The sequence below is a fragment of the Rhagoletis zephyria genome, unplaced genomic scaffold (assembly GCF_001687245.7).
Source record: "Rhagoletis zephyria isolate East Lansing unplaced genomic scaffold, Rhagoletis_zephyria_1.1 Rzeph_scaffold_00001, whole genome shotgun sequence".
In the NCBI taxonomy this organism is placed as follows: Eukaryota; Metazoa; Arthropoda; class Insecta; order Diptera; family Tephritidae; genus Rhagoletis; species Rhagoletis zephyria.
Genome location: NW_016157085.1, coordinates 1,282,740 through 1,408,554, shown reverse-complemented (window position 1 = coordinate 1,408,554; position 125,815 = coordinate 1,282,740). Strand labels below are relative to the sequence as shown.

At 37.1% G+C, this 125,815-nt stretch overlaps 5 protein-coding genes across 18 annotated transcripts; all 5 read left to right on the top strand.

The window, feature by feature from the left end:
• Positions 1 to 9,277: 9,277 nt before the first annotated feature.
• On the top strand, positions 9,278 to 107,817 carry CAP (Cbl-associated protein). Of its 14 annotated transcripts, XM_017610455.1 has the most exons (15): positions 16,371 to 26,686; positions 56,156 to 56,162; positions 59,020 to 59,115; positions 63,991 to 64,156; positions 66,894 to 67,014; positions 67,707 to 67,739; positions 71,308 to 71,360; positions 71,429 to 71,607; positions 77,529 to 77,579; positions 79,484 to 79,501; positions 101,963 to 102,302; positions 102,381 to 102,495; positions 106,056 to 106,262; positions 106,449 to 106,684; positions 106,757 to 107,817. In XM_017610455.1, the coding sequence occupies exons 1-15, from the start codon at positions 19,463 to 19,465 to the stop codon at positions 106,926 to 106,928; spliced, it is 9,018 nt and encodes a 3,005-aa protein (XP_017465944.1). In that variant the 5' UTR covers positions 16,371 to 19,462; the 3' UTR covers positions 106,929 to 107,817. The 14 variants fall into 14 exon arrangements, with proteins under 14 accessions (XP_017465312.1, XP_017465093.1, XP_017465529.1 ...); XM_017609823.1 differs by lacking the exons at positions 56,156 to 56,162; positions 59,020 to 59,115; positions 79,484 to 79,501 and adding an exon at positions 9,278 to 9,781 and having other exon boundaries at positions 19,189 to 26,792; positions 106,056 to 106,280; XM_017609604.1 differs by lacking the exons at positions 56,156 to 56,162; positions 59,020 to 59,115; positions 79,484 to 79,501 and adding an exon at positions 9,278 to 9,990 and having other exon boundaries at positions 19,226 to 26,792; positions 106,056 to 106,280.
• Positions 107,818 to 111,586: 3,769 nt separating this feature from the next.
• On the top strand, positions 111,587 to 113,367 carry LOC108358193 (ataxin-10). The gene is made up of 3 exons (XM_017609414.1): positions 111,587 to 111,634; positions 111,698 to 112,812; positions 112,879 to 113,367. The coding sequence occupies exons 1-3, from the start codon at positions 111,618 to 111,620 to the stop codon at positions 113,043 to 113,045; spliced, it is 1,299 nt and encodes a 432-aa protein (XP_017464903.1). The 5' UTR covers positions 111,587 to 111,617; the 3' UTR covers positions 113,046 to 113,367.
• A 980-nt stretch (positions 113,368 to 114,347) lies between these two features.
• Positions 114,348 to 114,958, top strand: LOC108358036 (sapecin-like). Its single transcript, XM_017609201.1, has one exon. The coding sequence runs from the start codon at positions 114,462 to 114,464 to the stop codon at positions 114,747 to 114,749; it is 288 nt and encodes a 95-aa protein (XP_017464690.1). The 5' UTR covers positions 114,348 to 114,461; the 3' UTR covers positions 114,750 to 114,958.
• A 4,384-nt stretch (positions 114,959 to 119,342) lies between these two features.
• LOC108358115 (phormicin-like) lies at positions 119,343 to 119,818 on the top strand. The gene has a single exon (XM_017609309.1). It carries the CDS (start codon positions 119,407 to 119,409, stop codon positions 119,686 to 119,688), a length of 282 nt encoding a protein of 93 aa, XP_017464798.1. The 5' UTR covers positions 119,343 to 119,406; the 3' UTR covers positions 119,689 to 119,818.
• A 4,188-nt stretch (positions 119,819 to 124,006) lies between these two features.
• LOC108363088 (phormicin-like) lies at positions 124,007 to 124,490 on the top strand. Its single transcript, XM_017616384.1, has one exon. It carries the CDS (start codon positions 124,099 to 124,101, stop codon positions 124,381 to 124,383), a length of 285 nt encoding a protein of 94 aa, XP_017471873.1. The 5' UTR covers positions 124,007 to 124,098; the 3' UTR covers positions 124,384 to 124,490.
• Positions 124,491 to 125,815: the final 1,325 nt, after the last annotated feature.

Genomic DNA, 125,815 nt, shown 5'->3' with positions numbered 1-125,815 from the left:
CTATCAATATTAAAGCATACATTTAGGGGGCATTTCCGCCCCAACCATGTACATGTGTGCATTGGTATTGGTGTGACTTTTGAATTGATTTTTTCGCTCTATTTTAAACTGATTTGAAATTTTAAAAATTGCCTGCACATCAGCATCAAAATACCTTTCTAATGATATATAACTGTTTATACCTTAGAAGTATAGTTTAGCCGTAAAAGGGGTGTAAAGGAAACATGATTGCCTATTTATATAATGATATAGACACATAGAGAAATTCTGAGTTTAGTTTCGAATTCAGCGACCTAAAATCTATTGGAAATGGCTCAGATAAAAACAAAAGTTGAAAATTTCTTGAATAGTGTTATTTGTATTTTAAATCCGGAACTGCGAAATTTCAAATTCACGAGCGGCTGGAGATTGTTGAAGTGGTTCTAGTGCTAAACTAAAAATTTGTTGCCCTAATTGCCGATAATTTCCCTACAGGGACACATTTGTCTAGTTGATAGACAGCAGCATTCTGAGAGTGTACTGGAAATAGTTGGACGCGCTTGACTGATTGCAATTATGTCGAATTTTCATTGAGTACAAAAACAAAAATCTACAATAACAATAATAACGCCATCAAAAAGCATCTAATCTGCATATGACACATGAACGTAATTGAATGGTTGGTTGTGTACGCGAGTATGTGTGTATGTGTGTGTGTATGAGCTAATTTTAATGGTGATTACCTTGGCGCTGGGTGATCGGTTCACTGCTTGCTTTGCTATTTGCTGGCATGCTTGGGCATAGACCACTAGCGCGGCCCACTAAAATGATATGTGGCATGTACATATGTACATACATACGAACTGTGTGCCGCTGCCCGCTGCTTAATATGCATACCAAAGTGATTGTGCGAGCGTGCACGAATACATATTGGAGCGTAATCAAAGCAACAATTCTAGTAACTATGCTATAAAAAGCAACAATGTAAAAAACATCCACCAAATAAATAATAGTTTTGTATACAGAAAAAATATTGTATATTTTAAAAGGCAAAAATTGCGGCTTAAAATGCTATATATGTAAGTGGAATAACAAAAGCAACAAGTTTGGAAAACAAATATATATATATATAAACACTAGAATTTCCTCTATTTCAGCATGCAAACTAGTTTTGGAATTCCATTTATTCCGACTTATTCCAATTCCAATTCAATTCTCTACTACAAGGCGTGCACAAAAAGCATTAATTAGGAATTTAATTTCTTTTATTAAATGAAAATTTAAATATACAAATGAGCTAATATTTAAACTTAATAGATGCGGAAACTCACAACAAACCAACTTTAATAACATGATGCTCTGTCTATGATTCGTATTCTTCGTACGTTGATCGTTGCACAGTAGCAAAATTGTTTCTACATTTTATTTGTGAATACCCACAAATTAATAGACATTTCAAGAGATAAACAAGCGACTCATAATAGCGGCATAGAAGACTTCTGGGAGCATGTGAACTTTTTTCAGATTTTCAAATGTATGTTAATTTTTCACTTAACAACAAAATTGTGGCATTTACATACATACTATTTATGTGCATGCAAACTGTTGCGTTGTAGAAAAAAACGCCGTGCAATTTTGCGAAATTTAAAAAGTTAGCTGCGCAAATGTCGCACAACACAATTGGCGTTTTTAAATGCGTAATTTATTCTATTTCCAAATTGAAACACGACGAACGCGACTCGTGGAGGTCTGGCAAAATATTTTTTTTTATTTTCTCTTTTATTTCAACATATTTTGATTAAAAGAAAAATACTTATAAAAATAAAATATTTCACACAAGCAACAAAATATATAATCGATAATCGCATGAGGCTATTGCCTGAAAATTTTAAAATGCACTTAGCGGCATTGTGCTAATATGATAGCACGGCCGAGTAATCATGTACAGTAGACTGCATCACTCCCCATACAAAAAAAAAAATGGTACCGTCTTCCACTGGAATTATAAAATCTATAATATTTTAAGACTTCCACCGAAATATCTCACAAAACCATTAAGATTTACGTGCGCTGGACCGATTTGAAAATACCTCCAAAAATTTAGTTTTTTTAATTAAGAAAACATTTTTTTAAATATTTTTTGAACCAATTACCTCACATGACCGAACAGTTTAAGCTAAGTTTGCATAAAAAATATAAAAAAAAAACTTCTACGGAATCATAATAACAAGATTTTTGATGCTGTTTTTGCACTTTTTTCAAAGACTGGATTATCCCGCCGGAAAACCCCCGATTTTTTTTTGGTGATGCAGTCTAATGTACAGAAGTCGAAAAAATTATAGCCGCACCAAATTTTCACAAGTGTTAGAATATTATTTTCTTTGTTATTTAATTTTGATTAGTTCTTTATAGTTCATTCTTTAACAACATCCGTATAAATACAAGTTTATAGGCAGTGGCACACGATTGGGTATTTGCCAAAATTTCGTGCAAATCGTATCCCAAATATTTTTCTTTATCACAATCACGAAAATTAATTTGTTGAAATTATTCAATAGAACATCGCTGTATTGTACCAATCTTTTGACTACAAAAAAAAAAATGTTCCCATTTTTTTATTTTTTACCAATAGCCCAATAGTGCCAATCTGTACAAATGTACCACTGCCTTGAAAATTTATGCAATTAAAAAAAATCAAGAAATTTTCGTAAAAATGTCGAGTTTTTTAATTAGATTCTGAGTATACAGTTTTGTGGCCTATTGAATTCTAGTAGCATAAAGTACAAGTTTCAAATGGCTAAAAACTACGATTGATTTTTTAGAATTTTTAAAAAAGCTCAAAATTTGTACGAAAATTTGTTACATTTTTTTTTTAATATTGCACAAATTTGAAAACTTGGATTTACACGGGTTTTGTTAAAGAATGAACTATATTTTTATAAAAAAATCACCAAAATTAAATAACAACGAAAAAGATACATACCTACTATGTAGTAAGTACAATAAGTAGCAGCAATGCGATGGTCATTGTAAACAAGGCAATGGACACCTTTATTATTTATTATAAGCCACCAAAACAAAAGTCATCCCTCAGAGATTTATATTTTCATAGATGTATTAAATTTTCTTGTTTCTTTTCGCTATAGTATATCTGAATATTTACCAAATACTCCTCCAACATTTGGCTTATAGCCAACCATAAATTTTCATTGGTCACTGCACACTGATAAGAGAAAAGTAAAGCCAAATGCTTTCCTACTGCTCGTAATAAGAAAAATCCAAGGCAAAGTACACAAGCGCTTTCCACCCGCAAAATACTAAAAAACCTAATATAAATAAATAAATACTATAGAATAAACACAAAGCAATTGTTTTCGTTAGCAGTATTTACATATACGAGTAAGTACATACATAAGTATATATTTATGTATGTATTCCCCCAAAATATATATTTTTATTTTCTTAAAATTTTAGGCATGGAGGGATTACCTGAAAATTATGAAAAATTTAAAATCAGCAGATGACTGACAATGTCTTGCCCTACATATGTACTACGAAGAGGTTATGTGTATGGGTCTGTATTTTTGCGGATATGGTAGAGGATGATGGAAATTGAGCATAAACAAGCTTGTTTTTTTTTTTAGGGAAAACATATTTTTAACTATGAATCAGTGCTTGAAACATACAAATTTGGATTTGATACATACAGTGACTCAAATAAAAATGTAACGCGACATTTGAACAAGTTTTGGCTATTTCTCTTTTGTTTATAGGTATGTAGTCGTATATTTTTTTTTATGAAAATATAGCCCATTAGTTGAAAAACAAAAAACAATAAATCCCAATTTCAGACTATTTATGTGCAAAAGTTTTGTAGCCCAGCAAGTTTTAGGATAATAATATGCAATTTCGAAATAGCTAGGACTTAGCGTTGATTTTTGGCATTGTTTTTGTTGGCGGTTTTATGCTGGAAGCTCTTCAAGAATTCTCGAATGTCCGAACGTCGTATCATTATTTCTCTATTTTCCCCTTATTGCTGATTCACAGGTTTACGGTGCAGTTAAAGCTTTTTTCCAACGTTCCTCTACATTAAAAATATCTAACTTCCTCCGAAAAAGTAAGCCGGGCAACCTTAATTTTCGTTAAAAAAAAGAACTATGTCCATTTTTACCGGGTTGACATTAAGACCAGCTTCATTGGACCAGGTTTCCACAACTGTTGAACTGTTAAAAAAGATGTTTCTTAGCTTACTTCGAATCCCTACAAAAATTGCCCATACACCAAATTATGTAGCACTTATACTTTCGAAGATAAGTGCAATTTCTATAAAATAAAATTTGTTAATTAATTAATTTATTAATTTTTATTTTTTGAGCACATTGAACTTTGATGGATTTGGGCGAGCCTAAGTTATTGATCAAAAATTTTCGTCTTTCACACAGATTTTTTTTAGAGCATTATGAACCATATTTTTGCTATTACCAATCAAAATTGTGAGAAAGCGGATTTCTGGCCCAAGCTAATGTACATACACACATATGTATAGTAGTATATAGAAACTTACATACATACATACATTTCAAGAATACACTTCAAATTTGGCACATTTTTCATACAATTATATTGTTTGTTACTTTCTCTTTGAATTCTATATTTATTGTTCTTATTCTGGCATACATACATACATACATATGTACATATTTATGCAAGATATACGGGGCGTCTCGCCTCAGTAGATGGGCAAATAAGCTTTGGCGCTTATTTTCCCAACAGAGAATTCCATAAGTTCGGATGTGGTCCTCAGCATAGCGACCTCGGATGAAATGAAGTTATAGGTTGAATAAAATTCATACATGCTTATTCAAACCATATGTACTTATTAATATATACGCATGTTCGTTACAAAAAAAAAAATATACCATCCCTGCAAGAAATTGTGCCACTAACCTCAGAAAGAGTAGTTTCGCAAAAATGGTTCGTTTCGTTTCAAAATGAAAATCCAATATAGTATTTTCCTAGTTTTGTAATACACCCTTGTCTAGAAGTGCAACCCTTATGGTAAAACTGCACAAATTTTTTTAGTTGATGGCAACTCCGTGAGTTGTAATTTCGCCCATATAAAGAATGATTGAAATGTTTTTATATGGACGACTTGTCCAAACTTTAAACCAGTTTATTAAAATTATTCTAATTTCGCCTTGACTTTAAATAATTTTTTGGTTTAGGGTGTTACGCATTTTCTTCCATACACAACAAAAAAATCCCACACACTTTGTATAGAAGAAAATCCGCGAAAAATTGGCAAAACTCAATAAAAACCAAAAAAATTTTCCCACAAATTGTTATAAAAAGTTTGCAATTTAGATAAAACTTTGCAGAATTTTCATAATATTGGAACAAAGTTTGAAATCTGGATTTATATGGTTCAAACAAGAAACATTAAAAAAACTCGTTCAAAAGGAAACAATTTATTATATATGCTATACATACATAAAAAGATCAAAAATGTTGTTAGTCGCAGTTTTCATACACAGATGCATATTTACAAAAGTATGCACATTAACTTGAAGTACACAAGTTGTGAAGTTAAGTTATTTTCTGTTGGGTTCAAATTTTAATGCTGTTGCATCTGTTTTCCATCAATTAGAGGCATAAATTTTAATTCACTTATTGTTGTTGCTTTTAGATAACAATTACTTATCTGTACTCAAATGCTTATGTGTGCATATTCCAATGTCATGTATGGGTATACCAAGTATGTTTGTATGTAGGAGTGGGTGTTTATTTATAAGGTAGATGACTTTACCGAGAGGAGAGCAGGCAGAAGTTCATAATTTAAATTACTACAATATAAATAAGTATACATATGTGGCACTAAATGAGTACTACCTACCCTGCAGGGAAACCGCGGACTAGTGAATCAAATTTCTAGTTCCGTACTAGGTCTTTATCGCCAAAAAGTAACTAGTCCGATAGGAACTAGATCCCCACCAGTCCAAAATCGGCGAAAAGTGGTACTTTTAAAAAACTAATTTTTTTCAGTTTTTTCACTAGAAATCTATATCTAAAGTGACGAATTTAGAAATGGTTCGGAACTATCGAATAAGGGATGCAGCTTGGGGGGCTTGTTTACTTTACATAGATATGTATTCGGCGGCTTTTTCGTTCAAATACGCTTCTATTCTGTGCTTCGCAGATGCTTTTTCATAGCTTGGTAATACAAAACTAAAATTTGTGTTAACATTTCAACATTTTGGGACCGTCTGGAATCTAGGAAATAACAGCGAGCACCCCTGCACACTCAGCTACAGCTAAAGGTATGTAAACGTACATTTCTTACAATCATTCAAACAAATTTAATTTCAAATTGAAAACACATTACTTCCAAAATAACTTAAAATCGCACACACGGAAGAACCAAAAAGATTGAAAAATCAAGATAAGATAAGATTTAAGACTAGTTCGGAACTATCGGAAAAGGGATGCAGCGGGGGCAATTGACACTTCCTAGGACATCGCCATGTTAAATTCGCCAGTTGCTTGCATGCAAAAGAGATTTATCGCGACCCAGCCCTGGGTCTAAATGTACTAGAAGCGCACCAATTCAGAACTAGAGATTTTCCCCACAGGGTAAATATGTATACATATTTACTTATATGCATATGTATTAAGAAATGCGATGGATAGGGCGTCTACAACGGTGGCTTGAGCTTTGTGACGTCTACAACGGTGGCTTTGAGAGAGATTCCGTCGCCGAGTACTGGCGTTTTCCCCGGTGGACGAACGTGTCTAGCCACAATCCACATCAAGGCGAGATTGTTGAACATCGACGTACGAATAGCGATTATGCGGCTGAAAAACAACAAAAAGCTGCTGGAGCTGATAGCCTGCTAATTGAGCTAATAAAGTACGGCCTTTCGAAATTTACTGATTTATCAAAATTTATCATTTTACCAAAATTTATCAGTAGTTATCAAAATGTATCGAAATATGAAAATTTCAAAAATGTATTTAAAGCTATCGAAATTCGAATTAATCAGATTATAAAAATTAAATGAAGTTTAACGATTATTCGATGGTTATCGAAACTTATGGACAGCCGTCGAAGTTTATCGATAGGTATCGACAGTTAAAGCTTTTTATCAAGACTTAATGATATTTAACAATAGAATAATATAATTTAACGAAACTTTTATATAGCTACCGGAATTCATTGATAGGTACTTACCGAAGTTAAAGACAGTTACCGAAATCGATAGAGATTTATAGTTATATGGGTGAAAATGTTGACGACTTTTTTCCCATAATGTAGGTTTTGCTCGGAAGAATACCAACAAGCCCTTAAAACAAATTACCAAAAATCAACGGTAGTCCTAGCAACTCGAAGCTATATTAAATGGACCGCATACTAAAATTTTTTCTAAACATTTTTATTTTTTTATGAAAATTTGATTTTTTTTTAATTTTGCGCAAAGCTTGGAACTAAAACTGAGTTTCCTTATGCGCAGCAGAGTTAAATTGCCAAAAATCAATGGTGATATTGTTTTGGCATGAACTGTACAATCGTATTTTATTGAAATTTTATTACTTTTCATCGCTTCTTAGACCCCTTTCAGACACGTCAAGTGTTGATTTCAAGTCTGCTCGTTTGTAGGCAAAGGAGGTGAGAGGAATGTACTCTTCCCCTCTCTTCTGACCTCCTTCGCCTATGAACCGAACAGACATGAAAGCAAGACTTGACGTGTCTGAAAGGGGTGTTAGTGAAAACACAATAGGGGTATTCTCTGAGTCTTGCAAAGCCCTTTCACGGTGCACAGATTGCATGGTAAAATCCGGTTTTCGTATGGGACAGCTTTGCAGACCATGCAAAAATTGTTTTGTTGAAATCTTGGATATCTCATCTCCCATGGATATTTATGGGTACGTCACATTCTCCAAAGTCGGTAAACTATTCCAATAACAGTTCGCCAAATACGCGCCTGGTGAAATCTCGCGCAACCGAGCCCAGCTAGTCGACTGCTGAGTTGAAGATCGACTTATCTCGACAGCCAGTTCGAAAACGCCCCATCCCAAAAAACTTCAAGAACACCCTATTTCAGAATTTGGTTGAAGAACGTCCTATCTCGGAATTCGGTTCAAAAACGCCCTGTCTTACTTGAACCGTTTTTGAACCGAATTCTGAGACAGGGTGTTTTTCATTAAAATTCTGAAATAGATCGTTCTTGAAAAGTTTTTTTGTGATGGACGTTTTCAAACTAGCTGCCGAGAGAGGTCGATCTTCCACTCAGCAGTCGACATATAAATTATTTACAAAAATTTTTTACCTTGTCTTGGCGTATGCGTACATTAATTATACACGCATATGTACTACATACATATGTACATATGTATGTACGTACATATATACATTGTACATCATTCAAGTGCAATTGCTACGCTTATCAAAAAGTAAATGACAAAAAATCATATTGATAAGCAATGCCACATTGTGTGTACAAAGATATATATATATGTCTGTACATTAGGGCGGAGTAATTTGTTCGGAGCAAAATTTTCGAAGAAAATGTATATCAAATTAAAATGCTACGATTAATTCCTAGCAAAAATGGCGATTCAACTACAGATTTACCAAAAACGACGTTTGACCCTCGCCATTTTTAAAAGAAAAAGCAGGATATTGTTACTTTTTTGATCGGAATTTAATTTTCATTCTACCAAAAAATTCTCTATTTTCTCGATTTTTTGAAATTGCTTCTTAAATATGAAGAAAACAAAAAATTTTGTAAATAAAAAATTAATTTCGGACAGAAAAAATTATAATAGACTGATTTTTCTTTTAAAAATTGGGAGGGAGTTTGTTTACCATTTTCAATTAGAATAGAACGTAGAATTCGAATATTCCATACACTTTCTCGAAGTTTAATTACTCCCCCCTAATCTTCATACATATGTACATACATTTATAATTTCATATCTTCTTTGTGCGATTCCAGTGAAATGTATCAACACTCTACCTTTTGAATTTGCGCTTTCGAACAGGGCTATTCTTCAGCCTGGCACAAAAGCACTTCTTTTTTGACACAACACAATACACAAAGTCATCGTCATTGACGTTGTGATTTCATTGTCATATTGGAGCGGCTGATTGTTGTCATTGCCTTATAGCTTTTCGCCGCGGCTGGGCCATTTGGCGACTCACCTGCGCGCAGCAGCGCTTTTGCCAGCCGAACGAGAGCTTGACGCGCACAACCCATCAGCACCAACGCTACCACCACCACCGCCACCTCCGCCACGAGCACATCCAACCAAAAGCTAAACGAATAAATGCGGTTTGAGTACTTTAATTGCAAATCGGCCGCAATGTTGCTGCTGCCGTCGCCGCCACACCCTTCAGCCCACTGCGTCACCATACCTTTGTGCCTTCTGCCAGCCAGCGGTGGTATACCGCACGATTTGTACACGGTGTATATCTGCGTTTTTTTTTATTGCTTTTATTGTTTTTCTTACTTTTTTTATTGTACTGATTTTTGTGTTTCTGGTGTTGAGTGGCTGTACGGGTACTACGACGACGGCGGCTATGGCTATAGCTGTGACTACAGTGCGCGGCCGCTCGTTAATTGATCACTCAAGTCGGTGCTCCCAGCATATATGTATGTATGTATGTATGTATGTATGTACATATGCATGGGGAGCGCGCGGCGGCACTGGGCCACATGAATGCGCACGCCAACAAGGCGTTTTTTCAATCAGTGAGTAACAGAACTCCGTTCCTGGCGTATTATACGTTTCATTTACAGCGGCGGTAGTGATTTTCGCTTTTCTACTTCTTGGCCTATTCTAGACGCATATCAACACCACCACCACATCTGCGTTTCATCGACGTTATCGTCATGGTCGTTGTCTTCGACTTTCCTACATTTCTAGAACTCTGCTAAAAAGGCCTCTTGAAGTATTGTTCGCACCAATTTGTTTGAAGACTCAAATTGCTTAGCGAAGTGTTGCGTTGATCACGTACGGGCATAGTATTTCGTATTTACTTATTTATTAATTTGCATATGTACGGTTGCGGCAATCTCGGAAGTTGTATGCGTGGGAAGTTGCGTACGCGGCTGTTGCCAAAAATAGCAACTGACAGCCGACAAATGCAACAACAACTAAAATAAACTCAACGCGATAGCCGTAAACAAGAAAATAAGCAAAAGTGAATATGTACATAGTTCTCAGTTTTGTTTACACTCGAATGAAGCACGCGGTTAATACTCCAAGTGATCATGCTTGTCATGTTGATCATTTCCTACTCTCAGCCGTTAAGGACTTGATCAGAAAGAAAATTGATTTCTTAATCAACTGAATGTGCAGTGAATTTAGCACCAAAGCAATGAAGTTCTATTGAAAAGTGAAGTGTTTAGAAAGTGATCGTGAAGTGATCGAGAGATCTCCATTTGGAATCAGTGAAACTTTGACAAACATGTAACAAAAAAAAAAAAAAAAAAAAAAAAAAAAAAAAAAAAANAAAAAAAAAAAAAAAAAAAAAAAAAAACGTAAACGTTGTGTGATAAAAACTGTACTTTAAAAGTTACATACATAAAATTATGTATGGTTGGTTTAGCATGGCGCTTAAAACCAATTTCGGTGCTATTTCAAACTCAAACATAAAAGTTTACCCCAAAAGCATGTTTTTTTTTGTAAAAGTTTGCTCAAACAATCCAATATTCAGATACATAGCTGGCATACGCGTTAAAGACTTGTGAACTTTACGAAATATTTGCGAGTAACACTGGTGATTTTATTTAATACGATTACTGTAACGGCTAGGGTGGGCCTTAAAATATCAACATAACAAAAAATAAAAACAAACGAAAATTTGAAAAATTAAAAAAAAAACATACCAAGATTTGATGAAATTTTATTGTTGTTTGTCGCGAAAATTCGACATAATTTGGACTTGAGGTCTGATAAATTTGACTTACTTATTATCGAGACATATTCAATTAAATTGATAAACTCGCGGAGTTGTAGCTGGTCAAAGTCAAAATTTATTGAACATTTTCCCGATAAAAATAAATAAAGCTTTTCAAACCCTGCCCCTAAAAATAGGATTATAATTTTCGTGGAAAATAAAATGGGAATTTGTACGTAGAACAAAATAATGGGGACACCCCATGATTTTCATATTTTTAGGGACCACCCTAGTATATTTCCTTCGATTGGGTTAAGTAGGACTTATGTTATCCTATGCAACCAGTAACAATGAAGAACTTTCGAAAGAGAAAATGAAGTATTAGGAAAGCGTTTCTGGTCCTTACAAAATTCTTTCAATCGATTATCATCAGTAAGCTTTTGGCTTGGCGAAGCTCTATTGCGTTATGCCAGTGTTGTTCTTTACTTCTACTAATCGTTCCTTTCCTAAGCTCTTGTTAATTGTGTTTGGGCCTATTGCAAGGAATGGTTGCAGACCTAATGGAGCTGATGCCGCCGCTTTTCTAGTTAAGCTGCCCATCTCATCTATTACTCAACTAGGACATTGAGGTTTTCAATCAGCTCATCTCTCAGCTCAACTTTAAGCACTCTGTGTCCGCGAGTCGTTTGCTGTTCCCCGATCTGATCGACTGTCGAAACCAAAATAAATTTTCTCAATTTCTTCATAAGAATACATAACTTGTTAGGAAACTCCAGACCTGACATTGCGAGGCTACTAACTAGCACTGGCCGGTTGGAATTAACGCCTGAACGATGGGAATCGCCATTAAGTATTTTTTATAAGTATTCGAAAAATTACGTCTTTTGCGAGTTAATAACGTTTTTCCTACAAAGTGGGACGTTTTATCTTGCTACACGCCTGGCTGCCTCGGTTGGAAAAGATGTGCCGCCCTTAAAAAGTTTACGCGCAGACCTCAGATACTCATTGTCGTTTTCGTAAAAGAATTTTTCATTTTTATTTCGATATATTCCTGGACGGAAGCTGGAAGCTTTTCGAACCTAGCCTATCAAGGTCCTCGTAAACGTATTCGTCGAAGTGTAGGCACTTCCGTAGAGATTGGATTAGATTAGTTAAATTTTGTTTGGTATCTTAAGGCGGAAGTATTATGCTAGCACCTCAAAGTGGGATGGCCTACTTTCAATATCAGACACCCTAACAATTTATATTTTTTTTACTCCCTGTGTAACTCAGTTCGGATTGAACACTTGTAGAAACGCATCGTCCGAGGTCTATCCCCAAAACATTCTCACCGAGTGGTTCATCTGTCCGCCTAGCATAGGAATAAGAGTAGTTATCATAACAAACAATTTCCAAAGAGAAGGCACCAACAATCAATTTCGTACTCAGTTTAAGGTAGACTTTTCGAGGTTTAGCTGGTTAGTGGCTGTTAGTCAGGCCTAGAAATCGTTGTTGTTTTCATAATATTTAGTCATGTAGAAGGATTAAAAAATGTTTTAGAAATTAATAGGGAGCTCCTAGCAAAAGGCGCCACCAACAATCTTTCAATCTTTCAACGGCTCATCCTTCCTACTTCTACTTTCCGTTAGAGGATGTGAGTGGAGAAAGAGCGCATTGGTTATAGTGATCTGTGTTAACAGAAATGATGTCGATGCTACTAAGAATACTAGAGCGTTCCGATCCTGAGTATATTAAGCTCGCGGTGCCACCGACCGAAGTCTGGCCGTAGCTCCACAAGACTCTGATGTTGCTAAAAAAGTAGTTCAAAATCAGTTTCTTACACGAATTATATTAAAGAAATGATGACTGTGTACAGTTTACCGAGGCAAACCCACAAAAAAAAGTATAAACAAAACAATCACAAACACAGATTCCGGAAGCAAAATCCAAAAATAATTGCCACAGCCAACTGGCGCTCAGGTGTGAAAATAGCGCGCGTCTCACCTGCTACCGCCAGAGAAGCGCGCAACAAGGTGATGACTTACGCGCGCGCTGACTGCCGCCAGCTTGCGCGCTTCACCATACCCAACGCGCGCACTCTACTCACGTGTTGCCTAGCTACCATGCTGTTGCATACATACATTCAATTCGAGGCACTTGCCGCTTGCAAATTTGCTAAATCGCTAAATCGCTAATTCGCATAAACCTCTAACCACAAAATGCAATGGCTGCAATGCTGCATTTGTGCAACAGCTAATGCGTTTTTCTTTCGTTTTTGCAATCTGCATATCAGTGTGTGAGCGCGCTGGCGTTGGTGGACGTTCATTAGCCGCTGCCACTGTCTGTCATGGGGCCGTTGGCGCGGCAACTGACAGTACTTGCTTGACCGTCGCGCCGGCAATAGGGCAGGCAACTAACTAATAAAAGGGAGGACGCAAAAATTTGCCAAAACCGGCGAGAGGTTATAAACTAAAAGTATAGAAACAAATGATTTGTGTGTGTGTGTGTGTGTGTAGCAAATAAAAATATGCAAATTGCAATAAACGGCAGAATTCGCGAAAGCAGCAAAAATTATTCGTTCATAGTTGGCAAAAAAAAAAAACATTAAATAAGTGATAGGTATAAAAATAGACATATGCAAATTATTATAAAAATTTACAAAGTGCAATTTTGTTTCAAACAAAAAAGTCTACACACGCATATACTTTCATACACACACATATGTATATATAAATGCTAAAATCCGCTTACATAGCTTTGTTAATTATTGAATGAGCACATTCACAAGTGATTCTATATAGCAGACACACGGACACACATAAGTTAGATATCTAAATATATGCAAATGAGTTTTTGTATGTTTTGTATGCCAACTTGTTTATCGCCATAGCGATCGTTGTGGAGCAGCTGGTCGGTCGAGCAGTCAGCCGCGAGCCGGTAATGCTACAGGTGACATCATCACCAATAGTAAACATAAAGCAGCGCAAAAACAGCGAAGCCACGAAACGCAAATCACAATAAACAAAGCGGTCACATTCAGCGCGTTGTCGTGCGCTGTACAAACTAACACTTTAGTAGTACATACTTACATACATATGTACTATCATAGTTAGCAGAAGAGGGGGAGTGCGCACACAAAAAACTAAAAAAACTACACACAGCACAGAGCACAGAGTGCAGTGCGGCGGCTGGCCTCTTGGGGGTGGCAGATCGTCGACGCGACGCAAGCATATCGACCGCTCAAACGCTTGCATTTTGTATCTACGCCAGATCATTTGTTTTCATATGCGTAGTGAATGGTTTGAATAAAAACTAATTATTTCCAGCGCATTCCCATTAATTATGTGCGTATGTATGGATTTACATATGTATGTACATACGCAGCGCTCCAAAAGTAGAGCAAACGCTGAAGCTCAATGGGCCCGGATTGTTAATTAAAAAACTGAGTTAAAGTTAGAAAAAAAAATAGCAAAAGAAACAGAATCTGCTAATCTTCGCGAAATTTTGCGGTAATTAATTTAAAAACTAATCTTCATATTGAAATGTTGAAATGTTGAAGACAAGCAAAGCACACACAAAAAAATAAACCCGACTAACAAAGCAGCGTTCGTAGTGAAACAAGAATGACTAATCAGCTGGTTTTGGAAGTGTTTATTTAGTTAAGCTTAGCAGTCATTTATTTCAAATGATGAGCACGATGGTGTACACATTAGGGCGCGTTAATATGTTCATGAAAACTTAACTCAAGAGAGTTCATGGAGAGAGAGCAGAGAGAAAATTTGTGTTCCATCGATGTGCCTGTAGAGGTCAAAAACTGTTCTTGAGAAAAATCTATAGGCTCCTAGATAATTGGTGTGTATGTATGGAATTGGCAGATGGTCTTATCTGTACAGATTTCAACGAAGCACACGTAGTGTACCAAAAGCCCTAAACACTGAGCGTTCGGCTCTGGAGTTCTCCATGCGTATAAAAATAATATACTCAACTGTCAGTTTAATCCTTGGGCGGCACGTGCGCAACGTATCCTTTCTAACGGCGCTATTAAGCTGGCGAGATCTTTTATTGACTTCCTCAAGTGTTCTAGGCGGCGCCTACACAGTGGTCCAAAACTAGAACTTGATATTCATACGTCACTGGACCCTTAATTTTTCGATCACTTTGATTAATTTTAATGAAAGCTAAATAAATAAAAATAAAATTTGCAAGATACCCGATTGGCCCGATTTTTTATTTTTTACTGCGTTATATTGAATTTTTTAGTGCAAAGTGCAGAAAAAGTAGCAATTTTTGTAGAACATTGATTCGCCTGTTACAGTTAATGAATGTTACATAATAAAAATTAGTTAAAAACAATTGTGGGGTTCCGAGAAAACAAAAAAAAATACAAGAAAAATCGAAATGTTATAAAAAAATATTCACCAATATTAAATTTCTCCTTGATTTTTATCAAAATTTTAGTTACGCAAATTTATAAAGCATTAAATTTTAGTACAATAAAGTGCAAGCTTCAAGGGGTTCAGTGTTCGCGTTGGTTTTTAATACTTTTTTTTTAGCTGCCGGTGTTGTGCATTTTCATCCATGTAAAGTATGCTCGACAGTTTCTATATAACGAAAAACAATTATTCAAAAATCAAAGCGAACTCTTATCACCATGCAACTTGCATTTTATTATGCTAAAATTTATATATATACTTTTTATAAAAATTTCACAAAAAAAGCATTTTTTTTTTGTGAACATTTTTTTGTAACATCGATTTTTTGTGAATTTCTTTATGAAATTGATTGAAAAGACTTAATTTTGGTGAAATTTTTTTCATAACATTTCGATTTTTCTTGTGGATTTACAAAAAAAAAAAACAAGTTGAAAAATGAAGGCTCCAGTAAATTGTGAACATTAAATTTCAGGTTTGAATCACTGTGCGCTGCAGCGGAGTAGTTAGAGGCACGAAAACAACGCGTGCAGAAAAGTGGTTAGAGAAGCGTACTACCACTACGTAGGACAAAGGTTCGATTTCTGGTCAAACTAACATCCCAAAAAAAAAAAAAATTACAGAAAAAGATTTTTTTTTTTAAAACAGCGGTCGCTCCTCGGCAGGCATGGCAAACCACCGTGTGTAATGCTGCCTTCAAAACGTATCCATTTGGGGTTCGGGTTCCTCTATTTGTGTAGTAACATCAAGAAACATATTGGAGGCCAAACATTCATCAAGAGTGTAAGCGCCAAAAAATAATAATTTTTATTATTGAAGCAGTCACATAAATATTTTTTGTACTGTTTCCGGTTCTATACGTTACCTGTTTCATCCATTCTTATTACTTTCCGCTGTACTTTGCTCTTGATAACTTCGAGTGTATGTGTCAAGAAAGGCTTCGGACGTCGAGCTTAACGCAGCTATTTAATTCTATGCAAAAAAGGCATTCTTGCAAACTCTCTTTCGCTAAGCAGTATTGTTAAATTGCCTACTATTTATTTGCATAAACTACACAAAAAATGTTTTCCCTAAAAAAATTCATATTCAATCTGACAATCGACTAAGGGATAACCGTAGGTTTAATTATTAAGTTCGGGAAGAAAAGATTTGGTTAGGAATTTTAGGTTGCTAAAAAATTTTGGAACATAGTTTCGAATTCGAATTGACCTTTACTTAATCATACCTGAAATCCGTGCACTTTTTAGGTTGTTTTAGCACCTTGTTATTAAATTCAATATAATTGGAAGGCTCGAGATTTCTTTACAAACTATTTTGTACCACATTTTATCAAGAAAAAATTTGTGATTTTTCTTGAGAGCTGGAAACTAAGCATTACTACTAAAACTGATAAATAGCTTTTCAAAAAGATTTTTTTCTAAAATTTTAATATAAGAAAAACACTCGCAAGTTAAAATCGTCTGAAAATTCAACTCGCCGTCTGAAACTTAAACTCAAACTCAGTATACAAGCAACAGAATAGAAAATGATTCATGTAAATGTAGATATGTATGTGTGATGAAGATGAAAATCAGGTCACACGCAAAGCCCAACAACATTTCTAATCTATTAGTGAGCCGATTGGCTACAGATTGAGAACAGCAACATTGATTAATGATTTCAGAACTAAAGCAATTATCAAGCATAATTGACTGATACTAATACACATCATGCTAGCATCACCAAAAATTTAACCCTCTCTGGCGCAAATAAACCTTTCGCTTAGAGCTTGGTTGTATAATAATAATCTTATACAGCTTGGGTCGCTGAATATGAAGTCTGAATTCAAAAGTTTGCTTATTGCTTGTTTCGTGTGGACCATCAAAAATTCTACAATTGATTTAAACTTGTCTTCCTTCATAGCGTCGTATCACACGAGTCCCTTTTGGACAATGGACCAGCAAGAGTCCTGGTTAGCTTAAGAAGCTCCTTTGGGCACTTGCCGTCCATTACCACCGGCCAGAAGGACCTTGTAACCTTGCGAATCTTGGGCTTTCACTCAGCGCCGACTAAAAGCCCAGAAAGAGGCCTATCTTGTAACAAATACTCCTATAACCTGCCTGTCAGGCCAGGAGTTCCCTTAATGCAGTTTGGCCTTCGGTATTACGCTGTTATATAGCCAGTCGGCTACCTCTTTTATCCCGGCTGCATCTGCTTGAAACACGCTTTCGAATGCCGGGAGCCCAAACATGACGTTTACGGAGAGTTCCGTCCAACTTCAACTCATCCGTGAATATGTTTTTTGAACCCTCTTCCCAAGAGACTTTCTCTCTCTCACTTATTTTATTATCGTACGATTATTGTCTTAGCTAATGCGCCTAAAACTATGCGGTAGAAACTTAATTTTAAGCGCTCTAATAATGACAACTGTCTTTGTTATCGTTACGACCTACTGAGAATGTGACGACGACGAAAAATTGTTTATATGTATTCAACGTGCGTTAAAAACTTACTACTGACGACACGTTTCACGTGTATAATGTAGAAAATTTTCTTTAACAAAAATTCTTCATTAGCTTGTTTTATGTTCCTCTAATTTGAAAAAAATCAATACTCAAAAATTAGTTAAGTTTAAACAATTTCTTAGCAATAGTCCCACCCTGTATGCGATGTTGCCCAACCGAAAATGCCTGTTTTTGCGTATTTTTATAAAATGCCCTACACGCATACATTCATACATACACGACACATACGAAACAGCGCGCACAAAACTAGAATCATTAATTTTGCTATTTAGCTTGCCCCTATCCTGCTCCCTCCCCATTCACTTTACTAAGGTATTTATGTACACATGTGTGGGAAATACTGGCGCTCAAAAAAACATTCAAATTTCGCTCGCACGTCTAGTTCCGCAGCAGGCGGTAGGCCAATCGCGGCGCGGCGCGGCGCGGCGGCAGCGCACTCACAAACATGCCGCGTTGTACTAGCATTTCGAACTTTTGCTGTTTTGCCGCTCATTCGGCGCTGCACTAAATAAGCCAACAACTATAATAGCTACAAACAAAAGCCAAAAAAGACGGCAACAACAAAAAAAAAACAATAACTAAATGTTATTAATGTCGAGAGCGCACAGACCAAAACATTACCCGCATAGTAGTACAATTCAGTTCAAAACAACGACTCTCCGTGACGTGCGAGCGAGCGGGTGAGCTAACGATCGCGCGCGCATAAGAGCAAACGAAGCGCAAAATTATTTCAGAACTTATTCCACTAACCACTTCACTTTTTTCGTGGTGTTTTTTCGAAAATAAATCGAGTGAAAAATATTTCTTATTACGCGTGTACGGCGGGCATAGAAAAGTAGAAAAGTGGAAAATTGAATTTCGAAAACGTCAGCGACGCGCTCGCCATAGCGCTGGTTGTTATGAAATCGTCTGTGTACGTGTTTGTCAATATGTATGTGTGTGTGTGTGTGCCAAATGCCTAGCAGCAAATATAAAAGGCAACAGTTTTCTAAACGCATATCCAAAAAATTCGATTTTTCGAAACCTAAAAGGCAACAATAACAAAAACACTCATTTATATAGAATGTGTGACATTTAGGGAAGTGCGCGTGCCCAAAAATGTTTGATGGTAGTCCGTCCGCTAGTAGAATGGATATATCCGTTGTACGCTCAACGCTTGCCGCCGGTCGGTGGTGGTACTTTGTTGAACGCTCAGTGGCGATCACTCAGTATTTTCACAGACCTACAGACGAATAGAATGCGTCGACGATTTTCGACCAGCAAAACGAACAAGAAGTAGAAGTAGCAGTAAACACAAAATAGCAAATACAAACGAATTAGCGGAAATTTTGAAATACGCAATACGAATTTCAATTGATTGAGCAAACTTTTACAAACGCAACGAACTTTCATTTAGTAAAATTAGCTTTTTTTTCCTGGGTACCCGACCTTAGTCACCACCAGAAAAAGGCTGACCAAAATCAACGCCACGTAACCAAAAAGAGAACGTGCGCGGCCAACACAATTATCATAGCAGTGCTGGTAGTGCAGAGACATACATTTGTAGGCAAAAGACTCGCTTGAACACGAGCCAACAAAGAACTAGTCAATCAAAGTGTGATCGCCGAACGATCGCGTTGAGTAAGCGACACATAAGTGCAATAAATATATGTGCATACATTTGAAATAACATGCCAAATTATCGCCAAAAAAATAAGAAAAATAAGAATAAGAATCGTCAGAAGCAGCAACAACAACAACAACAACAAAATCAGCAAGACAATAAAAATAAAAGCCAAAACCAGAATCAACAGGCAAATCAGCCATCAGCCACTCAAAACCGGCAGTCAACCGGCAATAAAGACAATCAAAGTCAGGGTCGAGCACAACGTGAGCAATCAAATCAACAACAGCCACCGAAATCACCAAAGTCACCAACACCAACAACCACCGCCACTGCCACTACCCTTCCAACACCGCTTGCGCCAGCTGACGAGCCAGTAAACTCTTCACAGCAACACCACGCGAGCTCACAAGATGCGCGAGAAGTGGACTCAACCGCCACCACCCCTAACGCATCCACTGCGACTATCTTCGTCCAGAGTGACAATTTAAGTTCGAACGAGCCCAGTGATTTTGCAGCACCCACAAGCAGCCACCAAGCGATCACAGCTACAGTTGACCGCGAAGAGTGCAACCGAGTGGAAGATGCAGATGCAGATGCACTACTTTCGAAATTAGATAATAAAGAAGCGGCGACATATAGTGAAGAGACAGCGCACAGCTTTAGGAGCGAGAAAGGTGTGGAAGAGTTTACGATGGGCAATAAAGACTCAAAAACATCCATCACAAGCAATGACGCCACAGCGTTGGCGACAACGGATGATAGGGCAGTGGCAACAGCAACAGCCGATTTGTGCGGCGTGATCAGACCAGATCGCACCATAGTCGGTGCCAGAGAGTTGGAGACGTTGCAGCCCGCAACCAAAACGCAAATGGCAAAGGTTATTGTGCACAGAATAGTGCGAGAATCTAGCGAAGACGGTGAGGGGGAGAAGGAGAAGGAGCGGCAGAAAGATGAAGACATTGACAAGGTCGCACAAGTGGCGCGCGCTGGCAAACAAAAACTTGCGCAGGCCACTGAGGAACGACAGAAAACGGCTGTGAATGATGGACAAATTGCGGACGATGTAGATGGAGCGCAGAAATCACAGCGATCGAAAGTGATTATACATAATATCGAACAGCAAGCGGGTGGAGGAGGAGTCGGGGTGTCGCTTCAGCCAGCGAAAGCTGAGTCCAAAGTGATCGTTCACCCGATACAGCAGGAAGGAGGAAACGAAGCAGTTGTTAAGAAATTACACACCAGTGAAGGTGGTAAAGTGATTGTGCACAAGATCGCGCAGGAACTACAGGATGTTGCGGCAAACAAAGGCGCTAGCCTACAACGACCGTTCGAAACAAAGGCAGTCGCTGACAATGGAAAAGGTATGTCTGATCAATTAATTGATGATGCCAAAGTCATTATACACCACATACAACTCGATTCAACATCCCCCATCAATTATCGCGTCGAATCGCCCGATGCTCTTAGTCCCACAGCACAACTGGGTAGGTCTAAACAATCCATACTTAATAAGAGTATCGTACAAATTCAAGAGATCAGCGACGAAAGCTCCAGCGAGTACAATGACAATCCACCAGTGATTAGCGAAGGCGAGTCGGAGACAGAATCAACAGCGGGCGCTTGCGCACTCGACTATGCGCAGACTGTGCGTACACTGTCGCCCGATTCCGAAGATAACTACGAGTTCGTACATAGATCAACCGCCGCTCCCAGTCAGGAGCCGCAGCAAGATCTGAAGCAACGGCGCGCACAAAAACGCGTCGCGCTGGAAACACATTTCCTGCCGCAGCTGCTAAGTCCACGCTATCTGGATAGCATTCTAGAGGAGAATAGTGATATGAGTGACGCACGCAGTGATTGTTCCGAAAATCACTTAATGACCACACTATCCGGTGATGATTTGCGTGACCAAGCTGCGGCGAAAGTGCGCAAAGCAAATGAGATATTTCCGCGCAGCAATTTGGACTTTTCGCGACGTCATGCGAAAAAACAGCTTGGCGCGTTGCCAAAAAAGCCATTACCCATACGCGAGGAGCCTGTTGCCATGGTAGTTGCTGCCAAACTAATTGAAGCAACAACACCAGCACAGGAATGTTGCGTACGCTTGTCCAGCGAGCACACGCCCGAATCGGAAGCAGCAGAAGTGATCTACTTGAGTAGTTCGGCATCGAGCAGCCTGTCCGATCTGGTGGAACTTGACGCGGAGGCAGGTGGAGGAGAGGGCGATGATGAGCGGGACGATAGCTGTCGCTCAACAGTCGATCTCGACACGGACGTGCGGGAAATCATAACAAAACCTGGCAGCGAAGAGCGCGCGGCTGCCGCACCCAACCAAAGTGATAGTCGCGAGAGTACACCTGTTAATCAGGCATCAACAAGGCTGTCAGAAAAAATAAAAGAAACGCAAAAATTGCTTGCAAATAACAATACAAGTGTAGAACAAACAACAAAAACTGCTATTGACACAAATATTGACGCTGGCACAGTGAACGCCACAATCACTAATCCAATTGAAAGCAAAATATATGAGAATTTGAAAAGCTTGCAATTGCTAGCAGAGCCAAGTGGTGAGCGCGCGCTCTCCTCCGGTAGTGGCGCAACAACAACTACAACGTCATATCGCACGGCGGCAGCCACTACCAGCGAGTCAGAGACAGAGACCGAGATGAGCTCAGATACAACAACGGAGAGGTGTGAATATTTGCGCAGCTCGGACACTGGCGGCAGCGGCAGTGGCGGCAGCAGCAGCAGCCTCAACAGCAGCAGCATTGAAATGAAATACCCGCCAGCCACAATTGCGACTAGTGATAGTTTAAACGTTGACCCAGCAGTGCTGCTTGAAAATATTGAATTGGAAATGAATAGCGTGCGCGAAATTCTAAACTCGCATACGATCGAGACAACGGCGGCTACGTCGCGCGGGAATGGGAATTTCGACAATGCGCGTTCGAGTGAATTAAATACTGATCATTTTAATAGTGCAAAGAAAGCCTCGCCCTCACCTCCGCCCATACCGCCACCACCCACCAGTGCTAGTGCTAGTGATTATCATAGTGATTTTACAGGTTTACAAACACAGCCACCCGCCGCAGTGATCTCAGCACCACCACCAATACCTACGCGCGCCCCACACGACTCCACCTACGTTGAAACATACACACCCGAACAAAAGAGTCCACAGCCAACCAGTTCACTGTATACCACTAATTCTGCTTTGACCTCATTATCCTTGCTTAGGCGCCAGGAATCCGCCGAATCCCATTGCTCCGACAGTACCCAACACAGTCAATGCACGGCCATCAATGTTGGCTCACGCCCACACACCGATCATGAGCTGACGCCACCATTGACGGCAACCTCCCCCATTTCAGATTATAAGCAAGAACAACAGCAGCTCCACCAGTACAACAACTGGACCGATGCAAGGGACGAATGCACGACTCCCACAGCAACTTTAAATGCAACGAGCGTACAAAATGATGCATCTATTAAAAAGCCCCGTCTGCTTTGCACCGAAACATTGGCATCCATGCCATACGGTGAACAAGTGTTAGAAGAACTGGCCACAGTAGCGCAGAATATAGGTGAATTGCAAGCGAAAACGCCCACCCATCACGCGGAGGAGAAGAATTTCGCAGCGACAGAAAAGACAGACGGCACCACCATGCCATACCCGTTACCCCAGTTACCGCACATAAGTGAATTGCAAATGTCGATCGCTGACGATCAGCCACCGCATGCTAGTGACCCCCACTCAAAGCTTTCATCGACCACCTCCGCAACTACTACCCACAAAGTGGCTATTAAACAGCTCGGCGATCCAGAACGCATGCCGCGTGATCTCACCACTGCAAATATGTTGCATTCTCCGTCGCCGCCACCAGTGCCCGCGCCACCCTCACACTACAGCGATGCGCCGTGGCTAGGCGTGCCAACCGCTGCCGACCCCAATGTACTGGTATGCCTATCGCCTGCTCAACGTCAGCAGCTGGCGACCGATTCCTCGCAGCAGCCCGACCAACTTTTGGATGCACATCAGAAGTTTCTGGAGCGACGTGGCTATCATGAATATACCGAAGAACAGGTGAAAACACTCAATGCCGCGCTGCAGCAGGAGGAGCAGCAGATATTGAAAACAGCGGCGTATATGAAGAAATTACGTAAGAGCCTGACACCACCACCGCCGCCCGTGCCGCCACCACCAGTGCCATCGAAGAGCTCCGAAACAGCGGCGAAAGCACAAAATCAAGTAAGAACAGCCTCAACAAGCTCGTCGTCAGGCGGGTCGAGTGCGATGATCAGCAGCCAGCAGCAACGCGTTTATGACGCAACAAATTATAGAAATGCTAATGAGCAAACAACGTCCACTTTCGCAAATGGAGAAGAGCCACAGCAGCAGAACCAAGCGTACCAGTCACAACAAAATCATTTGCAAACGCTAATAGAAAAAACTGGCAAACCAGCTGATGCTGATGCTGTTGCTGTTTCCGTCGCTGGCTCATCATCGCAGCAGCAACAAAAGACATCATCGCTTGAAAATAACTCAAGGCAATCGAGTGACGCTGCTTATGCTACTGGCGCACAGGGTGGCGAACCAGCTTTCGAAGGAAAGCAACCAGCCACCAGCGCCGATACACGCCAGTATTCAAACGCAAACGCGTCCGAACCAACCAGCAATAGAGCTACGTCCGATTTGTACGGTGGTAATAATTACGTAAATATTAGCTTCCCACCATCAGCCGCAGGCAAAATGCACGGTGTCGAGAGTGAATTGGCCAAAATGTTCCCATCCATGGGCGCAAGCAATATCTTCGATAGCAATCGCAAACGCTTCTCGAATATCGAGTCATCAACGGCATCGTCGGGTGGCCCTTACTGCGCCCAACTCCAGAGTACGCTGCCGAAAAGGTACTCCAATATCGAGACGCACTCATACGAAGCGAAGAAGCGCATGGAGAATGGAGAGGTAGTTTATGATTATACCGATTCGCATCATGAGCGGCAGACTGATGGCGATAAGTCATTGGATAGCACGTCCACACCATCGCTGCTGCATTTCCCCGTAAGGGAGCCATCGAAAGAGTTATTACAATATCCCGTGGATGGCGATGGCATGTCAAGCAGGAGCGTAAATAGTGAAATTATGTCAGCAATAAAATTAAACACAACAGAAAATGCCAAAACAATCGAACAAGATGCCAAAGCCGAAAGAAAAGAACAAGCAAACAGCATGAGAATGACCAATTTCACCAACCCTGGCGCCACCACATCCGCAACCACCACTTCTTCTTCAACAACATCCCACTTCGCCAATCGTTCGTTTGGCACAGCAGCGGAGACGACGATAAGAGAAGAAGACATTAAAAATAGCAAAGAGAACGGTCGCACAGTGCAGCCACTTACAAGTGGTGGTGCGGGCAATGGCAGTGTCAGCGGCAGCAGCACCGCTTATGAAGAATTTAGGCAACGTGCCAAGGCAGCAGCGGACGCATTCGGTGCTCTCGGCGAGACACCAGCCACCGCACCACCGCTCGGCACAAGCAACGCCAAGCATTCCGCTTTCAATTTCCAACATGACAGACTATTCAAGGACTTTGATGCGCTGTCGCAACAATTGAACATGGAGCTCGAAGAGGGGAAGGCGCAACGCCAACAGCGCGAAAAATCTGCATCACTTTACGACCTCAGTCGCACGCAGTGGAATTTCAAGGACCATTTCGATCAGCTGAAGAAACAGCGGCACGAACATATGCAAGAATTAGAGCGCGAAATTGAGCGCTCGGCGCGCTCCCGCCACTCAAAAGGCCAAGTTTCAAATGGCGCGCCTGCGGGCGGACGAACTTTTGAAATACCTATACGCATCGAAGATCGCAATGGCAAAAACCCTCACGGCGCCAGCGATAGGAGCTCAGCGCCCCGTGAGCTTACGCAACCACGCTCCTACAACATACCCATTGTAATGGAGAATGGCGCAGCGCCTAAGGTGCCGCCGCCTCCATCCCCGTCAGCACAATATGATACCGTAGACGATGCCTCACGCTTCAGGCGCGCTGAATCTATGTTCAATCTATCCGAGAACACCGCGCGTCCGCAGCCGCAAGCACATCAACAACAACCGTTTACCAGCTACGAGCGTCCGCAATCCTCCGCCGCTGACGATTGGTCGCGCTATGCCAGCGACTTCGGCTCATCGGAGAATATCACGCGACCATTCGCGCGCGAGGTGGAGATCTGCTATCAGCGTCAGCGACCACGCACAATACGTGCACCAAGGCTTTCCGCATCCACCAACGATCTCTCGTCCAACTCGCAGTGCTACGACAGCTACAATGCTTACAATGTGCGGCGTTCACATGCACCAATGTTGCAACCTGTGGCACATCAACAACGCCCACAGCATCACGCCAGCTGCTACTCGGTGCTCGAACGCGACCCCAACCCCACTTACATTAGCACCACTACGCGCCGCGGCGTCTCACCCGCTCCAGTATCGCCCGCGGCGCAGCCAGGCGCACAGGAGCCGCTGTATAGTCCACATGCGCCAGAGCGACAGCGTCGTGCCTCTTTGCCACGTGAAATACAAGAGCAGCAGCTCAAATATATCAGCAGCAAGGAAGAGGAGTTGCGCATGGAATTCGAACGTTTGCAAAATGAACGCCGTCGGCTGCTTGATGAGTTGAATACGCCACCAGTGACGTTGCAGATGCCACAACATCCCATGCGCGACATCTACCGACCGATGCCAAAATTGCCCACACTCACCGAGGATGAAGTGTTCCGCCAACAAATGGCCGAAGAGTGGCTTAGCAAGGTGGCTGAACGCGAGGAGCGCCGCTTGCAAAAGATAATAAAAATTTCGAAAGTGAATGAGACACAACAAGGACACCAACCACCCGTGCCACCTAATCAAAAAACCGATATTAGCGATGAGTTTCTCAAACGCGTACAAGAACGACGCACCAAGCTTGCAATGCCGGCCGATAGCGATTGGGAGAGTGGCGCCGAATCGCAACCCGTTGCGGCTGGACACGCCAGCGAAAGTGATGCGGAAGTGCCGCCTGTAAAGGTGCTCGAGGGCAAATCGGAAACAGATTTGCGGCAGTTGCCACGCCATTTACGTGAATTTGCGCGGTTCTCCAATCACAATGAAGAAAAGATCGACGGTGGGCATAGGGTGGTGCATCAGGAGGAGGAGCGCAGGCAAGAGGCGAATGCAAATTCTATGAGTAGTGCAGTGAAGAAATCGTCTATGGTGAAAACTGTGAAGATTGCCAGACAACCGGAAATCGTGGGCCAGGCGAGCCAAAGGTTGCCGACCAGCGTTCAACAGCGCCAACAACAACAGCAGCGGCAACAAGAAGGGCACAGCCGAACTACTAGCGGCAGCGAACAGGGTGAGTGCATGCAAAGTGTGAACACTCCTCCTACCATACAATTTATTCGTAAAAAAACATTTGCTTCAGCTTCTAGTGCTACTACTACCAACTCGATATCCAACTCCAATTCCTCGACTTCCACTACCGTTACTGATACCGATATTGATACTGATACTACTACCGCTACACCCATTACAAGTGCTATACGCGATAGTGTTGTCGCAACGGGTAATACTGAATCTAACGAATCCTCTGAAACCTTGCCTGCTCTGATTGGTGCTGGTAGCTTATTGGGTACTGCGATCGTAGTTGGCTTGTCCATCTGGAGTGCTTTTCACTGATTACGCAATAGTTAGTGCCGAGCTAGAGTAGAATTTGATTTGTCGAAACCAAAATTGAAATATCAAAACACAATTTTTCCTCTTATTATTTTTTCGAGAGAAAAATAAAATGAAATTTACTAAAACTAGAATCAAAAATATCAGAATAAAAATACTTCATTAAATATAAAATAAAAATATAAAAAAAATCCTCTTTTTTTAAAAAAATAAGTAAAACAAAATTTAATTTAAAATTAAAATTAAAAATATTAAAAATTAAATTAAAAAAATATATATAATAAAGTTATACAAAAATGTATTTAAAAGAAATAAAAATAAAAGAAGTCAAATACAAAAAATAAACAAAAATATATTTAATAATAAAACATAATTAAATTGTATATAAAATATATATAGAATAAAAATCAAAATTATAAAAAAAATTAATTAAAAAAATAAAATAAAATAAAATAAAATAAAATAAAATAAAATAAAATAAAATAAAATAAAATAAAATAAAATAAAATAAAATAAAATAAAATAAAATAAAGGAATAAAATAGAAAAAGTGAACAATAATAGGAAATAAAAGATTAAGTAAAAAAAAAGATAAAAAAGCGGCGACAAGAAACAAAACTATATCAATAAGAATTAAAATTAAAAAAAAGATTTGAGTTAAAATTTTTTTTATAACAAAATATAATAAAAACATAATAATAATCAACAAAATAAAATAGAAATTAAAACCAAATGAATTCATATAAAATACATCAAATAAAATGGAATAAAATTATATTTGAATTAATAGAAAATTTAGTAAAACAGAAAAAAAAATAAAAAAAATCCATAAAAATAAATCCCCCCAAAAAAAAAGATAATAGAAAGTAGACAACAAATTAGTAAAACAGAAATGTAATAAAAAAATATTAAAAATAAATTAATCAAAACTAGAAAAAATTAGGCATGAAATAAAAAACTATAAAATAATAAACAAAATATTAAATATAAATAAAGATAAAAAATAAATGATAAAAAATAAAAATATCGTGAAAAATTAGACAGAGTAACAATAAAATAAAAGTGGAAAAGGTGAAAGGTCAAACAAAATATTTAATAAAATAAAAGGATATGAACAAGTAAATTTATTAAAAAATAAATTATGTATAACACAAAATAAAATCAAAACAAAAACCATTTAGTAAAAATATAAAAAATTATATTGAACTAAGTTTAATTAAATAAAAAAAAAAATTAATAAAACTTTGCAACAATCAAATTAAATAAATGTTAGTTAATTAATTAAACAAAGGCAAAAGAAATTTAGTTGAAAAATAGACAAACTAAATTGATCTAAATTAAATAAATAAAAATGAGAAATATAGAACATATATAAAATTTAGCATAAATAAAGCAAAAAATGCAATGAAAAATTACGCAACAAAATACATTGTATATTAAATTTAAAATGAAAAGCAAAAACCAAAAAGAATTTAAACTGAGAAAAAATAGAAAGCCAAATAAATGATTGGAAAAACGAAATAAATTAAAACTAAATTAAATAAATTAAAATATATATACTTCAAAAATAAAATAGTTAACTTAAATTAATCGAAGTCATCTAATATTTTGTTCCTTTGGAAGCTCATGACAAGCTCGCTCGCGATCCGTAGTTACTGCTTAGACTTCACTTTTTCAGCCACTTCATCCATGTACATACATAAATACATAAAAAAAAGCATACTAAGAGGCTAATAAAAATGAAATGTATATCGTAATATCTAATTTTAAAAAAAAGTAATCATCAAATTTATTATTAAAAAAATTTCTCATCTTCATAAACTTCCAACTTAACACCTTCAGCAGACCAAAAAATGCTTGTTGTAACTACAGACTTACATATATATAAATACCCACCTACATATGTATGTATTCTCCCACCAACAATCTCTGTAACTACTCTCTTCATACGTGACTCATTGGTAAAGTAACTCATCCATATGTGGTTCTTTGTACATAAATAAATAAAACTTCCACGTCAACATTTGGGTAAAACAAAAATTGCACTTTGACGTCTTTTCTTTGTAACAAAAAATAAATAAAAATCTGTTCTTTAAATTCTTTAATTCGTTAATATTTCTCTTCAATTGCTCGCTTTAGTATACGCTGATGAAACAGCGCCCTTTTCAGCAACAGCTCCAACACCACCACCACCACCTTCAACACCCCATTCGCCATTCTTTAGCAAGCTACCAGTATCGCCCTCCTTTGACGAGATGTTTGCCACGTCACCGTTTAAGAGCCGAATTTTAGATGAATTCGAAAGATTTTGGCGAAGCTTTGACCATACCTCATAGACCTGCTACTATCTATATACTACTCGTACTACTACTATATACTACTCGCATCTACATAACAACAAATATTTACACGCAAATGCCACAAGCAACAAGAATGTAACAAGAACTGTAGCAACTTTAGCGCAACCCAAAAACTGAGTACGTTTGATTGACATGAAAACCCTGTGAATGCGACCCGCATTGTGTAGCCTCAATTGCATTGGGTTATACTACGTCTACTACTACTATTTCTACTACCATTTACAATTATACTTGGAAATTATTATTTTTAATTTTTATCAAAAATTACTAAAAAAATATATATATTATTTTCAAACTAATACTATACGATACTCTCGAAAACGATATTAACGAAAATTTTTTTCTGAACATATTAAATATGTATATGTATTTGTAAAGTAAAATCGATTATACTAATGAGAGAAAAAAATATATTTATTAATGAAAATGAGAATGAAAAAAATTATTTGATATCAACCTGCTTGTAATGAATATTAGTAAAGAAATCTATGTTGTTGAATAAAAAATATTTATTGTTTTAACAAACCAAACAAGAATAATTAATGCTGTTTTTATGTTTTTGTCTTCCGATTGATTTGTTTACCTTTGTGCGTATGTATGTAGTATATAATATTTATTTTTATTTTCTTTTCGCTAGCTGCCCCGCTCTGCTTTATTGCATGTTTACCAAGCGTAAAATGCCATGACTTTTATTATTTTACACACATATTTTTACTGCAAAGATGAGACAATTAAAGTACTTTTGTTTTTTAGCTGTTAAAATAACATTTCCACTTAATATCGTGCGCCAACCGCTAAAAGGATGTGGGCGAAATTTTTTTCAAAATTTTATTTTTGATGCAAAAATGCATCTACATAGATGCGCTAGGAACATTTCTACGACAAAAAGAAAATTTTGAAAAAAAATTTCGCTTCCACCTTTTTGGATTATACGGATATATAAAATTGTAATTTTCGTGAATTTTTTATGAGACTTTGGAAAAGTTACAAAAAATTTTAACTCAGCAAAAGCCGAAATACAAGAATTTCCTTAATGATCTCGGTGTAAAAGCACTACATACGTTGACTTGTTTCCGGCCGATAAATACTAGGTATGAGCCCTTTCTAGCCATTTTGCCAGATTATCTCATTACCTGGTAATCCTGCGTGACTTGGCACCCAGAGTGAAGCACGTTCGTCATGTTTACTAACATAATTTAGTTGAGACTTGCATTGCCGAGCTAGTTAGTTCGGCTGTGAGTGACCGTCATTCCGCGAGTAAAAGACGGTAGGTTAAGCAGTGCATGAGGTGCAGCCCCAGGTGCCATACGGAAAGCGCCCTTACAGCATGTTAAGTAGACTTCTCACGAAATTGACTGAGAGTCTGCTGATAATAGGTTTTATCAAAGAGGTTTATATCCAAAATGAACGAACAAAGTGTTAGTGAAAGCTGTTAGATTAGAACAGCACAACAAGCTTCTGAGGTGTTGTGGCTTTCGTGTGGAAGGAAGGAAGGAATATAAAACTTATATGCGAAAAGAGCGCTCAATGCCTGAAAAGCTTTCTATGGAGTTCTTCAGGCGCTACTATCTAGGATTAAGTCTATTGTTATCGTTGTAATAGCATATACGTTTTCCAAAAACCTCTAGATATGGAATGTTTCTAATGCGACAAACCGTGACCCGATATAAACTTAGGTCGCTCCGGTCGCGTAGACCCGACTTTATTCTTCTTCATTGATGTCGCCTAAGCGATCACGGTAGATTTCAAAAAAGTACGCCAGTCGTTTCATCTTCTTGCTAACTGACACCAATTAGAAACCCTACATCCTAGTCTACTTGAGGAGGATTTCATTTTCTGTTGTCACCACTTACGGCTATCGAATACTTCAAAGCTTAAACATTCCGATCCGATCGTACACTCCAGCATGGCCGGTGTATCTTAACTCGCTTTTATAGAGTTCACAGCTCCATTGTCTCCGGTATCCGCATTCTAATAGCATATTCCTGCGTTCTTTATGCCATATACATTAGGGTGCACCACAAAAAAAAAATGTCGGAAAAAATACTAAATTTTACGTGAGCTAAAATTATTTGAATATACCTCCGTAAACCGTATTATTTTTATTCAGTTGATAAAATTTTTTAATATTTTTATGCAGACCTTTTATGCCTAAATACTTCTATCATCTGCGGTATTTTTTTTTGAAAAAAAAAAACATTTTGAAAAATTTATTTTATTTATAAAAAAAATATTTTTGGAGGTATTTTGCAATAGGTGCAGCTCAGGCAATTTTTAATATTTTGCTGAAAAGTTTTAAAATATCATAAATTTTATATTTCCGATTGAAAAACCATTCCGATTTTTATTTTTTTTTTGTGTAGGCAAAAGCAATAGAAGCAACTAGTAACGGAACTCGCAAAGAAATGGGGCAAATAATTAGCGAAACCGTTGCTTAGCTACTAAAATTTAACCACAGTGTCTGCAAAATATGAAAAATAAAAATCATGACGTCTTTGGAGACGCATCCCAGTGACTGTCAATTACCGCTAAAGCGATGCTCAATGCGTAAAGCACGCGATCGCCTCAACATCATGTATAAAAAAAATAAACTCTAATTGAAGATCAACTCAACAGACGCAAAAAGTAGAAGACGAACTGAAAAAAAAACTAAATAATACAAAAAAAAAAGAAAACAAAATAAAAAACATGAAAAACGCGCATGAAAAGGAAGTTTCAATTAGGTCGTCCAACAGATCAGCGGCTTTTGTGGCACTTGTGGCACGCTAATTGGTTTGATGGGCGGCCCAGCGGTCAGATCATTGAACCACAAATTCAATAATAATGAAAAGCAAATATAAGTAATTTAGCGTAACAATATTTAAAATCTCGCACACGAACGTACGTACATATATAAAATGAAGAAGAAAAAGAGTCAAAATTACAAAATTTTTTCTAAATTTCTCTAAATACCCATTTTTGGTTACCCGCCAAATAACTTAAAAAAAAAATCCAAATTTTAGCTCAGCCCAACTAAACACTCAATGTTGCATGTCTAATGTTTCATCATAGAAATCTTTCAAGCTGACTTACACTTTCAAGATATATTCGGAACAAATCAAAATTATAAACCAACCACCGCACATTGGAACGAAATTTAGCACTTCCTGCTGAAGGCAACCAACCATACCGGCATACATCGCCACATACATATGTGTGTATGTATGTACAAACATGTAGGTGTTTCTCTTAGGTGTAAAGATTGTTAGTTAGTCCTATCAATGGTGCAACGGCTTATGAATTTTACCTTTTTTCTCTCTTCATTTCTTTCTTTCTCCGATTTATTTTATGCCACACTCACTCTTTAGCAATAACACGTCGCAGTCATATTGCCACTTCTACGTCAAGTACACGAAGTAGTCACGAAACGCACGCCAAACTGCACAACAGAAGCAGTGGCAATGTGGGTGGTGGTGGTGTTGGTGTTGGTGTTGGCGATGTTGGAGGTGCAACGCCATTAATCGAAAGAAGTGCTGACCACCATCAGCAGCAGTCGTACAGCCAACACGACCACAACCAACACCGGCATCATCACCATAGCCAACAGAATCAAACTCACACCCAACAAGCGAGCAATAGTTGTAACAGCAGCCGTCCGCCGGCGCCACATATGCGCACTTGCAAAAAGACACGATTCCTGCTGGAGCCGAATCGGCGCAGTTGGTCTGAGAGTGATCTGCTCAAGGAAATCGATAGCGAATTGAAGTTGGCGAAAGGCTTCCTCTATGCAAATGGTGGGTGAGTCATTTGGTTAGTGTATGTATGTACGTTTCTGTGTGTGTGTCTGTCCCTCAAAACCAACCTGGCCATTCGAGCCCAAAATTTCTTCTAAAGATCCTGGTCCAAGTTTACCAAAATCTGTGAGCTTTAGCCTTTATAATTATTGATATACAATATTTTAATTTGCACTTTGTTTTGCGAAATTTAAAAAAAAAACAACAAAATTAATCGTTTTCTGATAAAATTTAGCAACATTGGCGATCAAAATTTATTTCACAAGGTTTAAGGATATTATTCAGACTGCATGATTGAATAGTTTCTGTTTTTGCTGCTCGTTATAACTTCCGTCGAAATATAATAATAATAAAATTTGCATCCAAGTTCTAACCGTGAATTAGTAAAACATTAAAATAATTTTTATGCAATATTTTTCCATACATTTTTGAAACATATAGTGAAGTAAACTAAATTATACCTTGAAGTGTAAGAAAAAGTCTGCATTATTTTGGAAAGCTGAACACGCATTTCTCCATGGTGCTTTTTGTATCAAATCACAGCCATAACTCACGAATTCGTATTTATGATACAGTGTAATCCAAATTCGAAACATACATCAGTTATTTACGAACAAATATATTTTTGCAAAAAAATAAACCCGCTAGATGGCGCTGGAATCGAGTTATCTCGAAACCTCTTATTTAAGGCCTAATTTTATACAGCGTTGCTGTTTTACTATTTTTTTGCCAAAATTGATAATTTTATTGCTTTTTCGAATTTGGTAACTTGTTAATTTATTCTTCAGTTGGGTAACTTTTCGGTGTTAGGGGTAGTTTTTTTAGAATTTTTTTTGAGTATGCAGTTGTATAGCCTATTAAATTTTAGTAATTGAAGTGTGACTTTTAAGTTGTTATGAAATCGCGTTGATTTTTGGTAATTTTTTTCAACGCATTTGTTTTCATGCAAAGTATGTTCGACATTTTTTTGTATGGAAAAAAGTGCGTAATAAATTCACAATAAAAATTATCAAAAATCAACGCGATTCTTTTGGAACTCCAAACTTGCACTTTATTCTAAAAAAAATCTGATTAAAAAGTTGAAATTTTATATGCAGACTTGCATAATTTTTATAATTTTTGCACAAATTTTTAAATATGAATTTATATGGTTTTATTAGATAATGAGCTATACTTTTATAAAAAAAAAATAATAAATAATAAATATTAAATAAACATAAGAGAAATAGGAAAAATTTGTTAAAATGTCATGTCCCTGTTAATTTTCCACCACTGTATTTCGACCATTTTTTGCGTTTATTGGTCATTAGCCCGGCCATAACTTGGCAATAGTTAGTTTTGAGGTGCTCGAAAGTATGCCTTATGTAACAGATCAGAAGGCGTCAAATCGCAAGATCTCGTTGGTCAAACGACATCGGCTGGGCGAGAAATTATGCGTCCGGAAATACTCTCTTGCAATAATGATACTGCCCACTCAAGGACTACCGTTGATTTTTGGATTTTTTTTTTGTGTTGATAGTGCGAAGTATTTTCGATGATATGAAGAAAATTAGCTACAAACAAACAAAAATTACCAAAAATCAACCGTAAGTCCCTGCTGCTTTAAACTTGCGCTTTATTATACTTAAAATAAATTGGCTACAAAACTGCATACTCAAAATCTGTCTATGAAGTCTTAATTAAAAGGCTCGAATTTATTACATACAGGTGAAGCTAATATATATAAGTGTGGTAAAAAAGTACATTAAAATCACAGAGACAAATTTGGGCAGCTGAATTTTATCTTATTTAGTAACTCATACTTTTCTAAGTAACCACCAATAGGTTTAAAGGCAGCATCCGACGGCGTGTTATTACTGTTTCATTTAGCAACTAACATTTTGTTAAAAAAAAATAAAAATAAAATAAGTACCGCTAGATTTTTACTTCTAAAAAAGTGTCTGTTGGTGTTGTTCCCAAAACTTACTAGCCTTCAGACGTAGATTCCGTTTGGATTGGTTGAATCTCCTTTACCCAAAATACTTTTACATGTTTACAACTTTTCCTTTGAATCTACCATAACTTTGTTTTTGGGCAAAGCCCATATTCCGAGTGAAAAAATAAAGAGGGGATTTGGGGTACAGGCCGTTACTGTGAACGGCTTTCGCTTCTTAGAGGATCACTTTAGCTAACTTAATGATGAAAAAGCCAAAGTTGGGAGCACTTTTGGATTTCGGCCGCACTGTGCGACGCCAGGATTTTTTTAATTTTTTAAAAGGGCTTTTTCATTTCAAAGATATGATTTACTCTTAAAACTATTACAAAGATTCAGTGCACTGCTAAATAAAAATATGGGTACAAATTAAAGAGCAAATTATGTACAGTTAAAAAAAATAGAATTTTTTAGTTCACAAGGAAGAATAGGTATTGACAATACCCTTTCAATTTATTTTATTTTTTAAGCTAATAAAGTTAGAAGGACTAAATTCGAGGTTGTGTTCGAGTGTATATTAGACCTCAAAATACTATTTTTTCAAAAGTAAATAATGGCAAATTTCAAGCATATTAAAGGATATAATACAATACAAAGAAATTTTAAATACCTACTCGTCCTTATGCCCCAAAACTTTAACCTGTATTAGTTGTACAGAATTTTTTCTTTAATTTGCTGCCCATACTGTTTTTCAACATTGCAATGAATTTTTTTGAATAATTTTTTGAATTAATCATATATTTTTTATTTCAAAGTATGTACTTAAAAAAACTCCTGGCGTCGAAGAGAAAAACTAAAAACTAATTTTTTGGGTGTAAAATTTACTGTCGCGCGGTGTTACGAAACACAAAAAACCATATAAATCAAGATTTCAAATTTAGTGCAAAAATTATAAAATTTCTTTAAAGTTCCAACTAATTTGCAAACTTTATAATTAGAATTTCTATAAAAAAAAAAATTTCGTACTTAATTTTATAGCCCATTAACTTTTAGTATAATAAAGTACAAATATGAAGTTGCTAGAAAATCCATTTGATTTTTGGCAATTTTTTTGTTGACAGTTTCACGCATTTCCTTTCATAGGTATATAAAACAAATTTCTATTATATTACGAAAGATTTCTGCAACTTTGCTGAGTGCTGTAAGCTTTTTATCGCAAAGTTTTTAGTGTTGGACAATCTTTTTCTGCCCTTAAAATTAAAAATTAAAGAAAATTATGACTAGCAAAAATAAAACTATTCCTAAACGCGAATATGTAGTGGATTTAAGACCATGTGTGGTAAATGCTCAAAAAATTGGTCGATGTACCGCAACATGGTAGGAGTCCGAGCACTTATGTTTGGCCAAATTAGGGCGTTATCTTCTCTGTCTTATTGTTTTTGCATAGCCAGTGGTGAATGGAATTCCGTACACATAGTCCCCCCGCCTAATAATAGATTTTGTAGTGAAAAATTCACAGAAGGACTCATTTCCCAACTGCAACTTACGTATATCGAAAAGTTCCCTTTCATAAATTGTCAAATATTAGAGGTGGGTGAATCGGTTCACAACTTTTCTAGCTAAATTTTTTTGCTGCAGTGCAAGCCTTATTTCTCTTAAATAAACAATTAATAATAATCTCTCGAAACACTTTCTGGCTGATTACTTTTTATTTGCATACATTAAAATAAATATTTATTCTAATAAACAGAGCAGACCGCCACTGGCCATCAGTCAACTCTCCAGATTGCTACCTTTATGTCCAAAATATGCTAAGCCATAAAATTATGTACACATGTACCGTAAATTTAATGAGCACTAAGAACATGCCTTACACATAACATTTTCGTCTATTATGCAAACATATTTAAAAATGAAAAAATAAAAAATGTCTACAAAAATTTTAAAGTGTGTCATTAAAATCCAATTTTAGCCAAGAAACGAAATGTACAACTTGTAAGAATTTTCTGTTCAAACGACTAAATGTCAAACAGATGCAATCTGCGCGTACAAAAGTCAACGTATGAGACTGACTGCATGGAGACAAACAAACAGCCAAACATATTAGCGGCCTATTTATATATAAATATTTTTAAGTAAATTTACTTATCTATCAGGCGTGACATGATGCGCTATCCAAGGCGACAAAGATACCCACATGCAAACATATGTATGTATGTACATTAAGCCGTATCACGACATATGAAAGAAAAAAGTTTAGCGTGTGTCAGTTTTATTTTAACACTTAAGTAGACAGAAAATTTTGGGTTTAAACAAATTTTTAAGGCAACCGCTAAAACCCGCTAAGTCGCGTTTATTGCTACACCTTTCTTATTTTATATCCGTTTTTTTTTAATCTTTATTTCGCTGAAAAGGTCTCGCTCAGGACTATAATTGGTCATTAAACAGTTTTGGCCTTCAAAACAGTTTTAATTTATACCTTCACTAATTCTGGAATTACTATCTGTAGATATACTATAAATCTAAAACTCACAAAACGGTGAAGACCTTGCTAAAAAGGGTTAGGCTTTATTTAATTATAGTTCTGAGCGAGGCCTTTTCGGTGACATAAAAAAATTTAAAAGTCAGATAGCAAATGAGAACGTTATAAAAAAAGTTGTACACCCAAAATTTTTTCTAGACAGAAGTATTTAAATAAAACTTATTCACACGTAAACTTTTTTCCGTGATACACCTTAATGTAGTACCTACATACATATATCGAGCAAATGAAAGCGAGAATGCTGCGTTAACAAAAAGTGAATGTGTCTCTAAAAATGATCGATAGGCAGATGATGAAAGAAAGATCATGTGTACTATATGGATGTATGTGTACCACATACTAGAAAATGTGTCTCTAGGTTAGGAAAGCATTCGTGTAAACTAACCTAATGTTCATTCATTAGCACATTTACTAAAATTGTAAATGCAAACACAACAAAGGCAACAAAAAGCTGCTAATAGGACGGCGGCAGTGGCGTCGACTGCGCATTAAGTACGTGACGCTTGTATTGGTTACTCTGCGTTCAATCTCTCCCAACATTGTGCGCATAATCCGTGCAATCACACCTGATGATTTTTCTGTAAACACTCGGTATTCGAGTGAAAAGTTGAGACTTTTTACAAACACATTAATATTAATGAGCTGCGCAGGCATTTAGCAACGCATAGATATTTGTTGTTTGTACATTAGGATGGTCCAAAAATGCATGTGAAAAAGTGAAGTCGGAATTTTTATGCTCACACCCCCTTGGATCAAATCAAAATCAAAATCAAAAAAATTTTTAGAGGACGCTCAAAGTTTTCCATGTATTTTATGTTGGAAAACCAATTTTTCAAAGAAATGGTATAGAATCATAGAAAATCAATATTTTTCTATCGGAAAGCTTTGTTTCTCTTCAGTAGGTTTTCAATAATAAAAACCATAAAAAACCATAAAGATGCAATGGGGGACCAATAAAAAAATCTTTAGTATTAAAAAATCGTTAAATAAACAATTGGGAATTATTATTGGGAATCCCCTGCAGAGAAACACAGTTTCTCGATCGAAAAAATATTAATTTTCAAGAATATGCGCTCAAAGCCTAAATATTTTTAGATTTTAAAATAAAAAATAGGGGTATATTGTTTTCGAAATATAACCATCCTAGGGGGGCGCTTTAACATTCCCACTTTACTTTTTCTTTTACCACCCTAGTGTACATACATACATATGTACGTGCTACCTAGTACCGTGAATAACTTTTGAACTCACTCTTAGTATTTGAACTTTTTAAAATAGAATATCAGTTTTTAATTGAGTAACCTCGGAGCTTTTAGAATTTTCACAAATTTGTTTTGAGTGAAAGTTGTTAATGTTTCTAAAAAGCTTTTTCTATACATTTTTATGTGTGGAAAAGTTTTTATATAAGCTAACAATACATAGAAAAGTTTATATGTATGCACATACATATATATTATATTTTTTTCTATTCTACTTCTGCATGATTTTTCCAAAACGAATAATTCTTTACATGCATATACTTTTACATACTACATTATGAAAAACAAAAAAGCAGCTGCACCGATCTGCACAGGTACACTGGCGCTGTTGAAGAGATTTTGTACATAATTTTATTAGTTTGCACTATATTTCCACCATTTTCGTAATTAACTTTTTTGTTTTTAATTCGAATCAACAGAATAAAGTGGTATTACTGATGTACTTTATGTTTGTTTTTTGATAGATCAAAAATTAATTTTAATAAAAATGTGTCAATATTATAGTATACCTGCAGCCGCAAATTACTAAAAATTTTATAATTTTAGTAAAATTTTCTGGATTTCTATATATAAATATTTTATTTCAGCAATAATTACCTAAATTTTGAACTGTTCAGTTAAAAGTTGCTGCTGCAAACATACTTCGAACTATGAGTAAATCCACATAGAAAGTAGCTATTTTATTGCCCATAGATAAAAAGTAAAGTGTAATTTAGAAAACTACCCGAATTTCCGAAGAGGCCGTATGAGTAACAAAATTGAACTTTTGAATTAAAATTAGCAGTCGTTTTCATGGAATAATTAAAATTGAATTATTATTAATTTTGCGCCCTCTGCCTTCTAAAGTAACTAAGATTCTGTCCAACTTGGAATTTATTTACTCTTTTTGCCGTCATTTCTGTGCTTCAAGCTTCTCTCTCCCAACATCAGCAGTCATATTGTCGAGCGTCAGTATCGCAAGGTGGAACCCCGCTGCTGTGTCACGCTTCATATCTTCCGGTAGACTCGAGAAATTCTTAACTTTAGCTGCTGTACTAGCCAATTAGGGTGACCAGCTTTACGGAATTAGTGGAAAGAGCGATTGCGTCTGGTTAGACCCGTATAAATGTGCAAGCCATTTTAGTCGACAGTTCATACTGCTTACTTCGGTGCGTGAAGCCAAACATCGCGGCTACACAACCTCTAAAAACTTATTACGAATGTTACTTTCACTTGCGATATAGTTCAGAAACTAAGAAGGCAAAAGCCCCCAAAGCCATTGGACCGGATGGACTATGCATGTTGACTCTTGTTACTCTTACCAGTAGTGACGATACATGAGGCCTTACTACGACACACTTTGCATTGTACCTGACCCCCGCTACTGATAAACTTGTAGCCAAAACCCTGACATCCCATCCTTAAATGGTAGACGACGCTTTATCGGAGTGGTCAGTATTCGTTCGAGGTCAAACCGCGAAACCAAGCAGAATTAAACTGGTGGTCGTATATGTTGATGTCTTCTCCCCACCACTGTTTAATTTATACATCTCGAACTTCCTCGTCAACAAGGAAGAGTTGCTAGTGGGATGCAGTCGACGTTGATACAGACCTATCAAATCGCCACACTCCAGACAATAGCAGGATGCCTTCTAATGTTGGTGTACACCACCTGTATGGCGGGGCCTGATTACTCTTAGTCAGCGAACATAACTTTGCAATGAAATTTGCCGAGAGACAATCACCGCCTTTTTTACAGCCTCTGCAGCCAATGTGACACCTTTCTTGTCGCAGGTATTTTATTAAAAGACATTTTGAATCAAATTAGACAGCCTTCTGTAAATATCAGTTATCAGTCAGCCAGTCTATACGGACATACAGTCGGTACAACTGTCCACTGAGCATTGCAGAGCGCATGCCTTATGTTGTTTACGAAAGTTTCAAAATGCTTTTTTTCTGCACGCAAAATATTCATAAAAAGAAAAACTTTTGTATGCCACGTTCAACCTTTCGGCGATTTTTCGAAATTATAGTGAAATTAAACAAAAAAAAAAAAAAACAGCCAAAGAGCATTTGTACACAATTGCACGAATTCAAGAAAAAGCACAGACGTGCGCTGTGCCAACAGCTCGACGCAGCCAGCCAACCAAACAACCAACCGATCAGCAGCTAATAGTCCATTCGTACTTGAGACTATTCGTCCATCTGCGCGCGGCGATCTACATAAATACATACATACATATGCTCGTTTGATTCGAAAACGCTTTTCGAAAGCAAAAATAAAATCAAAATAAATCGAAAATTTGGTACAAGTTGAGCGGCGGACGCAAAGGCGCGCACAACCCACAACCCAGCGCGTTCGATACGGATCTGTGTGTGTTTTCTCGGTTTTGAAATTATTTTTGAAATACAAATTTTGTAGAGGCGCTAAACTGCAAAATGGGACAGGGTTAGTCGGATATTCGTATATGTACAAATAGCAGCATAAAAGTGTTTATTTTGTGTGTTTTTTTTAAAGAGTCGGTGAAAGAAAGTAATTAAAAAATATGAAATTTTGCGTTTATGTTAAAAAAAAAAAAATAAAAATAAAAATTAATGGCAAAAAATAAACTAATTAGTTTAGTGTTGCTAGTGATGTAACGCTTAGTTGTGTTAAGCGCAGTTGAAAAAAAATAAATAAATTTCAATTAAAGTGTCACATATCACACGCTAGTCTAAATAGCTGTCAAGTGAAAATTTCTAAAACTCTCCAACTCTTCCTTCCCGTTAAATTGCAGAGCAAACGCCATCGAGCAGCATGTTCGTACCGAAATTCAAAGCGACCGCGCCGACTGGCTCAGGTAATGCAATGCACAAGCTCAAGTGGACGCTCGCGAAGCGTTCCATTATCGCTACGCATGCCGTACATTTCTTCATCATCATCATCCGCCTTATTATCATCACCATCACTTCTCCAGCAACTTATCGCGGGCATCGTTGATTCAATTGCGCTTCCGTAGAACCGCATCAACCGGGTCGGTTAAACTTTGCGCTTAGTTTATGAGTTCGTGTGCCCCAATTCCGACTTCTGTCACCAATTAACCGCTGGCTGACTGGCTATCTTGAATTTGCGATCTTTCGCGCTTTCACACGCATTCCTTCGCTCACAGTTCTGACGGACTTTAGCGAATACTGGTGATGACTCCTCAGACAATTGGCGAGTTAGTTGAGTCATACTCGTTATTTTACGTTGATATTTGTACTCCTTTCTTGTTGTTCTTCTACTGTCTACGGCATTAGCACTTTTTCTCCGGCAGCAAGTGGACACGCTGCTAATATGTGTCTTCCTCCACCTCCAAGTATTCTCTTTGAATTATTAGACATTCTGAATTTTTTTTTTTAATTTTTGCTTTCTCATTGACCACTTCAGCTGAACTTTTATTTTCTGAAAATTTATTACCATTTATTTTTAGCGGTTTTCCGATACAGCTCAGTTGTAAGCACATTCAGTATTTTGTGCTGTTCAGATGTTTTATTCCTCCTCTCGAATTAGTTTGTGGTTTCCATCACAGTTTTCATAAAATTTTAAGTGGTCATTTATATATGTATTTGTTTATTTGTAATCAGTTTGGTATGCCGCTGCTGGATGATGTACTATTAGGAAATATTTTATTACAGCGCTTTGTACAAAATATGCAGTATTTTTTCAAGTTCCCGCATTTGGTCCACCATCATAGTTTTAGCCATCGATGCCGTCCTTTTGTGCGTTCAGCTTCTCTTTTAGCTGCCATCCGCTACGTTTATTAAAATATAAACAAAATCTAAATTTATTGTATGACGCGCAGTTGATTTTTTCCGTGGGCGTGTAGCGCTGGGCAAATACAGTGTGTGAGTTTTGAAAGAAAATGTAAGCGCATAAAGAAAGTGAATGAAATTATTAAATACACAACACAGAGCAGCAGTTTAAGTGCTCGAAGGTTTATATGGGTTTGTAAAAAAAATGAGAAAAATGTTCGCAGATTAAGAAAAAAAGGTCGGCTTTGGACTTTTTCGAGCTAATAAAATAAATGTACGAGTTTGTTAACCCTTTGAGGAACGTTGTTGGCCATATGCAACTTACAGCCAATTTCACAGAAGCAATTTAAGTGAAAATTGATTTTTATTTTTATTTTTTTACTTTCATATGGAAATTTCCAGAAAATAAAAAATAATTTTCCATTTAAATTGCTGGTGAAACCAGCTGTTAGACATTTTGGATTATAAATCTTGTTGTTTGAAATATTTTGTTTATATCGGTTTGTTTTAATTATATGTACCTTAGAATGTTGTGATAGCAAAACGCTGAACCTCATGCCATAATTATGGAGCCACTTAGTTTTAGGGTATTTTCTTTGTGACTACTTTTAGGCGACATAAATGTTTTTAAAAAATACACATAATAAAAATAATCATATTTTAAATAACTCGATTAATCATCGTTTTGAGTAAACAAAATCTTGGTTAGTCGAGTAATTGATTAATCGAATAACTGATTAACCAACTTCCTCGGGTAATCGAATAATCGCATAGCCCTAATATAAACCCAAATATCACCTTTAAGACGAGAGCAGAATCATTTTTTTTTAGCTATAGGGCCATTCCATTGTGACTAGTGGGACATTTTACTCCAGAATGTGATCAAGTGTGGATTTTAACTATATTGTCGGAATTTATACAACAGCGAAAGATATTTTTTAGCATAGAATTATAACTAGTGTATAAAATTGCTTTAACAAAAAAACCAAACGATTTCTTAGTTTCATGTAACTATCATTTTAATGAATGGGACTGGTGGGACATTGAAAAGAACTATATTTTACCCTTGCGCACTCAAAGCTGAAATTTAGCCAAAAAAATTTCCACGAACGAAGTTTTTTTTTATTGTAAAATATGAATTATGCGCTTTCGTTTTCAATAAAAATGAGGTTTATATAATCTTCATAGAAATATTAAAAAAATATCACAGGTTTACAAACAAAAAAAGTGTATGCATATTAAACCAAACCTATATATCCCTATGTTATTCGACATGCTGAATGCGAATCCGAGGTCCGTTAGCCTCCATCACGTCAGGTTCGTGGTCATTTGAAGGTCAAGTAGGGAAAAATTCATTGAATAAACCTGAAAATTCAATAAAATTCATCGGAATTTGACCTTGGGACGACCTTGGCCTGACCTCCAGATGACCTTGAGGAATTAAGGGACCTCCATACTCGGCTTCAGTGACAACAAAAACAATTTTTTTTTTTAATTTTTATTGCATAAATTTTATGTCCTATTTGACCTTCAAATGACCTCGAAGTTGACATTATGGAGGTTAACGGACCTCGGATTCGGGTTCAAGGAATGTAAAACCTTATGTATATGAATTTTCAGGTTTATTCAAGGAATTTTTCCCTACTTGACCTTCAACTGACCACGAACCTTACGTGGTGGAGACTAACGGACTTCGGATTCGCATTCAGCGTGTCGAATAACATAGGGACATATAGGTTTGGTTTAATATGCATGCACTTTTTTTTTGTAAACCTGTGTATTTAAAGTTGTGACTGGTGTAAAGTAATTATCCATGAAATAAAAATTTCCATAGACACAAATTACAAATTTTTTTAAATATTTTTAGTATTTTCCCAGAGGTCAATGAAATGTTGTCATTTAAAAAGAGGTTACTACTGAAATAGAGATAATTAGGGCATATTTAAATTTATGTCGTTTTCCTCTTTTCAATGGAATGACCCTATAGTTAATAGTTCCAGAGATATTTAAAAAATAAACTTGCAAAATCCGGGAACTGTGAAAGTTTGAACTTCCGAAATTTTTATTGTTTTTTTTGCAGAAATTTGTCATATGATAAAAGGAATTTCTGACCCAAATTCTTCCAAATCAAAAATGGTCTATTCCAAACGTTGGCCGATTTGACATGGGTTGGCTCATAATTCTCGTAATATAGTTAATTATGTAACGGAATGGGAATGTTCTAGCAGTCTTTAACATAGTTTGCCTAAACATATAAAATATGTTAATAAATTTTTGAACACTGTTAATGTTAATGTGGGGTTAATGAAGCTAAAATTGAAAAAAATAGAAAAACAAATTTTTCAGAAACTTCACGAAAATTCTATTTCGGCACTCGGTACATGTATTTTCAACAAAAATAAAAACTTTTATGGGCATAGCATCTAAAACTAAAACTGCGAAGTTTTTTTTTTTTTTTGAAAGATATTATTTATTTAAGCTCCGGATTCATTGATTGTGATTCTCCTCCTTTGAGTGTTGTTGTCAGCTGTGGCATATTTTCACAGTTAATACCCACTGTACGTCATTCTGTCACACCACGGAATATGAGGGAATATACGAACTGCCATTGTCCAGCGTTTGAATCGTGGTGTTGGCTACACAGCACCTTCGCTTTCGTTTTTCTTTTCACCACTTTTTTATTTTATTTTCCTATTCAGTGTTTTTTTTCGTCAGCTGCCACCCGCTGGAAATGAACTGTCAGCAATTTGTTGTTTTTTTTCTACACTTTTTTCGACCTTTTTTTTAATCTTTGATCCAATCCATCAACGCATAATTTTGGGCAGCGGACTACTATATTTAAATATTTTTTTTGTTTGTATTGGCGTCAACATAATAAAGATTTTCTGGTATTTTTACTGCTGCCACCAGCATTAAGCTTATGAATAGATTTGTATTGTCGTTAGTAATCGTATTTTTATTGGCAGCTTCTGTAGGGTGAAATGGAGAGAGTGGGTTGTTTTCCATAGTTCGTAAAACAATATCGCATCATTTATTCAGTCACTAATTTATAAACACATGTAGATACAAACATATGTACATACATACATATGTGTACGATTATTTATTAGATGACTTCACGCCATTTGTGCTATGTTTTATGGAAAAAATATACACTTGCATGCGGTAAAATATTCGGAAATTATTGCTTGAAACAACCTTTCAAAGGCATATTTTATACATTTTCTGGTCCAGGGCCATTGCCAGGTCTGCGCGTGTAGGTGGCATGCAGTACTGTAATGTATAGGATATATTTTATTTACTTTGGCTCAAGTTCACGCTCATGTATAAGTAGCTGGTGGTTTAGTTTATGAAAGAGCTGCTGATGGCCACGATTTAAAACTTAGTGGGCAAGGAAAAATTTTAAGAGAGTGCTGTCAAAAAATCTTTTACTTTTAGTGTACTAGATAAAAAAAATACTATTTTGTTATGTTGTTTTTATAAATTAGGCGTAAACTAAATTATGCTTTTTCCTGTAGTGCTTATCATAACTATATGACACTCACATAATGTCAAGTTTTGACTCTTTTTTTTTACTATTTAATTTTAATTATTTGCTTTTAAAAATATAGTCATTTCACAACAAAATCCATGGCGCAAACTTTGTACAAAACTTAAAACGTTTCACCATAATTTCAAATTTTTTCAGAATTTTTAGTTCAAGTTCGAAATAAATAAAAAAAATATCGTTTTTCGATTTTTTTATTCTTTTGTTGAGGGTTTTGTGCATTTTTTTTCGATATAACAATAATTTACGAACACACTCCTACTTTTTTGAGGTCGGTTAGTAATTAGAATTAAATAATAAAATAAATAATCAAAACATGTCAATAAGTGGGTGCCATACAGTTATGATAAGCACTATGGGAAAACATAATTTTGAATTTTATGGGCTATAAAAGTGTAAAATTGCAAATTTATTTAGATTTTTGTACAAATTTCAAAACTCGGATTTGAGTGGGGTTTGTTACAGAATAAGTTAATAAAACCATAATAAAATTAAGTTAAAAAATAAATAGTCCAAACTTGTAAATATGTGGCTGTCATATACATAGTTCTGATATGCACTATTGTTGTGTGAGTTCAAATCTCAATTACTTTCGAATATATCCGCCTTTCAACTTTAGATCCGGCTTAGAGCTAAGAACAAAATTATCTTATCAATGGTTCCCAGATGAATTTCGTATGAAAAACTCGTTCTGTGTGGTAGTGCACCTAAAAGCATTTGGATAAATGACTAGAATTCTGGAGTGACGGAATCTACAGCCTTATAGCTGCAATAATGGATTCAGTCTTATAGCATTACCGCTTTTCTGAGACAGAAAGTTGAGTAAAGTTCCAAAAGCTTTAGTTTACTCATCAAACTGTGCTCTGTTTTAGCGGCTGAAACCTACCCCCAGGAGGCCACAGACTACACTCCCGGAAAATCAGTATGCTTCATAGTTTTCTCATTCTAAAGAATGCGGCTTAAGAGGTAAAATAAACATTACGAGCCTGCTATCGTACGTGGCTCATGAGACCCTGTAGCACACAACTTTCCTGCCTGCTGTATTATTGCAGTGAAATTGGCCCATCTTCCAGCGGTGCGTTTGCCGAAAGATTTCCTTCTTTGGCGAGATTGTCTACCTCACCGTTACCATTAATGCCAGTGTACTATCTATTTGTTCATGTTGGAGCGATTTATATACATATGCAGGGACCAATGTACCGAGTCAGCCGACCTCATGCCTTGCTGCCACCCTTGGACCTCGATACGATCCGAGGACAAAAACGACGACTGCGACTAAAATGAATGCGAAGGTGACTGCGAAGGCAAATATGAAGACAGCGACTAAAACAAAGACCACGACAGTCGGGGCTATGCACGCGGAACGACCCAGATGTATACAAAGCCAAGGACTTCCATCAGTATTTCCTAAATCTCTTTGGAGTGTTGGTATGCTGTTACAACAACAACAGCAAAAAGAGACAAAAATATTCGACGCCCTTAAAAAACTAGAAAATCGGTCGAATTTCGGCAGTGACTGGCACTCGTTGTTTATTGAAAAATGCGCTACTGTTTCCTGAATCTTCTGCCGCCTGATTGTATGGGAAACGACCATCTACCAAGTGATTTCTCAGCATGAGTGCCTGGGTTATTGAACCCTTGGACTGGAGTTTTCTAAATTTTCCTTAGTCTTACACAGTAGAGCTCCCAACTGCTACCTGATAACTACTGGCAGGAGCTTATTAGATCCTTAGCAGCTCTCTACATTCAGTCGTCCCAGTATTCGCTAGAGTCTGCACACTTTCCTAGTTTGAAGATTTCCCTCAACCGCTACGTACGTAAGGGTGTCAAGTTCGGAATTCCAGCAGGGTGGCTTTGCCCCTCCCTAAGACTTACTTAGGGCCAAGCTTGCAGGAAACCGTCGGACAAGGTTTAACATGGGCAATCGATACGTTCCTTCTAGTTCCTTGCATCACTGGTCGCCCTGAGTCAACTCATTAACTCTACACTCACTCCCCTTTTCTACCTTATACTCGTAAATTTTTTGTTTGCCTTCAAACTATGTAAATTGATGTAATCAAATGTTTACAGCAGCTACTAAACCTTGATCACTCCCTTCTATCTGCTTTTTTATTCTTAGTCGAATTGGGTCACGCTCAACATTCTTTGTGCACAAAAGAAAAAATTTATCAGCTGGAATCAATGCTACGAAAAATCAATTTAATTCGCCACACCTTATTAAGGGCCTGATAAAAGCAAAGCCATGAGAACACACGCTTGCATACATAAATAACACGAAATCTCCGCAAAATGCCATTGGATTTATAAAACTACTACCTGCCACACAGACACGCAACTAAAAGCATTAGCGTCCTCACCAAAGCGGATGACAGCGGCTAATCCTAACTGCCCATTTTTATTTTGTTTTCAAACAACTTCTCTAATTTGCTGCTAACTTTTATACACCATAGCTGATTTTCGACGCTTTGCGTCCCATTATGTCCCATTGACTTCACGCAAAATAGTATACGTTGGCTTGCAGAAAATCAATAAAATTTGTTTAGTGATTTTAACGCGCCTTTCCGTTAAATAAAGCTCATCATAGGTACTCGTATTTAGCATGATGAGCTGTAGGCGCGCGGGCATTGAACGCGCCAGAATTGTCATATGTGCGGCATGTAAACAAAAACAAAAATATAAAAAAAACACCCAGCGGATTACAATTAAGGCGGCTGGAGTCGTGTATTCGGGGCAGGTTGGCTGGCTGGCGCGCACACACTGATTCCTATGCACTGCTATAACGGCGCTCCTTGTGCACGCGCCTTGTTTTGGATTCGCGTTCTGAAAATTTTTACGAGCCATAGTTTGCTGTTTATGTTTTTGTATTTATTTTTGTGTGTTCCTAATTTATAAAAACTTTTTTTCTTCGTAGTTTTATTCTAAAAAGCGAGTAATGCAAAAAATTTAACAAAAGCTTATTTCCGATTGATTTGAATTGATTGACTGACTCTGCGGCTACCGAAAGCACCACCGCGCGCTGTTCATGTCTGACAGTGTGCGCGCGGCGGCATGACCAATAGTTCAGCGCAGCGCGGCGCGGTTCAATGCCTTGAAGCGGTGCGCTTTCATAGTGAACTACTTGGTCATACGAATGTGTATGTGTGTGTTTGTGCATGCGCGCGCGCGCGCGCGTTCTCGCTCTTAGCGCCCTCGACATATACGCGCCCGCATATACCGGAAGCGCGTTCGATTGCTTCATGGCCCGCGGCTGTGCCCCTTTGTGGAATATGTTTTTACTACATATGTTTGTATATAACCACTGCTGAAATAAGCGACTCAAATATTCCAAAGAACCAATAATTAGACAGTATATGCGAATATGGACTACAAATCGACGGTAATGTGATTTGATGTTGTTGTTGTTATTACTATTAGTTTAATTGTTCAATACAACAGCGTAGGGAGCGGCAGGGAATCGCGCAAACAAAGCAACAATAACACCAACAACAAAATGTTGTCAAATGCTCAAATTGTATGCGTACGCAAACATCGCGGACGTGGACGCGCACGATTGACTGACTGACTGATGCTTGACTGATCAAAAGTTGTATAAAAGGCAAATTAAAAAAGAAATGGATTGAAATTAACTTAAAAAAACAAAGTAAGAATAAAAAATCCGCTTGATTTGCATTGTTCGCCCCTGACGCACTCGACTCATTCAATCGTTGGTTGACTGTAGCTAAGTCACCGGTTGTTGTCGCATTGCCATTTCGCTTTTGTAATTGATCGCCTTGTTCCGTAACTACATAAGTACAACATGCAAACTAGTGGTACAGATTGTTGTTGTTGGCATTGTCAGTACTCTACTTAGTGTATGTTGTTGTTTTTATTGTTGCTGCACTCATTTAATGCCACTCAAACTGGGTGTGTGCTGCTTGCCTGCGTCTCATTGGGATCTACCGAATGCCTAGCCTGACCTACGCCCGCCCGTCCGTCCGCCGGCACAACAATTCATGCCTCCGTCCATCCGTCCGTCTGGTTGTCCGTCTACCTATTCAACAAGGTAGTGATTTTTGCAGTGCATTTATTCCGCCTGCGGTGGCCATTTAGCTGCCACAACAGCAACAGCAGCAGCAAGCACAAACAAATCAACAATATCATCGACGACGACAACAACAACAATAGTGACAACATTTTTTGCCTTCGCTTTTAAGCAGCTTTTTGGAGTGTTTACTTACGCGATGTCACGCAACATTCAGTCGACTCCAAACGCGCGCGGAGTCAGCCAGCAAACGCGAAACGTCGAGTATTCTCTCTGATTTGAAAACTAAATAAAAACCTGAGTATTTTCAAGTCCAAGCAGGAAAATACATTTCCTTCTTCAATTCTAGTGTGGACACAAAAGAGTCCTGTGGTGCTACGCAGGCAGTAAAAGGACATTGCAGGGATAGCAAGATTGAAGTGTGCTTTCAAGTATGTTTCACAGCGTGTGGGTCGTAAGCACTTACATAGCTTAAGCTAAGCGATGTACGATTGCAAGTGTTTGTGTTTTTTGTGATAAAAGTGATTTCAAAGTGTTGTGGGGGTCCTACGCGCTCACTATGCATGTATGATGGTCTTGTGAGGAAGGATCTGTGACTAATTCATGCGAAGCCAATTAAGTACAATAAGAGTCGTCTATTAAATAAACTAAAGAAAATTCAAAAACACTACAAAAAAGGTAAAAGTCTGAAAAAATTAATTTAGTTTCTGAAAAATGATGAGCAGATGCAGCGTTAAATTAGGTTATGCGGGCAGCTCTGTAAGGAGTTCAGTCGGGGTCCACAGAGGTCAACTGTCATGCTCAGAGGGTTCCCCATGCCTATCCCTACATGTCTTTAAACCATCCTGATTCTATGTCGAATCCTTGCAGATCCTCCAATGGAGTTTTCCCGAAGCTGTCTCGGCTCTCGAAATAGTGGTCCCCCAGAAATCTGAGGCCTTTTTTCCGGAGTGTGGGCACAGCTTTTCCGCCATGTCAGTTGCTTATATCTCTGCCTAGAAAACGCTGCACGGATCTAAGACTCTTGGGGGCTCCTTCAAGAAAGATAATGTCGGAGAGAAGACGCCAGATCCTGTCCCCATATCTATTCTGGAGCTATCCGTGACAATGGGTATTTCGTCATCGTATGGAGCAATTTTAAGCTTAAATCGGGGAAATGAATATCGGAGCTGCTGTTGAAATCAGTTTCCGTGACCTGGTAACCACAGCTACTGTACACAATCGCCGCTCTGTCGACGATTGTGGCGTCACCTTGCAAGTTGTTCGCAGTCTGCCAGAGCCCCGAGTCGTAGAGCGCTTTTAGCTGCGCCACTTTTAACGTATATATCTATAGGTGGAATGTCCAGGAGTGTCTCTAGCACCTCCTGGGGCATTGTGTAATTTGCTCCCGTTGGGTATAGGCATGCTTTTCGTTGCACCTTATGCATGTTGAGTAGATAGGTTTTGGTAGCAATCAGCTCCAACTATAACAACGCGTCATAGTTGAGAATAGCTCTAACTACCGCGATATAAACCCAGTATTTTGCGGTGGTAGCCCCCAGTCATTTTTATTGGTTTTATATAACCTTTGAAACCCAGCTCTTTGAACGAGTTGAAAAAGTTTGAGTTTTAAACTTCCCTGCTGGAAATGAACATCTAGACAGGGTCCAGACAGTTTTCCTATTATCTAAAATGATTCGAAATGGGAGCTGGAGAGCACCAGATGGACAGGTAACGCCACGAAATCTTTCTGTAAATTTCCCAGGCTTTGGAGTTGTTGAGAGTACTTCCCAGTTTCCTATAGAAATTCTGCTATTCTTGAAAAAAACCTTTCCCTAAATTCCAGAGTTTTTTCGTACAATGTCGAGAAATCTACATTAGGAATTTCCACCTTAGAGCCAATTCAGGTGGAGGAAAAGAGCTTTATCAATAGTTGAGCTTTATCAGGAGACCGCTCATAATAGTAACCGCATAGGTTAGTTATCCTAGAAATTATCTTGGTTTTGTCATAGAAATTTCATGAAGGCGGTATTGCTAGTACCAGCATAGGTTAACCGCATCTTAAGAGCTTATGGAAGGTGAAATTTTAGTTAAGTTTTCTGAAACTGGCCCGACTACGGCGGCGTCCTCCGAAGGAAGATGCACGTTGGGCACGTTGTGCGCTTCTTAAAAGCTGGAACTTAGAAACTATCTATTAAGACTAACTGGGGTAAAATGGAGAAAAAACTAAGTTTGGCAGACATGTAAGGCAGATAAAGGGGGCCGGGATTAACGGGAAAATCCAGGCTGCACGTGTTGCAGGACCTCTAAAAGTGACGCAGAGAAAGATTCTATTACCCTCTCCCTTATAGATCCTCTCTTTTGAGTAGTAGAGAACTCGTTACATGGATGATGTTTTTATAGAAACACTAAAAGCCTGATTACGGCAACTTAACTTAACTTAACGGAACGTAGAATTTAGAGGATCAAAATGAAACAGGTTTCGACATTGCATTAAGTTACGTTAAGTTTCGGCTGTCCAATTATAAGCAACACCCATTTAAAAGAATTTTTAGGAGAGAGCCGTACCTTACATTAAGTTGCCATAATCAGACTATAAGTCAGGTGGCGACCACCACATAACGTGAAATGCGGATGTAACCCATCTGAAACATTTGATGATTAATTATAAACCGATGAAGTATTAAACAGCTTTCTCGCTTTATTTTCTTGACATGCGGCTCTCTTGTAGAAATTTCTAAAGGCAAATTTTCAAATAAGATAGTGACGAATTTCTTCTTCTCGATCCTATTACTTCACATGATCTTAGCATTATTCTGTATGTCATTAGCATTAGCAATGAGTTTACTAAAAATTAAATTCAAGAATTTGTTGTTTTTTTTTCTTTTTAAAACAGTAAAAACTAAAATATAAAAGAAATAAAAATACAAAAACCAAAAATAGATTAACAAAAAAAAACAAAATGATTCTAAAAATTAAATTAAATTAATAAAAAAAAATATTTTTCTTCTTTAAAAACAAAAAATCATCAAAAATTAAAAGAAAATTAAATAAAAAAGTTCATTTAAAACGAAATAAGTTTTTAAAAATTAAAAAAATATAAATTTTTTTCTTTTTGAAACAATTAAATCTGAAAATTATGTTAAAAAAGAAAAAAAAAGTTGCTAAAAATAAATATAATGAAATTAAAAGTTATGTCTTTTTCTTTTTAAAACAAAAAAATCTAAAAATTGAATTAATTGCTTTGCTCGCTCGGCCATTGCGACTGCTGGAGCAAGTGCTTTCAGTCAAAAAAGCTTTTCACTATGAAGGTTGGGAGGAGAGCTAATTTGTAAGAAAATCTTTCGAACTATCTTACTTACTGCCTTTCAATTGGCTTATCTTAACCAGACTTGCCCAGCAAGTAATCTTAAGAAACATTTCTTTTTGATTTCCTAACATTCTGAAAGAGCCGGTTGTTCTCGAGAAGCCAAGTTTTTGGATGACAAAGTCTTCTTAGAAGTCGGGGTTCTATGAAAAACTGCCCAGCGGCTTTTCAAAGGAAAATAGGAAAAAGGAAAATGGGGGAAAAAGGATAAATTATGTACTAAGTACAACAATAAAGCAAACTTTGAATTTATATGTATATCCAGATTCATTCGCTAAGGTCACTTAAATAACTTTCTTATACCGCTTAATCTTAAACAAAGGAAATCACCACTAGAAATTGAGACATCCAAATGTCACCTTTATCATAAACTTTGATTGATTAAAAATAGCTCAAGATCGAAAAAGACAAAATCCAAACCAATACTGAATGTTGAGTCAGCGCTGATGTGGTGGGTGAAGTGTTGCCAATTCCCTTGAGACGTACGCAAGCAAGCGCAAGGAATCACTTGGTGGTGTCTCTAGCGTTGGCATCCACCTTCAAAGCGTTCGTTCACTTACAGGTGGCTGATAAATTTAAAAACCTCATTTATGAAGGCGTCGAAATTACATATTTACTACCGCTAAATGGACATACATACAACCAAACATACAATGGCTAAATATACACAACAACGAGCACACTTGTGATTTTGGTGTGTTTGATGCGCAGAAAGACGCGCAGCAAAAAAAAAAGAGTAGAATTAAAAAAAAAAATTAAATAAAATGCTAGAACATATACTAGTGGCTATGAGACTATAAATGATGCTGTGCATACGACTACACATGTACATAAAGACTATTCATTATACCACTTTCTACCAGGGGCGGACCCAGCAGCAATTCTTGGGCGGGGAGGAAATTTTTCAACACATATCGTGTATATATATAAATTTAAAAATCACCGCAATTTAAAATTTTTAGAGTTTTGATAGTTTTGAATTTCTTGAAGTTTCCCCGTTTTAAATAATTTGAATGGAATTCCAAAACTTTCAAAACTTTGTGAATTTGAGAAATTTTAGTAAATCACAATAATTCAATATAATGATGAATACTAGATTTCTAGATTTTTTTTATTTTTCAAAAATTTTGAGAATTGTAGGAATTCTAACAAATCTTTTCTAAGTAAAAGTGTCGAATATACAAAATTGATCAAGTTTTCGAATGTTGAAAATATTTTCATATTTCGTCGTTTTTGAAAGTTTAAAAAATTTTCATGATTCTTGAAGACTGAAAAAATTTTCAAAAAATTTAAAATTATCAAACTTTGTTATATCAATACAAAATTTTGGAAAAGTTCCGAAAAGTGAAAATATTTTGGAATTTTTTTAAAATGTTAATATCTTTTAGAATTCTAAGAATTTTATATTTTTTACACACAAGTACCATGAACATAAGAATTTTTCAACAATTTGTGATGTTTCACATTATTACATTCCAGGATGGATTTTAAATGTGTAAAATAATAGAAATTCGAAAATATACAAAAAAAAGTAAAAATTGAAAATTAAGTACATAATTCAAAATTTTGAAAATTCAGTGAAAATTTTCCCAATTTCCCCTACCTGAGTCCGCCACTGTTTCTACGTTGTGTATTTTTTAATTATTTCTTCTTGTTTTTGTGCGATTTTGTCGGCGGCTACTCCTCAGTTCTTTTAATACTCGTATGTAGCTCTGATTGTAGCTACGTGTGCCAAGGCGGATGATTCATACTTTGCCGCTGGCCACTACTATTGGCTATCCATTTCTTGACTATTTGCCAAATGTTGCTGTTTCTGTTTTTTGGGTGCAAACGACTTGTTGTTGTTGTTGTTGTTGTGCGGTTAGACGGTTCAGTGTTGCACGCAAATATATATACATTTACCCTATAAACAAAAGCGCGGTGAATGCAGAAATTGGGGAAAAAAAACACACATGCACACACACAAAATAAGATTTTTGACGACCTGTATAAGTTCATAGCTTTGCTGCAAAATTATGGTTTTATTTGCATATATATATTTTTTCTACCATTAACTTATTTTAGTAAGCACTTTTTCTTTATAACTTGCTAAAGAAATCAACCCATTCATGGTTTCGTCGTTTTTTTCCCCCCGCACACAAGCACAAATAATCTTAAATCATTTAGTTTTTCAAATCAGTTTCCCAGCTGCGGCTACTTTCAGATAAGTAGCGTAGCCTCATCTGCTTACGTTGATTCACATTTGTTTATTCCATCATTAAAATAAAGAAATAATTCCAGTCAGCAACCGTCACTTAGCCGTAGACGTCATTGCCCAACCATATGACCATTGGAAATTTCCTCAATTACGAATATTTTATTCTAAAAATAAGCATTTTGTTGGCGTTCTGATCTAAAATTAGTTGCTCTGATGATTGTTGATGAAAAATTAATCATTTTAATTAAAATGTATATGATCTTCCACTTCAAAGGTATTCTATTTATGGACGTTAATAATAAATTAAGCTTGCTGGAAGCTTATGAGCTATTAGGTACAATGTTGAGTAAAATCTGACCACATAGCAAACAATAAATTAATTTTGAACAAAGTTTTCTGCAGCAACTAACTCTTTTTGCAATGCAATAGCATCAATTGCAACGCCTTTTGAAATACGACCAAGCAAAGACAGGCAATTTTTCAGTACTTGGGTTGATTGTTTCACTGTCGCCTTACCATTTTGTTAAGGTTCCTAGTTATGATGGATACGCCATACATACACTTTCTCTTAAGGCATTTAATATCCTCTGATCTGCTCTTATCTTCATGTCATGTGCACTTTTCGTGCATCTGGTTTGCGCTCCTTATGGTGTACTTGGATGTCTCGAAAAGCACGTTTGTTCATGTTGAGCCAGGTTGTGCACTTTTCAAGCCTATAACCACCACAGTGAAGAGTGTGCCGAACGCCTATTTTGTCCTAATACTCATGAAGTAGCAATCAGTCATAATTATTATCGTATTGTTCCTTCTTGACTTTTGTTGTTGTTTTAACGAAATAAAAACTCCCGATCGTTCGTTAGGAATCAGCTGGAGTGACAGTTCTTGGCCAGATATAGATCTGGGTCGTTCCGATAACGCCTTCTTCACGCTCTAATTAATCAGTTACTTCATTCTTTCTCTTTCGAATTCACCAAGAAAAAATTCAGAGATTTTAGCAACAAAGGTAATAAAGATTAGTAATCCTATGCCAATAAACAAATGGACATCGGTAGAGAGTTTTTCCAAATCCCAGCTTTGTGCCAGAAAAAGAAACTAAATCTCTTGGCGGAATTCGCTACTACAATTATTATCTTTCTTGAAAGACATACGCGGACGATATCAATTGCAGGGTAAAGAAGGTAATCCTTATAAAAATCTAGATATGCACATATTTAATTTTTCAATAGAAGTATCACCAGAACACTTTATGGAAAGCTATTTTAACTTTCTGGAAGGAGACCATTTAAGAACTCACAATTGCTTTTCATTGGAAATTCTAGTTAAAATAAAAACTACATACTTCTGGAAGGGTCCAAGATTAAAGAGAAAAGTATTTTCATTGAAAACCAAAGCGCCGCAAATAAAGCTTTCTTAGCTTAGGCTCAATTTGGGCAATACTTAAAGATTAACTACTGCTTCCCACATCCTATGCTGTTTGCCTATATAAAGAAAGCTTCTAGCGTTCGTCAATCCAACAACAACATTCTATCAGGAGAGTCTGAGAGTATACAGCTCTTTCTTTGACATTGCCCTTCTCTGTATTCTAAGCTATCTGGAAAAGCAGTGCATTGAAACTGAGCTACATAAAAAACTATGGACCTGGAACCTGGAACAAGACAGTGTGAAATGTTCTGATTTTCTGTGGACTTCTGAGCTGTTACATGGGGTGTCCTGGACCACCCATTTATCCCTTCTAAAATGCAGGAAATATTGTTATTGGAAAGCGTAAAGAACATATTACCAAGTTGGGGGTTCTCTATCGTTTGGTCGTACTATCGACTCCCGGTTTCGAGCGGGAGTCCATTCCTTTAGATAGGATATATACACATGCTTTTACTATATATGCAAAAGTTACGTAGGACACCCGGTTTATAAATCAGACGTTTAGATTCCTTTTGTGTCTCCCGATTTTTTAACTTTGTGAACTGTATTGCTTAAATTGGCATCTTTGATGTTTTCGAAGCCACAGTTTGTGAGGATGTATTGTGTATTTTGAAACAGAATTTAGTTTCTGCTCCTTCCATATTTTGTATCCATAAAAAAATTCGTTTGTTACCTCTTCTGTGTCGTTTTTGTCGTTGTCAACGTTTTTCACCCCCAGTGATCGTCAGCGCGTTCATTCATGTCATCACCATCAACAGCACTCATTCATACATTCATTAATTTGTAAAATTACGAATTGTTTGCATTTTTGATCTATCACTTTCTCTTCACTCCCCCCACCTCCGTACATCTATTCCAATCCGCTCGTGCACCTGCACATTTAGGCATCTGGACACCTGGCACACAAACACCCAACAACACATCGCTCACCAACTTGAACGACATACATCCGAAGGTCAGCACGCCTACGCCCCCACCACCACCACGACCAGCACCAGCACCAGCACAACAACAAGCTGCACAACCCGTTTGGACGCCTCAGCCATCACCGAGTAGCGGTCGCAAAGAATTTCGTCCTGTACGTTTCGAATCACCAACACTGCCACGCCGTTACATTCTGCCCGAGCAGAGTACAAGCGGTACACCAGCCGTGCCGCCACCTTGGTGTCACAACAATAGCGGCGCAGCGACCACCGATGCGGACAGCTCCTATGCAGCACCTTCGCCACGTTCTGCCTACAGCTATACGAATCTCAGTACGCCAACCACAACGATCGGCTCGGCAGGCAGCACCAACTATTGTGACTCCATACCGTCTGAGTCGTCATTGCTCAATCACGTGGGCACAGGACGAAGTCAGAGTGTTGCGGATAAAATCAAAAGTATGGGTGGTTAAAAAATGTTGTTTTTTTTTGTTTTTTAATCAGTTAGATGTGCATACATACCTGTCATTTCTATGTTGTGTTCGTGGTAAATCTTTATTTTATTTAGTTCATTGAAAAATGCGAATTGCGCTTACAAACTCGTCACAGGCATAGAATCATTTTGTGTATTATTCATACTCGGTTGCATGTGCGAAAGTGTTAAGCGGCGACTTGTTGTGTAAAATAAATTTTAATGTTTTTTCTCTCTCAATTCATGTGGGTTGGGAATCGTCTCGTCTTGTCGTAAAGTGTACTCGTACAATTATTTGAAAATATTTGCGTTGTAACTAGTGTCAGGCGGATTTTAACAAATTTACCCATCTCTAACCACATTTTCTCACACCCTCTACAGCATTCGAGAGGTCTGCCTCCACATCGGCGTTATATTCGCCGGCAGCGCGTCGCCGAAACGATACTGGTCAGCCGTTTTATAAGCCCAATGAAGTCAGTAAGTATAGCCAAGAGGGCGGGTGCAATCGGTAATAACGTTCGCTCGCTCGCATATTAAGTACTAACGTTCACATTCACGACAACACTTACGCACTTATTTGTGGCCAAAATAAAGCCGAGTGTGTTTGAAAGGGTTAAGGGTTTATGGACTTTCTATGGGTTATGGTGCATTGCAGCACTTTTTCTTTAAGGAAGTTTTGCTCAAAAAAGTACTTATGCTTTATTATTTTTAATGCATGCTCCGAGCGGAAGTTTGTTTAGCTTATAAGTGATTTTTTTCCCAAGAAAGTCATTAAAAGCTATACCTCGATGGTACGAAAAATTAAAGAAGAGCGTGTATGTTGTGTTTGCATGTGTCTATCTACTTTTTTATTTTTATTTTTTATTTTATTTTAATGCCTTTCATGTATGTATTTAAACTCTCGGTGTTGTAAAGTAATGTTAGTTGTCCTCTTGTGATAACTTAATTCTTTAATTCCTAAGTTTTACTTAAATAAAAAAAATAAATAAACAATATTTGTAACAACACCACTACAATATAAAAAAACCCTTACTCTATAATACCGATTTACAGTTTTTAAAGTTAAACATGAGTACATGAGTGAACCGGAAACGGAGCACGATCGTCCCAGAAAAATGGCGCAATTGGGTCGACGGCAAGTCGACGGCATCGGACCGGTTACCAACGATGGAATGCCCATTATATTGAGATCGGTAAAAGCGCAATACAATCATTTACATATAATATAAAATATGAATAATTAACACATAAAAAAAAATCAATTCCAACACTTCACTTTCAAATTGACGCGCTACAGGAGGTGAAGGAACCGCATCAGCATGAATGGTATAAACGACTCTACCAGACGATACACAAGCAGAAAAGCGGTGGTAATGCAAAAAAAAACCAAACATTAATTACAATGCTTTTATTTATTTATGACATTCAGGAAATTAGTTGAAAGCTAGAAACTTACATAGGTATATGACAGATTCGTGTGTATGAGTGCTTTGAAGACTTTAGGTAAAGCGCTAATAGACATTTAGGGGATGCACACGACTTGTTAACCGTCGTTAAATCTTAAGCTTAACATTTCTTAATGTAAAATTGTGATTAAAATGGTTTCAGAGAATTTCTAACTACACCAAAATGATTTTAAAATGATAAAAAAAATGTATAAGTAGCACTCCTAAAACTATTTTAACCGTTATTTTGCATTAAAAAAAATATATTAAGCTTAAGATTTTACGACAGTTAACATGTCTTGGGAATCCTCTAATTGACACTTCCTAGCATTCGAGGCAATAAATCCAGAGTTCAATATCGCTAAATAAGATTTTCTGAAAATTTTAAATAAAATTTAAATCCATAAAGTAGAATGAATGCTAACAGCCAATTTGTATAGATTTACCTTAGCCACCCCCATATTATAGTTCATTGTTAAATATACACGAAAGGTATTCATCAAGTTTCAGCTTTGTAAATAGATGCATAAATAAAATCAAAGAGGTTTTTAAAATCCCAATTGGTACTTTTGTACCAAGGAAGCCACTGAAGGGTTAAATCGAAAAGAAAAAATAAAATCAGGGCTTGAACCACTCCTTGCCATAGGGATCAGGGAAAAGTACTGTGAAAAAAAACTATAAAAAGTATGCGGAAAAGAGAATAACACTGGCAAAGTGCCGCGTAAGATAATTGCAATTCAGTAAATTTGACTTAGCGACATTGAAATGTTATTGCCAATATTTCCGGTATATAAACGCATCTTTTTTGTACATAGTTTTATAATGCCACAAAATTGTAAATTTACATTTTTGCAAAACCAAACAAAAAGAATAATATCCATAAAAGGTCCTTATTAAAAAAAAACTGTATATATTTCTTTACTTCTAATTCTACTTTTAAACGCTCACTTTGAGAGTATGTCAGGAGTGTAAGAATTTTATTTTTCGACACGCTCTTAATACAACTAAATACATTTTTTTTTATAACAAGCTGTTTACATTCCGCTCTCTTAGTGCGTGTAGAAAATCACTTAGATCGAACTGAACTTTTTTCGGCCCGTCAACGTGGTCACCCGGTTTGGGGTATTTATTATTTTCGAAATTAATTTTAATTATTTTTTATGCAAGTTTATAACAAAAAGCATATGAATCCAAATTTCAAGTTTTGAATAATAAGAACATTTGTTTTTAATTTTTTGTTTTTTTTTTTTTGTAAAACGGTTGCGTTCTTTTTTATATGGAAGAATTTGCGCAACAACGTTAACAAAAAAAATATAAAAAATTAACGGGACACTTCACTTTATTATTTATATTTATTTCTAAAATAAAAAATAAAAAAATTTTGTTGTGCAACTTTGCTGATTTTTTTCTAATCTATGTACTAAGTTTGAGATTTAGATTTATAAAGTTTTTCGTTCTAAAATAAAATAATTAAAAATTTTTGTTGTGCGACTTGGTTGATTTTTTCTAATTTTTGTACAAGTTTGAAATTTGGATTTATAAAATTTTCGTTAGACATTGAGCTAAACTTTTATGAAAAATATAATTAAAATTAAATAAAAAATAAATAAATAGTACAAACCGGATATGTATAATAGAAAATTTGTCTAAGCTCTAAGTGACAAACAAGATGTTGTGCTGCCACCTAGCAATTTGGAGGTTTAATCGAGCGCAACTAATTTGCGTAAAAAAAATCTCGAGAAATGTTTATTTTTAAGATATTTTTCTTGTCATTTCCGCTTGCTTAACGGAAATTAAAGCTATTTACATACATATATGCAAACAAATTTATCGTAAAGCAATAGAGTGAAATTGCTCGTTAGCAGTAGCTGAAAAAGGTCAATTCAAATCAAAGAAATTTTAGAATTGGTTTCAAATAATTTGCAAAAACAAAATAGAAATACCAGAAGGGAATTAAATATTTCTACTTATTTGCTGCATTTCAATACACGCCCGCTGAGATCACTTTAAACAAATAAAAAATATTTAAGCAATAGTAGAATAGAATTTACTATATGTAAGATCTCTGAATTTTTCTTTGACCCATTTCAAATTTACTATGTACATTAGGGTGGTGGTCCAAAATTTCACAGGAAAATCAATTGGAAAACTCCTGCTGACAATCCCTTTAAAAATTAACTTTTTTTATTGTCTAAATATTTACCATCAGAAATCTTCAGCGGGCTACGCATACATAAAATAACACTTTTTTTTGTAAGAGATAAGATTATCGGTTATGAAAAGGTAGTAAAATTTTTATGTTTTAAAGCTCTCGATCAAAAAATATTTTTTTCTAACTATTTTATAAAAATTTTTGGGAAACTTGTATTTTCCCTATGCTGATAGCACAACGCCGAAATCGGTTTGTCTCCAAATCAAATTTGAAAAGGTATGACAGAAAAGCGTTCCACAATACATCATGTATGGAGAACCAGGCACGGAAAATAACCGTTCAAAATCATAATTTTTTTCGTTGAAGAATTAAAATTAAAAATAACGATAAAAAGTTTATCGAAAAATAAAAATTGTTCATTATTCTTCATCGAAAAAACAAAAATCATAAATAACTATTAAATTTGCTCAAAAAGATAGAAGTCCAATTTTTACGACTAAATTATGTTTTTTATTACAAAGATTATAACCGTTACGGTCCCTGAAATTAACTGATTTAAAAAATAAAATAAAAATATGCGTCTCCTTATTTACAAAATTCTTTAACTCTGAGGATTGGCTGGAAAGAAAGATTTTATGTCACCCTAATTTACACACATATATGCATATATGTATGTAGTTGGGTGTGCATACATATATGAATTTCTAATAAAGTTGTATCTACAAATGTACATAGTAAATATACATATATAGATAATTTTTTTTTTGCAATTCTTTTTCACAAAATTTTGTACACATTTATGATGCGATACGCTTTACGGCTTTAACAACGCTTTTACCCGTTCGTTTATACCATTCCGCGTTTAACGCCCGGCACCCCAACGCTGCTCCTCCGCCGCATCGCATCACAACTTGCATCTCACATCTGCAACGCGCCTCACTTCGCCTCGCCACACCTCTACATTGTTCACAGATGATTACGTGATTCGCTACAAATGTCAAAGAGGTGATTTTTTTACGTTTACTTTATAGCAAATCAACACAAACAGAAAAATAGAAAATACATATGTAGTTAAATGGAAATATGTATGTTTGCAGTATGTAGTTGTAGTAATTGCAAATGCGCTCATTATAAATGCTTCGGTAGATATTCATAAGCCATACTTTTATGTACGATTACCTCCACCTATAGCGCGTGCCTCGGAATGCTTGCGAAGCTTTAGTAGTACTCATAGAATGCCAGAATTTTTCGCTATGCCTTATTTCAAATACTTACATTCCAATGACACTTTATGTAAATGAAAGCCAAGTTGTGATGGCTATCTAATGTTTAACAAACTCTTATCTGATTTACCTATCCTATTCTCTTGAAAAACAAAAATATAAAAGGTCGTATGCATGAACCCTTTGTAGTAAATGGAATGAATGTTATATTTAAAAAATAGAAAACAAAACACTCCTCAAACACTGAAAATATTCACTTCTGCAAACAATTCACTAATACAACTAAATTTATTATATAAGTAACTAGTATATACAAGACATACATAGATACATAGGTATAAGCTACACTGGGCTACAACACTGGACACTGGATTTTTACAGACTATTTACGCCGCCTAATGCACTTTTACATAGTTTCAAAATACTAAAAACCACAAAGAAAAATAGCAAATAATAACAAACATTAAATAATAAATATTAGTAAACACAATTACATCACATACTTATATCTATTAATTCACCTTTGACACAGCTCGTCCACAATTGAAATCAACCGGATATCAATCAGAGCCCGAGCCCAATTACGATTCCGACTACTCTACAGTAAAGTATCGAACATTAGATCGACGACGTTTACAATCGGTCTCATCGGCCACGAACGTTGCGAATCGCAGTACGAATTCGTATCAGGACGATAAGTGAGTACTGTGATTTACATAATTATGTTTGTGTGTGTGTGTGTGATAAATACAAGAAAGTATGCAGATTAAGATAAGATTAGATCATGATTTACAGGTATGCGAAGATTACCTATGTAGTTACCACCCAGGATGGTAAACAAATAAGCTTTAAGGCATTTTTTCTCGGTTTTGAATTTTTTGTTATGCAAAATTGGTACAATGTATTTTATTGAAAGTGTTACCCATAGCTAACAACGATTTTTTTGCACTTTGCTGGGAATTCATGGCTTCCGCGCCAGTAAAACTCCTCGTCTTTGGAGACCAAGAAAGTATCATGTAAATTTTTTATACCCTCAACTTAAATGCAAGGTACTGCCGTAGGGGCGTTCTGCATAGACAAGAATAAATAGTAGTCTGATGGTGTAAGTTCAAGGCTATAACAGAGAGTCGATCGAGATAAGTTTTGCCGCACGCAACCGAACATTTACATTCCGGTAGTACTAAGTTCAATCGCATTAGTTGTTGTCTATTGAGAGCTCCGTCAATCGTCTGATCACTTTTCAGGCATATTTATTTTCATGCAAAGAGGTTTCAATAAGAAAACTATCTCTGATATGGATTTTAGTAGAAAGGACGTTAAACTGATGGGCCGGTATCATGATTCAATAATACAAGGTTCGATAAACTGACAGTTGTCTCTCTCGCACCGCTCCCTTAGCAGTGGCACCGTGTTGCTTCTTTGAAAATTTACATGGAAACGGTGTAGCTTTGGTGTGAAATAGAAGTATGTATAAGCTTTTGTGCAATATGTTTATTTGTATGTGCATATGAAGCATATTTAACTGATGAAAACATAAGCATTGGATGTTTACATCAATCTCATAGTAGTCTTATTTTAATTTTGAGTCATTTTGCAGTTTTTATACAGCTAAATAGCACATAAATTACGTAATTCAGGTAGATATATCAATACTACGTTCAACATTTCGTTTAAAAGGCCAGATTTCCTGCAAATACGTTAGAATTTACAAAAGGAATTTTACTACTAATTGTCTACTTTGCGTACTTTTCTACTACCATTTTCGCACCAAGAGATTTCATTCTTCCCCTTTCTCCGTCCTTCGTAAATGCAACCTTTTGTAAGGGAGTGTCAAACCGCAGCTGTCAATAATTATCTAACCTTGTATTATTGAATCATGGGCCGATATGACTTTGGTTGGTTTGTTGTCGCTCCCACTTTAAGGTGTCCAGGTCTGAGGAAATGCTTGTAATTGTAGCGTAGGGTATATAAAAAGGACACAGTTGATGAGTCTCTTTTGCAGCTTCGCTATAAAGAGGTCATCTGCTCCACCTGCTCTAGAAGTGCGAAGGCAGATAGAGCGCACCTTAGCCTATAATCGTCTTACAGGCTTCTGACTTTGTATCCGCAGCGTCGTTTTATCCCCGTTTGCGTGGCGGTGGCTTGGGATGTGTTCACCAATCTGGTGTTGCTTCAAATTTAAGTTAAACAAGTCAAGAGTTTCACTTAACCCTCCGATGAGTGACAGTGCCGATGACGTTAGATTCGTGAGAAGGTCCTTAGGGACCTACAAAGAGTTGCTCGATGTTTCGACTGTACATGTGCAACTTCTTTGGTATTTATGTTGTCTTTTGATTAAATTAACGTCCTGCATATATATTAGGAATGAAATAATTTGAAGAACAAGTGAAAAAAAAATCAAAACATAAATACAAGTAACTTGTTATTTCTTCTAAAATTGTACAAGGTCCCTAGGGACCTTGTCACTAATCCCCGTACTATATATGTTGAAATCTCAATAACACTCGAACGTGATCCCGTATCCCTTCGAAACTTATTTTAAACGATTCAGCTTAATTTATTCTTGGAATACATGTATAAATTCTTTTCAAAAATGCATTGAACAAAAAGATATAGGCACATGAAATACGAATACGAATATCTGAAATATCAAAAAAAAATATAAATTTAAACAAGCCGCAATAATGCTATTTCACCTTTGAATGTATAAACAAATTTAAAACGGAACAAGTAAAGAAGTATAAGTTCGGGTCCCTAGGGACCTTCTCACAAATCGAAGGGTTAATAACATTTAATAACTTACCATCAAAATGCAAGAAAATTAAGAAATGCAGGGTAGTTAATTTTTTATTTTTTTTGTTTGCCACAATCCTTCAAACAATCACCGGAGCAACATGGCATCACTACTTGAGATTCACAGAGGTACGAACCGAAATAAAGCAACGGAAGGCGAAATAGTACGCATCGAACCTTTCATCGCACTCAAGCAATTGCAATTGTAAACAGAAACTCCAGATTTAGGGTGTTCTTTTTATTATTATTATTATTATTATTATTATTATTATTATTATTAGGCGATTTTGGCGTTCATTAAAGCTCACCAGTCATTTGTCTTGTGTGCCAATTGAGAACGCCAAGTAAAGCCAAGTCCTTCTTTACCAGGTCTGTCCATCTCGTCCTCTGCTACTACCACCGAATTCTGAGTTGAATACTTTCAGAGCTGGAGCGTTTTGGTCTATTTTTTAGGGTCAGTTAATAAAATACTTATGCCAACTAAGGGCTGTAAGTTAAGTGAATATATTAAGATTCGACAATTTATTTTTAGGCTCTAAAGTATGGCGCAGATTTAATAAATAAAAAATAAGTTAGAAAAAAAACTCCCCTTAAGGTTAAGTTCATCAAATCCAGCTGACTTGTGACTTTTTTTACTTTCAGATTATATGGTACTATGCCAAATCCGATTAAATCGGAACCAAGCACATATAAAAATCAACCTGGTCGCATTGAAGACTACGTAACAGGACGTTCGTCCGTGTCCGAAAAGGAACGCAAAGAGGTATAAAGCAAAATAAAACTAAAAGATGTAAAAAAGAAAAATAAAAAAATTTCCAAATATTTGAAATGCAACTGCAATACAGCCAGGTTATCACGAACGAATCGATGGCGATTACAATTTCAACTCGCAACATTTTGAAATCACAATATACATATGTACAATATGTACATGCATAAATACGTTCCTATGCATTTGTAAATTTTGTATTAGCATTCCACGCTGTTCTGTTCACTTTCACTTGACATTAGCACAACATGACATAAATAACTTTTAGAATTACGAGTATGAAATTTTAAGCACAAACTCTCTTCGACACTTGCATACATACATATACTATACTTACACATGTACAGTACACTTGTAAACTCATTAATATGTACATACATATTTCACTTGACATAAAAACGTAAAATTTATTTATAGTTAATATTTTATTCGATTTCGATTACGTTTACTGGTTAATTAAGTACTTATCACGTTTCCAGCTTATATTGTCAAGGTCTTTGCAGTTTACGTCATCGTGCTCTATACATAGTAAAAAAAAGTTACTATACATAATTATCTATATACTTATCTAAGTGAAAACTTTTTATTCTAATGCAGCTAAATTGTTGTTTTTTTATTTTGATTTATTTTGATTTATTTATTATTTGTTTGTTTTAACTCAATCTATTTTATTCCACGTTTTCTAGTGGTGGGACGAAGTGATGGACATCTTTAATGGGGTATGCATCACCTTTTGATTAAATTATACATACTTATGTACAAATACAAATTTAAATTTGATTAGTTGATAAATGAGATTTTGCCTGAGAATACATAACTATTTGGGTCTACTTGGTTTTGGGAATGATTTGCGTTATAGTAAATTCATTACTTTATTTATCTTTTTAAGGTGCTGACTATATTAAAAACCGTTAAATTTTTAAACAAAATGTTTGTAGCTAGCTGCTCTAGTTCTAAATGACTTATCGACTCAATTGAAAACTAATTTATCCAATATTCAGGTCCTCATTAATCCAACTGTTGACGATTATCCCGAACACTAAAGGGCTGTTCAGGATGTTGTGGAAATTGTCATGGATTTGCAGTTGGAGTTGCATTTGCAAATTTTATGCTAGCCAGCAAAGTATTAATTACTTTTCAAATGTTCATTTTCAACGAAATTTTTTTGGGGGTTGAATCTAATGATTATATAATGGAACTATTCTTTCCTTGTAGGCTATTATGTTAGGTTTCGAACGCATATTTTTTCATATTTTTATCTTATTCTTATCGAGAGATTTACGATTTTGTCCATCGAAACTCCCAATAATTAAAAAAAAAAAACAAATTCCTTAGTTAAAACCTATCTATTTTCATTATAAATTTTCTATGTAACTTTTTTCAAATCGATTCTTACGAATAAAATGTTTTTTTTTTTATTGAAAGCTATTTTTATTAAAGCGACCCTAAAATGGGTGTCCAACCATTAGTTCGGTTTATCGAGGTTTGACTGTACTAGAATTATAATTTTGGGTGACTGGTAATAAGATCAACGGAAACAAGGTCACTTGACTTTATTTCCCACCCTGGTGCAATTGACCTTATTCCCGTTTTGACCTTATTTCCGTTGATCTTGTTATCTGTCACCTAATTTTTGCTCCCATAAGCAAAGTTATTATAAATATGAGTGTATGCAATATTTTTACTCTTGATACTTTCGTCTTTTTCGCAATCGTACTGCCTCCTCTGCCCCTTTCGCTATCGTGTTATATCGTTAGTGGTTGAGCGAACAAACCATTGTACCGCGTATATTCATCGAATACGTTGATGATATAAGCGTAAGTTAATTAAACCATTTACATGCACTTGATTAAAAATATAGAGCACATGTTATTTACGCACACATGTGAAAGGAGCACTCTCATACATGAGTATGTATGTTTACACAAAAAAAAAAAATAACAAATATAAATAGCACTGCACCAAACCACTTGAATGGAATTCTATATATTTGCACTGTCCTTAAATGAAACGACTTTGTTATATATTGAAACACAATGCAACAATTAAAGAGATAATTTGGAGGAGAAAAATGTTAAGGTCCTCAAAAGAGTTGATAGCTGCGTTCTAAAAAAAGTAACGAAATGCTTCATCAGCAATACTTTACTGTCTTTATAGTTTTGAAAAATTCTCAGTTTTAAATTTTATTTTACTTTTGTTTGTTATTCAAGTTTGGTTAGTTATTTATTTGAATTAATTTACTTATTTTTTATTATTTAATTTTTTTATCTTTTATTTAAAACATATTTTTTGAAGTTTGGGAATATATTAAGTTTACGGAATGGAGAAAAGTAAAATAAATTTAATTTTAATTATTTTTTCGGCTGACAATTTTTCTGATTCATTCTCAATATCTTGGGGTGTCAACACTTTAAAGCATTTTCCCACTGCCAGTTCTCAACTGCCAAGCCTCAATTGCAGTTTATGCCTGTTGGAAAAGGAAGATTACAACTCGAAGGTGGTAATTTAGGTAAAAGCAAACGGATAGTATAAAAGCAAAAATTAAGAAAAAATCCATTCCGATCCCCCAAGGTTAAAATTCTTGGAACTTACCTGAGCTTTTAAATGTAATTAAGCTTTTGGTGGAAATGGGCTATTAAGCCGAGATTTGTTTTGCTCCATACCTTCCTTCTTTTCATCTGCCTTCGAATGGCAGGACAGCAATATAATATAAACCCAACATGTCGCAATTCGGTCTACACGTGCCCAGAAGAGCCCACCTAATAACCTTCGAATCCAGAGTCTTCGCCCAGTAGCACACCATATGTCGGCAATTGAGCCTTCAAACTCTCTCTTTATACGGCGATAACTTCTCAATAATCTCTTGCCTTGCTAACTCATCGGCCATGAAGTTTCTTACGATATCACTGTGGCTCGGAACCCGTACGACCTCGGAGTAAGCATTCTGTTGTGATCGATAGGGAATTCGAGTACCCTGTGAAAACGGCTCAAAGGCCTTAACTACCGCCTGTCAGAATATATATGCATACAAATGTTCACATCCTCGAGAAATATAATTTACATCTTCGCTTAAATACAGCACTTATTCGGAAGCCTTTCCACTGGATCTTAGTTCCAAACATTACACCTCGCCTAGTCCTTTTTGTGCAATTTCAGTTTCTCCGTAAATAAGTTTTCTGGATCTTGGTTTCGAAAATTAGATCCCGCCAGGTCCTTCCCTGCAGTAATATAGGCGGTGCAGTTTCTGACTTGATGACCTATGTTCAGTTAAGGACGGAATCAAAACAAATTCCAGAGAGTTTATAGTTAAACATAAACTTAAAATACGTGCTTCTTATTCTAACCTTTGCTGCCATAACAACGGTCTCATTCTTTTCGTTAAGCGTAACAGTTAGGGGGATTCGAAATGCCCCAATAATTGCAAACTACAAAAAGCCCAACTTTTTCTCAACCTGAGCTGAATAACCCTATTTCTATATTGCTGTAAGACCCATGCTAAACTTCCAAGCGTTACTGCGCTTTGGGGCAGTACAGTCTGCTGAATTCGGTCAACGGCCCTTCGTTCCATAAACGCGTCTGGTTTGTTAAAAAAAAAAAGTTCTGCTGACAAGTGATGAAGTTGGATTTTAAAAGTTTTGTATCTAGGCTTTACATCAAAATCAAATCAGTTAAGAGCGCAAATCAAAGCTCTGAAAATGACAGTAGTATGTAATTGGGAGAAATAGGAGAAGCTCGGCAAAACACTAACATATGTGTAAGCGCCAATCTATTATTATATGTAATTGGATATTTCTAGAATATAGCATAGTTAAAATCGGCAATGAAAGGCATAAGAATGTATACTTACCGATCTGGTGCTAGCTTCTTTCCATACTCGATATGGGACCCAGCCAGGGCGGCACCTAGCGGAAAATTTGCAATTGCTTCTTGTGTATACGAATGAACATTTCTGCACAAGTTCAGGGCTATTTCAGGACTATTGAGGCACTACTAAAGTTCACAGCTGGTTTAGGGTCCCGAACTGTTCAGGACTATATTAGGGCCATTTCGGGACCAATTTGGCACCAGCTCTGGCCCATTTCAAGACTATTTCGGAAACATTCTCCTACTGTCATCAAATTCCGTAAACTTAAAAAATGTATTATAAAAACTTATTTATTTAGTACAAAAAAACTGTACAGCAATTGATAAAACTGTATTGAATGCGTCTAATTTTTCACTAAAAAAAAATAAAATCTAACAAAAACATTTTTTCTCACTTTTTAACATAATTTGACTAATATGTAGCACCTGGATCAAGCCAAGCTCTCGCCACACTACACTGAAGGAAATCTTTCCAGGTAAAATTTTTAATTTCGTTCTTAGTAACTTCAATTTATTTTGAGTAATCATCATTTTCTACTTTCAGAGCCCTAGCCAAAGAGTCTGGTTACACGAGTGATTCGAATCTGGTATTCCGCAAGCGCGAAGCACCACAAGCCAGTCCACTTAGCCCAGTCGAGCAAAAGCAAGCCTATAAGAGCGTACAAGCGGGCGGCGAACCACCATTATTTGGTTTTAGAAAGCCAGCACCAGAAAGACCTAGAGGTAAGCACAGAAAAATAAAAAAAACAGAAAGCTTAAGCTTACAAATGCACAGAAGTACTTTATTGGCAAAAGCAAATTTTATGGATTTGAGGAAATTAACCTGTTTACTATGTAGTATTTTCGATGCTAATGCTGGTTTTGAAGAAGCTGGTTAGACAAAGAAAATTTTGAGTTGCACATACATACACACACCATAACACAAAGTACACGGTTACAAGTACAAACACACTTGAAACCTCTCGAAATATATTTGAAAAGTAGCTAGTTTAACATTTTTCCTTAATTGTTGGGTTCTTTTGGTGTGTGGGTAGTATTCTTTAACACTTGCCGTCGTTTATTCAAAAGTTGAAGAAATTCTAAAACTAAATACACAAAAAAATCCAAAAAATACACCATCAACCGTTTCCGCGCGCGTTGACAGTTTTTCGCACAGAACGAATTATTTTTCACCCTGGAACCGCACCGCACCGCCTGGATGGGCTCACAAATTGTTGCCACTCTAAGTCTACCAAAAAAAAAAATAATAAATTTTAATTTCCCGCTTTTTCGCACTTCGAATCACAAAGAATACCTCGATTACATACAGATCTCGCCAACGCTGACCAAAATTCGTGTGATCTCAGCGCCAGCCAACGGCGCCAACGATAGTTGCCACGACAAAGCCGAAGCTAAACAAGTTGCGCCGACACAACAGCAAACGTCACCGCGAGCGACTTACGTCAAAATCCACCACCAAGCGAAAATGTTCACACCATCATTCATACCGATTGACGGCAAACGGAACGCCACGAGCGCAGCGTCTTCGCCACCGCAGCCGCCAAATCGTAGATCATCTTGCCAGAAGGTGTCGTCGGCGAAGGCTTCGCCGGCACGCCCACCAAAACCAACTCCAGTCATACCAAAGCGCCACGAGCAATGCTTTCAAAGTCCCGATGAGCATGTGCTAGGCGCCAATAAGTATGCAACCATAACAATTAGAAAGCATACACGCGTCAATGGCACAATTTCACGTTCCAAATCTGCTGGCGCTGTTTCTTCACTGCTCGCAGCCAGCAAGTCCACGAGCGCTGAAGCGCCGCCACCAAGAGCGCTGAGCATTTGTCGTGGCGAGTCAAGCGAAGTAGAGGCGGGAAAGATTAGACGTTTGCAACAACATACCCGTTTCCGCTCGATTAGCCCCATGCGTGCACAAAGCCGTGTGGCAACGTTGCGTCAGTCGAGTCGTAGTCCCGTTGCGTTCGGGCGTTCAATCTCAAAAGAGCGCACATTTGCCGAGGAAAAGAAACGCTTGGAGAATAGTCTGCCGACGGGCTTTACCAATTTTGAAGCCAGTACTAATATATTACGCGATCCATCGCTCAAATCGCCGCAAGAAGTGAAGCAAGCTGTGCGCTCGTACGCCACTTGTGTAGCACATCTACGCAGCAAGTCACTGCCACGCCTCAGGGAGGAACTCAGGAAACCAGAGATTTCTTCTATGAGCACCACAGTTCGTCATGCATCGTGCTTTCCACAGGCTAAAATATTCGATTGCGCCAAAGCAATGCGCAAGACGTTTACACGCTCGAAGAGTCCGCGCCCGAAAAATGTATCGACAATCAGCCTAACACGCACCGATTCCACTTTCTCGATAGACTCCACGGCGCCCAAAAGTGCAACAACCAGTAAGACTAAAACGAACCCCAGCAAAAAGGTTGCAGAGACAAAGTCGAAGCCGAATGGTAAGGCTGTTAAGTCCAAAGTGGCAGTACAGCAGAGCAAAAAGCAATATGAAGCATCCACGAAAGCGAGCACAATGCCCAAAGCACATAAAACGCGCGGCGCTTTGAAAGCGCAGCAACCGCAGACCGCATACTATGCACGTGAAGAAGCGCATACAATTCCGCGCAGCGGCTACCAATCGATCGCGCTACATCAGTCACGCAGTCTCAGTCCGAAGCGTTACTACCACCTGGAAGAGTATAACGCCAGGCTTGACGATTATGACGAAGTCGATCGCAGCTATGTGGATGATTTGCTTTGGCAATACGAGGGACGCCACCCTAAAAACTACACAGCCAAAGTCGTACCGATTGAGGCCACCGCTAGAGATATTGCACGCCCGGAGTCGCCTACACCGAGTTTGAAAAATAGAAAGTTTTCTCCGACACGTGAAATACGCGTGCCACAGGAGCCGAGAAGTTTGCAAGTTGACTACAACAAAACACACGCTTCGAAAGCGGGAGCAGACGTAGTATCGCCGCCGATTTATGAGCAGTCCAGAAAATTTTCGCCCACACGTGAGGTGCGCGTTCCCAAACTCCCTCCCAGTCTGCAGCCTACGCTGCAGCGTTCCAAGTCGCCAAAAGTGGCACGCGATATCGCACGCCCTGAATCGCCAGCCGTTGTCGAGAACACGAGGAAATTCTCACCTACACGCGAGGTGCGTGTACCTCAACTGCCACCACATGTGCTCTCGCAATCTGCAACAGCTAAAATGAGCAGAGAAAGCGTACGTACGCCTTCTTCTTCCTCCGGCAAAGCTTCGTCCAGAAAGTTTTCGCCCACACGCGAAGTGCGCGTGCCACAGCAAGCCGCGCGCACTGTGCGCTCGCCTTCTAGGCGGCGCATAGACACCTATCGTGCCAGCGCTGCCAAAGCAGATACAATTGAAACCGGTAAGGTAATACGTGCTAGCAGCTTGAGTAGCGCCGATGATCGCTCCAGGCGTGGGCTTTACCTTTGTGGCGAACTTGCGCATAGCGCGACGTCGCTTGAGAATTACGAACGCCATAGTCCAACTTGTCGCTATCGCAATAACTCGGAACGCTTTACGGATTTGAATAGATTTTATAGCACGCTCGAACGCGTCGGTCAATTGGAGCGTGCCACATCGCTGACCTCGTTCAGGCCGATACGCAAGGATGGCGAGCCATTAGACTTTGATGAATGGCGTAAAATACGTTGTCATGAGCGCGCCGAAAAAGAGTTAAATTATTTAGTGGGTAAGCTAAAGCAGGATCAGCGGACAAAAGATTTCGTATTCCGCCCAAAAGATGTGGAAGATGTCAAGTGGTACAAGGAGACCGACTTTGGTCTGCACGCCAAGGACAAATCGGTAGAGGATTTGCGTTACGCCTTCGAACAGAAAAATATATTTGCGGACTATGAACAACAACTGCGACAAGAGTATGATGGCACGCGCGAATTCGTGCGCCCCTACTGGCGTCGAAACACTGTAGCAGATTTGGCTTCCAGCTTGGAAGGCAAATTCCAGCCAGAAAGTGTTGAATTAACGGCAGAGGAAGAGTTTGCAAAGTGTCAGTTGGGTAGTCGTCTTGTCAGCACGCTCTCTAAAGATCAAATATTGAAAATTACGCAGCAGTTAAATGAAATTTACTCTAATAATGCGCAGTCCACCGAAGATTATGTAATCACGGTCGATGCGGACACTAAGAAACGAGCGGCACCAAACGCGCTTAAAGTCAGGTGCAACTCAACATTGTCAAGAGATGATCTACTACAGCCGACCATAAGCAAAAAACAAGCTAAGGAAATGACAACGGCAAAAGCAAAAACTAAAGGTAAGGCCGAAGAGAACAAGGCTCCGCAAGACGGTAGGCCAAAAGGAACACGTAGCAGCTCGCCAGTATATCTGGCGCGCGAAACACGTGGTGCAGTGGCAGCAAAAAACGCTGAAGTCTCCTATCCCAAGCCACCGCCCATACCTAAACAGCCCGTGGACAAATATAATCTGACGCATGAAAGCAGCGCTAAATCAAAAGTTGTTGAACCCCGAGAAATAGCAGCAGCATCTACGGCTGCCGAAGAAGCGAGTCAGTTGCGCAACGAGCCCTACAACGGGGATAGTAAGACCAAGGAACCAAAGCAGACGCCGGAGCATTCCCCCACCGCCAAAGAACCGAAAGAGAAAATAACGCAGAAAATACAATACTTCGAAGAAAAGCAATACGACGAGCCACCCAAGACCATATACCACGCACGTGAAGACTCCTCGCCCGACGAAGCTGAAGTTATGCGCGTTATTGAGGAAAAAATAAAATCACGCACACGTAAAGCAACACCAACACGTCAGCACAAGGAGCTCAGCAATTCCTTGACCGATTTGAAAGATATTTTTGGCGAAAGACACACAGCGCGTGTAAATTTTCACATGCATTCACCGCCCGAGCGCCCACCCGACGTGGGTTGCGCATCACCAATGAGTCCAGCGCGTGATTGCATGGACGTAAAGGATGCCTGGTATGATTTTCGGGACCTAACACCAAATAGCAGCGTTGAAATGTTAGACGCACACTATCGTTCACGCAGCCTTTCGCCCGATTCGCAGGCCTCCTCCTCATACCTGTGCCGTGTGCAAACTGGCGATGTGCGAAAGATTACAGAACGTTTCGAGAGTTTCGGTGCACATGATGATAGTCGGTGTCATTTTTTTGGGGTTAGAATGCTGAGAAAGGTGCGCAGCGATCCTGAGTTGAAGCAATTTGAAACAGGATCAAAAGACGCCTTGAGAACGGAGTTGATGGCTGAGGAGCACGGCGATGTTTCCTCATTAGCGCACGAATTCGAACAGCGCAGTCAGAGCATGCGCATTGGTGCGGGCGCTGGACGCGGACGCACACGTCGGCGTGTTATCTCACCAATCGGTGTTAAAGATCGCCTAATGCCGCACATCGATATAATAAGTAAAACTGCAGCACTTAAGGAGACTAAGCAGAGTGCACGGCAAACAGTAAAAGCTGAGCCCGAACGCAGGTTTGTTGTTGAACGCATACGCAGCCAATACGAGCGTAGTCTTTCGCCGCCGATCGGATCGCGCGCCAATTCAAGCCCAGATATACCACAAGCCGGTGCAATTTCACCACATCTCTCCGCAGACTGGATTGCACACAAATATCCCAGTCCAACACAGAATGCTTACAGAGGAAATGGTATAGGACGAGCTGATACTGAGCGTAAAGAGCGCACCTCGACGCGTATTGCAAAAATTCTACGCAAATTGCCGCAACGTTCCAGTTCTGCCTCACCGCCGAGGCCACCTAAGACGCTACAACATGCTCGTAGCGCTACATTGAGGAAAACCGAGCGTGGTGACATCTTTGCAAACCAACAATTCGATCCGAAAAAGCATCAACCGAAGGCGCGCTATGTGCCAGACGGCGCGGAAGCAAGCGAACGCAAGCGAGCCTCGTCACATCCACGCTGCGGTGGCAGTTGTGAGATCCTTAAGTCTGCAATGGCCGTGTCATTTCAAGGTTTTTAAACTTACTTTTACAATCTATGCGCACTTATTTTTTTACCTACAACGACACCCATTACTTTTTATGAAATCTGAAGAAGTTTATCTCTAAAACTCTGCATTTAAGAGAAGAAAGAGTTCGGAGCACATCGAAACGGAAATTGAAAAAATGTGTTTGCTCGTGTCTAACAAGTACTATAAATATGGTTTTGGGTAGTGGTCGAATACACTATTCGGTCGAAGTCTGGGTTTATAGTGTTTCACGCCCTTCATATGTCCTTCTCGGCGCTTGAACGTTCGCTTACAAAAGGCCAGGGTGAACAGAGCTATCTATAAAAAGAGCATGCCTATAATAAGTAATATCGTTTTTAACCCCATTTTTACTTAATTTTTATGTAGAACCTTAGCCATTTTCATCCATCGATCCATCTCGGTAGTCAGCCAATATATCTAACTGCTCATCAACTACTCCACATGCAGCTATTTAAAAATTGTGTTTCCTTTCGCTTTGGTGTATGAAAGACATCATTTCCTTCTGGTTAACTAATTCGTGTTGGGTTTTTACCGTTTTGTGCTTTCGCTTCGTTAGTTTACAAATTTACACGCTTCTCTCTAATTAAATTTCTTTAAATGTCCTTTTTCATGTCCGTCTTCTACATACTTTGTAAATCCGTTATCACAGATGACGGTAATGAGCCACCAGTGCCACCAAAACCGAGAGATTATCGCGCAGGTGAGTTAGAGATTTGATAATTATTCAACATAATCTGGCTGATGAGCTTAGCTCAAATCAAAATTTTTGGCGTCCAATTATAAAGCGTCATGGATAAAGTCTGCAAGCTAAAAAGCTTTTAAGCTTCCTAAAAATATCGGATTAAGTAGGGGAGCTAAACATAATGCGGGACTCAAGGGTTTTTTTCTGCAAAAAAAAAACAATGTCAAAAACTTTAGCGCTCGTATCTAATGGACAAATAGCACAATTTAATTTAACTTACTTTATAAAAAATTCATTTAGGATGATCATTTTTTGCTTACGAAACAATAGCTTCACAAGCGAGGCTTAGTAGTAAAGGGTGGAAAAATGGTTTAGAGTTCGAGGGTTAATATACTCAAAGGCATTTTTTGCAAGGCTCAACCCCGGGTAGTATGTTAAGTTTCCCATGCATATAAAACTGAACCGCATTGTTTATAATTGTCAAATTGAGCGTTGTTTATAATTTTCTTAATCAACTTAAAACCTCAACTCTGGATTTGTCCTTACTTTTCTTTTTCATTTGATCCTTCGGGCTAATGTAATAAATGATAATCTTTACTTTGTAAGGACAACGTATGGTCGGTTGTTTAACTCTCTGAGCACGATATGGACTACTACTTAAAAAAGTAAACCTTCGTTTAATATTTTATGTAACAGACACAGACAGTCCTATGGTTAAATTAAAACTTTAACACAATTTATTTTTATTTTTTTAATTTTATATCCGCCGTTTTGTCTGCCCTAATCTCTAAAACATCCCAATCGACTTTGCCAGAACATTTTTCAAGAAATTTTAAGACAGCTGGAGCCATTTATTTACTTTTTATCGACGGCTGAGTGGAAGGTCATCACCAGCTCGGCAGCCGATTCCAGAATGCCTTATCTCAGCAAATGCTCCTAAAACATCCTCCCTCAGCTACCGATATATTGAATTTATATTGAGATAGAGCATTTTTGAACCAAATTCTTCAACCATTTGCTGAAATGGAACGTTTTTTAACCGGCAGCCGAGATAGGGCGATCTTCCTCTCTGGCGACGATATGCAGTACGCATTCAAGGCATATTGTATTTACGTGTATTTTGTGGAAAAATAGTTTTAATAACCATGTGCCTCCTGTATGGTGGCGAGGCATAAATACTAAGAGAAAACATTCCCGCAGGAATTTTTATTGAGTAATGTAAGCTAAAGCTACCCTTTCGCATACCAGACCATGCAAGCGTTTACCAGACAGTAATGTAACTCCATTTGCCCATCCTGCCATGAAGAGGATGAGGCGGTGGAACACTTTTTGGGCTTCTGCACCGCCTTTGGAAGAATTAGATATAAGACCTATGGCCGCGATGTGTTGGGAGACGAACACCTGAGCTCTTTGACATCCAACAATCTGTTTAGGTTTATTCGTAAATCATACAGATTAAAAGCAATATGAAAACAGTACAATGGACGGCATGTAGCCTCAGTGTTGTTTTCTGCCTGGTTCCGACAAAAAAAAAGCCCCTAACATGAATCGCGGCACATAGGAACATTTGCGGAAAAGACACAGCGGATGAACCAGCCAGGTGCGGCTTGAAGGGCTGAATTGTCAAAATTTATCATTCACAGCCTAGACATGCGGCAGTTCTGGTCATCCTACGACCCACCTAAAACCAGGGCACTTTTCAGATGAGCTAAGAAAATACCTGCCTACCCTTCAATAAGTTCTATTTCTCTGTATGACGTACAGAAATTCAGAGTTATGGAATAAAAATGGCAAAATGTTCTAATTGCTTGTCACCAGGGTGGAAATCCATTTAAACCACCCAATTCATCTGCATCTGTTTATACTTCTGTGTAAGTGCTACAAACTGGCAAATTTAATATAAATACATAGAGCTGTCATAGCAGGTGTCAATTTTCCCCGTCCTGCACTCCCTCTATGTTATAACATTGAACAGTCACAATTGGAAATAGACGAAAAAACAAAAACAAAGTAATCAGGTCAATTGCACGGTGCGACACTCCAAAATACCTGGGAAGTGAAGATATTTTTCTTTTAGGTCGCATCGAGTAAAACAAAAATCGAAATATGAACTCCGTCAAACACTCCCAAAAATCTTGACACACAAATAAATTTCGTAACACACGAAGCAATAATTATACTCACGAAACTATTGACCAAATATAGCGAAATAGCGGTTTTAGTTTTTCTCAATGACGTCAGGTTTTTTTAAGGACTATGGAGTTTCATAGATGTAGTCTAAGAGCCAGTGACATTTTTTTGTCGTTATTTAGTTATGCAGTTAAGCCTTTGGTGGAAATAGGCTATTAGTTAAGTCTGAAATTTTCATGTTATTATGGCAAGGTTTTCAAGTCTAAAATTCAATTAGCAGATCGAAATTCCAGTTTTTACTACCTGGCAGAACGATGTAAATGTCCTTTGCGCACGCATTGATTTCGTGTAGTTTGCGGCTAAATTTATTTGATTATGAATTTTTCGAATACAAGTTTTGAATAACTTTGATGTATTATTTAGAATCTTATTAATTAAAACGCTCGTTTAATGATTTGGTTTTAAAACTGCATACCCAAATTAAAAAAGTATTTAATAAAAAATTTCCAGTTTTGATGAAACTTTGTTATTTTTTTATTTAATAGTCAAAAAAGAACAGAAAGATAATTATGCAAATTAAGTCAAGGAAAGACATAAGACACGAACTTGTCTTGCACAAAAAATGAAAATTTGTTCCATAAATGGGAAGTCCACCCTAATGTTAAAAATCTGTAAGTTGAAATGACCCAGACTTCCGCTGACTCCTCTGATAATTAAAATCGTGGTTCTCACTGAAACAATTTTTCATCCAAACACGCAGACTCCCCTCTCATTTTTAACGTTAAGTTCTCAAAGCTTTTGTTATCGTTTGGTTCTCTAGCAGAATGTTCCCCAGACTTTTTTTCTATTTTGGTCCTCCTTGAAAACGTTCTCGTTAATTTCGTTCTCATTTTGTTCTCATTGAAAACGTTCGCGAGAGTTTTGTTCGCATTTTGTTCTCATTGAAAACGTTCGCGAGAGTTTTGTTCGCATTTTGCTCTCATTGGAAACGTTCCCAAGCCTTTTGTTTTCATTTTGTTCCCGTTCAATCTGATCTCAATACTTTTGTTTCCGTTAAGTTCTTTTGTGGCAACGCTCTTGGCATTACATTTTGTTCTTATTCGGAACTAAACCAAAACACGAACGCGTTCTCGGTGCCTGATTTTTCTTATCTCCTTTTTCTTTGCCTGAAGTCTTATTGTTGTTTTTCGAACATTAATATTGAGGTGGGCATTCCTTTTTGCCTTACCGCTTATGATTATTCTAAGACACCCAAGGCGCAAATAAACAGGCGAAGTAATAAAACAGCTTTTTCGCTTTATTTTCCGTCATTCAGCTATCTTATATGAAATTTTAAAGGCAAATTTTCAAATAAGATAGTGTCAAATCAATAAAAAAAAATGTTTCTTCTAGCTCTCATTACTTCACCTGTAATAATTTCCCCATGTACTACACCCACATATTGAAAAGCTTTGACAATGTATTTTTTTATTGCATATTTAATATTAGTTCTTTTTTATAAAAGCTATGGTTTTTTATATCAAAAACTATATAAATCAAACTTGCAAACTTCGAACAAAAATTCAAAAAAAAAATCAGGAACGTTTCCTCAAAAAGTTATACTATTTATTCGGAATTTTTAGACAATTTTCATTTATAGCCCATTCAATTCTAATAGAATAAAGTGGAAATTTGAAGTTTTTTTATTGACAGTGGTGTGCATTTTTCTCTATAAAAAAAAAAAATTTAACATAATTCCGATGGATGAAAATGTGTGATACCGCCTAAATAAAAATTGCCAGCAATCAACGGTATTTTAATTAACAAGTGACGCTCTTAATTTTGTGCAAAAAATCCCATTGAAAGAGACTTCTATGTCTTTTTTTCAAAACGTTCCTCGAAGCCACCTTTTTGATTTTTTCTCTTCGTAGAATACATTTAAAGAGCGACCGAAAATATTAGGATGCATTAGCGCACACAAGGGGTGGGTTTTGGGGTTCAAACCCCCCCTAAAGCTCAAATGCAAACTGTATCTTAAAGCTAAGAATCCAGCTCTCAAGGAAATTATAAGAAATATTTATTATAATTTCTGTTGCTTGAAAAAGCGCTTTGCTTTTGCTGTAAATTTTCATGAGGAAATGAATATACGAGCATTTTTTTCTTGAGAGCTGCAAACTGATTTAAGAAATTTTGGTAGAAGAAAATTTCTTTTCCATTTCTCGTCCGTCATTTTATATGAAATTTTCGTTTTTCTTGAGAGTTCAGTTAATTTTTTCGGTATTCGAAATAATAAAAAAATTTTGAAATCGTGAAAAATCACCATCTCTATCGAAAGCCAGAAACCAGAAATCGAAAAAAGGAACATAAAAGTGCAAAAATTCATGGAATCAGTAAATTTATTTTTAATGGGTCTTTTTTAATATTTTTTATTAGGTACTTTTGAAAGTTGAGCGCATCTTGAGTTTATTGAACTTTTTATTAAACAAGTAGTTTTTAAGGAAAGAACACAACCGACTTCAATTCTTATGTTCAAATTTAGGGGTACCGTTAATTTCTTCATTATCCAATCATCGGATCTCTAAACCAAATCACAGGACGAACCTTGAGGTACCATCTTTCCAATAAAACACAGGATTATTGAAATCGGTTCACGTGGTCCAAAGTTATGTATTCCGGCGAATTGATATCCTCCCCTTTTTTTGAAGTCGGTTAAAAGTGTTTGAGTTCTGTTAATCTTATGTAAATAAAGTGCAGTTTATGAATTTTAAAACGTTTATTTATTTATTACATACTGTACATAAAACTTGCATAAATATATTTTAAAGAGCGTATTATCTAAAGAAAATTTTCATTATTTTCCGGTGATATATCTTCAGAAATATAAAACCCCCCCTAAAATATATTCCTGGGTGCGCCCCTGTTAGGATGTATTAAAAATATTATAAAGTCAAATCCTAAACAATTTCTTAGAAGAAAAGTATTCATGTCCTTTTCATCGTCATGATGTTCTCTGCATGCATCAATGATACTTTTTATTTCTCTAACTTCAAAAAAAGTACTATATTAACTATTAAATACTGGCTGAAATTTTTTCAGTCACATAATAACAGTTAAATCAAACCAAATACTTTTTTTTATGTCAGTTGAGCATTTGTTCAAAGTATTATTTAACTATATACATATAGTTTGTCTGTGTCAGTTTTCGATTTAAATAAGAAGCACCCAATCTTTAAAAAAAAAACTAGTAATATATTTTTGGTGCCAAATTTATTTATATAGGTTCAATCAAGCCTTTTATTTTTTACAAGAAAAAAAACATACTTGGCTCGGTTTAACTGTTATTATCTGGGTAAAAAAATAAAAGTCATCTGTTTACTGTAATTTTGTAACCAAAAATTTTACAGTCGAAAAAAAAACTTTATTTTTGAGACTTTTATTTATAGATGTCTTAGCTGGTTGGTTCCCTTGCAAAAAGTTCCTATTTCCATGACAACTGTTCCATATTTTAGGAATTCGATTTCAAACCACAGACAATAGACATAAAATTCTGGTAGTAAAAAAGATAAGCCCAAGAAGCATTACTGCAAACCATTGTCGCCTATTAATTTACCTTTCTTTTTGTATCTACGTCATTGTGCGCCAATAGCGTATAACAACAAATCAATTCATTTAAGTAAAGTAAACAAATACTTTCCCTATGTAGTCATGTAGTCGAACCCACGCGTCTTACAGACAACAACACGCTATCTTTATAGGCCGTTGACACACCCTATGGATTTTCGTAACCTTTAAGAAAGACACTTTCGTCATCAAGATTATAAGAAGCAAAAGAAAATGCGAACCAAAAGTAATAATAAATAGCAAAAACAAACAAATATAAAAATGTACATATTTCCTTTTGACCGCAAAAAAAAAAAAGATAATTCGCACTCGCGAAGGCGAAGGCAAATGCGAAGCTCTACAAGAAATAACCAAACAAATCGAAGACGCTTAGCGCTAAAAGCCGTTTCCGCCGGTCTGCTAGCCACTTCATAACCAAAAGCAGCGCACAACTCGTGCTTGCGTCTACCCACACACGCGAAGGACAGTCTTCAGAGCCGGCGCGTGGCCGAGAAGGTTAGCGAATCGCTAGGTGCAGTCAGTCGTCGTTCTAGTCTTAATTTCCTCCATTTCGTTTATTTTTCCTCCACGTTTTTTGCGCATCGCTACACCTGTCCGCTACTTAGGCGCTGCAGCCACAGCTCAAGACGCAAAATCAATAATACCAATAGCAGCAGCGCAGCGCAGCGCAGCACTTTGTGACCTCCTTAGCATGGCCAGTGCGCGTCGCAGTACGCAGTCTGTTAGTTAGCCAAGTTAGCAATAGTTGGTATGAAGTTGAAGAAAACCTCGTAAACGTCAAAGCCGTTGTGGTGGCGTTTGGTAATTACGGGTGATGGTGGAAGTGGTGACGGCGGTGCTGGTGGTGGTGGTGATTTTCGATGGGTTGCATTTTTACAAACGTCAGAAGCGTTGCCATGGCCAGCGCACCATTGTGTAGACAAACAAGCTAACAACAGCCACAACAACAAACATAAACAGAGCATTCATGCAGTGCTGGAAGTTAGTATCGTGCGCCCTTCCGCAAGGCAAGGCAAGCAATCAAGCAAACAGCAGCAGACTAGCAGGCTTTCTGGCTAGCTGCCGCATTGGACACTCTCGGTTAAGTCGCAATTAGACAGCCTGCCTAGTCGGACAGTTAGCGTTCAACTACGGTGACTGGATTTTTCCACAAATCCATTACAAAATTACACGCGCATTCCGCATACACCACTGTGGCTAATCGGTCAAAAGATAAATCGATTTTTTTTATATCAGAGGATAGTAAATAAAAAAAAAAATAGCAGAAAAAGTGGTAATCGAAAATGAAAGTGATTTGTGAGTGAAGTAGTGAATGAGTGCGCGTCCGTCACGCCGTCAGTCCACATGCAGTGCCATAACGAAGCGTCGCGACCGCTAACCCAATACGCACGTATCGGTAAATTTTCATATCACGCGCCGCAAAATGGTTTCGCTTTGCCGCCAAGCTTGACGGCAACGAACCGCAAATATCATTTCAATGATGACCAACAACAGCCACATTATCGACGCACCAACCACTTCACCACCACCAACGTTAACACGACCACCAACAACCCAACCTCAACAACGCCTAGTCGATTGCATCAGAGTTGTCATGACTTACGTGCATCAGAGCCATTGATTACCGCGCCACGTATGGCAGTCGACAAAGCACCTGCTTTTCAACGTGTGGAGGCACCTGTCGCTGTCGCCGTCGCCGTCACCGCAGCCAATAATGCAACAACTGGCAATGACAACGCTGCGCTTGCACCTCATCGCTGGTCACGTCAGCGTTCGAGCGACTCCTGCAATATTGCCAATTGCGGTAAAATACTATGGGTTAGTCGCGAAACGGTGGGCGTGCCGGTGGACAACGACTACGAAGCAGCGCGTACTTTTGCCGCTAGTAAAGGTTACTACTATGATCGCGAGCAGAATGTGCGTATACGTACCAATGCCAAAGGTTTGCCCTACACCCCCTTGCCGGAGCGCAAGCAGGATTTCCTAGCCAATCAGCGTGCCATTGAAGCGGTGGTGCCGTTAGTGTTCAACAGGCGACGCCAATCGAGTTAGTATCAATTTCCTATTCCAGTTGTGGGGTGGGAGGAGGGTAAGAGGAGGGGGTTCGAATTTGCAAATTTTATAAATAAACCGAAGGCGTAAAGTATGTCAAGTCAGTTCAAGTGAATGCAATTTTTAGTGGCGGCGTTAGCTGGAAATAGGTTTTCCCATGAAAATGTAGGTCATAAAGTTTTTTTAAGTTTGTACACTTGAATTCATGTATATATGCATGTGTCAGCTAATATCCGTTCCATGTTACCATTGCTTGCATATAAAGAAGTGGGCTAGCCAGGGCGAGGTGCACAGCCGCCTTTTAAACGTTCTATAGTACAGCTTCGTTTAATGGAGAGATAGATAGATATTAAAAATTAACGTAGACCGCGTCCTAACGGACCTATTTTGCCATCATCTTAACATTTCGTCGTATCCGTTGGTCCCCAAAAAATTAAAAAGCACTGCTAGTTAAAGCTGCGACCCTTCCAGCTAAACCATTCGCTACCTCGTTCCTCTGGTAGCCAAAATAGTCGGTTATTAAAGTGTTCCCCAAGGGCGTTAAGTTTCTCCATGTACTTTAAGACCAACGATAATTCAACTCCAAAAGGTAACAGAGCCTTATTATCAGAAAGCATTAGAATGATTTCATTACCATAATTTATACTTAAGTTAATATCAGTACAGAGACTGATGGCTTAGACCTTCGTTAAAAAAATTATTGTTGAATGCCCCATAGACACTCATAGCCCATGCCTTCTGGAATTTCTGTATACCATTGTAGAGTTGTTGCCTAGACATGTGCGGTCATAAAGGCCCTCGCGCAAAGCTTGAATTTCAATAAAGACCTTGCCAAAGTTGAAGAGAATTACCTCCAGTGCTGTTGTCAGACTTGTGCGCATTACTCCCGTTATAGACGTTACCAGACGATAAAGTTTGTTAAGTGGCTGTCTCACCGCAGCTAATATAGCTTTCGAATAGTGTCCATCCATCTTAGAAGCTATGGGCTACATACCTCCATAGTCAATGGATACAGCGCAATATCCTTGGATATTGTCGCTTTATAAGTACGCTGCCTGGGATACAAAGTTCCTTGCTTCAGCCTTCTTGACCTGATAGCTTCTTCAACATATATTTCATCAGAAAGTAGATTGAAAAAGACTTTGATGCTCACTAGGTGTGGTAGTAGGAACCCAGAACTAGGCTAATACCATATACCCCATAGGCTGAACGATGGAATGAAATCACCGCCCATCATTTTGTTTTACTCAACCATCCCGCTATCAGCAAACCCACTAACGAAGCAGTTCAAGTAGTTCAGGTCCCTGAGGGTTTCCACGCTGGTCGCAGGCACGTTCTACCTGGGGGCGTTTTCAATCTGTAACCCTTCTAGAGATCTCAAGATCTAGCCTAGCAGGACAATGTTAAAATAGCCCTCAATAAGAGTAGCCCCAACTGGGAAGTCTTATATGCAAATGCTTCCTCTATCCGAGCAATTGGATTAAATCCAGAATCGACCGATATACTGATACATTTTGAGGAATCCCGTTTCTTATGAGCACGTCAATTAGCCTGCGCTGTGTTGTCAGCAAATGCAAACAAATATTGTAGGAATCATGTGAGAGCCCTTAATGGTCTTTGGTATAAGCGCACCCTGACCACTTCACTACCTCTGGGAATAAACTATCCTAAAAGGTATCCAGCCTATGACATGATATCTGCAGATAAAATGTCGCCCAATCCCGATGACTGTAAGAAGAACTTATTTATATAAGATTATCGCCTAAAGAAGGCAATGTTTTACTGGAAAATAAAGATGAAACCATGCATGCTTTCGCAGCGGGTTCTTGGAAACGGCCTTTAAAATTGAAAAAATGTACACTGTCTTATATACAATACTAGTCTATTTCCAAATTTTCACTTTTATATGCGCTTATTTAATGGCAGCATTTTTCTAAATTAGGGTAATTTACAGAAATGTGCAAATATTTGCATAAAAGTGTATTTTGCCCGAATATATGTACACACATACATACATATGTAGGTGCTTACATGTGAAAGGAATCCTTCCTCATATGCATGATTGGCACCTCAAGCAAATAATAACTGTGACCGTTAAATGCAAGTAATTTACATTACAATGCCTTGGCACAAATACCAAGTGTAAACTCTTTCTTTCAAAGGCTAAAATTTAACCGCCAAAAACGGAACACAAGAAGGTTATTTCCTTAGAAAAATTGCACTAAGTGTCACGACACATTATGCAGGGAATGCAAGCGCCAAACTGTGACTACATACAAAGGGGCGGGTGGCTGTGGCCATCAGCAGCAATGTTGGGTGTAAAAGGTCGTTTTCAAAGTAAACGCACGTTTTTATATAATAAATTAAATCTCGCAAATAATTGTAAACAAACTATGCCTTATAATGACTGAAAAAAAAGATCAAGGTGAAAAATGTCAAGGAGAGAAAGCAAATTAAATTAAACTAAACTAAAATTAAAATAAAATCAAATATCATAAAAAAGACAAAATACAAAAACTTTAATAAAACAAAATTCATAAAATGAAATAAAATAAAATAAAAAATTAAATACAAATATAATACAAAAAAAACAAAAAATAAAAAGATGAAAGAAGTTAAAAAAATAAAATTAAATAAATTAAAATATAAAAATAAAATTAATAATAATATAATAGATTGGTGCTTACACATTATGTTGACACACAAAGGGGAGTGACCTACAGTTATACGCCGACTCCGAGCGGCGACTGTATTTTTATGAGAAGCACTAAAATATAAACAAATTAATTTAAGAGAAAGTAAAATTAAATTAAATCAAAGGAAAATAAAATACAAAAAATAAAAGCTCTTAGTTAATAAAATTAAAATATGAACTGAAATAAAAAATAAAATAAGGCAATGAAATGAAATAAAAATGTTGCCAAAAATTACAAAATAATAATTTTAAATAAAAAAATAAAAACTTAATAAATTAACAAAAAATCTGAATAAAACAAAAAAAAATAATAATTCTTAATAATTAACCAAATTAAAATAAAATAGAGTGAAACAAAAAAATTAAATATAACAAAACAGTAAAATGAGTTAAAAAATATAAAAAAGCAAGCCATTAAAATAAAAAAATTATATTAAAAAATAAAATCAAAAATTAAAACAAAAAATTAGAAAATATAATGAACAATTAATAAAATATAATTAGATAATTAATAAAATGGAATAAAATCAAGAAAAAGTTTACTAAATTAAATTAAATACAGTTACATTCACATAAGATATAAAAGTAAAAAAAGTATTAACTACAACCTTCCGGTTCCAATAAATTATTTAAAAGCTATTGACTCGTAGTTATAGTCGACTTTATAGTTAAAAGCAGCTTTTTTGACAGATATTTCATTTAAGTTATGCCAGAAAGCTGCTTTTAGAGTCGACTTTATTTTGCCTATAACTACGAGTCAATACTTTTAAATTATTTATTGGAATGGGAAAATTGTATTTAATATATATTTTTAATTTTTACCTTATTTTAAAGTATTCTATTATATTTTAATTTATTTAATAACGTTTTTTCTTAATTTTATTTTATTATTTTTTATTTTATTTTATAAATTCTTCTATATTAATTTTTGGTTTTATTTTTTATTTCATTTTTAGCAATTTAAATGAAAAACGTGTTTCCCCTTCTGTCGGTTTTCATATTGAATTCAAACAAAAATAACAATTTTTCACTAAAACTGCTTTCGTGTAACAACCAGTTAAAATTTTTAGAATATCTCACTGATCCAAAATGATTCAATTTTTCTGTTAAAAAGGATTTAAACAATCTTTTTTAAAGACAAGTTTTATAAGTGGTTAATAAAAAAATCGTGGAGTTATTTCTATCCATTTAAGTAATATACGTCCTAAATAAATACGGATTTTTCACTCCTGCGCCACCTATCGGGAAAAAGTTTTTCAGCAAGTAATTGACAGCCCATATCGGACACACGGGTGGAACTTAATAAAAGCTTGTAAAAAAAAAAATAATTCATTTCGCGCCGAAACTAAAAAAGCGAGATATCGGTTCGTTCTGCTCGCACCTTGGCCTTTCTCTGACTTTATCATATGTACGCTCACCGAAACAGCGTTTTGTTAACCGTTTAATTGAATGCGCTAATTTGACTCAATCTACAATAAAATAAAAGCTAAATTAATGTCAATTTCTCTCAACACCCCACAAAAAGCTATTATGCTCGCAATTACCTACTAACAACTACAACACACAGAGAGCAACATAACCTCATAAGAGTTAATTAAATACTTACATATGTACATATTAATGTACTTATGTATGTATGTATGTAAGCGAGTACTTCGCGTACCAAAAAGTTAATAATGAAATATAACTACTCGTACCTTAAAGTAAAGCGAAGAAAACGCATGGCACTAAACTGAAAAATAAACAAACCGCGAAAAGATAAACACAGCGGTGAGTTAAAATAAAATAACAACAACAAAAAAAGGTTTTATATTTCGGCTGAATTTATTATACGTCAACAAAACAAATTGGTACTCATACTCAGTAATTACTAACAAATTAATGTTTACAAATATTTCCGAGACTGAGTTATAATATGGGAGAGACTTTATAACCTTTTTTTGGAGAGCTATAAAAATCCAAGTGAAAATTAACTATGAGTTACCCTGCAGTAAAATTTAGAGACCGTCTGACGAAGCGCTAGTCCCGAACTGCATATGTATATCAGGACTATCTCTGAACTGGTGCAAAACGGCTGCAGAGCGGGACAGTTGAAACTTGCGATGTAAGTGTACAAATTCTCACTTCTCGTACAATATGAAAGTAGCGAGAAGACCTCCAACTCAAGCATCTTTGGCCGCGAGCTCAAATCGCTCGCTCGTGAGTTTTCAGATTTAATAAATTTAAATTGTTGCGCGCCGCTTACAATAATTTTTTCTTTTGTAAAATATACAAAAAACATGGAATCTATAAAAGAAAAAAAACGCAAAACACTTTCTTATAAAAAAAACTGCCCAAAACGGAACCGGTTAAAAACTAGTTGCAAAGTAATGCACTGGGCGACTATTTCCACCGCCATTGACACCGCCGTGTAAAACTAGACATTGAAAGCATTGCTTCGGTATTGAGCTAGAACTAGTACTGTCGGCAAAAGGTCTAGTTCTACGCTATTTCTGAGCTAGTCAGATTTTCTGCAGGGCTCTTACTTTTTTATCAGATATGGACATATATACATACGTAAGATACATTCATAAACAACTGAGTAGAGAAAAAATTGTTACGGTTATCAGCCCTAACCAGAGTGATGAGCATTTTAGCGCGCACTCTCTCGTAAGCCAGTAAGTTAAATACCACAACAAATGTACAGTGGTATATAAAGGGATACTTTTCCTGTAGAGTCGTAAACCGATTTGAGTAAAATAGAAAAAAAAAATTAAATTTTTAAATGATTACACATATAACCGAACACAACCAACAAGCATACATAGCTGGCAAATTCTGCCAGCTATCCATATATATATATATATATATATATATATATTGATCAATGGTATCCGGTTCCAGGTTTAAATTCAGTCAGTTTTGCTATATAGAAAAATTATTTGAAATAATCTACGCTATTCTGTAAAAAACACATATACATACATTACAACCGAAGACAAAATCAAAAGTTTAAGCTTTCATTGAAAAATATTGCTATTACCAAAGAAGAAGCAGATACATTGCTATACGATTTGCCGTCAAAAAGGGAGCGGCAACCAGGGTCTTGATCTCACTGATGGTGTGCACAAAATTTTACAGGAAGTGGATGACCTCCCTCAAGATTACGTCGAAATACTTATTTTCTGAATAGATTTATATGGACACTGGGCCACAGTGACATTACGTTAAACTAGGTAGGGATCGGGTGGGAGCCTCAAACAGCAGTGGTTTGCACTCAGACAAATAGGTGTCATAGAATTGGGCGAAAACTATTACCTGGGTAATTTTGAGAGCAAGCTCCTTTTAAGAGCAGATCGGAACCGCATCTTTCGCATTTGGCGCGCTTTTCTTCAAGTCACTATCCAAACGGAGTTCACGTGGAAAGTTCTGATCCTTGCTGCTGCATTTGGCGTGCTTTTCTTCAAGTCACTGTCCAAACGGAGTTCTCGTGAAAAGTTCTGATCCTTGCTGCTGCATTGTCCAGAAGGATGATGAAGTAGAATCACCTGAACTCTTTCTCCTACGCAGCTGAGTTTCGGCAAGCATCTCGACTTGCACTTTATAGCCAAGTCTGTGGAACTACCGGGGCATGATGTTACCCGTATTCGTATTTTCATAATTGGCTCGCAAATTTCCAGCATAAAAAAATGATTGTTATTATTATTAATTATTCATTTAAAGATGTTCTGCGATAGAAATTTAGCGTGGCGATTCTAGAATCCCACTGCTGGACAGTGGCAAAGAAATATATTCGATATTTACATCGTTACGATGGCTGCAACAGTAGTCATTCGGCGGAAAGCCCATGCTGCTTACGTGCGTTCCCATAAACCGATGGTCCGTATTAATCCATATTGCCAGCCAGAGTTCGGGCCTCTATATCGGAAGTTCTGAACGTTACGTTGTCATAGAGCCTGGGCCGAATTTGTCATGCTACGCACATGAGATGGCTAACTGTATGACAACCTATTATATCATGTACTTTCGATGAAGCATCGGAACATATAAAACTTGCGCTCGATGCGTTGAGTGTGACGAACATCTACGCTTTTTGACATCCAATAATCTAGTTTCGATTTAGCCGTTAAAAGGGTATATTTCAAACAGATTTTAAGGAGCACGAAATCAGTACAGCCGTCCTCTTCTATTTGTGAAGGACACTGTGCTATAGCACCAAGTTATCGGGACGAGTAAGAATAGGAATCGATTCACCACTTCATATGGCTAAGCTCAGACTCTCTAGACAAGGCGTCTGATTCGAGTTTTTCAATAGTTTGTCGGCGGTATCGGAGCTCCTTAGCTTCATCCGGGATTTTAAATGGTTTCACAGATTATATTGACAATATGGAATAACCTCGCTTAGAAGAATGTGCCTCTTCCCGGCACTCATAGAGGGCATTCGCAATGGAGAAATCTGCCTCCTATACACCTTTCTAACCTAACCTAACCTAACCTAACCTAAACTAACCTGTGAAGTCATAATTTCAATATATTTTTTCCCCACGCAACCAAGCACATCGCTCCACTGTACTACCTACCAATTGTAGCTTGATGTGAGTAAACCAGTAACTCTGATAAAAAAGACCGTTGCAAATCTGAATGAAAATACGTGAGTTCACGCGAGTATTTAACGACCGGCGCTCATCGAGCAAAATCTGCACTTCAAGCAACATGTAGCCACAGCAGCGCCTCCGACATTTGGGAGGAGAAGCGCAGCATTGGAGCAATTGCGGCTGAGTGCCACCATCAGACGGCGCCATAAACAGTTGAACGCTGCACGCCCGCCAGTAACGTACACAGTTCGCTAACGGATAGCAGTTGAATTTTAGTGAATTTTCAATTTTCAAGTGGATTCAAGTAGACTTTCTTAACAGCGAAAAAAAGAATAAATATTAAAAAAATTAAATGAATACCCATACATCGTATACATAAATATAAGCACGTACGGGGAATAATAGAATTATAAACTTGAGTAAGTTCTGTGGAACAGTGGCAAACGTGCAGTAGCGCGGAAAGATAACTAAAAGGACTTTAACTTTGGAATTGAACTGTACGAACGTGCTTGACTGCTGTTTGTGTCTGTGTTTGTTACTTATGTGTTATTGTTGCTTGCAAATTGTTCTAATTAGCAAACAATTGATAGCCGCGTAATACGAGCGTTGCACTGACCGCAGACATGCGCGCCTTTGCCCCCCTAACCACCCTCCTTCTAAAACCATAACAATCACAATGCGACGTGCCGCGCCGCGCCGCGCATTCCTTGCAATATCTGTTGAATAAAGTGAAAAGAGAAAAAACGCTTAATTTTACATTCCCCCATAAAGTTCAATTCAGTTCAGTGTAGTTCAGTGTTTTCAAGCCGTCAGATAAGACGTCGTTAGCCGTTACGCCGCGTCACCGCCTCACCGCGTCATCGCACCTACCGCACGCCGCTACACCAAAGAGGCGACGAGACGAGACAGTGCAACGCTTTACGTGGTATTTCAGTGCAATTTTATACACACTTAGGTAGTTAACCCGTTAAGCATTGCATTACATGCCAGGGCGAAAAAAATACTTACTCGCCAAGCACACGAGCTTAAATACAAAACAAAACATGGTGGGAAAAGTACATACATACGTACTCGCAATAAGTACTTAAGTGCTGTGGCAAAAGTTGTTGGCCGCTTGCGCAGCAGTGAAAGTGTAAATTAAACGCGCAGCAAATAACCGGCAAGGCAAGGCAAGCCAAGCCAAGCCAATCCAAGACAACATAAAAGCACGTCCGATTGGCGGTCATGGCGGCGCGCGCAAACCGCAGACCAGGCGCTAGAAGACCAGCTATGCTAACCAGCTGATGTATGCGCGCAAATCAACAACTGGCCGCTTAAAAGTGTAGATGCGGATTTTTTTCCTTTGCATGCCAGCTTGGTTTTTTTGGAGTCTATGTCTCAGTTCCCTTGTAGTTTTTTTAGTTGATTTAATCTCTCTTGTGGTACTTTTTTGTTACTATTGCAATTGTGAAATTATAGTCTTCTGTATTTAGGTTGTTGTTGCTTTATTTTCTGCACCAATTTCTATAGAAACCATTCTAATATATCAAATCGCTTTGTAGGTCACACCAATTTATTTAATTCTTTCTCGATACTTCGAAGACAAGTTTCTGTGCCAATCTTGGTTTTTATTATCTCAATTTTCTGGGCCAAAATTGTTTTGTGCGCTTTTCATATTCTAGCAAAATTTTACACCCAACGCTTAAATGCACAAATTGATATGAAGCACTGAGGCAGTGCAAATATTTTAGAAGAAATTCGATCGTTGGTTCATCTCCAATACAACAGATAGTCAATGTCCATACGAAATAAAAAATAAGTAAATATTATTCAGCGCCCACTCCGTAGGATTTAGGTTCGATCTGTGGTGCGAGTAGCACTTAAAATGGAAGAAGTGTTTTCCAACAACGGCCAGCCCTCGGGGGCAATGGGAAAACTTTGAGTGTAGATATTTCTGTCATGAATAAGCTTCTCATAAAACCGATTTGCCGTTCGGGGGCGGCGTAAAATTGTAGACCCCCTCGGCCAAAATATTTGTATTATTAAAAAAATTTCTAGTTTCAAAAATAACTTAGAGACTCTTTTTTCAACTTTTTTTGGTTTTTTGGTGCTCTAGCCAGGCAACCTATTTGGACTGAGTCCATTAAAGCAGGCCAGTCGTTTCTCCCTGTACTAGCTGGTGACAATTGGAAGCCCTTTTTCACCTGGACTTTCCATCGCTGAGAGGCCTTCCTCTTCCTCTGTTACCACCTGCGCTAGTCGCTCTATTTCTATACGCCATCGTCTGCGGTACTCGCCGTGGCCGCAGAATCTTTCTCTGGAAGACTTCAAGCGCCAATAAATCAGTTGTCAATGTCCAGCTTTCTGTGCCATATATGAATGATTCAATGCGCCTACAAGTGTTCGCAATAGGGCCATTGTTTCATGCACTGTGTGGCAAGTGGTATCGTCCTGTTCAAACCACATAATGTCATCATGCCGTAAAAATCGTATCATGTCACTATAACGTCCATTCACCGTAACCGGCGTTGCCGTCATAATTTTCGAAGAATGCGGTCGGACGCCTATGCCAGTCCAAAAACCACACCAAAGAGTGACTCGTCGTGGGTGCTTAGTTTTATTTTGTAGTGGGTGAAGTTTTGCTTGTTGTTATAACGTATCCGTTTAGGCGAAAATGTGGCTTATCTCTAACGATAATTTTTTGGTAAATCAGCATCAACGTTTGGACCACTTTTACGCCTTGTTCAACTGAGTATCGCTCCATGACTAAGTTTGCCAAATCCTGTAGTCCAATTGTCTAAAAAAAAAAATAAAACATTAAATCACCAATAATTGCTGTCACAGATCTGCGTCACCCGTTTGTCACCTTATACTAAGACGATCACAATGAGCGTGGTTTTTCTGCGACGAGAGAAGGCTTTGGCTTTTCCATTGCCACCTCAGCCCAAATTAGCATCTGTTGGCAAGAGCGATTCTCCTCAAAACTGACGGTATTTTCTGTGTTAATGCTGGTTCCTGAATAAGTAAAGCCCTCTTCTTTTTCTTATTTATTGGTTCTCTTCTGTGCCAACTGACGACAACCGTAAATGCCAAGTGAAGCCATGTACTTCTCCACCTGGTCTTTCCAACGCAGAGAAGGCCTCCCTCTTCCTCTGTTGCCAGTATCGCGAACCGCGTTGTATACTTTCAGAGCTGGAGCATTTCTGTCCATTCGAGCGACATGACCTAGCCAGCGTAGCAAAGGCCCGTAAATCTTCCGCAAAATCTTTCATTCCATTACTCCAAAAACAGCCGCATGTGGTGTTTTCATTGTCCATGCTTCTGCTCCATATACCAGCACGGCCATGATGAGTGACTTATAGAGTGTGATTTTTGTACGATAAGAGAGAACTTTACGTACTTCTCAACTGCCAACACAGTTCTACGATGTTGTCTACTTATTCGAAATTATAGCTGTCCACAATGACGTGAGTGCCTCAGCTCGAATGCGTTGTTTGACATATCCATCGATGTCATCAGCATACTCCAGTAATTGGCGATTCAGTGCGTTTGCTCTTATTAAACCATAGGGAGATGCCCTATGGCGAGTCCTTTCCAAGGTGTGGCGTGTGCTTAATTTATCAGGCCTATATCCACATTGATAAAACCCAATCAGTTCGTTGACGGTGGACTTTCGCCTTTCACACTTTTATCGAAAATACTTTATGTGCGTCGTTTAAGAACCTGATGCCTGATGGAAGTTGACGCATGTGACGGGATCACGCCTTCTACTCGTCCTTGTCTTCATCTCGCGGTGGTAATCTACTCCGTCTGTCATTTAGTAGGGCGAAGAAGTGTTCGCTCCATAATTATAGCACGCTCTGGACATCGGCCACCGATCGTGACATTCTTCGCCGTTCTTCCGGGCTCGTTCAAATTTCACTGTGTCCTCGACAACGGTACGTACTGAACGAGAAATGTGGTCCCGCTGCCCGAATATACCGGTTTGTTGAAAAGTTCAAGTATGAAAGTTGAATCACAGAGATGCTGGTTGTCTGTTGTGTTTGCAGCTATTCGACGTCGAATCTGCCTTATATTAAGCACTATATAAATAATAAATATCAGGGACCGAAAATAACAGTTATTTTTTTACAGTTAAACTTGGCCAAATATTTTCGAAGTCCGAAATAAAAGTCCTTTCCGGATAATAAACAAACCGCTTATCCAAATTAAACAAATTTGGTATCAAATGAAAGAGAACTGAAATAGCATTTAAACAGAAATAACGAACGAAGGTTACCAGCTCTATTTATATTTTTTTTTATAATTTAAGGTTTGTTCTATGTTAATTAAATAAAATTTTGTATAGAAATATTTTTCAATAGGTGGCTTTCCTCGTTTAGACATTTCAGTTTTAAAGCTATTTTAACTCTCCTACATTTGATACCAAACTTATTTAATTTGGCCAAGCGGTTTGTTTATCATTAGGAAAGGACTTTTATTTCGGCCTTAAAAAATATTTTACCAGAATTAACTTAAAAAAATAAAAAAAATTTCAGTACAAGTGAATTTAGATGACATCGTAAGATCAACAGAACACTGAAAACGAAACGAAATTTATTTGAGAAAATTTGAGAAAGCCAGTATATTTACTGTTAAAAATTCCTCGAGGTATTTGCGTTTTTAAACAATTTCGTTGTGCAAATAATTTTTATATGTAAATTTTTCCCATTGCTGCACCTATGTACATACATAAATATGTATGCAAACATGTGCCACATACATAACTGTGCATGCAATTATTCATTTTTGTAGTCAATCACCTCAAAAACAAAAACCTGAATGTTAGGCATGTCGCAATTAAAATAATTAAAAGTTTTGTTACGTGCTCGTGCGGAAAATACCATGCCAACGTTTAAATTAAATTTCTTAATCGAGCTTATCTGCAGATAAAGTGAGGAAATTAGATTAAAAAAAAGGCGGGCTATATTTAGTGTTCAGAGCTACTTGTTTGTATGCGCACAAGTGCTTTTTTTTTTCTATTTGTTTACATACATACGTACAATCTTTAATATATACCTGTTTATTTACCTCAACGATGTAATCCAAACCGAGGCGAACAGCCTCACCGTCAGCCACCCAATGCGGTGGAACGCTCTCAAATTACCGCATAAACATTAACTTGTAGTAATCGTAGCTCTGAATTGTACGATTGATTACTTGAACCACCCAGCGAAGGTCTGCAAGTAGCCCTTTGTACCGTCTCTCTTCGTCTCTTCTAATGACCTACTAATTGTTATTTGACAATCATTATTTGTTTTTATTTGACAATTACTTTATTCAATATCTATACAGATATACAATGTATTTGCTGGGGCAAACAAATATTTGTTTGTGAAATAAGCAGCCGCAGAAGATTCCCGCGTTCGCTTGTCAGCCATTAGGTTTGATTCTTTATGTCAAGGCAAAAATGTATTCTGTGGACAATTGAAATGCATTGAAGCGATCGACGGCGATTGACGATTGACGATCGAGTTTCTAGTAAACAATCAATAATTTGAAAGGCCACACTGAATGGCAGTCAATTTTCTCTATTCGAATTGTAAAGACATACAATTTTAGATTTAAGTTCGTACATAGTATATACATATATATGCATGTACCTACGAGTGTACAAATCTCATTTTAGGTTTTAGTGTCAACGGTAATATTTGAAAACATTAGGGTGGTTTTTTTTTTTTTTTACTGTGGGAGTAAGGTATAGGAGTATCCTACGTTAAGTTCTAAGCAAAAACCATGGGTCTAAAATCAATTCCGACCGCTCCAAACTAACAAAATATATTTTTTGCTTAGCAACGGTTTATTTTGTTTCGAATTTTTTATAAAATAATGCTTTAAAATATTTTTTGATATGAGGACTGCATTTCTAGTTTTTAACAAAAAATATATATTTTAATTTCTTAAAATTTGCTTTTCATACAACTTTAATTTAATAAAAATTTTAAGAAATACAATTTTTTTACCATTTTATCTAAAATTTTTATTCCAGCAAGTAGTCGTCTACATGGTATTAAGCATAACAATTTTGTAAATTCCATGCACTCTCGTCACGGGACTTTACCGACTCGAAAGCTCCAAATTGATTTTAAAGGCATAGGTTCTTCGGAAAATACTCTTGCAATATTACGTAGAATACTCCTAAGCCCTACCCGCATAGTCGAAAAAAAAACTTCGATACAAATTGACCCACCTTAATGTACATAAATTCATACAAACATACATATACATATGAGTACAATCACCGCTAGACTTTTCTAAGCGTAAAACTCGCTTTACTTTCTGTGGTTTCGAATTTCACAAAATAAAATCATCAAAAATAAATAAATAAAAATCAAACACAAAAAAAAATTAATACCTGCAACGGAGAGAATGTCATTCCATCATCGCTCAGCTGCATTGTTCATTTGATAGCTTTCAACGCGTGACAATTGTTACATTTTTTAAGTGTGTTTTTAGTGCAATTAAACATAAATCTAATTAAATGTGTGGTATAAATGTGTGCTTTTCGAATTCAGGTGTTCGTTTGTAAGTATATAGAAACTCTGCAATGCTTATTCTAAGTGCTTGCCAAAATGAATACAGCGAAGCATATGTTGGTATGTACATATATACCCGGCAGGAAATTTTTCTGATACCAAAGGGTTTGAATTTCTAGTAAATTTATAATATTGAAAATTGTAAATTTTTCAGAGCAGAGGTCTTTTTCTTAGCTTAAACTTTTGCCGATGACTTGACCTATTTCTTTAACCTTTGATGAATTCTTTGATTCTCACGGCTCAAATCATTGCTACCAAGTTGAGAACTATGTAGTTTTTTTCTGTTTCTAGCGACACAACTTTTTCATACAAAAAATATTCCGTTTTTGGTTGGGAATTTATGTTTTTTAAGTATAGATTTAGTTCAGCCAGAATTTTAGAGATTTACGACATACTTCAGCTATCCACTTAAGCTCAAGTCGTTCTCGAGGCTAAATATTTACAGGAATTTAATTAGTTTTTATTAATGAATTTGTTTTAATTTAAACCGAAATTTTGAGTCTCAATATTTGCTGCCATTTTGCTGCCTGCAGAAGGTGAATGTGATTTTTATAACTGGATAAGAACTATTGAAAAAGGTTTACGAAGTATGTACATATATCGGTCCAAATTTCCCTAGTCAATTGCTTACTTCAAAAAGTCGAAAAATGTCACACGGCTAAGAAAAAAGAAAAAGCATTTCCAACTTCACTTTCCCTACAGGGTATGCAGTGAAGCATATCTACATATACTGTACTATAAATGGTTATTTTTTAGTTATGGAAAGCTACATTTAAAACACGCATGATGTAAAGCTACTCATAAATAATTCTTGGAATTTAACAGTATTACTAAGTATTGTTTTCTGAATAGAAAAAAAATCATATAGGTATTATTACTATGCATATTGTAGATAAACATGTACGGTCACTTGTTTGCAACAAACCGGATATTGTAATAGAGATAAAAGCAAATCATATTTTTTTCAAAGTCCTCTTTGTGTGTGATAAAAACAAAAACAAGACATAAATTTTGTTCAGCAACGACATCTTATATGCCCAAACACGAAGATATGTAAATATGTGCATTAGGGTGGTACAAAAATGCACAGGAAAATCAACTCTTTGGAATTTTCCTGCTGCCAACCCTCAGAACTGAAGCATATCGAAAATAAGGAGACCCAATTTTTTTTTACATGGGAAAAATACAACTTTTCCTAGCATTGCTTGTAGAATGTATGGGAAATTTCAAAGGCCAGCCGGCACGCTTAAATATTAACCGGTTTCAAAACAAAAAAAATACAGGTTGGACCACCCTAATGTGCATATTAATTTTACCTACATACTTTTACCAGTCGACAAATTGTAGATTGCTTCTAAATCAGTCATAGCCAAAATATATTCCATGGGATATGCTTTCCAAAAGTTTGTACAGATTTAATATCAGTAACGAGCAGAGAGAGCTTTTACTTAGTAAATGTGTGCGCTAATTTAAAATCTATACAAACACTTAAAAAGTTTCTTGCGGGAGAAATGTTTGGGTAGTGACTGTTTTACATTTCACATATCTGATGGGAAGAGCTTTTAAAAACATTCCATGTTTTATCAGATCAGAGAGAGCTTTTACCTTGTGCACAACCATACAAAATGTAAACAAGCGCAGAATAAAAGCTCTCTCTTGAAATCAGTCACGATCAAAGCATATTCTGCGATGGAAGCCTTTTAAAACTTGCTATAAGTTTAATGTGGACGCTCAAAGTGTGAAAGCTTTCTCTGATCGTCGCTGCTGTAAACAAACGCTTTCAAACAAGGGTTTTAAAATAGGACCTTCTTTTTTAGAAGTTGTATGCGAAGATATGAAGTCTTTTGACACCGATATATGTTAATAAAACTAGATTTTTCTCGGCAAAAAGTTGTTCGGCAATTTCATAATTATTTTATGATGCGAACCGTAAATTAAGTAAAAGTAATGTGGTTAATAAGCCAAAGACGAATGATGCTGAACAAGCATCTATATTGATTACCTTTTTTATCGTTTACTGTAAGGAGCTTGAATTCCCCGCCTATTAAACGACAGCAGCGTTATTCGTCACAGAGACCACTTGAGAAAAAGACAAAACCAAACTTTACTGACGGCGCCAATACGGGATCCATGTATGGAAACCAGTAGAACGCAATGGACCCGACTAGATATCTGTCACAAAGTCGCACTACAGATCATCACAGAGTGTCTTCTCATAACGCAAGAAGGCAGTGCCTCCATAGTAAAGCCCCGATGCTGCCTGTCAAGGAGTATAACAACAGGCTCTGTAGGCATTTTCTGCTGGGAGGCTACCGTAGGAAGTACTCTAATATATAAATACTAAAAGCAAGGCCGCATCACCTGCATATTAGGGGGTATCTTCGTAGGTATTCTAACAAAGTCCAACTTTACACAAGACAACTATTGAACACGATCGGCTATCCAGAAGAACTGAATTTTTTTATTAGGAAATCCGTTAGCAATTACATAGGCTCTGGCCCTTTGATTGTTATTATGGGCTGTCAAAAATCAGCAATTTCAGACGAATAGTTAAATTATATCAGGGCCTACATGGCAACTGAAGCCAACTCTTCTAGCTCTTTGATCGGGCTCTTCTTAACCTTATATATGTATTAGCTAAGGCTCAATAGAAAAAAGTGATTGTTCTTCGTATTATTTGAAAAAGAAACTAGAGACCGAAATTTCAATACTAGAAAGAACTCAATGCAACTATTTTGTGTACCCTCAATCATATCACAAATTCTAACATTCTTCAATTAAATTTTGCTCTCACAGAATCTCCGAATCGTTATCTTGAATCGGATGTAAATATCCATTTCAAGACACCAATACGTCATGAATACAAACAGGCCATGTCGGATGAGGAATTAGCACAACGACAGGCTGAACAAATGCAAAAGCTTTATCAGGAGGAACGTCGACGCAAGTACTTACAGGAATTGCAGGATATGAATGCGCGCCGTCACACTGACAATTTTACACCAACACAAAAATCACCAATACCATTGAATCGGTATGATGACTTCCAATCGGATTTGGCACCCAAATCGCCAAATACGATAACAACACGTACGGCAGCGCGTGCGCTCTACAACTTCCAAGGACAAAATGCAAGGTAGGCAGGCATGACGAGAATAAATACTTAGTCCTCATTGTTCGCATTGCAAAACTCTTTTTTTTTTTTTGTCCGCAGGGAGCTCTCGTTTAAGAAAGGCGATATTATCTACATTCGCCGACAAATTGATCGTAACTGGTACGAAGGTGAACACAATGCCATGATTGGTCTGCTACCAGTGAGTTACGTTGAGGTAAGTGATATTTTTATATATTAAAACAAGTGTTTGAAAAAGTGCAGGAAATTTGCCGGAATCAAGATGTGACAATAAGCATAGAAATAAATTATTTGCTGGGCAGATGTTTTTGGCCACTGGACATACATTTTTAGCCATTTTAAAATCTGGCATACAATTTTGCTAACTTAAAAACTGAACACACATATGTAAATTTTGCTAATTTTAAAACTAGACATATATTGTTGGCCAATAAAAGCTGAACATAAATATTTGCTAATTTTACAATTGAACATAAATTTTGGTCATTTAGAAACTGTAAAATATTTAAAAAAATATGCATACACACACTTTTAGAAATTTAAAAACTGGACATAAATATCAGTAATTAAAAAACTGGACATAAATATCAATAATTAAAACACTGGACATTTATCATTGGCAGAATAAAACTGGACATAATTTTTTATCGTTTTTGAAAGTTTTAAACTGGACATAAAATTAAGCTAATTAAAAGCTGGATATAAATTTTGGAAATCTAACAACTAGGCAATAATTCTCGGTCCATTAAAAACTGGACATAAATATTTCCTAATTTAACAACTGAACATAAATAATGGTAATTTAAGAACTTTAAAGTCTTTAAAAATATACACACCTTTTTGAATGTTTAAAAACTGGGCATAAATTTCAGTTAGTTAAAAATTCGACATAAACTTTTGGTAAATTAAAAACCGAACATACACTTTTGGTTAATTAAGAACGGCGAACATTTTGGTCATTCAAAAACTGAGATCACATGTTTAGCTTTTCAAAAAAATATACATACATAATTTATTGGTCATTTAAAAATTGCAAATAAATTTTCAATCATTTCAAAATTGGACATCAAACTTTCAAACTCATTTTATTTTTTTCTTGAGTAGAGTGAGGCTGAATTTATTTGGCTGACAAAAAAAAAATAAAACTGATCTCTAGTGTTATATTGGCTGAATTTCTTTATTCATTCTGAACGTTTGGAATAAACTTTTCTGTTTATTTATTCTTTAGAACGTTCCTGATGATATGTTGACGTATATTTCAAACGCATTCTGTTTATTCCGGCTGTGAAATGGGATTATCCGGAATGTATAAAGAAACGCAGCCATTACGTTCAAATTGGCCCCATTTAACTTGTTAAATGAAAAAGAGCTTTTTGGAAAACACAATCGTCCACATTGAACATTTGGAGTTAACTTTGACGGTTGTTTGATTACCTATAAAAATTCGAAAAAAAATTATTCAAAATCAAGTTTTTGTGTTTCAATTTGTTTTGTGTGAATGTCTGCTTCATGATATTAACGCATACGGATTACTTAGAGACTTCAAAATGTTTAGTTCGTATGCACTATTTATCTCTGCGTACGATGAGACCTCATGGGAAATAACTAATTACCACCTTTGCCTCTTTTTTGGCGGGCAGACATGCATACAATTTTGATAATTTTTGATCATTTTTAATTTTTAATATTTTTCAGAATATAAATTTTTTGAACGTTGGCATGTCAAATTAAAGCTTTTGGGTCTTTCGGATTGGTCGGAGCAGAAAGCTTTCTGATACAACTCTGCGCTGAACTGGTTTTCAAACGAGTTAAATGATTTAACTGGTTCAATTTTCCAACAACAATTGCATGCGATTTAACTTGTTTATGAACATGTTTTGTTCATTTAACTGGTTCAAGCCCATTTAACATGTTTAGCACGTCAATTTGAACGTAGTATTACCGAGAGAATTTATGTGGGAATGCGCCATAGGTCCTCGCGTGGTGTATTATTTTGGCAACTCTGGTGGATTTCCAAACGTCTGATCCGCGATATTTCTCAATCTCGCAATGTGGTGAGGAACACAGACCTAAAACAGGTTCTTAGTCACAGTGTACAAAATGCTGGGATATTATACATATGGTGAACCAGTTGAGAAGAGCAACTTCAAGGAAGCACTTTAATTTCCGTAATCCTGCCGAGTGCCTTCCGTGCTGTTCTCTCATTACACTGCTTTCATTTTGGTGTTCATTGTTCGTTTTTCAACATATTGTGAGGTAAGCGCCAGCCCAATTGAGGTTGGGTACGCCTACCCCTTGGCTAGTCTGATCGCTAGATCACTTCAGTCCATTGCCTTGTGCCATGGTACCAATAATATATGGATGTTGTGATAAATAGCAAGAGAGTTAAGTGCTGGAAGACTAGCGATCAAGTAACCACGAACGACGAAAAAGCTTGGGAGCCGCCGAGCTATCAGTGAGAAAGATAATTCTCTCACTGTGATAGTTCTTGCTTAGGTATACCTACCGCACACACACTGATGGCTAAAATATGTGGGTCCAAATACGGCGGACCCTTTGCCTTCGGGAGTTTTCGGGTAATCTTTGTACCAGTGCAGAGTATTCGGCCAGATATGAATGTCTTTCCAAAATAGAGGGAACCCAAGCTTTTTTTTATACTAATTTTCTTTTCATTCATCTGTAAGAAGTAGGGTTGGTGAGAGCTGGGAGCTTAATAACTGTATGCTCCTGGTTTATATGACCTTTCCTCTACCAAACCCTCCATAGTAAAATTAAGTAGAACTTGTTTTATCGCCTGCTCTAAAGTTTTTTTTAGGCGCTCTAGTTCTAGAATTTCCTCCCGTACTTACTTCAAGCAAGTGCAAGTTTTGTGACTGATTGATTCACGGTGACTAGGACGGTCCCTAAGACCTCCGGTGCCGCCCCATATGTTATCATACTTAAGTTTTACAGACTACAACTAATTATAAGTCCATCGAATATAAGTTCAGTGTTCTTTCGAGGGCTTCTGAAAGGGACCTGCATAGTTATATATACCTACCTGCCAGTCTATGTACACTAGGGTGTGGCAAAATAGGTAAAGTCGGAATTTTAATGATCGCACTCTCTAGAATTGTTCTATGTCGAAAAATATACGCGAACACCTTTTCTAGAAATGGTATAGAATTCTTGGAAATCAATATTTTTGTGATCGGAAAGCTCTAGTTCTCTTCGGAAGACTTCCAGTAACAATACCCAATTATTTGTTTAAATATTTTTTAATACTAAAGATTTTTTATTTCCCCCCATTGCATTTTCTGCCATTTTCTATGAAAAATTTAGCGCTTTGAGCGACCTCTAAATATTTTTGATTTCAAAATAAAAAATAGGGTATACCCCCTCTTTTCACTATATAGCAATCCTAGGAGGTGAAAGCACTAAAAATTCCGACTTTCCTTATTTTAGACCACCCTATTGTACACTCTCCGACTTTTTAACACATATAGGAGTGCTGACTGGTCGATTTTAGTAATGAAATTAAAATTAGCTTAATTTAAAAAAAAAAATAAATAAATCAAATTTATAAAAATATGTTTGTGTATTAGCATTTAGCTTAAAAACAATCAACGTAAAATCTGAAGAAATAGGCACCTCGACAGTGATATTTAAATGTTTTGTTTGAAGAATGTAAATCAATGTTGCCAGATAATTTTTTTTTTTATAAAAGGCAAAAACTTTTCTAAGTTACTACTATATACCCTCTTTGACTAATTTCAGATCGTAAACAAAGAGAGCACCCGTTTACAACCAAAGAAACCATCAGAGGGACAAGCGCGTGCGAAATACAACTTCCAGGCACAATCTGGCATAGAATTGTCGCTAAATAAGGGCGAATTGGTCACACTCACCAGACGTGTGGATGAGAATTGGTTCGAGGGTAAAATAGCCAATAGAAAAGGTATCTTCCCAGTGTCATATGTGGAGGTGAGTGCGAAAGAAAAAGTATGTACGAGTATAATTTTTTTTAGAGAGCATTGTAATGAAATTTATATATATATATATATATATATATATATTTATTTATACGGCTCCTATAAATTTATATGTATATATATATATATATATATATCGGAGTATGCAATCAATAAACACTATTTATTGGCATTTCAGGTTCTCACCGATATCGGTGCCGAAGATATTGCCGCACGCACCGTTATCAGCGAACATGCGAGCGTCACGAATTTACGCCCCTCACTTGACACGCTACGCACAAATATTAATAATGAATTCAATTTTATAACCAAAAATGGCCATCAGCCACCAAATGGCATACTCAAGGAAACCAAACAACATCACAGCAATAAAATTGATGCACTACACGTGGATACGCATTCAGAGCCGTTAGTGTAAGTTGAGCGAAGAGGAAAAAAAGTGGAAAAATTTTAGACTAAATTCTTATAAATTTTTCTTCTCTGCAGCTATCGCGCACTCTACAAGTACCGCCCGCAGAATTCCGATGAAATGGAGCTGCTCGAGGGTGATATCGTTCATGTGTTGGAGATATGCGACGATGGCTGGTTTGTGGGCACCTCACAGCGCACTGGCTGCTTTGGCACCTTCCCCGGCAACTATGTGGAGCGTGTGCTCTGAAAGAGTGTCTTCCGCGGCACGCCAATAAGCGTTGATAATGCGTTCTACCAAAATACACACACACACACACACAATCACAATATTAATATTTAAAAAAAATACTTAGTTTAATGAACAAATTGAAGAAAAAGCAATCAAAGAATAAATTATGTTAAACAAAAACAAGTAAAAAAACACACCAGCAGCTGCAATATGAATTGAAAAAAGCCACCTAATATTAATTATATTTAATTTTTGTTGTTATATTTTATTTTATTTGCCGACTTATGTAATTTTAATTAAAAATTAAACAAAAAAATATATATATTTATTTACATACTTATATTCATGTTGAAAAGTATAACTCTACGTAAAACATATATTAAATTATATTAACCACAAAGTTTAAATTTGAAGCATAAAACAAAAAATATTTGCAAGAAGCATTAAATGGTGTGGAGGAGCGTGCTTGCGTAAGCCTCAGGCAACAACAACAGCGGCAGCAAAAAAACCAAAAGGTAGATGCGGCGGCGCACTAGCCTCCCTCCACCTGCAACGTTTACTAATAAAACTAGTCAAAGCTATTTCCAAAAAAAAAAAACATTAATTAATTAATTAAACATTTGCACAAGTTGAAGAAAAAGTAGAAGGAGAAGCTAAAGCTGAAGCGATATTCAAACAAAAATAGCAATGAAAATGTTTAATTTGAAAGTAATTGCAATTTCAAATGATATTCAACTGATATTAAAATGTCCTTGCGTCACATACACACACACACACACATATATATATACATACAGCAGTTAATAAACAAAGACCCTTGGTTTGTTTTACATACCCTCAGCAAAACCTACCACAATGTGCCTTCCCATCCATGTTGCCTTCATGAAAAAAATAAAATAAAATAAAAAATACCACAAATTCGATTACAAAAATGTTTGTATCCGAAAAATATCCTTTATCTCGTTACCGAATGTGTATTTGCAAGAAGAAAATTAAATGGTTTTGCCTGCTGGTTTGTAGTTGACACAATTTAGTTGTAATTTGCATACATATTAATGTATTTGTTGTTATTAGAATAAAAACCAAAAAATAATAAAATGCATAAAACACAAAAAAAAAACACTAATTGAGCAATATTTTAATCTGAACTGAAGGCTGCAAGTAGCCTAGATATAAGGGTGGTCCTTAAAATAGCAATATCTATATTTTGTATGGCGTCAGTGCTGCCAGATTTTCTTTTCAAAAAGCTGTAAATTTCTGAAAAAATCTATTTTCAACCAAAAATAACCGTAATCTTCAAAAGCGAAACGATTTTTTAAAAAATTTGGGTTTTTTAATTTCATTAGTTAAAAATATAAAAAAATAAAATCAAAATCATAAACAGTCCCAATTATACAAAACCAGACCTTAAATTTAGTACTACGACCTGAAGCATTGTTTACGAAATAATTTGTACTAGAAGGTATTTTAAAAAGCTGTAAAGTTGTCTAAAAAACTGGCACTGCTAAAACTGTGTATCTGGCAACATTACTACAGATATCAACAAAAATTTCCAAATTTTATAATATTTTGAGGGGTCTGAATTTTTTTACATTAATCTCAAACTTTTATTATTTTAAAATTTTTAAATTTTCGTAGATGTCTTTATTTTGTGCCACAAACCAAAATTCAGTTGTTGATATGTTAAGGAACACCTTATCAAACTGTCCTATCGTTTAGAAAAGGTGAACGGTGAAGCAGAAAGTCTCTTCAATCAAGGTAAGCGAACCTTCTAAAAGGCAATAAGAAAAACTCAAAATAATAAACAAAAATTACCTGGATTCAGAACATCGAAGAACGGGTGCGAAAGGCCACCGTTGCCCTATATTGCTGGAGAGGGGCAATGGTCCAAAAATTTGGTCTGTCTACGAAACTAGTGCACTGGCTATATCCGATGGTGTTGAGGCCTACACTTCTATACGGGATAGTGGCATGGTGGCCAGCTCTATGGAAGAAGTCAAATACTATGAAATTCCAAAAAGTGTAGAGAGCAGCTGTGATAAGTTTTAATGGTGCTCTCGGTACAAAACCCACTGAAGCAATCAATACGATTCTAAACATCCTACCCATAGACATTATGGGACTGCAATATGTTGCAAGTGCAGCACTAAGACTCCAGGAGCTATGAAGTGGGAAAACGACTTGATGCGCTTACACTATTATCCCCATTAACCAGCAACTACCGAGCAAAACGGACAATGCTTAATTGGGATGAACGCTATAGCATAGCTATACCAAGCAGAGAATCCTGACTCGAATAAGTTCTGCGATCTGAAGATGCCATTGGATTCGGCACAGACGTTCCAAATTAGACAACAGAGTTGGTGGAGGCGTTTACTGGGTGCAATTGGGTATGTCACTGTCTTTCCATCTACCTGACCATTGAAGTGTCTTTCAAGTCGAATTGGCGTCCATAAAAGAAACTGTCGACAACCTAAAACTGCCGCTGTCGCTACTACCAAAATATAAGTATAAGTACTAAGACAGCCAGTCGGCCCTTAAGACGCTTTACTCAGGCACTATAAATACGGAAACAGTTGCGCAAATCACTTAACGTGATGGCAGAGCAGTTTGCTTTGTACCTTGTGTAGGTGCCAGGGCACAGTGACATACCAGTAAACGAGCAGCCCGACGAGTTTGAAAAAAAGGGTACTTCCATTCGACTTTCATCCGACAGGAAGGGGATAGGTATGATCAGAGGTGGGCACGACCACAAACAAGCCTGAGCTAAAAGTGAGAATGTGTATGTGTGCCCAATTAATTTTTATGCTGTCGCGTTCTCATCGTTACGCTCTCGCTTGTATACGTACAAGCGTTGCTTGCGCTCTTTTAGCACCTGCTAAGTCTCTGCCCATGCCTGGGTATGATACTCGCTTTCTTCAAGCTCTCGCTAAGGCAACATTTCCTTGAGGCAACTGGTAACAGATGGAAACGCAGTGAAACCTGCAATACAACGAAGCTTATGCTGCCTAAATGGAACATGCTGCCTGAATCAACAGAAACTTACTCTGCGATTGTCCTTCGCTATGCAGGAAAATATAGCAATTCCTGGATAGGATTCCTAAAGGATCTAAGCGCAACTGCAAAGTTTGGAATACGGCAGTTGCTAAGGTTTGAAGACTCTACAAACAGGGCTCGAATCGTAACAGTCATGGACGTACTGCTCATTTCATATACAGAATTACAAGACGAGCAGTACGTTAACGACTGTTATAATCCCAAAATATGCATTTTTAAGCGACGAATTGCTAACTCACGACTGTTACGATTCGAGCCCAGGATTAAGTAGTAGGGGTTTTGGATCCATGTGTTGTCACAATGGGCCTAGACGTGCTGGCTTCCTCTAAGTTCAGCAGCCACTTCAACCTCGCCTAAGCTTTTTTCAAAAAGTACTAAGACCCATCGTTTGTAGAAAAATTACTGATATTAAACGTTTACGAAATGTGATCTCGGAAGGTTCAGTTAAATGTATACTCAAACACCAAATAGACTTCATCATGCTCTGAGAAGCTAAACACCGGCCAAACAATTTATTGCAAAAAAATTTAAACAATCCTTAGAGAACTTTAGGAAAAACATGGAAGAGCTTATACATATGCTAATACAGGAGCGCTTTCCTCCACCTGAAACCGAAGCGCCTTTAACGCATTACAAATAAAACTAATGGGTTCAATTTCCAGGAGCACATCCGGCAAATCTATATGATCTCCAGAGAACAGAATAAATGGAACGACTAATAATCGGACGTTTCAAGATTCGGCCATAGAAGATCTCACTTCGATTATCCGATTAGTTAAAGGAAACCCTACTTGTGATTCTTCGACAAATCAGACATTTTTTACTTCAAATCTTTGAACGATTTAAGTAGAGTCCTTTCAAACGTGTGCTGAATCATTGTTTTGTCTTCTTATTTCTGATCTAGGATTTGAAAAAATAGTGTCTTTATTTTTCTTGTCGCTATAACCGCAGAAGTGGCAGTCCTTGACCACAAATATTTTTAGGCCGTTTGGGTTAGTAGCATTTTCCAAAGATATATTATCTCCAAATCCGAAGAAAAGTAAAAATCCAAAATTACTACGATTAATTTTGGCAGAAAGGATAATGACCAAATTTAACCCTGGCTCAGTTACGGTCTGGATACTGTAACCAACAGCTAATAGATGACTTCTTCATCGAATGAACTAACCAACGACGTTTATTCGAATGAAAAAAATAAGAAAACCTTTAAAAAAAATATTAAAGACATATCGTCCCTTCAATATAACAATAGCGTATGTGCTCATATGCCATTATTTTTTTATTGCATATTTAGAATCTCCATCATTGATTCTATGTCTGGTCAAAATTTCGTCAAATTCTACTTCCACAAAGTGGGTCAAAATGTCATTGGAAAAAATGGTGTATAATTTCTTGTTCAAAAATTTCCTTCAAACAAAAAAAAGCAAAAACTTTAAACTCGATTTTCTCAAAACCCAAAAAAAAATTATACGCTATTGTTATATTGAGGGGACGATATTACATTAAAATTTTAATATAACATTTTTAAAAAGAGCACACAGTGCGTTGACAATTTTTGGTAACTTGCATCACCCTGTTATAGCTCACATGTTCACAATACGCCTGGTGCTGTCAAAATTATTTAAAAGTAAACAAACAAAGGTCAACAAAATGGACTGCAGCAGCCAGTAAGTATTTAACTAATTTAATCAATATTTATTTTATATTTATAATACAAAGTAAATTTTCAGCACGGAAGCGCCCGAAAGCTTCACGCGTATTGAGGCATTCTTGCAATTGCTACCAGTGAATGACAACAATGCGCTGCAAATTCTAGACCAACTGAAAGCGCTACGAAATCTTTGTGCTGTAGATCCAATGCATCAAAATATCATAGCTGAACATGAGGAATTCAATGCTCAGCTGCATAAATTACTATTTAATAACAACAGCACAGTTGAAATTCCGCAAAATATACTGCTAATAGCGCTACAGTTACTCGCGAATGCTATTGTGCAAAATCCCAACTCTCAACGCAACATTTGGAGGCAACATGGCGATGCAATTGTTGAATGTTGTCATAAGCCACCACTTGGGCGGCATACTGACATACTCCTAATGATAATGTACAATGTGCTGAAAGGCGGTGCTGTTTCGAATATGGAGCAACAATCGCTGAGTGCATCGGTTTGCGTATGGCAAACAATTGTGCAGGAACGCAGTGAAGCCAGCTGCGAATTTTTACACTTTATTTTTGAGCATTTCATTGTATACGGTGGACACAACACAGTGCGTTATTATGCACATTTAACACCTATGCAACGCATTTCATTCCTGGAGTACTTGGTGAATTACCTACGACAAGATAGTCCAAATGGACGTATACATCAGTTTCTTTTAAAATATATTACCAAAGAGTTCAACATAAAATCTGACCGAATTCTCGTGTGCAAGCGTGATGGTACACAAGCTTCTGCAACTGTCGAAGCTGATTCATTACCAGCACGTGAGGGTTATGCACTTTTGCGTGTGATTGCTAGCGCGTCTGGCAGCGAGTTGTATGGAGATAGTTATGCCAAGGAACAGTCGCTGTTTTTGAATGTGAGTAGTTTGTTGCGTTGCTTAGCGCAGGTGGGTAAGCAGTCGCAGAATATTTTTACACCAATGACAAAATTAGAGGAAGTGGCACTCACATCAGACATTTCAAGAGATTTCGAGTCGGAGGTTTCGTTTGAATTGAAAACTTTATTGGTGCGTTGCATTGCAAATTTGCTTTACAAAAATGCAGTCAATCAAGGTTACTGCATAGATACACAGTTGCTGCCGACACTCTTGGAGTGTACCAATATGGATGCACGAAATCCACGTTAGTATTTACTATAACATGAGTTTGAAATGTTTAGAAGTGTTATTGGGAATTCATATTTTACAGTTCTAAAAGAATGGAGTGTTTTGGCCATTCGCAACGCTTGCTTCGGCTGTCCAGAGATACAGGCAATGATTGCGAATATGACAAATCAAGGTGCTGCGCAGAATGACATTATTGACGAATTGAATTTAGATATGGGTGCTTTACGCATTAAGCCGAATCGAGGATGAAGAGTCTATAAATGTGGGAACTTTTTTAATGAAGAAATGTACTAATATATTGTTATTATTTTTCAGTTTGTAGTACATGCATTACTGTTTTTTTTAAGATACGTTTTTACCATGATTCAATAATTAAATAATTATTATTGAATCATGCGCTTTACAAGCCTTTTAATATTCTTATCAATTGCTCCTATACAACTCATAAAAAAATAAAATTTCTTATCTTAAAAAAGAAGCTCGTTCAGGATAGAATTGTACTTGAACGTTTGGCATCAGCTGGCAAGTAGCGACCGCTGTTAAAAAGGACCAGTGGTACTAAATTGAAAAACAAAATGAATTGTATAGAAAACAATCGAAAAAATATATATATTTGCATATGATATACATATGTATGCATATACATTAGGGTGGTTCTTAAAAAATTAAATGAGCGGTTTTTTCAGTCTCAACCCTTTAATCGCTAATACCACGGTCACAGATACCTCATACATATTTTGGTCCCAATTATAGAGACTAAAAAAATTAAAATTAATTATCAGACTGAAATCGGGACCAAAATTTACATGTGATATCTACGACTATAGTAGCATTGACGTAGGCGTTGAGGCTTATAAAATCTGATGATAAAAATTTGCTTCCTACATTTAAGAACCCCCCTAATGTACATATATTGTAGTCATACTTATAACAATTATTTATGTCAATATATACACACTTATGGGTAGGGATACCTGCTGCATTAATTACATGCCAAAGAAAACACACCAAACCGCTTGCTGGTGTCAAGTGTCGAAAATTTGCCCAGTTCACCTGAATTACTACTTTTGTCATACCCTTAGAAAACGCTCTTTCGCTCATATGTTACGCATTACTAGTCGATGTTCGCACATACGGATCTTAATATTAGGGAAACAAAAAGGGAATCCCGGCATAATTCTTCCGCTTTTGTCTTATAGTGAACATAATACTTCTATTCAATTAATATTTAAATGTGTACTTCTGAATGTATGTTTGTATGGTACGCGATCATGCAAGCGATGATCTAAAGCACCATACCTTTTCCCCAGATAGAGTATATGTACATACATACATACATATGTACGTACTTACATTACAATATACAAATTTTTGTCTGCTTATCAATTGTCTTTAGATACACCGTGCAGTGAATTCTAGACCCTAGATTATTCACAAACAAAGCACCTCTGTGAGTCCCCTGCGATTAAGCGCTTGGGAGATCCCAGACTTATGGGCGTGCTATCAGCAGCATGTCAAGAAAGTAAAATCACGCAGAGTATAAAACTCAGGTGCCCAGATGAATTCAGTATCATAACTCAAAAGCCTTTGCAGTAGCAGTACAACAGCCATAGTAGCGCAATCACTAAATTATTACCAGCAAACATCCGAAACAATCAATTCAATATGAAGACAATCGTACTTTTCGCTGGACTCATCTGTGCTTTCTGCCTCTTCCATGCCACCAATGCAGCGCCAGCTGATACAACTGCTCTGGAGCTAGAGCCGGAATTCGACCAATTGGCCGTACTGAATGAGGAGTCTGTGTCTGAGTTAAGTCGTCAAAAGCGCGCCACATGCGATCTACTTAGTGGCACTGGCGCTAATCACAGCGCTTGTGCGGCCCATTGCATACTTCGCGGCAATCGTGGCGGTTATTGCAACGGTCGCGCTGTTTGCGTCTGTCGTAACTGAGAAGAACAAGGAGAAACTTAAAACAGTGAGAGAAAGTTGTGGATACGCTTATTTTTTTTTTTTAGGATAAAACTCGAATTTTAGTATATTTAAACCCATTTATAATACTTAAATCGTGAAAATATGTATACTAGGATATACGTCTAATGAAAATATTAAAATTATGATAATAAATATACAGTTATATATTCTATTGCATGGCCAAAATATATATGTATGTATGTATTTACATAAGTATGTATATAAAATTCGTAAGTATTGGAGCCGAGGACGTTTCTCTTTCAGAATTGTCGTTCAGTTATCTGAGATAAGATATCCTGCCTGGTAAGGCATAGAATCTTTGATCTGAATTTCAGAACGAAGATCTCAAAGGAGAAGTTTGAACAACTGAATTCCTGTGCCTTGACTTCAAAATTGTAAATACATTAGAGCTCTGACAGTGCAAAGATGAAATATCTGTATACAAGCAGTCCTTAACGATAGAAATTCGTCAACCTAGGACCTCCTAAGCCCTTAAAGTCAGATTGGCAGCCAGGGTCAAGGTGCCTTTAAGTTGTAGTAACTTCGTTCAGTCGTCCCTCATTCTTAATCTATTTGTGTTGTGCGAACGTCTTGAAGCCCTTTAAACATTTTTGGTGAAGCCATAATTCCGTTACTACAGATTTTCCGGCATTGCTCAAAACTAAACACAATGATCTTCATAATCCTCTTTAAGCCAGCTTTAATCGTTAAGAGATTTTATTGAGACTGAAAGAAACTGTAATCAGACGAGGCTAGTTCGTGGCTATATAATGGCTACCTCAAAGCTTCACAGAAAAGCTCTATAGACACCAAAGAAGTATGTGGCCTAGTCCAGTCGTGATGGAAAACATTGCCTTTCTTAATGAATGATTGTTTCAATAGCATTAGTTGCTGGCAACAGAGAGCCGAATCAACGGTTTAACTAGGTCCTATGAGCCCGTGATGTTTAATTTGCCTGTCTGGAAGCTTCCTGACTCAGCGTAGGGAGTTTCCCTGGTCTCATATGCTGACGACTGTTCGATATTGGCGCCCTGTAATGGAATTGATGACCTCTGCTCGAAAGTAAACGTCTACCTTTACGAACTCTCTCGCTTTTTACTGCACGGAAGCTAACGGCGACCCTCTACATCACCTGGACGAAGGAGTTTAGTCTTCACCTAGGCACTCACGTCGATGGCAAACAAATTCGGACGGTGTATAACCCGAAAATCTCAGAGGTTAGCTTTGACAACCTTCTCCACTAGCACTACATAGAACTAGAGGAAGAGCCTCCGCCCAGGCAAATAAGAAGGTATAATTTCGAATATATGGTCGTGGTTCATATTTTCCTCCTTTGGACTCGACGACGTAACGGCCAGCGATCAACGGTATTCATTGAGAGTCGGTCACCACCTACCACGAGTCTAAACCACTGAAGGCCGGCGCACACTTTCCACCTATTGCAGGCACAGAGCTTCACCTGCCACGAGAGATCGCATTGCTCTGGCTCAATTACGGTTAGGATATTGCAGCAGCCTCGACATCCACCTGTCCAAACTCGACCCCTTATAGTCCTAATGAGCTTCCGGAATGTGAAGACTCCTCCCATGACTCCAACGACCTCTTCACATGTTAACTCCTACCCTTTCGAAACAGCCGTTATTTAGTTCAGCTTGGCGACAACGATTGATGAACAAACCGACCCAGGCGGGGCTTAGTAGTTCAGCTAGAACAACAACAGCAACAGCACATGACGAACTACTCAATTTCAATCCTACCTTGACCGCGCAATATTAGGGGTGTTCTCTGAGTCTTGCAAAGCCCTTGCACGGTGCACGGATTGCACGGGTTGCAAAGCTGTCCCATACGAAAACAGGTTTTAACCGTGCAATCTGTGCACCATGCAAGAGCTTTGCAAGACTCAGAGAATACCCCTATTGTTTTATGTGACCCTTTTTTCATCGTCCGAGTTGTTCGATTAAAAAATAGCTTCACTTCGTTTCAGCAGCAGAATTCTGTTAAATAAATAACGGGCTTCGTTTGGTATTCAGGTTTATGTAAATGACTGTTTTTGTTTTGACATTCGTCGGGCCCATCTTCCACACTCCTTCTGTAGCCGCTACAGGTACGACTGAAATGGATAACGAAACCTTTTGCCTGTCCTTAGGGATAGCATTTTATAGTCTCTTAAACCAACTTCCGTGAAATCGTAGCTGAACGTCATCTTGAGATATTGCAAAATATCTTTTAAAATGGGTAAGTACCAGAATGGAGTACTTGAGGTCAATAAATTTTTGAACAAAAAATTTTCTTCTCGAGACCAAAACATCGATATAAAATACTTTAGGATTCGATTGTAAATACTGAAAAAATAATGAAAAATTTAAAAAGGTAACCCGTACATTATGCAAAAACTAATGAAATTGCCTTCGAGTCGAAATACTTCCTTAGCAAAAGTTTAATAATTTTTGTCGAGCTTTAATTTACTTAGGGTGGAACATTATGATGATAGTAACTGAGAAATGGTAGGTAAGAACTAGAGCGGGGTACTTGAGTTCAATGAAATTTGAAACAGAAAAATTGTCTCCTCGATGCAAGAGCTGCGTTATACATATCATACTTTAAATTCCGACATGTCAAAAAGTGTAAAAACGCGACCCCTATGTTTGGTGAAAAAAAAAAAAAATCGACTCAGGAGTCTACGGCGAACTTTTTTCTGGATCAGTCGATGTACATTAGGATGCACCACTAAAAAAGTTGCGGGCTTTCCGCCGGAATTAAAATTGTACTATATTTTAAGATGTGTGCCAAGATATTACGGAAAGATTTAAAAGAGCTAGATCGATTAGAAAATACCTCCAAAAATCTCTTTATTTCGATTCCATTGACAAATTTCGTAAACATTTTTATGCAGACATGTTAGGCTTAAAATCTTTTATCATCTCTGAGGTGATTAAAAAAACTGAGTTTTGGAGATATTTTCAAATAGGCCCACCTCACGAAAATTGCATTATATTTCTGAAATATTTTGGCGGAGGTCTTAAAATATAATAAATTTTATACTTCCGATGGAGAAACAGTACCGATTTTATTTTTTTGTATGGAGAGTGATGCACCCTAATGTACATGCATATGGTTATATGTGAAAAATGTTTCTCGGGCGACAATTTACTGTTACCCATTCGATATCACTAAAGCATATCTTGGAAACCATAATTTAAATTTTGTCTACATTCCAGTAAACGAATTGCGCACAATAAATTTGTAGGAAATCTTTTGTACATACATACATATGTACATATAATACATATAAGACATGCCACATTTGCGCTCAAATAAATCACAAAATTTATTATACACTCTCTCCTTGAAAACTATGAACCGATTATCACTTAAGTAATAACTTAACTTCTTTAGTACTTTACAAATAGTTACTTCAGCCGCATACATACAGTGATATCCACCAATTGATATAAATTACAGTTTAGAAGCGGAAAAACACTATAACTGCAACAGTTAGAAAACGCATATCTGTTTAACTATTTAGCTTTTCTTCAACATGAAGAAGATTTTACTACTTCTAGGCCTCATTTTCGTTTGTTGCCTATTTGCTGTCAGCAAAGCACTACCTGGGGATACCACCACCACCACCACCACCACCACTGCAAGGCCGAGTTGGTCGGAACGTAAGGGTCGCTTCGCATGCAGATTTCTGGGCCCCTTCGGCATGGGTAATGCTGCGTGTGCAGCACATTGCACAATTCGTGGTAGCCAAGGTGGCTCCTGCAATGAACAAATGTTATGTGTTTGCAACCAGTGAAGGCAGGAATATCAGCGTTAAAGTTTTGAATGACATAAAAGTTGGAATTACATATATGTTTACATACATAACATAACTGTAACTGCATTGTTCACAAATAAATGCATCTTAAACACATTTTGCAGTGTGACAAGTATTTTTTGTGGAATTGCGAATAGTTTTTTTGTGTAGCAAAAAGGGAGGTTAAAAAAGCTGTCATTTTATTTCATTCGATTCGAATCGAGTTTCATTCGATCACGGATGCCATGATTCGGGCCCAGTGTTATTTATATGTTTTTGTTGAATATTTTATTGGTGTAAAATACATTTTTTGTTCTTTTATAAAAAAAAAAAAGATAATTATCCAAACGTTATAGCAGGAGTACAGAAACAAAAATTACACCAACTACGCATAATTACATTAAAAATTAAACTAATACATCATTTAGACATTAAGAACGACCGAGGCGAAAAACCAGCTGCTCCGATAACACCACCTTATTTCTTAAAAAAAAAAAATCGACCAACTTCCACCATGTTTTGTATGTACAATCTACCAAAATAAATTTTTTCACACATCAGTTCAACGAATGCCTTTTGATATTTAGTACACAATATCCCAGGGGACGCACACCTGCGAGTCCCCTCAGTGTTAAACCTATGCATATATGTATATGTACATACATACATACTTACAAGGGAAATTCACACTTTCATCATCAACGCATTATCAGCGGTATAGCAAAAGTATAAAACAAATCGGAATTTAAGACATGAGCATCAGAGCACTACAAGAGTCTTTGCAACGACAATCAGAACGCGACACAAAGCTATCAACTAATAACAAATTTTGTCAAAATGCAGAAAATCGTACTATTTGCCGGTCTCATCTGTGCGTTTTGCCTTTTCAATGCTAACCAAGCTGCTCCTGCTGACACAGCTGCCCTCGAAGCGGCAGCTGACCAACTGGCCCTGCTGGAGCAGGTTCCTGCTTTGGAGCTGAGTCGTGATAAACGTGCCACATGTGATCTTCTAAGCGGTTTTGGACTTAAACACACTGCATGTGCAGGACATTGTTTAGTTCGTGGCAATCGAGGCGGTTATTGTAATGGACGTGGCGTGTGTGTGTGTCGCAATTGAGAGTATGCCGCTGGAAGCTGGCGCTTTTAAATAGAGTTTGTGGTAAATTTAGGATTTACATATGGTCAGTTAATAACTCACCATTTTAAAATAAAAACAGTAATTATAAGAATAAAAGAAACTAGAAAAACTATGTACTATCTCGTTTATATTTTTTTTAAATGTCCTGATTGTTATGACAGACATAGTTTCTTCCACGAAAATGTTTATCATAAAAGCCTTGTGGTATTTTCTGCAATATTTACGCCTTTATAACTATTTGAAGGTTAAGATCGGCATACATAGATTCACTCACGCATGAAAACCCCTATGGCGGACGAATTGAGCGAGCGGTTTTACCTTTAAATGTTTTTATCATGGTTGTTAGCATTAACCCTCTGCGTCTGATGTGGTGGTATGACAGACACCAAAGGTTCGACATTTTTTCTGAGTTTCAATAGCCTTGACCACTAAAAACGCCTATTTTTCGACATATAGTTGATTTAGATGACTATTTCATTAAGGAGTAATTAAAGTATTGATAGAATTTCCAGTTTAAATTGAAAAAAATTTATTAATAAATATCTAATATTTATACATACATATTTTGATCTGGAAAATTGGTATATGAAAGACGCGCAGTAGCAGAAGGTTAAATCGAACATTATGCGGGATTTGTGGCTAAAATTCTTTCCGATCTTCGCTCAAACTCTGTCAACCTAAGCTGTACGCTTTGTTAAAATCATTGTAACTCATACAGAAAAAACCATTGCTAAATATTTACATTTGCATATGTTATAGTTAGTCATGCAGTCGTTTAATTTACTGCCGGGTATTTGGACCGGGAATCACAAAACTTAAGAGTTGCGTTATCACTCAATGCAATAAGTAAATACTGAAATATTTTCAAGACTTCGAGTGGCTTATAAAACGGAGATGGAAGGGTTGTCGTGTATCAGAACACAGTCGATTTCAAGGCGACAACCATTCAATATGAGAATAACCGTACTTTTTGCTTTTTTCATCTTTGCATCTTTGTGCATTTTCGATGCTATCGCCGCACCTGCCGACAAGGTTTCCTCCAAAGAACTATCAAGCCAGTCGAATTTAGAAAACGAGAATTCTTCAGTAAATTTAAGCCGCCAGAAACGCTTCACATGTAATAGTAATGCATGTGCCGCTCATTGCATATTGCTTGGCAGAGTAAAAGGAGGTTATTGCAACTACAGTCAACATGTCTGCGTTTGCCGAAGATAATATGTGACTTTCAGGGAAGAGCGGAAGGGCAAATGAATTATAATTTAATTTTTGTGTTTGTTTTTATTTTTTGATGCCTGTTGTGATGTCTGTTATTATAACAATGTAAATAAATTGTGGAATTATGTTTTCTTCTGCAAACATATTTGTATTTTTTTATTTTTGGTTTATTTAGTTCAGTTTACAACTAAAAATGTATGAAAAAATGTAAGCAACAAATTGTAACACACTTTTTATGCATATTAATTTTGATATTTATCTTTTCGTAAGAATAAATTTTCCGTGGGCAAATAGATAAAAAAAAACGTCCCGCCTAAAACCGTAAATAAATTCAGGAGTGAAAATAAAGATTTCATTGTCGGAAATTGTACGACCCTGTACCAGTGATGTCACCTTAGAAATAGCTACCAGCTCAGCCTGAAAATCACTGCAGTCATCAGGCAGGCAAAGCATAATGGTATACCTAAATGTTCCGTATAAAGACTTGGCGGATTCACAACGGTGTCGTAAGTGTCGTATTGTTTAAACTTCGTAAACTTTAAAAGCTTAAATAAATGTTTAGGGCTGAATTCACAGTACATAGTTAGACTATTGTTAACTTAATTAATAACGAAAGTTTAACTATGGGTTTATATTCATAGCATCGTAGTTAACTGGAGATATTTGAAACAATAAAATTTAGCAATGCTACGAAATGAAATGTTCTTGTTCATTTTTAACGAGAGGCAAAGGTTCTACGGACAAAGTATAACAATTTATAAAAAGACTTCAAAAAGCGGGCAGCAGCAGAGCGAAAAAGCCAATTGGAATTCGAAGAAATTTTTGATCAAATTAATTCAATTACTAGCCAAACTGCTTTTTTACTTAACCGGAATTTGTTGCGAAAGTCTCTTGCGCTATAAGCCTGAAATAAGCAAGGACGTCTGTTGAATACACGTTCACGACGATGTAATAAAAAGCTCCAGATTTGTTTGATTTCTGCATCGCTTTTAGTATCAGATTCTGAGCTTGTCCTATGTGAAAACATGTTTTAAATAAATATTAACATTTCTTTTTAAACTTGATTTTATTTTCTCACGTTTTTCTTACATTTTTCCTTGCGTCAAGATATGAATCTCATTCCACAAAAAAAAATTTAATTTGAATTTATCTATGAGAATATCAGGGTTTAATCTATTGCTAACTTTATACGATGAATACAGAAATCAGTAGTTTAACTCTTGTTCCTAGTTAACTACGTACAGTGAATTCTGCCCTTAGAGAACTGAAAACCACAACCAGCTATTTTTTAACACTTCGAAAATTCATAATATGACTTTGATGGTACGTTGGGAACCCTCTTAATATATTTTTAGGCGTTTAAAGTTTACGACATACAACAATACGACACTTATGATACCGTTGTGAATACCCCAACTGACTATGACCCTCCAATCGAGTTTGAGCTTACTGTGTACAACGCCTTATATCAGAAAATGTTTCAACAACGCACTATCTCAGCTACCGATATAAAATCGCCCTATCTCAATGTATTTTCGTTTGAGATAGGGCATTATTCAACCGAATTCTGAGATAGGGTGTTTTTCAAAAAATTCTGAAGTAGGGCGTTCCTTCTACCTCCACTTCTACCGGAACGTCTTTAAAGTTTATCCTTTTTTATATTCACGGTTTTCTGACAAAGGGTATGCTAACTTTGTTCGCTGTTTGTAATAGCCTGATATAATCGAGATATGTATATATGAACATGCCTTTGTATAGTGTAAACCAAAAAGCTCGTACACACGATAGCTCTAGGGAAAATTGTCACATCTCAATTTGGTGTGTGGGTTACCCTTGATGCAAGAAAAGTTGGTATTTAAATGGGTAATATCGGATAAAACCACGCCCACCACCCACGTAATGATTTTTTTTTAATAATTCAAAGACTGCGATAGTTCGTTATATAATGAAGCAAAATCAACCACATTTTAAAATCAGAGCGCTATTTTGTCAAGGAATAAGATTTTTTTTAAATGTTGGAAAATGATCTTGGTACCTCAATAGCCGTCTTATCTCACAAATTTGGTACACAAAAATTTCCTTTGGTATTACTAAACAAGATATTTAAAATTCTTGAAATCGGGCGCTAGCCACGCCTACCACATATATTCACCGGTATTTTACGAAAATGCAAAGCCTGAATATTTCAATAACTACTGAGGCGAAAATATCCGAAATTGAATATGCGCAAAAGCAATTTGTTTTTAAAAAAATTTTAAAAATGGCCGTGCCTCCTTCCCATATTTTAAAATACGTGTATCCGCTTAACTGAATTCTCCCACGTTAGACCGCGTAGAATATTTTCGAAATAGGAAAATAACGTTCATATAACGGTATATTTAAAATATGCATGTCACTGTGAATAATGCCAAATTGCTCGGATTTAATATTTGGAGGAATCTTCTGTCAAAAAAAATGCATTGCTGTAAAACTTCAGAGAAGAGCTCCTTGTTTCATAAAACAAAATATTAAACAAAATTTTAATCGGACAAGAGCCACGCCCTCTTTCCATATAGCTGATTTATTTTTTATTTTTTTTAGTGAAAAATTATTTTTTTTTATCAGTTTCCTTAGTAAATTCAAATATAAAAAAATCATTTTTCACTTAAATTGCTTTCGTGAAACTGGCTATTAAGAATAAAACGAACATTTAGTCGAACTTATAGCGGCGACGGTTTGTTAAACACGGTGCGTCGCTTACATGAGAAGATCTGTTACCAGCAAAAAACTAGGAAAACGTGATGAGAAAGTAAACTAAATAAAAGCGCCACAATACAAATATTTGCGCGGCTATCAATCGCAAATTGAGACGGTCTGGAAAAGGTAATACACTTTCATGAATGACTTTTAGTGAGTCCCCTACAAATGATGAGTAGGTACTTACATATGTATGTATGTATGTACCCACAGTTACATAGGAAAATCCAAATTCGCGTCAACAGCGTCTTATCAATTTTATGACAGAAGCATGTACATACATACATACGTATGTATCAAGTATAAAAGACAGATGTTTAGCGGAATAGGGCACCAGTGCAAAATAGCCTTTGCAGCATTAACTAGAAGTAAAATTAAGTTTATCTTGAAATTAGCGGGAGACAATACATAGCTAATTCAAAAAAAAAATAAATAAAAATGAAGACAATTTTACTTTTTGCTGGACTCATCTGCGCTTTTTGTCTATTCACGAGCATCAGTGCCGAGCCCGCTGAGTCTGCGAATGATGGTATTTTGGATACGGATGAAGTGAATCCATTAAGAGCACAATTGGAAGTGAATCGCCCGGAGCATTTGAGTCGCCAAAGGCGTTTTACTTGCGACGTACTCCAAAGCAAAGAAGCCTGTATTTTCCATTGCCTTTTACTTGGAAGACGTAGTGGTTACTGTAGCCGAGGTGGGGTATGCATTTGTCGCCTCTAAAACTATGCTGTTTACTAAAACCGGCGATTAGCTTAAGTTAGTTTTAATTTGAAATATTCGTATATATGTACCATTGTAAAAAAATAAATTGAATTAACCGTAAATCTTATTTACTGAATATGTACTCATAATAATATCACCTGAAAACCGATTTCCTATTTTAGAGTCCTTTTTTTAATACAAGAACTTCGAAAGCGCCAGCTAGGAATTTGGATAATGGCTTACAAGAATACATACCGTGCATAAAAAAATAGTGTAATTTTAAAGTTTAATTAAGAGGAAAAAGCTTTAATCAAACTTCAATTAGGCTACTCACTTTGGTGGAAGAGAGATAGCAAATCGGAAAATAGTAAAAGTACAGGAAAAAGAGGGACTGGTCAACTGAGTATCCAGTTGCAGTTGTATGACCATACTCAATTCCGACTCTTGCGTCCTGGTTCGCGCACTCTGGGCAACGCGAGAAATCCATGTGCGAGATGCGGTAGCCAATTCAAGTGGAGGCTTGGGCCGTGGCAGAAAGAGAGAAAGCTTCGGTGAGCCTCTTATTCGGTTTAAACGCTCACTGAAGTCAGCAACGTCTGTTCACCAAGAGGTGCGGCTGCAAGCGGGCGTCTAAATTGGAGCACGTGGCTCGCTGTTTTTATAAGCAACCCTGCGATGGTTGTGCGTTGGGCTTCAAACCCGCCACGTAAACACAATAAGCAATGAATAGACCTGCAGAGGCTCCTCGGCTAATTATCCCCTCAACGTTGACGACCCTTGCATCCAGAAATGCACCTGGAATGTTCGCACCCTTGATGGGAAACCTGCAGAAAAATTTGCAGCGTGTTGACATCTATTAGAGCTGTCATGAGATGGCGCACAAATTCGGTGTGGAAATTGTGGTTGGCCGGAGAATTCGACACATTGAGCTTCATATAAAAATAGGTGAACTAAAGCCCAGACTCAATTTTTGCATTGAAACAATTAGCTCACTCTCAAGAATTCCAAGCTCACTTTTTAATAATGAGACACATTGTCCCCAGGCTCCACCCCACTTATGAAAGAATTGCCACAATCCGAATAAAGGCTGAATTTAATAACAACAGCCTACTTTGATCGCACGCTCCGACGCACAGTGTATTATTTCCATATTCTATAAAATATTAATTACATTATTTTAGGTCGCCAAATGTCAAAACAACGTCAAAAACGTTTTTAGAAATGCCTGATAAAGACGAAGCAATAACAACTAAAAAATTTAAATCAAAGTCTAGGGCGGGACGGGGTTTGATTCGGAAAATTACCAAGCGCAATAATATTTAAACTTGTATATTTGAAACTGAATCTCAATGTTTAATTTGTCGGTGTTATGTGATTTATGGAGCAATTGCTGGAATACCATTTTGGTCTTATTTTTTTAGGTATGTTCTTTTTAATGAATATACATTTT

Excerpts from the sequence above, each read along its gene's own strand:
- CAP (XM_017609823.1), top strand. The coding sequence starts at position 19,463 with ATGCCAAATTATCGCCAAAAAAATAAGAAAAATAAGAATAAGAATCGT. Across the intron at positions 67,015-67,706 it reads CCGAAAAGGAACGCAAAGAG|TGGTGGGACGAAGTGATGGA; the intron begins GTATAAAGCAAA and ends CACGTTTTCTAG. Across the intron at positions 71,361-71,428 it reads ACTGAAGGAAATCTTTCCAG|AGCCCTAGCCAAAGAGTCTG; the intron begins GTAAAATTTTTA and ends TTCTACTTTCAG.
- LOC108358193 (XM_017609414.1), top strand. Across the intron at positions 112,813-112,878 it reads TATGGATGCACGAAATCCAC|TTCTAAAAGAATGGAGTGTT; the intron begins GTTAGTATTTAC and ends CATATTTTACAG.
- LOC108358036 (XM_017609201.1), top strand. The coding sequence starts at position 114,462 with ATGAAGACAATCGTACTTTTCGCTGGACTCATCTGTGCTTTCTGCCTC.
- LOC108358115 (XM_017609309.1), top strand. The coding sequence starts at position 119,407 with ATGCAGAAAATCGTACTATTTGCCGGTCTCATCTGTGCGTTTTGCCTT.
- LOC108363088 (XM_017616384.1), top strand. The coding sequence starts at position 124,099 with ATGAAGACAATTTTACTTTTTGCTGGACTCATCTGCGCTTTTTGTCTA.